Source organism: Bos indicus x Bos taurus, chromosome 29 (genome assembly GCF_003369695.1).
Source record: "Bos indicus x Bos taurus breed Angus x Brahman F1 hybrid chromosome 29, Bos_hybrid_MaternalHap_v2.0, whole genome shotgun sequence".
Classification (NCBI taxonomy): domain Eukaryota; kingdom Metazoa; phylum Chordata; class Mammalia; order Artiodactyla; family Bovidae; genus Bos; species Bos indicus x Bos taurus.
The window spans coordinates 4,715,034-4,855,812 of NC_040104.1; the positions used below are offsets into that span (position 1 = coordinate 4,715,034).

The window sequence follows — 140,779 nt, forward strand, 5'->3', positions numbered from 1 at the left end:
GGGTTTCCCAGGTGGCGATAGTGATAAATAACCTGCCTGCAAATGAAGGAGATGTAAGAGATGCAGGTTTGATCCCTGCATCGGGAAGATCCCCTGGAGAAGGGCATGGCAACTCCCTCAAGTATTCTTGCCTGGAGAATCCCATAGACAGAAGAGCCTGGCAGGTACAGTCCAGGGGGTCGCAAAGGATCTTCAGTTGCCACATGCAAACTCTGAGCTGCAGCATGTGGGATCTAGTGCCCTGACCAGGGATCGAACCCGGGCCCCTTGCATTGGGAGCGTGGAGTCGTAGGTGCTGGGCCACCAGGGAATTCTCCATCAGTAGCATTTTTGGGGTCACAGACACAGGAGCACGCTGTTGTCATGGAAAGACACAGGAAGAGGGATGAATGCTTCTCAGGGGACCAAACGCCTCCCACTTGGGGTAGAGAGCACTGCCCTGTCATCTGCCAGCTCAGAGAGCCCTGCTGCAGGGTGAGGGTTCCAGAATGTTTGCTGGACACATAGCAGAGCCATGAGTCAGCTGGAGCTGAGGGGAGGCGGGCTCAGCAGGCCGGTGGGTGGGGAGCAGGCCTGAGGTCAAACCCTCCATGCAGAACCAGGGTAAACAGCAGCCCGGAACCAGCCCTCGGGCGTCATCGCCCAGGCCCAGCCAGATACGGGCTGAGCTGCCACGAAGGAGGACAGACGCTCACCAGGAGGGGTAGGCGCTCCACAGGGTCACGCGGGGCTCCCAGCACAGCACTCTGTCTCCCAGCCAAGTGCTCTGCTGGCTTGGCCGCTCTCGTGCGCAAACTGAACCCTGCTCATTGCTCAGCACTGCAACTTCCAAGGCGGCCTGGGCTACTGAGAGGCCATGAGACAAGCCCCAGCAGACGTGGGGTCAGAGAAACCTGCTTCACGACCTGACTCTGTGACCAAGGGCAGCCACTCACCTGTCTGAGCCTCAACATCTCCATCTGGAAAATGGGACAATAATCCCTACCTCCCTGAACCCATGATCAAGTGAGACAAGATCTCTGGGCACCTGGCACCAGGTAGGGGTTTCGCTGGAGCCACCAGATTTCAGATCTAGGTTATGGATGTGGAAACTGGCCAGCTTGCCCAAGGCCCATGGCAGGAGGAGGCAAAACAGCCGGAACTTGCAGGAGGGGCCCAGCAGGTGTGCGGACCCATCTGACCACCAAGCCCCACAGGACCAGTGGAGGATGTGGGAGCGTGAATCTGCAAAGAGGGGCGAGTCTCCTTTTTGAGGGGACGGGGGGAGCTGAACGAGAGACCCACCTTCCAGAGGGAAGGAGGCACCGAGCTGGAGTGTCTGCAGCCTCTGGAGTCAGGGCGTGAATCCCAGGCAGGGCCCTTCACCTCCACAAGCCTCGCCGTTCCCATCTGTAAAGTGGGGATGGCGTCTGCCCTGCAGGGTTGTGAAGCAGAGCCGACCTGCACCTGCCACCCACGAGTCTCTGAAAGTGACCACTGTGGCAACAAAAATCGTGACACGCACCAAGGGTTGTGATTTACAGAACATGCAACCAGCAGCACACACACCCACATGCACCCACGTGAAGAGACACACACGTGGATCTTCCCCAGTGGTCCAGGGGTCAAGAATCCACCCGCAATGCGGGGGACGGGAGTTCAATCCCTGGTCAGGGAACTAGGATCCCAGGTACCCTGAGACAGCTGAGCCTGCACACTGCAACCACGGAGCCCAAGCTCCGCTAGAGAGGCTGCACGCAGCAACGGAAGACCGTACAGGATGCGACTAAGACCCGATGCGGCCAAACACATAGTTTTTAAAAAAGAGATACATGTGTGCTTACACATGCACCACAAGGCTATACAAACTTGCACACACACACATGTGCATACCCACAAGCACACGCATGACCGTGCAGGCACACGTATGTGCCACACATCTTGTCGTTCATGCTCACGCGCACACTTGCACACTGACACGCCACCTGAGTGCCTGTGGTCTGAACCTTGAGTTTCACTTTTCACTTGTGCTCGCAGGGAGGCCACCTGGAGAACCCCAGGAGGAGGAGGGGGAAGTGAAGGCTGCGAGCAGGCCGGTGAGCTGAAGGTGCCCAAGTCCACACGGGACCGCGTGTCTGAACACTGCTCCAGGACAGCCACGGACAGTCCCTCTTCCCCTGCCCAGCCGCTGAGGGCAGGGCACATCCTGAGACTCGAGGCATCACCGTATCTGACCCTCCACTGTGACTCATTGGACAGATGAGGAAACCAAGGCAAAGGAACATTCTTGCAGAGCCAGGGAGCGGCCACGCGGGACTGAACGTGGAGTCCTGGCTCCCAGGCCCCATCCACCACCGAGCTGCCCGCAGCCTGCATCTGGCGCCGCCCCTCCAGTGTCTGACCCTGCAGGGCTGCGGAGGGCGTCCCCAGCAGGTGGCAGGGACTTCGCTGAGTCCACAAGAGGGTACCACTCAAGAAACCCTCTGCTATTAACTTTGTTCCCTCTACATCCCCAAACGGAACCCACAACCCGAGACGGGCTCAGGCTTATGCCAGCACACGTGATCCTGGGCGGGTCTGCAGGGGCCACATGCACCTCACCACCCCCCAAACCCCGCACCCTGCAAGCGTCTGGGGGAGGCCTCCCAGACCACATCTCCAGGGCAAGCGTCTCCCTTTCTGCATCCTGACGACTTCCTTCCAAAAGGCAGGTTCTGAGCTGAGTCGCGTCCCTTCCCACATGCGTGTGTTAGGATCCCAACCCCCAGGATCTCAGAAAGTGACTGCATTTGGAGATGGGGCTTTTAAAGAGGTAATGAAGGTCAAACAGGGTCACTAGGGTGGGCCCTGATCCCACAGGACCCGGGTCCTGATAAGGAGGTCAGGACACAGACACTCAGAGGGCCGACCCTGAGACGACACGGGGAGGAGACGGCCGTCTGCTCGCCCAGGAGGGGGCCTCAGGAGGACCAGCCCCGCCCACACCAGGGTCTCAGCTTCCAGCCTCCAGGACTGGGAGAAACTACTGCCTGTAGGAAGTTGGTGAGAGCAGCTGAGGAGCTAACACAGCACGCGAGGCAAACCCCCGTCCGTGGTGCCAGCACGGCCAGAAGGGGACTCGTGCCAGCTGCCCACCTCCCTGCGCCAGCCAGGTACCCAGACTTTGGCCTTCAGAAGACCCCAGGATGGCCTGGTAGCCCCACCAGCAGGGGACTCCCACTCAGGCTCTTGCCCCTAGTGGGCAGGAGGGTGAGGCCACTCAACCGAGGGCCCTGTGGCAGAGGGGACTTGAGGGTCCCTGCTGGTCCCTGAACCCCCCTTGTGGCCGGTCTTGGGGTCCTTACCGGTGTACCCAGCCTGTTTCCACCCAGCCGTGGCCTTTCTCACCCCTGCCCACTGGCCAGGCTTTGGTAGGACCTGCGAGAGTGACAGGGACACGGCCAGGCCACTTCCTGGTCTCCCTCAGCTGGAAGCCAATTAGTGTCACCTGGCACCCCACTCCAGTACTCTTGCCTGGAAAATCCCATGGGCAGAGGAGCCTGGTAGGCTGCAGTCCATGGGGTCGCTAAGAGTCAGACACGACTGAGTGACTTCACTTTGACTTTTCACTTTCATGCACTGCAGAAGGAAATGGCAACCCACTCCAGTGTTCTTGCCTGGAGAATCCCAGGGACGGGGAAGCCTGGTGGGCTGCCATCTATGGGGTCACACAGAGTCGGACACGACTGAAGCGACTTAGCAGCAGCAACAGCAGCAAGGAGAAAGTGGCTCAGCGGTAGAGAACCTGCCTGCAGTGCAGGAGACGTGGGTTCGATCCCTGAGTCGGGAAGATTCCCCTGGAGAAGGGCATGGCAACCCACTCTAGTAATCTTGCCTGGAGAATCCCATGGACAGGGGAGCCTGGCGGGCTATAATCTATGAGGTTGAAAGAGTCGGACACGACTTAGCAGCTGAACACCAATGACAAGGAGAAAGTCAGGCAAAGGCCGGGGACCCCATGAGGGCCAATCCATCCTCACACTGGCCCTGAGCCAGGAGCCAGTGTCCCCTCTGTACAGACGAAGAAACTGAGACCTGTAGAGCCCTGCACCTCTGCTCAAGGTCACAGGGCTAACAAGTGGCTGCTGGAATGCAAAGCCAGTCCACAGGGGGACATGTTGCCCCTGGGGGACCCCCAGACCCTCCAGATAGGCTGCTGTCCTCCCATCCTGCTTCTGCACTGAGTGTCCTTGGGAGGGCTTCACTAATGGACGGGTCCCCAGTCCTATGAGAAGGTAGCCACAAGGACAGAACTCGGTCTGTCCTGTCCACGCCATCCCCTGCTCAAGAAGCAGTGCCTGGCCGGTGGGAGGTGTTTGAATGAGTGAAGGAATGAACGTGTCTGTGGCTGACCGATTGAATGAATGAACGAGCTGGTTCAGTGGCTCCAGACTGGCCTCCTCACCCTCCTATGACCTGGAACCAAGTCCCAAAGGCTTAAAGCCAGTTCCTATGAGGTCTTGCTCTGTGCTTTTGAATCTTAGTTCCACGGCTGGGTGGCCTGACCTTCTATGAGTTTCCTAAGGCCTCAGCCTCTCCAGCCGTAAAATTGGAATAACAGCTACTGCAGAGGACTGCTGGGATGTGAAATGGGCAAGACTCCTGTGGGCCCAGCAGAGTTAAGGGTCTTGAGATGAGACCGTCCAGGCAGGGGTCCATGCGAGAGACAGAGGCAAAGACATGGGAAGGAGGAAGGCCATGTGACAATGGTGGGAGGGATCTGAGGGATGCAGCTGAAAGCCCTGGAACATCTGCAGCCAACAGGAGCTGAAGAGGCAGGAAGGAGCCTCCTCCAGGGCCTCCGAAATGAGTGCAACCCTAGAACACCTTGATTTCTGACTTTGGGCGGAGAAGCAATTTCTGTTATTTTAAGCCTCCAGTCTGTGGTCACTTGGTATGTATGGCTGCCCCGGGACAGTCATGCATCTCCCATCTTTGGTATATTCACATATAGGAAGGCTCACTGCTCTTCTCTTACTGTTTCTAGAAGACCAAAGCACACAGCAGCCCCAGGGCCTGGAAGCCGGGCCATCGAGGCCAGGACTCTAGAAGGCAGCCCCAGGGTGGAGCCCTGAGCTACCCCAAGAGGTGACTCCATCCCAGACAGAAACAGTGAGCGTGCCTCCCCTGAGGGGCAGCTACGGGGCCGCTGGAAACGGCCCAGCATGGGGAACTGTGAAGGGCCTTTCCCCGTGGAGCGCTGGGAGCCGTGACAGGGCCCGTGAGCCTATCTCCTGAACTTGACACGGCACTTGAACTCCTCTCTGACGCTGCCTCCCCAGCCTTCTCAGCCAGAGACGGCCAGTGTGCAGGCACCGTGCCTCGGCCGCGCCGGCCTGCCCCGAAGCAGGGGCCGTCACGTGGCCGAGGTGCCAAGCTGGTGAAAGGCCACCCTTGCGCCCCTGGCACCGCCGCCCACTGCAAGCGCCCGGCCTGAGTTGGTGCCAGCGGCTCTCGGTGCCGTCACGTGCCCGGGCTGCTGGCGGCCAGCCGGTCAAGGGGCCCTGCCCGCCCTCCCCGCTTGGCACACCTCTGATTCGCAGGAATGTGTGTGTGTGTGCTTTTTATTCCTTCAAGGGGAAAAAGCTCGCTCTCTGCAGAATTCTTCCTGGGACCCCAGCTGCTGGCTGCTGGAGGGGCTCCCGGGCAGGTGGGGCTTCGGTGGGGGACCCCGCCCTGGGGTCTTCCCACAGCAGGCCCCTCGGAGGCCCCCTTCATTGTGGGAAGGACTTGCTGGCCAAGGTTACAGGGAAGGCTGGAGGGTCGGCCCTACCCAGCTTCAGAGCCCATCTCTGAGACTTTTTTTAAAATTTATTTATTTTTAATTGAACGATAATTGCTTTACAAGATTAGTTTGACTTCTGCCATACATCAACGTGAATCAGCCATAGGTGTACATATGCCCCCTCCCTCCTGAACCTCTCTCCCATCTCCCACCCCATCCCACCCCTCTAAGTTGTCACAGAGCTCCAGGTTGAGTTCCCTGAGTCCTACAGCAAACCTCTGTTGGCTATTTATTTTACATATGGTAGTGAATACGCTTCCAATGAGGTGGATGAACTATTTGTTTTACATATGGTAGTGAATACGCTTCTAATGAGGTGGATGAGCTATTTATTTTACATATGGTAGTGAATACGCTTCTAATGCTTCACTTCTACAGAGTGAAGCAAGTCAGAAAGAGAAAAACAAATACTGTATATTAACGCGTATATATGGAATCTAGAAAGATGATACTGATGAACTGATATTTTCAGGGCAGCAATGGAGATGCAGCCATAAAGAAAAGGCTTGAATGAACACTTCTGAGACTTGAAATCCCGGAAGTCAACTGATGACCTTGGGCAAATTCCTCCACCAGCTGACCCTTGGAGTGCTCCTTCACGAGATGGGACCCCGGACACACGAAGTCACGTGGTCTTTATCATCCAAACTGGGAGCCTTTGGAGTTTTCACTTGGGGGACCATTCATTGATGACGCCAGGCGACCGGCGTCAACTGGGACTGCGGGACAGACTGGGGTGTTTGGCAGCCTCTAAATTACATCAGATAACGCCCTGGGCTCGGCCTCCTGGTAAAAGCACTTGATAAAGACAGGTGACGGGCACTCCTATTTTCTCCACGCTGCGGCTGCCTGTCCAGCTGCCCACCCCACCCCGGTCCTGTCTGTCCCGGTTTTCTCCAGCGACACTTGGAGGAGAACTTCCTATGGCCAGGCCAGGCACAGAGTACTCGGTTTTGTTTGGTTTTGCTTTTTTTTGGCCACACTCTTGCAGGGTCTCATGGCTGGGGATCCGCCAAGTGTATCACCCCCCGAGAGAGCAGAGTATGTGAATATTGGCAAAATTGTTCTTTAGCACATGTTCTCAGTCACTAAAGTACTCCACTTGTGAGCGCAGACGTGAAAAAAAGAAATTGTCAAGGTATGAATTTCCGTGTGTGTAATTAACATGTGTTTCTAACTCAAAGCAATGTTTTGAGGCTGGAAACCAGGAAGGCAGCCCCATGGATCCGTCGTGGGGCAATCCTGTTTGAGGGCCCTTCTGATGAAAGCCTTTCTGTTTAGGGTCTTCTGTCTCTTAAACAAAGTTTGGTGCCAACAAAAGGAAATGCTTTGGGTCTGTCTCGACACTGGTTGTTCTCAGCAGAGACCAGGTTTCCAGGTGGGGAGTGTTCTGTAAATCGGGGCCATCGGTTCCAGAGAAACTGGAAGCTGTGAGTGACGGCCACACGCTGTGGTCGCAAAGTGGCCCCAGGGACCGCCCAGCCCCAGGCCCTAAAAGACGCCTTAGAAATCCTGCTGTATCACCAAGGGCAGCTCCCAGGCAGCTCCCCAGTAGTTCAGAGGCAGTGCCCGCTCTACAGGAAAAGTGAGGATAGAGACCCAGAGGGGCCAGGATACGGCCCCAGGTCACCCAGCAAGCAGTGAGGAGAGCCCAAAGGGAACCCCACGGCTGACACAATCGCCCCCCTAGTGCTGTGTGAGGGCCAAGCAGGAAGAAAACAGCATTGTCCCATAACATGGCTGTGACGGAGTTCCATACAGTCAAAGCCATGGTTTTCCAGTGGTCATGTATGGCTATAAGAGCTGGACCATAAAGAAGGCTGAGCTCCAAAGAATTGATGCTTGCAAACTGTGGTGTGGAGAAGACTCAAGAGTCCTTTGGACAGCAAGGAGATCAATCCAGTCAATCCTAAAGGAAATCAACTCTGAATATTCTTTGGAAGGATTGATGCTAACGCTGAAGCTCCAATACTTTGGCCACCTGATGCAAAGAGCTGACTCATTGGAAAAGACACTGATGCTGGGAAAGACTGAAGGCAGGAGACGAAGGGGATGACAGACGATGAGATGGTTGGGTGGCATCACCGACTTGGTGGACATGAGTTCGAACAAGCTCCAAGAGATAACGGAGGACAGAGGCGCCTGCCGTGCTGCGTTGGTAGGATCGCAAAGAGTCAGACATGACTTAGCGACGGAACAACAATATAACACCCCTGCCGGGGGTCAGGTTAGTCTTTTCACTCTGGATCTGAGCCTTCACCTCCACCACCCAGGCCTTCTCATTGACTCAGCATTAACTAAGTGGGGCAGGGACTTGCCAGTCCCTCCAGGGATGCTATTATCTCCCGCTTCCACGAGGAGAAAGCTGGGCACAGAGAGGTTAGCTAACTTGCTCACAGTCACACAGCCTACACCCGGCTGCCCCCTTGACTTTGCCCTCGGCCGCCGCAGTCTACCTCTGCCTGTGTGCCCTCACTGCTGGCACCACTGCCTTTGAACCAGTCTTCCCATGGGAGGTGGTGTGTGTGCCATCCGCACCGTCTCCGCTGTGAGCCTGAGTCCCTCGGATGGCAAGGAGATCGAGAGACTGAGGACCGGGTTGGGAGCGGCCCTGCATGCTCCCTCTCATGCATGCACTCGCCCCTTCTCCACAGCCATGCTCAGAGCTGACTCTGGGCCTGAAACTCACAGAAACGGGAGGGCACCAGGGACCCCCATACGACAGGAAGATCCTCGGAAGGAGCCTAAAGCGTGGTGAGCACAGTCCTGTAGGGAGGTCTGCCAGTGAAGGGCCAAGAGGTCAGTGAAGGGCCACGACAGCAGAGCAACTGCCCCAGGACGGGGCGTCTGGCTCGGCCAAGGGGGAACAGAGCAGGGAGGGAGGTGCCACACCCAAGGATGTCTTCACAGCCACCCGGGGTCAGACCAGTAAAAGGAGGGGCCGTTTAGGATCAAGCCAGGAGTTGAGACCTCTCTTAGACTTTCATTCAGTGGAAACGTAGAAAGTTCTAAGCACAGGGTAAGGGAGGCCATCTACCATTCAGAAGTGTCCCTGGAGCCCACAGTGCCCAGAAGAGGAAGTGGGGGTGGGTCCCAAGGCCAGGAGGGCACGCAGGGTGGAGCTGAGTGGGGGCGCTCGTTGTGGGAGGCAGGGCTGGCAGACAAGCTGGCGTGGTCCAGGACCTCGCTCACTGTGGTGCTTGTTTTAACATCTTACCATGCCTTTGGACTCTGCAAGAAAAGGATGTTTCCAGATGGTTGTTAGAAAGTTCAGTGGCTGTAAGAAATGAGCATCTGATTACGAGCGTGACCCCGTAACTCCCACCCGCCCCCCGGCAAGCTGCCCAGCTCTTGATATTCGAGAAACTGATTTGGGAGACTTTCAACACAAGCAAAGCTTGCCCTTTGGCAGGAATTTCTTGTAGGGAAAGAACATCTAAGACGGAATTCAAGGAAGACAGAGCAGTGTCCCAGACCAGGCCCTGAGGCTGAGCTCTTGCAAAGAAAACGCCAGCCCCATCCTGGTGCGGGACATGATGAGCAGAAGTGGGTACCACCAGACCAGAGCCTGTGTGCCTCCTCCGGGCTGGACGCTCACACACTTGGGCAGATGAGGGGGTGGGAGGACTGCCAGAAAATAAAATTACACTTTTATGCCAGTGCCCGAGGGAGCCGGGGAGGGCACAGCCAGGGCCCCAGCCCCTGGCATCAGGAGAATTTGCTCCACCCGCTGCAAGAAGGCAGGCCTGCCCGGCCATGGCCCAATGGGTAGGCAGAATCAGCATGCTGGCCTGAGCTATCTTGGGCCAGAATGTGGATGCCACACGTAGCAAAGAGTTAATGATCAACCAGTCACCCCTCTCCAAAAGACTAAGGACTAATAGGGCCATAAAACGTGTAAAATGTCTGGCCTGGACCAGACTAGACATGACAGCTTGGGAGTGCACGTTGCTCGGTCTCTCCTTTCGACAACCTTGTGCTAGAAGCCTGCCGGTGGAGGTGTGAGTCCAGGGCCTGGGGGCAGACCATTTATCTGGAGAAGATTCCCAGGCTCACACCTCCCCTCTCCAGCCGAGACACCCTCCCCTGCAGCCACCGGTCGGGGAACACGTATCCTTTCCCAGGCTGTCCGGGGAGACGGCCTGGAGTCATTTAAACAGAACGCGCGTCGCCCTTCGAAGGGAAGCAGCAGGATGGGGTCCCTGGACAGGACTGCGGGGCATCCTCCAGCCTCTGGTTCTGCAGCAGTGGACACCTGGGGAAAGGGCTTCCCACAGAGCTGCTGACTTGGGCCAATTTAAATGCTAATTCCAGAAATGACTCTTCCTACCTTCAATAAAAGCTGAGGAATGTTCCAAAGGTCCGAACAGATTGTACCATTAACAGACAGGGGAGCTGTGAGCGTGTGAACCTGGCTCAGCCTAAATTTAGGCCCACGTGCTCCTTCAGCTGACTTGGCCCAAACGAAACTGCTTCAGCATCTGAAGCCTCCAAGTGTCCATCTTGACCTTAAGGTCCCCTTTCAGAGTAACCTGCTAAGAGAGCAAAGATTGTGAAACAGACCTGGAGGTGCTGGCACCCCCAAAGTGACTGGTGGACCCTGGAGGAAGTGAGCATGGGCAGAAGATGCAGGAGACAGCTCCCCATCCAAGGCCGGGCCAGTACCCCGGCTCCCCACCCCCTCCCACCGCCCCAAGGCCTCCAAAGGCTTTGCACACTGTCTTGCCCACTCCACTCTCTGGACCAGGTTCCCCTGACTCATCCCACTTACAGTCCCCTTCCTCAGAGAAGACCACCCTGACCACTGGAGGGGGTGAGGCCACAGTTATTCACTCAGTGGGAGCTCCATCTCCCACCTGGTGAGCCTTCGAATTCTAGCGCAGTTAACGATTTGTGTGATGAAGTGTTCCGTGTCTTTAGTACCCTTCAGTGGTGAGGGCAGGGACCAGGTCTGTCCTGTATCCTCAATGTCTAGAAGATTGTCTGCTGTAGAATGCAGGGGGAGGGATGGATAGATAGACGGGTGAATGATTGAGTGAACGGTGGGATGGATAGATGAATGGATGGATGGATGACAGATGAACAGGTGGAGGTCCTCTCTGAGCCTCTGTTTCCCCATCTATAAGAAGGGCATCCCACGGGGAAGTGGTGAGGATTAAGTCTAGTAACATGTGCCAATGCCATGCCTGGTACACAGGAGATGTTCAACACACAGGGATCACATGTGTCAATTGATTGATTGTCTGAGACTCTGAAGGGAGAGCTGCTCTTCAGGGAGGCTGGGTCAGAGACGCCCTTAAACATGGTAGAGCCCTCAACTGCCGTGATCCCATTGTTACATCTCAGCCCTTGGTTGGTGCCGAGCCTGATCCCGCCTTGAAGAAAACAAGGAAATGGACGGGGCTCCCGGCTTTGCTTTCAACTATTCACGGTGCCTGATTAAAGGGGTTGCTCTGACACCTCAGAAAAATCCTGGAGCCCAGGGTCATGAGCAGCCCCATGGACACTCACCTCCGACTACCCAGCTAATGGATTGCCAACTGTCAGTGTGAGCATTAAAAATGTGCATCGGTCCATATCCCCCCTTCACTCAAACCCTGCATGGGCTCCCTGCCTCCCTTGCCCACAAAGCCCCTGTGCCAGCCTGCAATCCCTCCCTCCCCTGAGCACCTCTGCCCCCCACGCAGCACCCTGGGCGAGCCTGGACACACCTGGTAAGCCCGCCTCAGGGCCTTTGCACAGGCTGCTTGCTCTGGTTCATCCCACAGGTCTCCACCTTGCTCTCGCCCATGCTTCCTTCAAGCCTTTGCTGAGATGGCCCTTCATCAGAGAGGACTTTGCTGACTCACTGAAAACAGCAGCGCCCCTGGCCTGAATCCCCACCAGTGCTAGACACACTGAACGCTTCCTCTACTCCTCTCCACCCTCCTACCCCCGCCAGAACACTGGGAGAGGTGGGCACGCCTGTCTGTCCTCTGCTCAGCTGTATCCGCAGCCCTGGCACCCACTGGAAGCGTCAGTAAATGGTGGTCAAGTGGATGGATGGATGGGTGATGGGTGGGTAGATGGATCAGTGGATAAATGGATGAATGGATGGGTGGATGGATGGATAGATGGATAATGGCTGGGTGGATAAATAGATGATGGATGGATAGATAAATGGATGGAGGAGGTAGTTATTCATTCACTCATTAATTTAATAATAATCAAACCATTCAACATCACAGTAATCTAAGTCTCTGCCCTAAACACTAATGCTGAAGAAGCTGAAGGTGAATGGTTCCATGAAGACCTACAAGACCTTCAAGAAATAACACCCCAAAATAGATGTCTTTTTCATCATAGAGGATTGGAATGCAAAAGTAGGAAGTCAACAGATACCTGGAGTAATGGGCAAGTTTGGCCTTAGAGTACAAAATGAAGCAGAGCAAAGGCTAACAGAGTTTTGCCAAGAGAACGCACTGGTCATAGCAGACGCCCTCTTCCAACAACACAAGAGACGACTCTACACATGGACATCACCAGATGGTCAACAGCGAAATCAGATTGATTATACTCTTTGCAGCCGAAGATGGAGAAGCTCTATACAGCCAGCAAAAACAAGACCAGGGGTTGACTGTGGCTCAAATCATTAGCTCCTCGTTGCAAAACTCAGGCTTTAATTGAAGAAAGCAGGGAAAAACCACTAGATTATTCAGGTATGACCTAAATCAAATCCCTTATTATTATAGAGTGGAGATGATAAGTAGATTCAAGAGATTAGATCTGATGGAGTGCCTGAAGAACTATGGACAGAGGCTTGTGACGTTGTACAGGAGGCTGTGACCAAAATCATCCCCAAGCAAAAGAAATGCCAAAAGGCAAAATGGGTGTCTGAGGAGGCCTTGCAAGTGGCTGAGGAAAGAAGAGAAGTGAAAGGCAAAGGAGAAAAGGAAAGATATACCCATTGAATGCAGAGTTACAGAGTTGCAAGGAGAGATAAGAAAGTTTTCTTAAGTGAACAATGCAAAGAAATAGAAGAAAGCAACAGAATGGGAAAGACTAGAGACCTCGTCAAGAAAACTAAAGATAACAAGGGATCATTTAATGCAAAGATGGGCACAATAAAGGACAGAGAAGTATGACCCAACAGAAGCAGAAGAGATTAAGACGAGGTGGTAAAGGACAGAGAAGTATGGCCCAACAGAAGCAGAAGAGATTAAGAAGAGGTGGTAAAGGACAGAGAAGTATGACCCAACAGAAGCAGAAGAGATTAAGACGAGGTGGTAAAGGACAGAGAAGTATGACCCAACAGAAGCAGAAGAGATTAAGAAGAGGTGGTAAAGGACAGAGAAGTATGACCCAACAGAAGCAGAAGAGATTAACAAGAGGTGGCAACTATACACAGAAAACTATACAAAAAAGGTCTTCACGACCCAGGTAACCACGATGGTGTGGTCACTCACCTAGAGCCAGACATCCTGGAGTGTGAAGTCAGGTGGGCCTTAGGAAGCATCACTATGAACAAAGCTAGTGGAGGTGATGGAATTCCAGCTGAGCTATTTCAAATCCTGAAAGATGATGCTGTGAAAGGGCTACACTCAATATGCCAGCAAATTTGGAAAACTCAGCAGTGGCCCCAGGACTGGAAAAGGTCAGTTTTCATTCCAATCCCAAAGAAAGCTCATTTCACACGCTAGCAAGGTAATGCTCAAAATCCTTCAAGCCAGGCTTCAGCAATATGTGAACTGAGAACTTCCAGATGTTCAAGCTGGATGTAGAAAAGGCAGAGGAATCAGAGATCAAATTGCCAACATCCATTGGATCACAGAGATAGCAAGGGAATTCCAGAAAAACATCTACTTCTGCTTCATGAACTACATATGCTAAAGCCTTTGACAGCGTGGATCACAACAAACTATAGAAACTTCTTAAAGAGATAGGAATAAGAGACCCCCTTACCTGCTTCCTGAGAAACCTGTATGCAGGACAAGAAGCAACCGTTTTAGAACCACAGGCTGGCTCAAAATTGGGAAAAGAGTACATCAGAGCTGTATATTGTCACCCTGCTTATTTAACTTGTATGCAGAGTACATCATGCAAAATGCTGGACTGGATGAAGCACAAGCTGGAATCAAGATTGCCAAGAGAAACAGCAATAACTGCAGATATGCAGATGACACCAACCTTAATGGCAGAAATCGAAGAGGAACTAAAGAGCCTTTTGATGCGGGTGAAAGCAGAAAATGAAAAAGCTGGCTTAAAACTCAACATTCAGAAAACTAAGATCATGGTATCCGGTCCCATCACTTCATGGCAAATAGATGGAAAAACAATGGAAACAGTGGCAGATTTTTATTTTCTTGGGCTCCAAAATCACTACAGGTGGTGACTGCAGCCATGAAATTAAAAGACACTTGCTCCTTGGAAGAAAAGCTATGACCAACCTAGACAGAATATTAAAAAGCAGAGCCATTACTTTACCAATAAAGGTCCATCTAGTCAAAGCTGTGGCTTTTCCAATAGTCATGTATGGATATGAGAGTTGGACCACAAAGAAGGCTGAGTGCCAAAGGATTTATGCTTTCGAATTGTGGTGCTGGAGGAGACTGTTGAGAGTCCCTTGGACAGCATGGAGATCAAGCCAGTCAATCCTAAAGGAAATCAACCCTTAATATTCGTTGGAAGGACTGATGCTGAAGTTCCAATATTTCGGCCATGTGATGCAAAGAGCCGACTCATTGGAAAAGACCCTGATGCTGGGAAAGAGTGAAGACAGGAGGAGAAGGGGACAACAGAGGATGAGATGGTTGGATGGCATCACCGACTCGATGGACATGAAGTTGAGCAAACTCCAGGAGTTGGTGATGGACAGGGAAGCCTGACATCCTGCGGTTCCATGGGGTTGAAAGGAGCTGGACACGACTTAGCGGCTGAACAACAAGAGCAAATAGTGATCAGTATATGAGTTCCCGTGGCTCCATGGGTGATCAGGCTGCTGCTCGGGGGTGGGGACGGAACTCCTAGGTAGGTGCAGAGCCGGGAGGGCAGCAGGGCGGCCCTCTCTCAGAAGTGGGATGAAGCTGCAGCCTGAAAAGCAGGCTAGAGGAAGCGTGTCAGGCACATCCTGGTGTGGCAGTGACAAGGAACACCATCCGGGGCTCAAAACAGCAGAAAAGCAATGTTCTCCCAGCCTGGAGGCAGAGACTGAGATCAAGGGGTAGACGGGGCTGGCTCCCTCCAAAGGCTCTGGAGGGGCATCCTTCCTGCCTCTCCCAGATTCTGGGGGCTCCGGGCCCCCCTGGGCCGTGGCCTCGTCTGTCCAATTTCGGCCACATCCTCGCAGGACCTCCTCCCTCTCTGCTAGCTCCTCTTCTGTTTCCTATAAGGACGCTTGTGATCCCCTGACTTGGTTACCTCTGCAGAGACCCATTATAGACCCAAAGAGTGTCACATTCACAGGTACAAGGGGCGGGGCGGGGGAAACATGACCAGGTGTGACTGTCCCACAGCGCTGAGGAGTGGGGGCCGCAGGAAGCCCACCCCACAGATGCGACCTGAGGTAGAGGAGACCAAGCTGCCCAGAGGAGCATCCAGGCAGAGGCCACGCCGGATGTGTTCACTGCAGATCCCAGGCGGGCGTAGTACTGACGTGTCATCGCTCAGTCCTGTCCAACTCTTTGTGACCCCTGGGCTGCCGCACGCCAGGCTTCCCGGTCCTCCACTGTCTTCCAGGATTTGCTCAAATTCATGCCCACTGAGTCAGTGATGCTAGCGAACCATCTCATCTTCTGTCGCCCTCTTCTCCTCCCGCCTTCAATCTTTCCCAGCATCAGGGTCTTTTCAAATGAGTCAGCTCTTCGCATCAGGTAGCCAGAGTATTGGAGCTTCAGCTTCAGCATCACTCCTTCCAAAGAATATTCAGGACTGATTTCCTTTAGGATTGACTGGTTGGATCTCCTTGCTATCCAAGGGACTCTCAAGAGTCTTCTCCAACACCACAGTTCAAAAGTATCAATTCTTCAATGCTCAGCCTTGTTTATAGTCCAACTCTCACATCAGTACATGACTCCTGGAAAAACCATGTCTTTGACCAGACGGACCTTTGTCGTCGGCAAAGTAATGTCTGTGTGGTGCTGACCTGGGGCTGAGCACACCCCAGGCCCAGGGCACGTTCCCAGTGTCGACGGCAGAGCCTTCCTTGAAGTCCCAGCACAAACACAGTGTCCCAGGCCCTGGGGCACATGCCGTGGGGGGGCCTGAGGACCCTCCCCAAATGAGCTCTGGGCATAGGAGGCAGGGTCTTCCCAAGCAGCGTGGCCTGGGATGCTCCCTCCCTCACTGGGTCTCAGCTTCCCCAGCTGCAGAGGTCCGAGACAGAGGCCCCCGAAGCCCATTCCTGCTTCAAGTCCTGCACTTCCAAGGATGTGTGGGCTTGCCTTGCCTAGACACCCACTCGCTAGAGACGTTGCCCACCGGCTCACGGAACAGAAAGCTCATGCTCTGGGCGTGAGCCTCCAGGCGTCCCCGGGGCCCTGCCGCCCTCCTCCCCCTGAACCCACCGTTTCAACCGTCCATAGTGTCCTGGTCCTGCTGCTGCCTGCGGGCTGTGATCCTTGAAAGCCCCGTCACCACGGGCCCTTGTCCCCCCTGCCTTTCTGAGGCCGGGCTCCCCGTGGCCAGACGCTGTCTCTGTCGCCTTTTGGATCGTCCATGGGCCAGGGCTGGCCGGGGAGCTGGCCTCTGAGCAGCCCAAGGCTGGACAGCGGTGAGAAGGAGGCCTGAGTCCCCGGGCGGAGGTGGGGCGGGAGGCCAGAGCATGCTCCGAGAATCGCCTGGAGGCGGCTTCCCACAGAAGCCTCCCCGAGCGGCTGGGCCAGCGGGCCCCGGGGGATCAGCCAGTTCGGTTTGGCTTCGTGGATCCGGATGGACTGGAAATGCGCAGCTCCGCACAGGGCGTTCCAAGCCAGGCCTGGAAACGCTTCAAAGGCCCGGGAGCAGGGTCGGGCAGCCGGGTCACACGGGAGCGGTCACTCCCGCCGCCCGCCAGCCGACGGCCCCCAGGCCCTGCCCTCAGAGTGGGGGCCTCTGAATGCCAGCCAGGCACAGGCCCCTCTCCACGTCAGATATTAATCAAACGCATCCTGATCGTGATCAATGGAGGCGGCTTGGCAGCACGGGCCTGGCCGGGCTCCAGGCCCACCTCCAGCCACAGGAAAGCTGAGCATGGCAGAAGTGATCTTTGGCAAGGCCACCACATTGTCCTGGGCTGTGGGAAAGCGCTCCCTGCTCAAATGCTTCCTTAAAGCCAGCCACAAGGAAATGTTCGTGATGGCCTTGGCGACGACTGTTCTCTGGGCCGAATGGGACGCAAGTAAATTAAGGCCCTGTCCACAGCTCGGATGCCCAGAGCTCACGAGTCACCAGGTGGAGCCTCGTGGCCCCCAGAGCAGGTGACCAGGCCTTCTTCGGTCTTTTTTACTCGAGCATGTTTCCAAATTGCCACCTCTGGAGGAAGCCCGGCCCCCTCCCACCCCAAGGGCTCTGAAGCCCCTGAGGGCTCCCCGGCTGGCAGGGCTGGGCAGGGGCTGCGGGCGGTGGCGGGGTTGTAGGGGCGGGGGGGTCTTGGGGTCGCCACACAGGAATGTGGAGCCTGACACATGTCTGAACTCGCCAGATGGTCCTTCGTCCAGGGACCCAAGGCGGGGAGCCAAGGAGGAGCCCTGGGGCGGGGCCCGCCCTCCCAGCCCCCTGCACAAAGCCATTTGTCAAAGGTGTTTCCCAAATGTTTCTGGAAGGGGCTGCCCTCCGAGAGGCTGGCTTGGGCCTGAGCCAGGCGGGGCCATCGGGGGCTCTTGGCAAGAGCGCCAGCCTTCTTGAGATCAAAAGCCCCCCTCTTGCTCGTTCCATTTCTCTAGGCCAGGTGAGCACGCCGCAAGGCACCAGGGGCCGGGTGAGGCCAGGGATGTCTGACCCAGATGACCACAAAGGGGTCCCATGAAACCCCCCGTCACGCAAGACCCACGGAGGGGGTCCCTACAAACAAGAGCTCCCCTAGATCTGCTCCACTGGGATCATTAGCTGTTTGACAGAGAGCCCCAGAGTGAGGCGCTGGGACGTCAGAAGAAGGGAGGCTCTGCCAGCTGACAAGGCGTCGACGCCAGAAGGAAAGAGTCGTGTGAATGCGAAGGGGTCCCGGGAACCCGACACAATGTGAGGTCCACCCCATGGAGCCCCGTTTCTGAACGAGGAGGCTGGGTGCAGCCAGATGCCTGCGTCTCGTCGTGCAGTGGGGGCAGCCTGGCAGTGCCAGGGCCCACGTTCGCCTTCCGCTGGTTACTCCGAGGGTGTGGGCACCACACAGCCCAGCGTTCCTGCAGCCCAGCGTCCAAGGAAAGACTCTGCGATGTCAGTGATGCCAGAAACCCTGCCTTTCCCCCTCCCCTCATCTCCCGAGCCACCCGTCCAGGACAGCCCGTCTCCAGAGGTGCTGAGCTTTACCACAGTCGCCCAGGTTTGAGCTGTTGGCACTCACCACTCGTAATGCCGACAAAACCCATGTTGCACCAAGACGTTCAGGAGTCCAGGGGGACAAGTGCCAGGCACCGGCAACGGGGCTCCTCCTGCTGGTCTCTGCTCTGTCGTCCCTGCAGGCTGACCAAGAGGGTACAGCTGTTATCCCATCTCGCAGGTAAGACGGGCTTTGCGCGGCCACCAACAGCAGGACTGGGTCCCTCAGCCATTCCCGAGGACGCCATTCCTGGTCTGACATGATTTCTTCTCTGCCTTCTCTGTTTCCTTCAGAGGGTCAAGCCCGACCTCGATGGAGGAGGGACCAGCAGACCCGTTATACAGACAAAGACACTAGGGCCAAGGGAGCTCAGTAACGCACCGACCTAACGGCGGGGCCGGCGCTGGAACCCACATCAGGCACCGAACTCCAGCCCTGATTCCAGCAGCCCCCCTAGGCTGTGACATCTCGTGACCAACACACGGCCACCAGAAGCTCTGCAAGGTCCATCCGCGTCCCTCCGACTCTCAGAATATGACCGTATCTGAAAACAAGGATAAGATGGCGTCCCTGGGTCGGGTGAGTCCTGAAGCCGACGACTAGCATCCTTACAAGAAAAGAGGACACAGACAGACGGACAGCCACGTGAAGATGAGGCAGAGTTTAGCGGGATGCAGCTATGAGCCAAGGATTGTGGGGGGAGTTCGGGGCAGAAGCTGGAAGAGGCAGGAAGGACCCTCCCCTTGAACATCCAGAGGGAGTGTGGCCTTGATCTAGGACTTCGGGCTCCAGGCTGCGGGGGATAAACCTCTGTCGTTCACAGCCACCCTCTTGTGGCTCTGTTACAGCTTCCCCCACCTCAGGAAGTTAGTGCAGCACCCCAGCGTCCCACGTTCCAGGCAGAGGGGCCAGGCAGGTCAGATCCCACCCTACACATGACCCCTGATGGGGGATGTGGGTAGGGTTTGTTCTGGAAAAAAAGGAGCAGGTGTCAGAACTCTGCACTGAGGAGCATGGATCCCAGGTCCCCCCTGTTGGGTACGGGGTGTGACCACCCAGCCCAGGCAGGATCGGGGTCAGGTGGGGTCAGCAGGGGGAAGGGCCCTTGTCATCGGCCAGGGCTGTATGTCTGGTGCTCAGGTCTGGGGTCTCCTCATCCTCTTAAATGAGAGGCTTGCTGTCCCCTGGGCCGTCTCACCTGGTTGGTGGAGGGACTCAAGTCTGCCTATTCTGAGCCCAGAGGTGCCAGGCTACACAGGCGGTCCAGAGACCCTCGGGGAGGGGGCTGACCGTCTCTGGCTCAACTCTTGTTCCTGCCCCTGGAGCAAGAGAGGGGGCTCTGCAGGATGGAGGCCTGGCACAGCGGTGCCCAGAAGGCACCCAGGATGCAGCCAGGGACCCCTGCTCCTCCCACCAGAGGCCCGAAGGGGCCCTTCACCAGCCTGCGCCAGCCTCCTGCCCTCCTCGGGGTCTAGCCTGGAGCACCCCCATCCCCGGCTGCAGTCCCCTGACGGGCCGGGGCAGAGCTCCAGTCCTGTGTAGCTTCACGGCCCATGGTCCCGAGGTCTCTGCCCTTCAGTCATGTGGCAGAACTATGTGCCTGGTGGAAAGAAAGACCATCCAGGCCCAAGCACCCCCAAACACATTCCTCACATCTCAAAACACTGCCGAAGGCCTCTGATGAGTGAGCCTGCCCCCAGAGCGGGACACCCTGCCCTCTGAAACCTTCCTCGAGGCCCCAGTGTTGGCCAGTCCCCTACCCGCTGCCAGCCCCTCAGGCCTGGAAGGGAACAGGCCCGTTTTCCCCAAGCCCATTGCCCCACGACACCCTCACACGCTTCTGATAGTGACAGTGTCCGCCTCACCCTGAGCCAAAATCAGCCTCACTAGGGTGACCTTTAACCCTGGACAATCCCCGAAGTAAGTGGCCAACACTTTGCTTTCTGGAAGCAGCCGGCCAGGCATGCACAGGAGGTGGGGGTGTTAAGGCTGGGGGTGGGGAGGGGTAGGTCTGGAATGTTCTCAGCCCCTTGTCTTCCTCTGTAAGACAGAAATGAGAACACATAAGCACACGGGGGCAAAAAGGCGCCCCAGCAAGCGCCGGTCAGCACTGCTGCCGGCCCAACCTCCAGAGCTTTATTTCACAGTTTCTCCACAGACATGAGCTAGGACCCTGTAACTGGCCCCCTTGTGCGTGTCCCTGGAGCCAGAACCTTGCCCGGACTTGGGGGGCTGGCCCTGCACAGAGAAGAGGCGGGATGGTCCCCTCGCTTGCTTGTGGCCAGTTGTCCTGGCTGCATCCTGGGTGCCCTCTGGGCACCTCTGAGCCAGGCCCCCGCCCCGCAGAGCCCCCTCCCCCGCTCCAGAGGCAGGAACAAGAGTTGAGCCAGAGATGCTCAGCTCTCCCCGACTGAGGTTTCTGGCTCGCCTGTGGCCCGGCACCTCTGGGCCCAGAGTAGTCAGACTGGAATCCCTCTGCCAACCGGGTGTGACCGGACCCAGGGAACAGCCAGCCTCTCCAGTAAGAAGATGAGCAGACCCCAGGCCCAAGCACCGGGCACGCACCTCTGGTACACAGCCAGGGACCCTTCCCCTCCCTGCGCCCCCCGACCCTGCCTGGGCTGAGTGGCCGCCCCACCCACCCAACAGAGGGGCACCAGGACGAACAGCCAGTGCAAAGAGGGAGCTTCATCCTCTCATCTCACCTCACCGCCCACCCCCCACCCCAGCTCAGGAGCTGGACTGGGCAGCCCCGGGCACGGGGCACAGGGTCAGGCGTCCATCCATCCATTCTCTGTCCGTTCCGTCGACAAAGGCTTACTTACGGAGTACCCGCTCTGCGCCGAGCAGTGTTCCGGGGACTCGGCTGTGGATACGATAACGTCCTTGCCCTCACAAAGTTTACATTCCAGTAAGGAAGACAAGCAACAGACACCCCCAAAGATATGCCAGAGGGCGAGAAATGACACAGAGAGAGTCAGAGTCGGGGAAGGGTGGGGAGCGATGGTGTGTGCAAAGGCCCCAAGACACACTCAAGGCTCCGTGGGGAGGGGTCACACCCAAGGCCAGGGGTCACGGGGGAGGCCCAGGTTCCTGGGGAAATAGGGCCGTGTGAATCGAGCATCCTTAGAAGCTCGAGGTCTTCCCAGCCATGACGGAGGGACCCACGCTGTCCCTGCCCCCAGCACCCAGACTCTCGCTGCAGGCGACGGAGGTGCCCCCACCAGGGAAACGGGGTTTCACGTGCCTCCACAGGGGCTGGCAGGTGGGGCTGGCACCAGGGTCACTCCAGACCTACCCAGAGGAGTCCTTGCAGCCAGAGCGGCCTGGGCCATGCCCAGCCCTCCGAGGATGGTCACACGTCTCCCCGCTTTTAGGCCAGTTTCCCCTGCTGTGCACCCAGCGCTGGCCCCGACACATCCCTGCCACCTTGCTGGTCCTCAGACGAGTTAAAATAATGACATGTGAGCCCTAATGGAGGCAGTGTCCGCCCCAGCAAGTTCCCAGCACAGCCCTTGGGGCCAGGAAGGCTGCGAGAGGAGACCCTTTGTAGGGAAGGGAGGGGGGAGGTCCAGAGCGGGGAACCTGCTTTGGGCTGAGCCGGGCCTGAGGCTGGAGTTGGGCTGGGGTGGGCCGGGGTGGTCCAGGCCTGGCCTCCAGGGACCCCTGTTGCTGGGGCTCTGCTTCCCTCTGCTGGCCAGCTCTGGTACTGCATGTGTACGGGTACAGCCGCCTCTCCAGGTGTATCTTACCTGGCCCTCTACCTGGCCCTGCCCCCAAACACCCAGGGCCTCACCTGTATGCAAATCACCCGTGGAGCCCCCAGCTCCCTGCCAGCAGGGGCATCAGGAGGAATCTGCCTTTCCTGGCACCTGAACTAGCTCAGCCTTCTGGTGGACGGACAAGGTGCCCACTCCTGGCCCACCTCACACGCCAGGCAGCTGAGACCAGAGGAGGGAAGGGGCCTGGGCACAGAGCTGGCTCCTGCAGGGCTGGAGTCAAGCTCCAGCCTGTGTGACCTCCAGTCCAGACTGTCTCCTGGGCTTTACTGTGGATCGGCAGACCTCCCCCTCAATCAGTGGGCCCCCTGGGAGGCGCCCCAGCCCCCCGCGGCTTCAGGGACCACACCAGGATGGCTGGTCACCCACGGGGGGCTGGAATGCTCACCCACGCCGTGCAACAGAGTGCCTGACCCGTGGACCCGTGCCTTGGGCCCAGGGCAGGCTGCTCAGGCTGCTCCCAGTACCTGGAAGCCCCGAAAGTCATCCACCCTGTGCGTCCTCTCCCCGCTGGCGTCTGCATCCAGGCTCCCCCCAGGCCACCACTTAGAGCAGGGGTCCCAACCCCTGGATCTAATACCTGATGATCTGAGGGCTGTGTGTGTGTGTGTGTGTGTTCCTTGTTCAGTTGTGGCCGAGTCTTTGTGACCCCATGGACTGTAGCCCACCAGGCTCCTCTGTCCATGGAATTCCCCAGGCAAGAATAATGGAGTGGGGTGCCATTTGGAGCTAAGGTACTCATAATAGAAATAAAATGGACCAAAATGCAATGTGCTTGAATCATCCCCAAACCATCCCCATGCCCTAAGTCTGCGGAAAATCTGTCTTCCACAAAACTGGTCCCTGGTGCCAAAAAGGTTGGGATGGCTAACTTAGGAGTGTCTCAGACCCAGGCTGCTTGGGCCTAGAGGCGTCCCAGGGGTGGCTTTGGGTCACCTCACTATGGGCAGCGGGGAATAGGGCAGAACATCATCTGGTGCTTTTTGTCCCTTGAGCCCTGGTACCTCTGGACAGGTCTGGGCTGCCTGGAGCTTGTGATCAGAGGTCTCCACGAGCTTCGCGAAAACCAGAACCTGCAGCCACTGTGCTGGGGCTGCGTGAGCGTCCACAGGCAGCTGTGACAAGGCGCCACGGACGGACTGTTGGCTCGAAACAACAGACTGATTCCCTTCCCGTCTGGAGAGCAGAGTCCAGAATCAAGGTGCGGGCAGGGCCGCGCTCCCCCCGAAGGCTCTAGGGGAGGGTCCTTCCCTCCCTCTCCAGCTTCAGGGGGCTCCGGGCATCCCTGGGCTCAGCAGCAGCGCCCCTCAGCCTCCTCTGGGTGTCTCTCATTCTCTCCTGTTGTCAGACACCCCACGCTGTTCAGGGTGCACCTTGAATCCAGGGTGACCTCACCTAAAGATCCTTAGCATACTCCCTCCTGCCAAGACCCCATCTCCACACAAGCTCACCTTCATGGGCCCCAGGGGTCAGGAGTCAGACTCAGATTTTAGGGGGTCATCACTGACTCCCCTACAGTGGTGCCAGGGAAGGGAGCACCCCCAGCGGTTCTCAGAGCCAGCAGCAAGAGAAGCTCCCAGAAACTGATGAGAAACGCAAGTTCCCAGACTGGTCTCCCCGGGACTGATGAATCAGAAACTCAGGCGGGGCCCAGCGAGCCATGCTCCATAAGCCCTCCAGCATCCTAAGATGTGCTCAAGCTGGGGACCACCTGAAAGACCCCAGAAAGTTCCCATTCTGCCGCACAGACCCATACACACAAGAGTCTCGCCGGGGGGTCCAAGGGCTAAGACTCCAAGCTCCCAACGCAGGGGGCCCGCTTTTGATCCCAGGTCAGGGAACCCGGTGCTACACTTCGCAACTAAAAGTCCACAAGCCACAATTAAAGATCCTGGTGCAGAAACAAAGGTGGAAGATCCCACACGACGCAACCAAGACCCGGCTCAGTCAAATAAAATAAATAAATCTTTTTTTAAAAAAGTCTCGCTGGGAGTTGCACTGGATACCACCCAGGACCACACCCTGAGACGTGTTGAAGACTGTGCGTGCAGCACACAGGATCATAATTCACCAACCAGGGATCTGGTTAGCGCTCCTCATATTGGAGTGTGGAGTCTTACCCACCGGGCCACCAGGGAAGTCCCCGTGGTGTTTAGGTTATGGGTTCAGCAGGTCCCCAAGGGTCCTGGCACCACAAGAGCTACAGACTGGAACCCTCTATCAAACCTAGAGCTTTCTGGTTCATTTTCAAGCAGTTTGCACCTCCATTTCCAAAACCGGGGCAGAATTAGCGGGGAAGGGTAGGCGTTCAGCCCTTTCTGTGAACAGCCCAAGGGGCAGCCTCACCAGCCCAAGAATTTCCAGGGTTGCATCTCTGCAGACACAGCCGCAGGGGACGCCTGCACCTGAGAGCTGGGGCATCCCACGGTCTCAGCCCTTTGGACACAGAAAGGATTGACAAAGGAGTCAGATAAACCAGCTCCCCGGTTCTTACGCTCCCTTGTCCAACTGAGACTAGATAGTGCCCAGAGCGGGAACAGTAGGGTTCACACCCCTCCCCCATCTGCCAATACCACTTCCTGTCCCGGGGCTCGGGGTCACTGGAGGGCTGTACCCCACGACCGAAGACCGTGCACTGAGGCCAAGGCAGCCTGGAGGCACCCCAGCCTCCAGTCGGGGGTGGATGGGGCAGGAACACCTGAGGGTTTCCGGGGCCAGGTGTGGGTGATGGGGGAAGGCACGGGGACCCTGGGGTGAAACTGCCTGAAGATCTGTCCAAAGGGACCCCTGGGAGGACAAGCGTCTCTGGGAGCGAGCGTCATATGAGAGGACAAGCAGGGCGCCTATCACAGGAGGCAGGACCCTCTCAGTGATGCCATGGGGCAGGAGAAAGGAGGCCACACCATCCCGTGCCACCCTGCCCTCGCTCACAGGTCCTCCGTGCCACCCTGCCCTCGCTCACAAGGTCCTCCGTGCCCCCCGCCTTGAATGGTGGGACACCCAGGAGGACTTTGGAACCTGACCCTCAGAGCCAGAGTCTTACCTTCCATCCCTTCTAAACGGGGGGCCCGTGACATCTTGGAGAGGCTCAATTGTCCATGGGCCTGGGTGGGCCCCTCAACCCCATCCGTGTCCAGGACTGGACCCTGTCTTTCTCCTAAGTGAGAAAAAGAGCTCGTGAAAGCTCACGAGCGTCGGGGGAGGGGGGGCGGATGAAACCTCCAAAGAGGGGAGCCCCTGGCCTCGGTGACCCAGCCCAGGAGCCTGGGGGTGGAGGGGAGGCTCCAAAGCATCCAAGTACAAGTGACGCCCCAGGTAAGACCAGGTGCCCAGCACTGGGGCAGGGGGGCTCCAGAGGAAAGGTTCACCCTTCCGGGTGGGGCACACCCGAGCCCCTCCCTGCCTCAGCCGCCCCCGAGCTCAGGGTGACAGGGTGCTCACCAAGTGGCCCATCGACAGCTGAGGACACAAGAGAAGTCAGGGATCCACCGAGACCCACAGTCTCTACGCTTGGGCCAAGGGCTGGAAACCCGGAGCCAACAACCCAGGAACCTGTGGCTGCAGCCGTGAGGACAGAGGACTGAGGGGACCTGGACTCCGGGCCAGCCCTGGGCCCACCCTCTGCCTTGCCACTGCTGGGTGGGCATGGGTTGCACCTCAGTTTCCCTACCTGCAAGGGACAGTGAGCCTGCCTCCAAGGAGCTCAGAGATGGAGCCGTGCCTGCAGAGTAAGTCCTGCACCACAGTTGGCACAAGGGCTTTCTCCAGCCACCCGCCCACCTCTTCCCAGCGAAGGAACCAGGGCCCCAGGAAGCCCAGCCCAGCATCAAGGTCACGGCAGGCGGCTGGCAGGGGTGCACACCCAGGCCGAGACTCCGGCTGCCCCGGGCTCCTCTGAATGGCGGCCAAGACAGGAGAAAGTCACAAGCAACCCAGCCTGTGCCCCGGACCTCCCCTTGTCACCTGCGTGCCGCCTCCCGCCTCCTTGGTGACACGCGGAGCCCGCCGCGGCCGTGCCGACCCTCCCAGTCCCGCAGATGGCATCTGACGCTGCAGCATCGGCTCTCTAAATCCCCCCTGTGAAGTGTGGGCTTCCCAGGCTCGGACGGTAAAGACCCCACCTGCCAATGCAGGTAGACACAAGAGACACACATTCCATCCCTGGGTCGGGAAGATCCCCTGGAGGAGGGCCTGGCAACCCATTCCAGTATTCTTGCTGGGAAAACCCCACGGACAGAGGAGCTGGGGGTGCTGCAGTTCACAGGGTTGAACAGAGTCGGACACGACTGAAGCGACTTAGCAGGCACGCTGATGGATGGGGGGATGGAGACGGAGACAAGCCCAGGAGAAGAGGCGACACCTTCACCCCGTGTGACCAGGAGCAAGTGGCTCAGCCTCTCTGGGCCTCGGGCCCCACTCCCGCCAGGGGTGCCACAGCCAAGGCCACCTGAGGATTAAACAAGCCAGCGGTCAAGCGCTCAGAAGAGCGCCTGCAGTGAGCAAGCCCCCAGACGGTGGCTCTCCTTGTTCCTAATGATCGCTGCTACTGATTCTCGGGAGGGTCCCTTGAGGGACATGCAAGGCTGACACCTGCTGTGTGCGCTGCTTCCCAGACCTGATGGGAGGCGACGGCACATTGTCACCCCTTGGGCCCCCACCCCGAGCCCTGAAACTCATGGATGACCAGACCAAGGCTGGGGAGGCTGCTGCAGGTAGGGACTCACTTCCCAGATGGGTCTGGTCTGAGGCTGGGAGTCAGTGGGTACCCGGCAGCTCCCCAACCCAGCCCAGCCCCACCCAGCATGCCACTCCCCCACCCCAAGGCTGGTGAGGGACCCGGCTCAGCGGCAAGAAGCCCACTGCGTCCTCTGGCAGAAACCTTTTCCCTTTTCCCACAGGCTGCCAGGAGGCTCAGAGCTGGCCTGAGCATCAGCTACACACCAAGACCACAGGCCCTGAGGGCAGGGGAGAGAGTGGAAGCACCCCACTGTGGGCAGAGGGAGCCCTGGGGGGCAGCGAAGGGATCCCAGGACTGTGGAGCTGGGGTGTGAGGCTGGAGCCCAGCTCTCTCCGCATTTCGCCCAGGGGCCTTTGGTGGGGGTGCTGCCCACCCACCCCCACCCCACCCCACAAGACTGGGCGGGGCCCTCAGAGTCCAGCCAGCTGCCCATGGCCAGTCGTGCGGTCTGCACACGGGCCTGAGCCAAGAACGGGCAGCCTGGACCCTCCCAACCAGGACACGCGTCCGGTTGAGCTGGAATCTCCCTGAACCCTCTGCCCAGAGAGGACAGATTGGGCAATTCTGACCACCCAGGAAGAGGTTCTCTCTGTAACGGCCCCCTCCCAAAAGGTTGCTTTTTAAAAATTCACGAGACCTCCCTGAGATGCTGGGAAAGATTGAGGGCAGGAGGGGAAGGGAGCGAGAGGATGAGATGGTCGGGTGGCATCACCGACTCAATGGACATGGGTTTGAGCAGACTCCAGGAAATACCGAAGGACCGGGAAGCCTGGCATGCTGCAGTCCACGGGGTGGCCGAGAGTCAGACACGACTTAGCAACTGAACAGCAACCAGTAGTTAAGAATCTGCCTTGCAATGCAGGGGACGTGGGTTCGATCCCTGGTCAGGGAATGAAGGTCCCACATGTCTCAGAGCGGCTAAGACCACACGCTACAACTAGCGAGTCCATGCTTTCCAGCAAAAGATCCCGCGAGACGCAACAAAGATCCTGCGTGCCTCAACTAAGACCAGACGCAGCCAAATAAATAAATAACTTTTAATTTAAAAAGTAGAAATTGATCAACAGCAGCTCTGGGTGCTTGTTGCTAAAAGAAAGAGAACTGGAGATGGGGAGGAACGTTCTCCGTGTGTGGTCTCCGAACCAGCAGCCAGCAACTGTCAGCGTGCAGGTTCCCAGGCCCGCAGACGGCATGTGGGCGGGGCCCAGGACTGGTGCTAACCAGGCCCCCTCCAGGGGATGCTGAGGCCCCAGGAGGTCAGAGCCGGTGGCCGAGACCCCTGCCCGTCGCCCAGCCCTCAGCAGGCACCAGGCTTCAGAAGCGGGTGCCGCTGGGCGTGGCTGCAGGTATCCGAGGCTCCTGTCTCCCCATGTGTCTCCGTGCCCGCTAACCGCGATGGAAAAGCGAAGCTGGAGGGCGGGTCTGGCAAGCCTGGCTCACCTGGCGACAGGTGTTGCGGGGCCCAGGCGCGCATTAGGCAACCGCTGTGGGATCCAAGGCAGCAGCCGGGGCTGCAGGTGTGGGCCGGCTGCCAGGGTGGCTCCGATTCTCTTTCCCAGGAGAATGACTCAGCCACATGCTGGGGGGCAGCGGGGAGGAGCTGGGTGATGTGGCCTCTACCAGCCACTTTGATGTGGGGGGTGTCGCGTGCCCCACGCCCCCTTCTTTGGTTTTTAAGAGCAGCGAAGGTGCCTGCCTTCCCATTTTTTTTGTTTTAAGCGAGGAATCGGTCTAACGTTTTGATAAGAACCACCAATTATCAGAGAGGCAGGAAACCAAACCCTGGCCATTTTGGTGAAAGACAAGATCCAGAGCAGACCACATGAAAGGCCCAAACCCACCTGCCGGGGCTCGGCTCTGAGGTTCCAACGACAGGTCAGGCCTGCACTCAGACCCCATCCAGCTGCCAGGGCTGGGGGGCGGCCTGTGGGCGGGGCCCGGGAGAGGAACTCGGTGGCCGCTGTTGCTCCCATGAGGACCCTGGGCCTGTGGGGCTGGAGGACACTCACTGATGCTGCCCAGGACCCCGGGGGCACACAGATGGCCCAGCTGGCCCCCACGCCCTCGCCGCCTCCCTCTGCCCTCATCCGGGGGGCACGCCTGTCCCTCACTCACAGCCAAGGTGGCTGCTGCTCCCGCCCTCACTCCTGTGGCGCTGGGTGTTCCCCGGCTGGCCACACAATTTCCCCACATAAGTAACTGACCTTCTCCTGATCCCACTTCAGTGCAGGTCAGTCACTCAGTCGTAATCGACTCTTTGCGACCCCCTGGACTGCAGCACACCAGGCCTCCCTGTTCATCACCAACTCCCGGAGCTTGCTCAAACTCCTGTCCATCGAGTCGGTGATGCCATCCAAACATCTCATCCTCTGTCGTCCCTCAATCCCTCCCAGCATCAGGGTCTTTTCCAATGAGTCAACTTTTCGCATGAGGTGGCCAAAGTATTGGAGTTTCAGCTTTAGCATCAGTCCTTCCAATGAAGACCCAGGACTGATCTCCTTTAGGATAGCTGGTTGGATCTCCTTGCAGTCCAACGGACTCTCAAGAGTCTTCTCCAACACCACAGTTCAAAAGCATCAGTTCTTTGGCGCTCAGCTTTCTTTATAGAAGAAAAGAAAGCTGACCACACTGCCCTCCAATGTCTCCCCCTTCTCTGCTCCCCTGGGCAGCCAAGCTCCTGGGGGTAGCCTCCCACACCCTACATCTTTCATGCCCCTCTTCTTTCCATCTTTCTTCATTATATTTTAATATGACATGTGGCACATATATAAAAGAATTCTTGGGGCTTCCCTGGTTGGCCAGGGGTTAAGAATTAGCCTTGCCATGCAGGGGATGTGGTTGGATCCCTGGTCAATGAACTATTAATCAGATCCCACATGCCGCAGAACAACTAAGACCACGAGCTACGATAACAAGATCCTGCATGCAGCAATTAAGACACAACACGGCCAAATAGATTAAAAAATTATTAAAGAATATTTGTAAATGTGTGTCCATTATAAAGGGCTTCTCAGGTGTCTCAATGGTAAGAATCCACCTGCCAATGTAGAAGATGCAAGAGATGTGGATTTGATCTGTGGTCTGGGAAGATCCCCTGGAGAAGGGAATGGCCATCCACTCCAGTGTTCTTGCCTGGAGAATTCCACGGACAGAGGAGCCTGGCGGGCTGCACTTAAGTTCAATTACATGCCCATGTCATCCAGATGGGCCTTCTCACCTTGCCCCTGTCTCCCCGGAGCCAACCTCCCGGGGCCTCATGTTTCACTTTTAAGTCATCCTAATGCCCACGTGTACATGCCCACACTATAGCGTTTAACTGTGGTTTTGAATTTTATAAATAATACGATGCCACGTGGAGTCTTCTCAACACTGTGCTTCTAAGACTTGGTCATGAGGTTGTTTGTGGCTGGAGTTCACTGGGTTCGGTGCTGTGTAAGATTCCATGGCAGGCGCACATTCTGCTGGGGGCATCTATGCTGTGTACAGCCCTCTGCTGGACTCCCTTTGCCCTTCTGGACATTTTACCGCCTGTCTCTTGTGGACAGGCTATTTGAGTGTGTTCCTAGCAAGAGAATGTTGTTGTTGCTGTTTTTGTGTTAAGTCATTCAATCATGTCCAACTCTTTGCGACCCCATGGACTGTAGCCCACCAAGCTCCTCTGTCCATGGGATTCTCCAGGCAAGAATACTAGAGTGGGTGGCCATGGCCTTCTCCAGGCGATCTTCCTGACTCAGGGATCAAACCCAGGTCTCCAGCATTGTAGGCAGATTCTATACTGTCTGAGCCACCAGGGAAGCAGGAGAATAACGTCCATCATATTCCACTAAAACAAATAAAGTGAAATGGTTTTCGAAAGAGGTGGCATCCATTTAAATTTCCTCTGAGTATATGTAAAAGTTCTAATCAATCAATCATTTTGGAGAAGGCAATGGCACCCCACTCCAGTACTCTTGCCTGGAAAACCCCATGGACAGAGGAGCCTGGTGGGCTGCAGTCCATGGGATTGCTAAGAGTCGGACACAACTGAGAAACTTCACTTTCACTTTTCACTTTCATGCACTGGAGAAGGAAATGGCAACCCACTCCGGTGTTCTTGCCTGGATAATCCCAGGGATGGGGGAGCCTGGTGGGCTGCCATCTATGGGGTCGCACAGAGTCGGACACGACTGAAGTGACTTAGTAATCATTCAACTGGCTAGACTTGTTAGATTTTGACCTTGTAGTGACCGTGAAATGATGGTGCTGTGGTCTCGCTCTGCGCCTCACTAATTGTTCGTGACATCACATTCCTGCCACGCTTGGGAGTTTGTTTTCCTGTGAAAAGTCAGTTCAAGTCCTTTTTTTTAAATTAACTTGTTTGTATTTTCCTTGCTAACTTGTAGGGGCTCTTTACATGGTCTAGATACAAGTCCTTGGTCAGTTATATCTGTTACAAATACCTTCTTCTGGTTGTGCCCTGCCTACTTTATGGTATCTTTTAAAGAAAGATGCTCTTGATATGAATGTATTCATTTAATCAATATTTCCTTTTCTGTATTGTCTTCTAAATGTTTAAAAGTTTACCCTTTATACCTAATGCCTTAATCCAGGTGGGATGTACTTTTAAGTGTGAGACCAGGACATAATCTCACTCTTTTTCCACATGGACTGGCATTTCCAGCGTTTTCTGGGTAACCTATCCTGTCCCCGTGATTTTCTGCTGTGCACTGAATTTCTCTGAGTGTGCAAGGCTGTTTGTGGGTTCTGCACTCCATTCCATCTGTCAATCTGTCCATCTGTCCTGCACCAGCATCACGCTGCCCTGGCTACCATATCTGTATATACTGAAGTGCATGCATGCTAAGTAGCTTCCGTCATGTACAGCTCTTTGCGACCCCATGGACTGCAGCCCACCAGGCTCCTCTGTCCATGGGATTCTCCAGGCAAGAATACTGGAGTGGGATGCCATTTCCTCCTCCAGGGGATCTTCTCAACCCAGGGATCAAACCCAGGTCTCCTATGTTTCCTGCATGGGCAGGCGAGTTCTTTACCACTAGCGCCACCTGGGAAGCCCCAGGAGTAACATACAGAAGTGACTTAGGTGTTTTTGCATGTAAGTTTCACGTCATTTTTCAATCAGTTATTCCCTCAATTAGATTCACAGCAAAAGAAAACCAGCACATTCTCTGTTCAAGCCTACAATCGCGGATTTTAAAGAAATGGCACAGTTTTCCTATACAGGCCTTGAACATCTCTTGTTCAATGTAAGGACCTTGAAGATTTGACTCTGATTCAAGTAGTATTTTTTATGGTGTCTTTTAAAATAAACTTAGGACAGTGTGTTGCTAGTGTTTAGGAAAGCAGCGGACTTCAGTGTATTAATCTTATGACAAGCCATCGTGCTGAATTCTTACGACGTTTGATAATTTTAGATTTTCTAGGTACACAATCACCTTATTTGTGAATAAAGTTGCATTTCTTGTAGTTCTATTTATTTACTTCTTTAACCATCTGGAAAGCTCTTTCCTGCAGTTTTCTGATCCGGGTGTCCACAGAGCACTAGGGGGGGTAAGGAGGACATCTCTGTGGGGGCAGGGTGGTGGTGGTGAAGGAGACTGGTTATTTACGGGGAAATTGATCGAGTGAGTGCACAGATTAAGGGAAATGGGAATCATTCCGAGAAAAATGCTTAATAGCTGTGGAAGGGGAGAAATTGTGAGATACTGGTTGAAATCAGAGGCATTGGTGGTTTAGTTGTCAGTACAACAGAGAGATGGATAGATAGAAATAGATTAGAGAGACAGACAGACAGATAGAGAGACAGACAGGCAGACAGACAGGTGAGTGCATCGATTCCCTAGCTCTGTCCCCTGAGGGAGTCTGGGTGCAGCAACACCTCAACAGCAGTGAGCACACCTCAGAACCACACCTTGGTTCCTAAAGCTTTTCTCACTTAAAGGAACAGGGGATCTTTAGAGAAATGGCTCGCACCAAGGCTGGGAGACAGAAGGTATAAGATAGGCCTGAAATACCTTTTCATGTCAGAAAGCAAAGAAATGTTCAAAGGATAGTAGGTACATAGCTAATGGACACAAAAGATAGGGTGAAGGCCTCTCCCCCGGCCAAAATGATGATTTGAGCTTGAAATAAAATCCAGTGACAGACTATAACCCACTGAATAAAAGAAACCACGATCCACACAGATGGAAGCAGGGCGGGAGAAGAAAGCTGAGTGAGAAACAGGATATTCACATGGGGTCAAAGCTCCTCCCCACTCATTCATCACAAACGGAGAACGAGTTACTTTATACTAAGCAGCCTAGCATCCACCACCCCAACCAAGTAGGAAGACTGGCCATCAGCTGTGGAAAACAAAAACTGCACACGACCTGCCAGAAAGCACTCCTGCGATGTTCCTGCAAAGACCGCAGAACCTGCAGCACGTAAGGAAACCTCACAAAAACCCAGTTTGGGAGCCGTGCTATTATTACCAGCTGCTGTTCAAAACTTTTGAGGTTGGGACTTCCCCGGTGGTCCAGTGAATAAGACCCTGCGCTCCCAATGTAGGGGGCCCGGGTTTGATCCCTGGTCGGGGACCCAAGATGCCACATGCCGCAACTAAGACCGGCACAGCCAAATAAATATTTTAAAGCATTGACGCCGTCTGTCCTGGGAGATCGTAGACATGGCCTCAGCACCTCCAGCCGGAAGCTGGGGTCACCGGAAGTTCTTCAGCGAGATGCCCAGGTGTGAACCTGCTCCTGCCAACCCCAGCCCTCCCCTGCAGATCAGGAAACCAGCTCACAGCTGAGGCTCCAGGCAGCTGGTGGTTCCAAGCTGGGTGGGGCGAGAAGTGAGACACCCCACCTCCGGCACATGGGGGCTGCACGTGCCAGCTGGACAAGACTCCGGCCCCAGATCAGCCTTCACTTCAGCCCTAGCTCTTTTAGACGAAGGTTCTGAGGCTGACATCACTTGACGTAGGGAAACGATATTGCACAGGCGCCCCAGCCAGTGCTCACCAGGCACCAGCACAGTGGGACCGGCGCCAGCTTTAATCACTCCCTCCCTGGGCAGAGCCAGCCTCTCTGAAGGGCTGTCCCCGAGCCCAGCGTGGGTTGTCTGGAGTTATCTGCTGAGTGACAGCCTAAATACAGGGGGCTTCTTTGCACACAGGCCATGGAATGGGGAGGTGGTGGACCCTCAGGGCTGGGACCAGCCTCAGGACAGGGCAGCGGGCACACTGCCCACTAGAACCAGGCCTGGGTGGACAGGCTTACAACCCGGTGAGGCTGGGCTCCCAGCCTTGTGCCATGAGAGGGCCAAAGAGGAAGCAGGTCTCCAGGGGTCTGGGGAAAACAATGAGCTATCCCCTGGGGATCACGTGTGTGTGCATGTTAAGTGAGTTTAGTCATGTCTGACTCTAGCTTGACTCTAGCCTGCCAGACCTCTGTCCGTAGGATTCTCCAGGCAAGAATACTGGAGTGGGGTGCCATTCCCTCCTCCAGGGGATCTTCGCAGCCCAGGAATCCAACCTGGCATTGGCAGGTGGATTCTTTACCGCTGTGCTACCTGGTTAAGCCAGGGATCACAGCTTCAAGCTGACAGGCAACTGAACCTGAATCCACCACTAGATGGCGCTCAGACCTTGAGGTGGGGTGGAAACACACCAGCAAACAGGGCAGCCAACCAAGCTGGGTATGACTTCTAAACCAGTTCGGCAAAGGTCTCCCCAACCCAAAACCAGCCTTCCAGGAAGGCAGACTGCACGAGGAGCAAGCCTGGGAGAGACCTCACTACCTCCAAAGGTCCCGCAAACCTGAGGAGCGTCACGTGAATACCCAAAATTTCAGATAAACTCTGGGGCCAGGAACCACAATGCAGTTGAATACACAAGACACTACCAGGAGTTAGAACACCTCAAGCACTGGGGTTTGCAGACATTCTAGAAGTTCCTTTTTTTTAGCTGAACTTTCCTCTCATCCCATTTCCCAAACAAGCTGGGGAAGACTGGGATCACTTCCTGCAGTGGAGTCAGCATCCATGCCCTGGTTTCCCTTCTGGGGCTTATGGCAGACATCACTAATAAATCCTAGCACTCCTTCCCACGAAGATTCCAATCCTTCTCAACAGACCTTCTGGGGGCTACCACCCACCAACCACTCAAGGTGGCCCTTGAAATAAAAATCCCATTTATCAATCTGGATCTACGATGGACCAAGTGGCAACGTGGCCTGCCACACACTGCTCACTTTCCCCTCCTCCCCACCCCAGTCCCCTGTCACACACAAAGTAGGGCCATCCCTGACTTATATGTGTCTTACGCAAATTAGAGAGAGGGTCCCTCTTATGGGGCAGACAGCCAATGCCAGGACACACCTTTGTAGCTGGGTACTCTTGTGCAGTGCACAACCTGCACAGCCATACCTGGAGTAGCAAAGGCCCTGCCAATAGTTTTCTTAAGCTTGGACTGCAGAGGCATCCACTTCAGAGTATCTCAAACACACTGCCCACCTTTCTGCTCTGAGACTTGTTTTAGAAATCTTTGATTTTGATAACTGACCATTTGGGCCACTTTTTTTCTTCCGTCACTTTAAGTTCCTGCTCTTATGTTTTAAATCCACCAACCAAGAGTGAGTCCTCTGAAACCCTCAATTGCAATAAAAGCAGAACCCCAGGCCCACGGTCTCTCTCTCTACCTGTGACCTCGCTGTATGGGCCCAGGTGCAGTAGGTAATTTCCAGGTCTTGTAGGTAATAAATCTTTATTTTTTTCGAAGTTTCCTGACAGCTGTTGCTGCAAGGCTTCTTGCAAACACAGTAAGAACCACGAGGGCTGATCTGGCCACAGCACTGGTTTCCGACTGGCTGAGCCCTGGGAGCCCCGCTCCATAGAAGCAGTCCCGTTCCAGTAGCCAACCACCTCGCGCTTCCTGAGGCCTACTGATGAAGATGACTGGCGTTCTCACCCAGGAAGAAACACACTCGATCACACTCACATGAGCCATAAAATAATAAAACAACAGTCCAGCTTCTAGTTTAAAACCAGGATCCCAAGCTTAATGCCCCGGAAAGCTGCTAGTCGGCCAGTGTGGGCCTTGTGTGGGCCCCTGGTCCCTGAAGGCCACCAGCAGCAAAGGCACCACGGAAACAGCAGGACACAAGGCAAAGACCGCTGCGTCTCCTCTCACACATCAGTGGTCTCTGTGGAGTCACCCACTGTATTTAGAAAAGGTAGTCCCTCGGAAGCAGCTTATAAAGGAAAGTGGTGTAAACAGCGCCGGAGGGGCTGCAGAGTGGTCCTGCTCAGCTGCGAATCAGGGCCTGCGCCTGTCCAGCCTCGGTCCGCACAGCGGGTCTGCCCAAGGGGAAGGCCCCTCCTCTGGGTCGCGGCCGCCTCCTCCCCGGCCTGAGAGCCTCCAGAGGCCGCCTGGCCGCCGGCCGCCGCAGCCGGGAAGGCGTCCGGACGTCACCTGCACAGCTGCAGGTGCGGGTGGCGGCTCAGCTTCTCCACCAGCTCCTCCTCCGTGGGCTCCTCCAGGACGTCCCTGCGGAACGGGGGAGACAATGGACCGGGCGCCCTGGGCGCCTGTAGGGGCGTAGGTGCGCAGGGATGATGGAGAGGCCTCGTCAGGGCTTCTCGGGACCAGGAGCTGCGCGGAAGCACCCACAGGGGGCTTGGGCCCACCTCTAGGATGTTTACGGGGAGTCCCTCAAAGGCCGGGAGAAGCCCACTCTGTGCGGTTGCGACACACACAGACGTTCAGGGAGGGTGGTGCGGCCGTCGCCTCTGAGCCACCAGAGGAACAAGCTCCAGGTTACCATGGGAAAGAGGGGCCGAGGTTTCACTTCACCCACCAAGAGGGTCACCTGGGGACTAACAGCACCTGAAGAGGCTTCCCTACGCAGGCTCATGGTGAGAGGAACTCAGCCCCACGGCAGAAGCAGAAGCAGCCCGGGAGGTCCCAAGAGGAGCGCCTGCCCACTGCCTCCCTCCCTCTCGGCCCGGCCTCCCGCCCACGCCCCACCCTCCCCCTTGGCCCCGCCTCTAGGCCCCGCCCCCACTCGCCCCGCCTCCCGCCCCACCCTCCCTCTTGGCCCCGCCCCCCGACCTGCCCTCCTTGTCAACCCCGCTTCTCGTCCCACGCCCCCTCCTCTCGCCCCACCTCCTGGTCCTGCCCCGCCCCCTCTCAGCCCAGCCTCTTGCCCCACGCCCCGCCCTCCCTCTCGCCCCGCCTCCTGCCCCAGGCCCCACCCTCCCTCTCGTCCCGCCCGCTCCCACGCACCTGAACGGGAGCTCCTGGGTCATCTCAGAGGTGTCCTCCAGCTCCTGCGTGAAGGACTGCAAGTGGCTGCGGCGGTCCCACTTGTGAAGGAAGTTCTGGCAGGAGGGAGGGAGGAACAGGTGGCGGGTAGGCCCAGGCCCTGCGTGAACCCCTCCCATGGCGGCCTGGCTGAGAAGCTCCCCCTGGACACAGGGACCCGAGGCCCGACAAGACCCCCGGCCCCTACAGGAGCAGTTCCCTGAGGGCCCTCCTCCAGCCCCACCCCACAGGTCAAAGGTCAGGAGCCTTCAGGACGAGCTGCCCCGAGCGAGGGCAGACCCGCACCCCAGAGCTGTGCGAACCCAGCACAGGCTCTTCGACCAAGTTCCAAGTGGACCCCACCTCATCAAGTTAGAAACTCCAACTGAGAAGAGTCTGGGCCAGGCGTGTCCACTACCTCCAAAATCAGAGCCAGAAACAGGTTGACCCAGATGACCGACGACACCAGCCACCACAGCACAAAATACACCTCTGACCACCTGTGGAGAATGAGGGGGAGGCCGGGGGGCGCCTGTAAGTCCAGCGCAACCCTCTTCTGGACCCACCGCTCCCTGCTCCACGTCGCTGTTCCCACCCAAACCCCCAGGCTGGCCCAGCCTGGCCTTTAGGGGCAGTCGGCCGGGAGGAGCGGGGCTGGGGCTCAGACCTGGCCCAGCGCCGGGGCCGTCTGAGATCTCCAAGCTCCAGGCGGAGCCCCTTCACCCCAGGTCACAGGCCCCCCCAGAAGCCACCTGCTGCCCCGTACACCCTGCAACCCCGGGAGGTTAGACCAAGACGCGCACCCCGCGCAGAGCCGCGGTCGGGGCGGCCAGGCCGGGTCACTCACGGGCCCGCGTAGCGCCGGAAGGCGTCCAGGAACACCTGCCAGTTGTTGACAATCATCACGTCCCACAGAGTGACCAGGGCGGCCTGCAGGGGGCACACAGGGCTTCCAGGAGGCCGCAGGGAACAGAGGCAGCGGGTAGGTTACCGAGGGGCAGGGGGCGTGGGACTCACCGCAAAGTCGTCGAAGTTGTTAGGCCAGTACTCCAGCTGCTCGAAGCTCCCGCAGGGCGCGGAACCATTGACAGAGGCTAGGCTGCGGGGAGGGATGGGAGGGCACAACCCGGTCAGTGTGGGGGCCGCAGTGGGACACACGCCCGCGTTCCCAGCCCCACCTGAGCCCCTGTTCCGCATGGACCCAGCAGGCCCTTGAGAAAGGGGGACAAAGAGGACGTGCCCCCTAACCAAGGAGGTGCCAAGGGCAGCGAGACCGGTGCTGTGGACACATGGGCAGAGGCAGGCCAGGGGAGGGTCGCAGTTTAGGCCGAGCCCTGGACACCCCTTATGCAGCAAGCAGCCTGGGCTGCAGTTCCAGAAAGGGACCTGGGGTCAGGGGTCACCCTCAGTGTAGATTCTAGAGAGGGCTGCTAGAGGGAGGGTGGGGGGAGAAGAGCAGGGAGACCATGGAAGAAAGGGGACCCAGGAGGTCCCTCCTGGGGAGCTGAACCCACACCACCTCCGAGGCCTCACCCCGGCTCCAGCGTCCCCGGAGACATTCCCCCTACACCCCCAGGACCCAGCTCACCTGCTGTTTCTAGGAGCCACGATGACGCCCTGGAACAGGCTGATGCCGATGATGGCGAAGACGTAGTAGATCACCTGCGGAGGCAGGCGGGCCGTCGGCATCGCACGCCTGCGGGGGCCCCCACACAGCCAGGCAGGGCCTGCTAGGGGCTGCATGCCAGCAGGAGCTTCTCCCCGGGGACACGGGGACTCTGACCCCAGGCACCCCTCCTGGCCACCAACCTGTCCCAGAGGGAAGCCCTGGAGATACATGGGGGCCTGGGGGGAGAACTGGGGCTGTGAGCCCTCCTCCAGGGCAGGTGCAGCAGGAGGCAGGCCCCATGGAGAACTGGGCAGCAAGGGCTGCAGAAGGTATCCTGGGAAGAGGGCTTGGAGCAGCCACGTCCCTCTGGGAGAAGCCCACTGCCCTCCCCACGTACATCAGCAGGCGTCTGAGACGCACCCCTGGGTAGCTGTGTGCCAGTCAGAGAAGGGGCTGCTGGCCGCCCCTGACCCGTCGCTAATGTGTCTGGGGGGCGGAAGATGAGGAGCACCCCCACGCTAACCCAGCCCCTCTCTGGGCCTGTTTCCTCCACAAGGCAGACTGGGGCCTGTGGGCAGTGCCTGAAGCGGGTCCCCTGAGCATTCCTGACAGCCCTGGGCACCACGGAGCCCCCTGGCGTCCACAACAGCAGGGTTTCATCACCCTCTCTCCTTCCTGCCAGGCCTCGTGCCTAGAGCATCACCGGGCCCCTTGTTCAAGGCCCAGCTCCGGCAGGACCACAGTGGAGGAGGCGGGGTTGGGGGGGCCTGGCCCAGGGCTAGGGGACATCAAGATTCTCTCAGCAAAAGCAGCTTTGAGTTTCCCAAATCCTCAAGCAAGGATGGCTGACCACTCTGGGGCCTCTGTGAGCCCTGGGGGGCCCCTGGTGCCTCTAAGGTTTTTCATCTCCTCACTGTGGCCCAGGGCCCAGGACACACGAGGGATTCGGAAGTGACCAAGAGGCTCTCTGGGAAGGCGGTGTGGTCAGGCCGTCCCTTCAGCCAGACCACCCCAGCTCCACTCTCTCCAGCATCCCGCCCTGCCCTGGGATCCCCGGGCCTCGGTCACCTGCTCCACCCGAATGCAGGGATCCTCCTTCTGAAGGCTGCCACTTCCTGCGGAGCTCCGGCTGCCCACCCAGTGGCCCGGCCTTGCTCCCCCGAGAGGCCAGCACGGGTGGCCAGACTCACCACCAGGATCCCACCGAAGGCCCGCATGTTCTTGATCAGGTCCAGGATGGTGCTGGCCACCAGGGACATCAGCTGAGACAGCAAGAGAGTGGGTGACCCACCTCACCTGTACACACACCTGCACGCACACCCACACATCACCTGCACACATGCACACCCACACCTCACCTGTACACACACCCACACACCTCACCTGTACATACACCTACACACAGCCACACCTCACCTGTACACACACCCACACCTCACCTGTACACACACCTACACAGACACATACCTATACAGACATCACCTGTACACACACGTGCACACACACAAACACATGTACACACACCCACACATCACCTGTACACACACCTGTACATACACCTGTACACACACCCACACACCTCACCTGTACACACACCCACACACATCACCTGTACACACACACACACACCTCACCTGTACACACACCTACAGACACACATCACCTGTACACACACCTGCACACACAGCCACACATCACCTGTACACACACCCACACACCTCACCTGTACACACACCTACACACCTGCACACACACCTGTACACACACCTGCACACACACCCACACATCACCTGTACATGCACCTGTACACACACCTAACCTGTACACACATGCACTCACCTCAACTTTACACACACCTGCACACACACCTCACTTGTACACGCACCTGTATACACACACACCTCACCTGTACACATGCACACCCGCCTCACCTGTACATACACCCATGCCAACCCCCACACTCTCACGACTATACACACCCGCCCACCCCAACACAGAAACCCCTACACGTGCAGACACCTCCAAGACCAGGTGAAGCCACGATGTGCAGGGCCTTGGCCCACACTGCCCACCGGCCCACGAAAGCTGGTCTGGAGGCTCCTGAGAAAGGCTGACCTGGAGATGGCCCGTCAGCCCTGGGTGACGGGGTTTGCGGTGTGGGGCCTCAGAGACCCAGCCGGGGACCCTGGTGCACGTGAATCTAAGCCCCACAGACCGGCTTTCCAGGCAGCCAGTTTCCCCACTTGGTGAGTCAGGAGAAACAGCACCGACGCTAGCAGGCAGGAACTCTGCTGTACGTGTGCACACACGTGATTATACGCACATGTGTACACGTGTGTGTGTAGATGGCTGTGTGTGTGAGCACACACACGTGTATACATACACTTGTGCTTATATTGCGCCCGACTGCATGATTATATGTGTGTGGTTACACACGTGTAATTGTGCAGTTACATGCAAATCCATCTGTTGGTGTGTGCATGCATGTGTGTGTGTGTGAGATGACATGTGTGATTATATGAGGGTGTGATTACGTGTACATGTGTATGATTTTGTGTGTGCTCTGGGTGTGTGTGATCACGTGCCTGTGTGCATTGCACGTGTCGGGTCACACAGGTGTGTGTATGTATGGAGGGCTCAGGGCCACAGTCCTCTGCACCCAGGAGCCCCTTCAGATGGAAATACCGCTGGGTGACGACGGGTCACCAGCTGCACAGGCCAGGTGCACAGCTTGGCAGGACGCACACAGGGGAAGGAGCTGGACACTCAGAAAGGGGGCAGGTGTCCTCGGGTTCTTTTCTCCTGAGAAGTGCTCGGGAAAGCAGATGGGAGAGACCCACTCTGCCCCGTGCCGGGTCGGGGCTGAGGGGAAGTGGACACTCTGGACACTCCAAAAGGGGGCAGGTAGGTGTCCTTGGGTTCTTTTCTCCTGAGAAGTGCTCAGGAAAGCAGACAGGAGAGACACCCCCACCCAGTGCTGGGCGGGGGCTGGGCTTGCACACCCGGACTGCCCCCCTCCAAAGTTGGGGCTACTCCTGGCAGGAACGTTATGAGAAACCGGGGCTCAGAGACAGTCACAAGGCAGTCCACTCCTGCACTGGGGGTCCTTGGAGGCGGCACCAGTAGCCACCAGCAGCCTAGGCCGTTCGGAAACTCAGGATGCCTCGGGGCACACTGGCTCCCCACAAAGGCCAGGGACCCCGAAGAGCACGTGACCTCCCCCAGGTCCCACCGACACCCCCTTGCCGTCTGGGCTAGATGCCCTTACACTCCCAACCACCTCCAGCGTCACCCAGCCAAGACGCAAGGCTGGGGCGCATGTAGAGGGTCCCTGCCTGCCAGGCACGCGCACCCCCAGAGCGACCCCACAGGCGCCGGCGGTACCTGCATGCTGGGGATGATGCGCAGGAAGCGGAAGACGATGAGCACGTTCACGAGCCGCGTCATGTCCCACAGCGACAGCAGGCCCAGCGTCGCCGGCTTCCTGCAGACGCGGAGACGGGTGAGCCGGCAAAGGGACGCAGGGGACGCTCGGTCCAGAGACAGACGCAGAGCGGGCCACCGGGGTGCCAGGAAGCCGCCCCACAGGCGCCACCCACCGGAAAAACTCCGTCGAGACGGGAGGGCAGAGCCTGAGCCCGCGGCCCAGGGCGCTCACGGCAACACCTCCGAGGGCACAGCCCCCCTGTGGTGCGGGGCAACGTGACGGGAGAACCCTGGGGCTCCAGACGCCCAGCTCTGGCCCCAGCAGAGCTGGCAGAGACGTGGCCCCAGACCCGTCTCCTATCCTCGGACCTTGCCCCTGGCTGTGACCCCGTCGCCTGGGTGCCCCTCACGGGCCTTACTGTGCTCTCGTTTCTATTTAAATTTCACCCATTCTCACCTAGGACGCACCCCTCACCACCTCCCACCAGAAGCGCCCTGTGGGTTTTCAGTGCACTTAAGAAACATGGAGAGCTGGCCCCACAGCCGCCGGGCAGCCCCGAGGCTTCACTGCTCCCGCCTCCGTCCCCCTTGACAGACCCCTCCCGAGACCCCAAGGGGCAGGACTCATCCAGCCCACCCTCATCAGATGACTCGCAAGCGCACCACTAAGACGAAGGCAGCCCAGCCGAGGGACCAAGAGGCCCCCTGAGGGCGCGAGGTCAGCACGCGAGTTCACCAGGACAGCTGTGCTCTGGGCAGCGAGACCCCCAAGGCTGCCACACGCCACACCGCAAGGCACCCTGGGACCCCTGGCCAAACGTCCATACCTCCGTGTGGCCAGAACTGGGGGCAGCGTGAGTTCAGCGAGCCCTGAGCCACCCTGACGTCTACGGGGAGGTGAACTGACACCCAGGGTGGGAAGTGATGACGGGGGCCTCCCTGCTTCCGGCCCCCCGCACACCTGGGCCCCAGGTCCCATCGCACGGGCACCTCCAGAGCCTCCCACCCCAGCTCTGGGAACACAATCATCCTGAAGGCGGCCACAAGGCCTTTAAGGCAGAGTCCCCAAGAGCGGAGAAGGCACCTGACCCCACAGGCCGTGGCGGGGCAGGAGCTGTGGCCACTCGCCTGCGAGTCAGGCCTTCGGGCCTAGAGCGGCCTGCACCAGCGGCTAGAGGCCGGACACACACCCTTCCCCGGGGCGCTAGCCAGGCCTCCCCGGGTTCTCCGTGACACATACCAGCCCCGGTGTGGGAAGCCGTACTCAGCCAGAGTGGAGATCTCCAAAACCTTTAATCACAAAAGAGAAGAAGGCTCGCTGCGGCAGGCCCGCCGGCGGCTCTAACACGCGGGCCCCGAGGGGATCTGGGGAGAAACCACAGCCGGTCCTGCCCCTCAGCTGGTGCCACGTGGGGACGCCCCGCTGCTGAGGGTGCCCTGGCCTCAGGAGTTAGGCTGCACGTGCGGAGGGCAGGGCTGGGACGGGGCCTTGGAGTTCCGGGCTTGGGAGAAACTGCGGTCAAGGATGGACCGGAAGGCCCTCCTCTCAGCTGCCTCCCTGCTGCTGCCGGGGGCCCACAGCTCTGATCCGTCAAACACGAATACGTATCGCACTAATATTGCTGCTGTGACGTGCACACCAGGAGCGACCCCTCACTGCCCCAGGATCTGGGGAAACACTTCCCAAGACTCCCAGTGCCTGAGACCCTGCCCATCCTTCCGCACGCCGAGGCCCCACTGTCCTTGGTGGGGCTGTGCTGGCTGGCGGGGTCTGCAGGTTCCTTGCAGGCGTCCCTGGGGTGTCAGGAGAGGCAGCCTGCCCTCACCTTGCCCCAGCCCCGACGACCCACAGAGGCAGCGGAAATGAGCCTCCTGTAGCCCCATGCCAGGCAGCTGAACCTGGGGGAGCCAGCCCCTCTGTCACCAGAGGCGGGAGGCCCAGGCCCTGTGGCCCCCTGGGGTCCAGGGGCAGCTGAGAGACCCTGTGACAGGCTGAGTGCACACCGCCCGCCCGAGAGGCTGCGCCTGAGCCGTCTCAGACTTTACCAGCAGGACGATGGTGAGGAGCCCGTCGAACACATTGCTGGAGTAGGACAGGTAGCCCTGCAGGCCCAGAGAGAACACCTTGAGCAGCATCTCCAGCAAGTAGTACAGGATAAAGATGCAGTTGAGAATCTGAAAGGGAGAAGCACGCCCAGCGTTCAGTCCCGGTGCCACCAGTGGGTCCCACCCAGCTCCCCAATGTCCCCCACCCACAGTGGGGCCAATGAGATCCATGCGGTTCTGTCCACAGGGCCCCGTGAGTCCCGCCTGGCTCCCCGACCTCCCCCAACGTCCCCACCCACAGTGGGGCCAATGAGACCCTTGCGGCTCTGTCCACAGGGCCCCGTGGGTCCCACCCGGCTTCCCAACCTCCCCCAACGTCCCCACCCACAGTGGGGCCAATGAGATCCTTGCGGCTCTGTCCAGAGGGCCCCGTGGGTCCCGCCCAGCTCCCCGACCTCCCCCAACGTCCCCACCCACAGTGGGGCCAATGAGACCCTTGCGGCTCTGTCCACAGGGCCCCGTGGGTTCCACCCGGCTTCCCAACCTCCCCCAACGTCCCCACCCACAGTGGGGCCAATGAGATCCTTGCGGCTCTGTCCACAGGGTCCCGTGGGTCCTGCCCGGCTCCCCAACCTCCCCCAACGTCCCCACCCACAGTGGGGCCAATGAGATCCTTGCGGCTCTGTCCACAGGGTCCCGTGGGTCCTGCCCGGCTCCCTGACCTCCCCCAATGTCCCCCGCTCACTGTGGGGCCAATGAGATCCATGCGGCTCTGTCCACAGGGTCCCGTGGGTCCCGCCCAGCTCCCTGACCTCCCCCAATGTCCCCCGCCCACTGTGGGGCCAATGAGATCCATGCGGCTCTGTCCACAGGGTCCCGTGGGTCCCGCCCAGCTCCCTGACCTCCCCCAATGTCCCCCGCCCACTGTGGGGCCAATGAGATCCATGCGGCTCTGTCCACAGGGCCCCGTGGGTCCTGCCCTGCTGCACATGGTGAAATGCGTGGCGCACAGACACCCCCTCCCACGCTGCGGCCACGTGACCCTCCCCTCCCACTTCTTTGCTGCTCCTCACACCCTTCTAGGCGGCTCTTCCTGAGCCCCCTACCTCCAAACTCAGGCATCTCAGCACCCCCTTCTTGGTCCACATCCTCTCCTCGGGGGACCTGTACCCCAGGCACAGCTTCAACCATAAGTGGCACACCTGTAGCCCCCAATCCAGGCTCTCCAGCCATCAGACAGGCCCCAGAACCCACGCCCTACGTCTCCCTACTCCACAGACTCCGCGGTGAAGCACCAGGATGGCCCTGCCTCCCGGGGACCCGGGCCTGAGGTGGGGAGGCTGTGCCCTCTGCCCCCTCATGCCCTATCACCCTGGATGACAGCCTGTGGCTGCAGAGCTCACCCCCAGCACGAAGTCGTCGCGGTCCTTGGGCAGCACGTGTGCGTCCAACACCAGGAATACCTGCAGAGCCAAAGCGGTCGGCGGCTCAGCCCGGGGCCGGTGAGAGAGCCGGCGGGCAGCGACGCCAGGGCAGACCCGCACTCACGCAGATGGTCACGAGGTTTCCGAGGGCCATGAGGTTGCCCAGGTAGTCAAAGTAGTGGTGGCCGAAGAGGAACTGGGTGCTCCGCAGAAACGGAGACTGGTACTCGGGCCGCGGCGGGTGCTGGGGGGACACGCACACTCAGAAACACGATGGAGCCGGCCTCGGCCACGGGGGACCGAGATGCCCAACCCCCTCCTCCTGGGACTCAGTCGTCCCACCCTGCCTCCCAACCCAGACTCTCCAGCCTCAGGAACACCTCTCAAACGGTGTCAGTTTTATGCACAAAGATGATCGTCACAATCGTCTAACACCGAGAGGCATGGAAATAACCCAGAAGGGCACTGATGCTGCAAGCAGCCCGAGACGGACAAGCATTCAGTCGTCTTAAACATATGCCAAGTGTCACGTGAAAATATACATATAAATTAGTTGCTAATAACTGAAAACTTAGCACAGAATGGAGGTAACTCACACACCGTCACCAGGCTGGAGTGGAGCCTGATCAGAGGAGGGCAGCTGGGCAACAAATACACCATGAAGATGCCTGTGAGACCCTGCACTCCCATGCCACCCTGCTCCCCCCACCAGAGACGCACACCAACCTGCCCCCCTGCCCCCAGAGACCCACACCAACCTGCCTCCCCTCAGAGAGGCCCCCGCCTGTGCACCAGGACAGAGGTGCAGAGCGGTCACTGCAGCACGAGATGGACCATCCCACGGGGCGGCTACTCGCTGGCCGTGGCCACTTGATTCAAATTTAAATTTGATCAAACTGAACACTTGGCTCCTCTGTCACACTAACCACACCTCAAGTCAGGGAAAGACACCTGTGGAGCTCTGACCCAGCCCCACACTCAGACGCACGGTTCCCTGGTGACCTGCAGCACAGCCTGACCCCGTAAGAACGTCCTCCACGTGGGTACTGGTGCCCAGAGGCTGCCAGCCGGCCCCGGTGCCCAATTCCCTCTATATACCACATGCTCTGCTCATGGCCGGCGCCTGCTGCACCCTAGACGGTGGCATGCTGCTTGCCCAGTGACCGCAGACCGGCTCCAGCCCAGGTAAACCAGCAAACATCCCTGTCCCCCTGCGGTCTGGACCACAACTTCTCCAAAGGTGTCCAGACCCTGGCCTTGGGGAAGGGGTCCCCCCCAGGTCTGTTCTTCCCCAGGCATCTTCCTCCACCCTCGGGGACCACAGAGCTTCCCCATATGTTACAGTGACTCTCTTATCACAGTTAATACTTTTCGATGTTAAATTTCTACGTGATTTCTGTCTCCTGCCTGAACCCAGACTGATATATTGGCCAAAAGAGACTTCAGCATTATCCGTTATGTTAAATTATTACAAGAAGAATGAATTCATATATCACGTCATTATTAAGAAATAACAAACCTTGAAATGATTTCTGTGAAATGATTTCTTGGAAGGTGGACAGTTGGGTGGGTTTTTCTATTTCTTGCTACTATTCTTGGAAGGTGGACAGTTGGGTGGGTTTTTCTATTTCTTGCTACTATCTATAATGAATGCCTGCTATGTTTTTAACCTCAAAAGCATCTTATTAAAACAAAAACAGGGACTTCCCTGGTGGTCCAGTTGTTAGGACTCCAGGCTTCCACTGCAGGGGTCACGGGTTCAATCCCTGGTCAGGGAACTAAGATCCCACATGCCATGTGACGCAGCCAAAAAAAGTAAAAGAGAAACAGGCTTTCAGAAGCTGGCATGGTACCTCTTCTGCACCCAATTAGCATGAACTGACGAGCACTGGACCAAGGCCTGGGTGATGGACAGAAGGTGACCATACATGGGAGGACTGTCATGAAAGCTCATGATGTCCTGCTATCAGCCACCTAGAAAACGCCTCTCTTCAGAAGTGATTCCAAAATCACAGCCTGTCAGGGCACCTGGGACAAGCCCTCACATGCTAACAATCCTTGAGGCACCTGCCTGCCCGCTGGCAATCAGCACTGGGGAGGAAGGAGGATGTCATAAAACCACGACAAGGACATCACAGCCCCCCAAACTTCTAGGACCCAAACTCCAGCCTCAAATCATAGTTCTGGACTTTAGATCTAGGGCATATGGGAAGAGAGAGCATCTCATGAACCATAGTAGGAAAGGCGTGGCCAGAGGATGGGCGTGGCCAGCGGAGGGTGTGGCCAGAGAGGGTGTATTCCGTGGAGGGGCATGGCCAGCAGAGGGTGTGGTGAGAGGAGGGGTGTGACCAGTGGAGGGTGTGGTCCGTGGAGGGGCGTGGCCAGAGTGGGTGTGGTCAGATGAGGGGCGTGGCCACGGGAGGGTGTGGTCAGATGAGGGGCGTGGCCTGCACGTGCGACCAGTCAGCAGCCACCACCACAACCACGCACCTCCCTTTTGATATCAGATCCTGACTCAAGGCAAAGGGAGAGTTGGTCTTGGACTACCTGGACCCAGCAGCATCCTGCAGGCCGGTTGGCAAGTGCCCAGGGAGGGTCTGGCTGGCCCAGCGAACCCTGAGAAAGGAGCCCACCTTCCCAACATTTTCTCACCCAGGTCAGGCTGCACCCAGAAACGGGCTGGATCACAGCAAATCAAAACAACAACAGCTGCCAAGAGCTGCCTCCTGGGCCCAGCAAACCTCCGCAAACCTCCTGCCCCAGGACCATCATAGAAAGGTGCTTCCAGAATTACTATCCTTTGAAAACCATCGTCGTGGTTTCTATAAAACCCGCACCCGATGGCACGTACTCACTATTCCCTTCAGGTCACCTGGGCACAGACGGCGTCACGTATGTTAACATGCCACGTGTCCGCCGTCTGTCCCTGTAACCATCTCCCGTGCCCCACGGGTCCTGCAACGAGGACGCTGCTGACCACACAGGGGCCGAGGGTACAGCACCCATAGCTCCAGGCCAAACAGGACCTCCTCTGGGGAACCTGGAAAGGCTTCACGTCCTCAGGGAAAACCACCTCTGACTGGGGCCTGAGGCCTCGGAGGTTGACCACAGACCTGGAGAAGAAACTTGTGGGCTAAGGTGCATCCCCCAAAATTTATATTTTGAGAGCCTAACCCCAGGACCTCAAATGTGACTGTATTTGGAAACTGGGTCTTTCAAGAGGCAACTAAGTTAAAATAAGGTCACTGGGGTGGGTCCTAATCCCGTAGGACTGCTGACCTTATAAGAAGGGGAGATGAGGAGACAGACACACAACAGAGGGAAACCCACACGAAGACACAGCGAGCAGACGGCGTCCACACGCCGGCCCTGCCCGCGCCTCGGCCTCCGATTCCAGTCTCCATCCACACATCGGCCCTGCCCATGCCTCGGCCTCCAATTCCAGCTTCCGTCCACACGCTGCCCCTGCCCACACCTGGGCCTCCGATTCCAGCCTCCATCCACACACCGGCCCTGCCCACGCCTGGACCTCAGATTCCAGCCTCCAGACCTGGAGACAATAAGCCCTGGTATTTAAGTACCTCCAGAATTCGCACACACACGCACAGGCTGCGATACTTGCTACAGCAGCTGAGCTGACTGACTCAATGGTGACACTGAGCTGCGAGGAATCCAATCAACAGGAGACGACTGACTCCACCTCTTCAACCCCCATTCAAGCCCAGCTCAGCCCTGTCAAGGCCAGGTGGCTGGAGTGGCTGGAGCAGCAGCCCCCTGCACTGCCCCAAAGTCTGCCTGGGAACAGCAGGGCCGTCTCCCTGCACCTCCTCCCCTGCTGCCTCCCACACACCTGCCACATAAAATGCAGGCAGGCCAAGGTCTTAACACTGTGGACACAGTGTTAAGCTGGATCTTAAGCCCCCCTGCTAACTTTAAAAATCAGCGTAAGGACAACAGACAAAGGTTTTGGACAAACTCGGGAACCTCCCAGGTTAGGATGTGTGAGAAGAGAAGAAAAGTCTATCATGAAGAATGGAGAAAACTGGGAAGTTCCTCTGGGTCAGGACTACAGTCCCTGTGGTCTGGGAATTTCATAAGGTCACAAAATCTCCCCAGTTCCCAAGAACCACACCAGCTCTGCTCCCACGAACACCCTAGGGGCCAAAATCCCTGGGAAGGTGAGTCCCAGCGTCGGTCACTAAAAGTGACTCAGGCAATCAACGCCAAGAGACACCAAGGACTTCCCTGCTAACCTCAGGTGCCCCTGGCCCGGCCACAGTTACCTCTTTAATCACCCTCTTATCAAACTCGTAGAAGAGTTTCTGAAACTCGTCAGTTGACAGCAGGCCATCACCACGGGAATGCAGCTTCTGCAAAGCAGGAATGCACGGGGGTACTGGGCAGCCAGCCCAAGGGCAGGAAGGGCGCCGCCCCCAGGCCCACCAGGACCAGGCCAGCCGGGCCGATCTGAAATGACACCCGCGTGACCTAGGGAGCCCAGAGGCACAGGCGGGGTAGGGGGGAGGGGGGACCAGTACCTCTGCGATGGCCTGTTTGTGGTCACTGTCCAGCTGGACTTTCTGGAGCACTTGCAAGAAATCCTCAGGCTTCACCCCAAGTCTGTGGGGAAGATGCCCTCAGTGAGCCCAGCCAACTCAGCACCCTTAGGCGCCCTGACCGCTGGCCCAAGCAGCCTGGGCAGTGACAAGTTCTCCAGGAAGGAGTGCTTGACGGTCTTCCTGTCTCCAAAATCCTGAGACCCCGTGGTCCTGCCTTAGAGAGGAGCAGCTGAGGATGCTAGAGCGTGCGACCCACAGGCCCCGGGGCCAGTGAGCGGTGGGGACCAGAGCAGCTCTGTGACACTGCCTCCAAGCTGTCACAGAGTGGGGGGCAGAGTGGACGTGCATCCCAGGCCTTTCTCGTCCTGGACCCCAAGTCACAGCTCGGGTGTGGGAAGGGCGCCAGGGGGACAGGCCAGAGTGCACGGCCCCCCTCAGACTGGGATCTCGAGCAGGTCACGAGGACACGAGTTAACTCGGACACCAGGACCATGAAACCCACCCAGGGATGCTTGACTCCAAAGGAGCCTTGCAACCCACTGCCAGCAGGGATCTTGGGAAACATCCCCCCATGAACAGCCCTCCCAGAGCAGCCTCGGGGGAGAGGCGGGAGCCCCTGCTCTCACCGCTTGGGGTGGGCTTCTCCCTCTGCAGTCACGGACGAGAGGACCTCATAGGCAGCCCGGGTCCCCAACCGTCTCCGCAACAGTGAGGTCTGGAGAGACATCTGAAAAGGGGATGGGGCTGAGGGGCTTGACCCAGCCCTGTCCATGGCCATCCTGCCCCTCGCCCCAGACAGCCCCGGCTCACTCGCAGCCCAGGGAGCAGCCCCTCGCCCTGTGGGCATCGGGGGGCAGTCAGAGACAACAGGGCCAGGCCTTGCTGGCAGCCACCACTGTGCAATTCACTAAGGCATGCATCCCTTCTCAGCGGGCTTGGGGTCCTTGGCCCACCTACATGGGGGGTGGGGGGTGTGGTCACTGCCCCGGGAGCTTCAGTCTCCTTGCGGTTCCCCCTAGAGGAGGTGGGGCAGAGAAGGGGCCAGTGGTGGCTGTGGGGCCAGCACCCCTGGGGAGCAGAGAGGGAGGTCACCCACGGCAGGGAGGCAGAGGCCGTGCCGAGACCACCACAGGCCCGCCCTCCCACCCACGTCCACACCTACACAGCCCCGGGGCCACCCTGCCGGCCAGCTCCCTGCCAGGCCTCCAGGGGCAGCTCCAGGCACAGCTGGCCAGGGGGGCAGCTCCGCTCACCATCAGGTAGCCCCGGAACTGGTTGTAGATGATGGCCGTCATCAGGTTCATCAGAAACAAGCTCCCTTGGGAGAGAAAAGGCCACGGTCAGCAGAGATCACACGGTCAGCGAGGACCATGTGGGCAGGGTCTGGAGGAGCGGCAGCATCGGGGGGCCAGCCCGTCAGCAGCAAGCCAGCTAAGTGAGCAGGGCAGGGACCCGAGGCCCTCGTGTACGGACGGGGGTGGCACCTGGCCTGCCCGGCAGGCACTGAGGCACTGGCGGTCACACAGAGTGAAAACTACACAGGTCACGTGGAGGGGAGGCCACCGGGCTGGGGACACACCCAGAACCTTGCCCCCAGTGACCCCTGCAGACCCGCCCCGACTCACCGATCAGGGTGAAGGCTATGAAGAAGATGGCGTAGGCTCGGTTCCTGGAATACACAGGAATCATCACTGAAAGAAATCAGAGACAATGAAACACTCGTAATCCCAACGTCCAGCTGATCCCTTTCGTCGTCTTATACCAGGGTCTCTTCAACAGAAAGGAGGGCCCTGTGTTGGTGGACCTGGAGGGCCTTCTTGCCCAAACTCTGCCCCTCACACCTCCGCTTGCACACGAGCTTCGGAGGCTGCTCATCCTGTACACATCCCTGTGAGCACTCCCTGCAGACAAGGCCCAGCCCTCCCTCAGTGACTGGAGGACTCGCAGGACATGTGGGGCAGTGCTCAGGGTCCCGGGCACAGCTCTCACCAGGTATGGAAGCCAGTGGCTGACCTCTTGGGAGGGTCTCTATGGTTGGTGACCACCCCCAGCCCAAGATGAAAGGCCCCAGCCAGGCTGGCCAGGCCACAGCTGAGCCCAAGGACCACAACACCCTCACCTCCTGGCCACACACCCGGCCTGAGCAGACAGAGGCCCCATCAACAACCCTGACACAGTCCATGTCACAACCACCAGAGACCCCGGGGCCTCACACGTGGTGGGGCTGAGCCTCAAAGAGGAGGCGGCCACCCGGGGCCCGCTGAGCCCAGGTCGGTCCATCACCACAAAGAAGAGTGTCCACCTCCAGCTTCTCAGGACTCAGAAAATGAGCGGAAGAGGAAAAGGAACAGAAACAGAAAACTAGAAAGAAAGGGGAAGAAGAGGGTGGAGAGCAGGAGGGAGAAGGACACTCGGAAAAGGGGGAAAAGAAAACCAGCAAAGAGGCGGCTGGGGCTCCACCTTTTTTTTTTTTTCCAAAATTCAACACTCGTTTACGGTAAAACAAACAAAAAAAAGCCTCTCAAAACAAAGGGGCTCCACCTTTAATCCCCAGCTCTCGACAAAGAGGCTTCGGGGCCCCCACGCCCAGTGCCAGGCTCAGCTCTAGCCCCATGCCCCCGCCCACCCCCGCGTCCCGCCCTGCGCCCAGCCCCCGCACCATCAGGATTGTTGGCAGTGGTCAGCAGCACCAGGAGGGTGGTCAGTGCCTCAGGCAGGTTGAAGAAGTAGGTCAGCCGCTCCCGGTCCTGCCCAGCGTCCTGCGGAAGCAGACACAGCAGCACTGAGGAGTCACCGGGCCTCGGGCCACAAAGCCCAGGCCCCAGACCCAGCAAGCCCAGCCCTCCCACTACGGCTGCGCAGCCTCAGAGCCCATCTCTCCATCTCCTCCCAGTGGGCTCCAAGCCCCAGGCTGGGCAGACTGCACTCAGGACCTCTGGGCCCGAGAGCCAGTGTCCAGGGACGCCCCACACGGACACCGGCCACTGGGGCAGGCCTGCTTGGAGCCACAGTGAACAGCTCTCACCAGCCTGGCGGGCAGCATCACTGCCTGGGCAGAGAGGGCCCAGCGGGGGCCGGCCCGCCCGCTCCCAGCCAGACTTCACGGGCTGTGCGTGTGCCCTGGATACAGTGTGGGTGGGAGGTACTCGCCCAGGCACAGAAAACCACCTCATCACTCAGGGAGCCTCGCAAGGCCACTCTCCTAGCTGCCACCTGAGGGCCAGCCCTCCATGGACACCTCGGGACCCTCCATGTTCCCAGGTCAGAGGCCGTCCCCTCCCCGACTCCCGGGGGGGCACCCTCGCCCACCCCACCCATCCTGTGCTCCGTAAACAGCAGTGACACTGGACAGACACGGGGGTCCTGAGATACTGGGACTGGTCCCACCTCCCAGCCGGGCTGCCCCTGCCACCCAGACTCACACACACACAGAGACACACCCACGCATGCACACACAGAGACAGAAACACACACACAGCACACACAGTTACACACACAGACACCCCATGCGTGTACACACAGAGACAGAAACACACACACACAGACACCCCCATGCATGCACACAGAGACACACCCATGCATGTACACACAGAGACAGAAACACATACACAGCACACACAGTTACACACACACAGAGATACCCCCATGCATGTACACACAGAGATAGACACACACACAGCACACACACAGAGTCACATAGACCCACACACACAGACACCCCCATGCATGCAGAGATAGAAACACACACCACACAGTTACACACACACACAGAGACACACCCATGCATGTACACACAGAGACAGAAACACATACACAGCACACACAGACACCCCCATGCATGTACACACAGAGACAGAAACACATACACAGCACACACAGTTACACACACACAGAGATACCCCCATGCATGTACACACAGAGATAGACACACACACAGCACACACACAGAGTCACATAGACCCACACACACAGACACCCCCATGCATGCAGAGATAGAAACACACACCACACAGTTACACACACACACAGAGACACACCCATGCATGTACACACAGAGACAGAAACACATACACAGCACACACAGACACCCCCATGCATGTACACACAGAGATAGAAACACACACACACAGACACCCCCATGCATGCACACAGAGATAGAAACACACACAGAGACACACCCATGCATGTACACACAGAGACAGAAACACATACACAGCACACACAGTTACACACACACAGACACCCCCATGCATGCACACACAGAGACAGAAACACACACACAGACATACACAGTTACACACACACACACGACATCCCCTTGTGTGTACACGCAGAGACAGAAACACACAGCACACACAGTCACATAGACACACACACAGACACCCCCATGCGTGTACACACAAAGACAGAAACACACACACAACATGCTCACAGAGTTACACAGACAACACCTCCACACAGCAAGAAGCCAGGGGCTGGGAAGCAGTGAGGGGCAAAGAGGGGAGGGGTCCAGGCAGGAAGGGGTCTCCTCTGGAGAAACAGGCAGGGGCTGAGAGGGGCTGCCCTGACGGCCGGTCTGAGAGGCCTCCATCTAAGAGGGGTGCAGAGAAGGAGGGCCAGTGAACGGCCGGTGGACCGACGGGGGCGGCACTGTGGGGCACCTGCGGGCTGCTGCCTGGCGGAGCAGAGCAGAGAGCGCCGTACCTTCTCACCGGTGAAGAGCAGCATCCCAAACACAGTGAAGAGACACAGGTGCACGGCCAGCAGCAGCCCGACGCTGGGGGGAGCGGAAGCGGCACTCAGCGCCGGGCGGACGCAGTCCCGGCTCCACTAACCCGGCCCAGCAGGGAGCTCCCTGCCCCAAGCCAGCCCTGCTCAGCCGCTCAGTGCACTCTGGCAGAAGTGCAACCCTAGCAAACCTGTCCCAGGAGAGACAGTTCCAAGGACCCCCGGGACTCGCAGAGGAGAAAGACCACTGCCATCAACCTGGGCCAGCGGTGAGGGGTCAGCCACGTGAGTCATGGGGGTGGGGGTGCGGGGAGAGGGTGGGGGGCCAGGGACGGAGAGAAGTGAGTGGTCACAGCCAAGGCAGGAAGCGTATGCAGGATGGAGCAGGGCACAGGGGTCAAGGCAAGGCTGTTAAGAGGGCTGCCTTAGGTGCAAGACAGAGACCCCCAAATGCCTGCCTGCCCACAAGCCCCCCTGGCCAGAGGAAGGGAGCCCCACGCCCCCAGCAGGGAGCAGAAACCCCACCCCGCCCTGCCAGCCCACTTGACCCAGCGCCCACCTGACCCCAGCACCCACCTGACCCCAGCACCCACCTGTTTCAGCGCCCACCTGACCCCAGCGCCCACCTGACCCCAGCACCCACCTGTTTCAGCGCCCACCTGACCCCAGCGCCCACCTGACCCCAGGGCCCACCTGTCCCAGGGCCCACCTGACTCCAGCACCCAGCTGACCCCAGGGCCCACCTGACCCCACGCCCACCTGTCCCAGGGCCCACCTGGCCCCCATGCCCACCTGACCCAGCGCCCATCTGTCCTCAGCGTTCACCTGACTCAGCGCTCACCTGACCCAGCGCTCACCTGACCCCACGGCCCACCTGACCCCAGCGCCCAACTGGCCCAGTGCCCACCTGGCCCCGGTGCCCACCTGTCCCAGCGCCCGTCTGTCCCCAGCATCTACCTGACCCAGCGCCCACCTGACCCCAGCGCCCACCTGACCCAGCGCCCACCTGGCCCCCGTGCCCACCTGACCCAGCGCCCATCAACCCCAGTGCCCACCTGGCCCAGCGCCCACCTGGCCCAGCGCCCACCTGACCCCAGCGCCCACCTGGCCCAGCGCCCACCTGACCCCACGGCCCACCTGACCCCAGCGCCCACCTGGCCCAGCTCCCACCTGACCCCACAGCCCACCTGGCCCAGCGCCCACCTGGCCATCTCCGGCAGCGAGCGCCTGATGCACTTGAGTGTCTTCTTCATCATGGAGGAATTCTGCATGAGGAAGAAGGGGCGCAGCAGCCGGCGCACTCGCAGGGGCTGTAAGAGACCCACACAGGGACCCTGAGCGCGGCCCCCAGGATGGGGCCAGAGACCCAACGCCTGGTGAGGACGGCCATGGCCCTGGCTGTCCCCAGGCTGCCCACTTGGCCGACCTTGACTTCCACGTCCCTCCGAGCCCAGGTCGAACCCAGGGCCCCCAGGCCCCCAGACGTGCCAGCATCAGGCCGGTGGGTGGCCAGCCTGTCTCCCCAGCCCCCTACCCCGCTCTCACAGAGGGCAGGCGCCCCTGGACCTGTCTGGGAAGCCACTGTCCTGCCCTCCGGGGGCTGTCCCAGGCCTCCTCAATCTGTGGCCCCCAGCCCCTCATATGCTCTGGGTCACAGCCTCCCACACAGACCAGACCGGCAGAAACAGCAAGAACCCCACAACGCCACGCTCACACATGCACACACACACCCACACCTCCACACTCACACATACACTCACACCTCCACGCTCACACACACACCCCCACACCTCCACGCTCACACACACCCACACCTCCACGCTCACACACACCCACACCTCCACGCTCACACATACACCCACACCTCCACGCTCACAAACACACCCACACCTCCATGCTCATACAAGCGTACACACACACCTCCATGCTCACACACACACCCTACACCTCCATGCTCACACAAGCACACACACACACCCACACCTCCACGCTCACATACACACCCGCACCTCCATGCTCACACAAGCACACACACACCCACATCTCCACGCTCACACACACACACCCACACCTCCACGCTCACACACACTCTGGACTCCACGCTCACACAAGCACACACACACCCTTACCTCCACACTCACACACACACACACACACTATACCTCCATGCTCACACACACCCCTCCACACTCACACAAGTGCACACACACACACCTCCACGCTCACACACACACACACACTATACCTCCATGCTCACACACACCCCTCCACACTCACACACGTGCACACACACACACCTCCACGCTCACACACACATACCTCTATGCTCACACACACACTCTGGACCTCCATGCTCACACAAGCACACACACACACCCTATACCTCCACGCTCACAGACACACACATCTGTACCTCCATGCTCAGACACACACTCTGGACCTCCATGCTCACACACACACATCCTATACCTCCATGCTCACGCTCACACACACACACACACACCCACACCTCCATGCTCACACACACACTCTGGACCTCCATGCTCACACACACACACCTTCACACTCACACACACACACACCTGCACCTCCACATTCACACACACACCACCCCCACCCCTCCACGTGCTCTCACACACCCACGCCTCCATGCTCACACACACACACACACACACACACACACACACACACACATCAACACACCCCTTCCTCTCCCCCTCCTGTCACACCCGAGGGCCCTCCTCCCTGTGCTTAGGACCCTGGCCCCTCAGAGGCCCCCCAGGGCTCTTACCCCGTCCCCACATGCACACACACACCACGTGCTTCAATACCTTCCACTCACAACCAAAACGCCGCACTCCCCTTCGCTCATCTGTTCCTTGTCCCTGTTCCAGACGATCCACCCACCTGCCCGAGATGCTGGACCGGCCCACGGTGACCGCCAAGTCTCTGAGCCCAAGATCACCTCCTGTCTCCCAGCCTGGCCGGCAGGCGCCCCCCCACCTGACACCTGGGTCACCCACTCTGTGCCCGACCACGTGCGGACCCCGAGTCCCTCCTCCCCTCTCGCTGGCCTCACGGCCAGGGAACTGGTCTGTCCTTACAGTATTGAGGGCCCCTCCACATTCAATCTACAACTCAAACTGTCAACTCCAGACATTTTCCAGCGGGCATCTTCTTGTCTCACAAACACAAGGCTGATGGCCTCCCCTCCCTGCCCAAGCCCTCCACGACCACCTGCAAGCCCAGGGCACCCTCCCCTCACCTCCAGCCGGCAGCCGCACTGGGCACCCTCACCCCCACCCCTGCTCAGCTGGCCGCCTGCCCCCTGCAGCCTGGGAGGACGGGGATGGGGGTCATGCCCGGGGCCAACAGTATGGACCTCCCCACCCTGGCCTCTGGCACAGCCCAGTGCCGGCCCCACTGTGGCCCCCAGGGGGACTTGCCAGCCCCTCCCCAAGCAAGTCATCTGTCCTCAGCAGACGGGCGGGTGGGTGTGGACTCTGCCCCCCGCCCCCCCTACCTCTCCCAGGACCACCCCCAAGGAGGGTGTTTCTGAACCACAGCTGTCCGTGAAAAGGACTGGCCGCCGGTAGGCAGGGCGCAGAGCTCTAGTTACCATGGCGGGCTTGGGGAGCTGCCACCAAAGACGGACAGGGAGGTCTGTGTGGGCTCCCGAGGGACGTCCAGGACAAACAACTGTCACAAAACTCCAGGAATAAAGAGGCAGGACCACCATGGACTTGAGCCCCTCAGGAGTGAAGGTCTCTGTGTACAGAGACCCAGGGATGTGGGGCTGGGGCAGGGAGACTGCAAGTGTGAGTTCGGGTCCCCAGCCTCTCAGCACACAAGCCACGCATCCTCCCTGCTGGTTACACGGCCCTCGTGCCTCTCTCTTCCCTAATTTCACGGAGGACCCTCACCCAGGATGTTCGGTGACACTTGATGGACACAGTGACCATCGCTCAGAAACGGAGCCGGCGGTGGCTGGGCTGGCCTCTGCCTCGTCTGGGGAGGAGGCGAGCCTTCTCCTTGGTGGGGATGGGGTGGCAGCTCCTCAGGGAGGAGGGTCCTCGTGCAGGGATGTGGAGGAGGCACGGGGGTGGGGGGGAGGCTGCAGGGGGCACCACCCCTCACCCCCGCAGCCCTGCTGTGAGCTGACACAGCTCACACAGGGCACCACCCCGACACCCCTGACACCTGCATCGGCTGCCCCACTGGGCGGGAGGGCAGCAGGAGGGGGCAGGGGGTGCCCGCTGGCCTCTGTCCATGTGCTGTTCCCGCTGGCAGCACCCGGGATGTGCCCCCTCCCCAGCATCCAGCACCCCCAGAACTAAGCCACCGCCGCACCTCTTGGAAGCAGAGGGCCAGAGCCCCTCCCCTGAGTTCCACAGCCCCAGTCTCTCCTCTACTCCCCCAGCCCCAGGGCAGGGGCTTTCCCCTCTCACTTTCTTACTCAAGCCCTGTCTGAGCCCCTATGGTAAATTCTCTCGAAAGCACCTGACAGGGCTTCTGTGTCCCCAACCGGCCCTCAGGGCTACAGACGCCCCCAAACCCACACCTGCAAGCTTGGATCTATCGAATCACAGGGCGGTGCCTCTGGGTGTTCTGGGCAGGCAGTGCGCCTGGGGGTGGGATTGCAGATGGCAGGCAGGACCAGACCCTGGAACTCGCCCCCAGGGCCTCGCGCCTTCCCTGGGACTGAAGGTGGGGACAAGGCTCCGGCTTGTGGGTGACTGAGCAGGATGGCGCAGAGCTGGGCCAGAGGGACACTGGGCCCCAGGGCTCTCCCCCACACCCCACACCGTTCATCTGCGCCCCCACCCCCAAAAACTCCCTGCTGTCCTCGAAGCGCCTGGCCACCCCCTCTGCAGAGCCCCAGGGCTCTCCCCCACACCCCACACCATTCATCTGCGCCCCCACCCCCCTCTAGAGCTCCCCCTCCCCCTCGGAGCCGCCTGACCACCCACCTCCTGGCAGACGAGACTCAGTGACACGGTCCAGTCCAGGAGAGACGCAAGCAGCACCACAAGGTAGGCCAGCAGCCAGGGGTTCCTCCGGAACTGGGCCCACCCGATCAGGTAGCTCTGCAAGACAGATGGCGGCTGAGCGGGCGCAGCCAGTGCGAGGCCTGCACCATGTGGACGCTGGGGCGCTGGGCGGCCCCAGGGAGCCGCGTGGTCCCCGCGTGACTCGGAGCAGGAACTGGGCGCCGGGCGGGCAGGAGGCCACGCGCCTCACCCAGCCTGCTCGTGACCACGGGCGCGGCACTGACCCGCTCCAGCCTGTCCTCACAGCCGTCCTGCCTGTCTGGTCACCACCGCGGCTTGTGCATGGGGACAGTTCCGGAAAAACCAGGAACCAGTGCAGTGGCCCAGGGGCCAGCCTTGGGAGGGTGGGTTTGTCATCTGGGTGGCCGGCACCTAACTTTCTATCACTGACGCCCCCCAGAGGTCACTATTTGCAGATAAAACCCACGCTCTCTCCCACCTTCCGAGACTTCCCCAACGGACCGGCCATTCAAAAAAGGCCAATGAAAACTCACCACTTTCAGTTCCAGGTTAAAACCCCCAGACCTCCTAACCACATCATAGGCTAAAAAAGGAGAAATAAGACATTGCCTGGGGCCCTTGGTCACACACGCACTGAGGCTCACCCATGCCCCTCGGGGTCAGACCACAGAGGCTGAACTGCCCCCTGAAGGGACGCAGGCAGGGTGCAGCTGGCTCAGCCCTGGACGTGCCCGTGAGGCTGACGCAGTGGCGTCACGGCTGTTTATCAGAAGTGGTGGGAGACCTGGCCAGCAGCGGGGTCTCACTGGCGGGTCCCTGTGGCTCTGACGCCCTGACACAGCCCAGCTCGTGCCCCGCCCTGGCTTCTGGAAGGATCCGGGTCACCGAAGCCAGGCTGGCACACTGGCAGGGCATCTGTCCCGCCCCCAACACCAGCCCCGCCCCTCACCGGCCCCTCCCCTTGGGCTTCTCCCCGGACAGCGGGGCAGTGAGGCTGTGAAGAGACCCCTCCAGGGCCCACTTGATCAGCAGGGGTCTCTCCCCAGGGCAACACTGTGGACCCTCAGCCGTGCCCTCCCCGGGTCCCGTGAGGCTGCGCACCCCCATGGCTCGGCCGACCCCCATCAATGGTCTTGGAGGGGGAGGGCCGTCCAAGAGGCAGGTCTGTGCCCTGCGGGTCAAAGTGCACGGTTGGGACAGGCGGCTGGCTCCAGGAGGGGGAAGGATGAACCCGGGAAGCCGTGGCCAGGCGGGAGGGCAAGGTGGACGAGCTGGCCCCTCACCTTCACGGAGACGTCGGCTACAAAGACCAGCAGGCAGAGCGCCTCGACGCCCTCAGTCAGGCCGCAGGGCGGCTCCCAGGGGGCCGGGCGGTAGCGCACGTCCGAGGTGCGCGTGAGCGAGGAAGGGGTCTCGACGAAGGCCAAAGCCAGGATCAAGAAAATGGTGAAGCTCAGAATCCTGGAAAAGGAACCGAAACTGGTCAGAAGGCACGAACCAGCCACGCTCGGGGCCCAGAGAGCAGCCCAGCAGGCGGGATGCCTGGAAAGCGGCAGGGAAGAGACTCCACGGGTCCAAAGGCCGGGGCCCACACTTCCTGCTCCGGGGCCACCCGCGTGTGGTCAGACCACACACACCGGGTCCAAATTCAGGTGCCACAGCTGGCCGGAAGATTCTGGAAAGGAGCCCTCACCACAGAGGGGCCCTTTCTGCCTCTGCTCCAGTAAGAAGGGAAGACAGCGGCTCCTCGTCCACCCCAGGGAGGGGAGCCTGCCTGCCCCCCGAAAGCCCCCCAGGCCCGGCCGCAGGAGCCCCGTGGGGCGCGTGCCCGCTCACCACTGGCTGCTGCTGGAGTAGTACCACCTGTAGAGCCACAGAGACCGGGCGTCCATGCGGTGGTTGATGGAGCGATACTGGAAGTGGAGGTCACACGGGGCGGTGAGGGTCCCCTCGGTGCCACACCGCACAGCCAGCCCATGCAGGGCAGCCCCTCACCCCACCACACGTCCACGGCAGGGACACAGCCCGGCGATCACAGAGTCCACTCCACAGGGACTGGGGGCTCGTGGCCACCCAGCAGGGTCAGACCCTCCCAAGCTGCAAGGTTTCCTGGCAGAGGGAGAACGCCCAAGGGCCGGACTCCGGGGCCAGCCAGTGGACGGACCCCGGCCTGCTGGATGCACAGCTGTGCACACAGCTGTGTCTGCCCGTGAGGCTCTCCTCACTTCTGTGCAAGGCCGACCCCGCCCCGCCTCAGCTGGGTCACCCTCCAGGATGCCGCCAGCCTCATCCCCAGCTGGCTCCCACAGTCTATCTCCCTGATTAACCCGGGGTGTCGTCTGCAGGCAAAGGAAGGTCATGCCACCTCTGGGTATCTTTCAAAGAACCCAGAGCAGTACGGCACACGACAGGCCTGGGCAGATGGTGAATCGGCAAAATGAGTGACCAGGGACCCAGAAGGGCACCTGGCGCACGTCTCCTAAGGAGGGCTGGAGGGGACCAAGCCCTAAATCCCGGTCAGCACGGGGGCGACGACTGTATGGCCCAGCAACCACAGCTTGGCCCCAGGATGGCAGGGGTGAAGGGGCCAGCGGAGCAGCGCCTGCCCAGCCCCCACAAGCCCCAGGGCAAGCGCCCGCCCAGCCCCCACAAGCCCCAGGGCAAGCGCCCGCCCACCCACCTGGATGGCGTCTTCGATGAGGACCACAGCCTGGTCCAAGCACAGATCCCGCCTGGCCGCGGCGCCTGTGGGCAGAGGGGACACGGCGGGTGAGGAGTGGGATCGGGAGATGCTCGCCCAGCCCAGGACTCCTGGGGAGAGCAAGGCGAGGACCTAGCTGCAACCTTTCAGAGGCTCTGGAATGAGATGCCTGCGCCCTGGGCGGGGCAGGGTCTGAACGACAGGCTCCGGGCCCAGGACAGGAGTGGCCCCCACAGTGCCCATCTCCCCGTCCAATGGGGGTGTTAACATCCGCCCAGCTGGGCCCCCAAGGCGAGTGCAGGACCCCCAGGGCCAGCCTGGCGCATGCACTGTGTTCATGGTCCCCCTCCCCACGCCGTCCCACCGCGGGCCTCCGGGCGGCCTTTGTCAGGACACCGCGGCCCAGCTGCCTTGACTGCGAGATGGGGTGGTGCTCCCAGCCAGCCGCCTGCCAAACAAGGGCACCGGTCTCACACTGCCACTTCAGCGTCACGTCTAGAAGCCCGAGGTGCTGCGTGACCCTCCACCAGATACGGAGACCTAAGAAGGGCCTTCTGGGGTCATCGTGTCCCCCTAATTCCCCCCCACCCCAGCTCGTGTCATGAGCCCACAGGGCCAGGTGGCCACAGCCAAGTCACCCCAAGGGCAGGAGCCGAGGGAGCCTTTGCCAACCGGACAGGGGCCATCAGGGGCCAGGGAGGACCGACTACGAGGGGCCTTTGGGCAGGACAAGTCGAGGGCTCCAACCTCAGCCCGGTACCCCAGTCCCCCCATCAGGGAGCTTCGGGCTGCGCACCTGGTCGGTGCCCTTGGCCGGGCGTGCTGCCTGCCGCCTGGTGAGCAGGGGCGCCGCTCCGACTCTGCACCGGACCACTCCCTGACACAGGGGTGTGAGAAAGGCATGAGGAGCTGCAGCCCAGGGAGGCAGGGAACCCCTCAGAGAGGCCGCGGGGGGCGGGCGGGGCGCAGCCCAGGTACCCAGGACACAGAGCCGGCACACAGCCCCCAGCGGCTCGCAGGGCTTTGAGACGAGCTGAACTAACCAGTCACCATTCCTGTTGAAGACTACTCTCACGTCTGGTCCCTGGAGGTCAGCAGCTGCCAAAACCACCCTTCATGGGTACCGAGAGAAGACAGAGAAGCAGAGAGATGCCCAAGAAAGGGGATGCTGGACACCTGGGCAGAGCTCCAGACCACTGCCAACTCTTGTCTGCCGTCCCCAGGTAGGCTGTGTCACTGTCCTCCGAGCCCGTGCAGCGGGGGTCCAGGAACCAATGGGGGACATGGGGGACCATGGACAGAGACAGGGGGCGGGACTCTGCCATCACCCTGCTGTGTCACCTAGAACAAGCACCATGTCCGTCGGCACCTCGGGGTCCCCCCACAGACAACCTCCACGCTCACCCCCAGGGGCCCAGGAGTTCCCCGGGGGCAGGCTCTGAGGGTGGCGACCGCTGCTTCCCCGGAAAGCCTCCCGGGCACGCTGCGATCTGAGGCAGCTCGGTTTTGCTCCCTGCTGCGTCCACTGAGCCCAGGCCGCCGCGGGGCACACAGTGGCTGGGGACGCCTGTCGACCCACAGCCAAGGGGCACCCGGGGAGGCAGAACGGTCTGAGGGCCCCCATATCATGAAAACCCAGGTGAGAGACGGAGCTCGGCCTGAGGGGACCCAAGGAGACGAGCTGCCTGCATAAGACAGGCAGCCAGAGGCCCCAGAGCTTGCTCCAGGACACGGACTGGGGGCCGCTGGAGGGGCTCGCTCAACTCTGGCCACCCGGCCCTTGAAGCGCCAGACCCCCCAGGGCCCTCCCGCCCTGTCCTCCTGTTCCCCCCGCAGCAGCCTTCCACCTGCACCTCATAGCTTCCCCCGGGTCCCCCCAACCCCAGCAGAGAGTCCACACTCCACCCGCCTCCTCCCCTGCCGCTTCCTCCAGCCTGTGCCCTCCTCGCCACTCACCCCAAACTTGGCTCCACCAAGGCCAAGCTCTCCAAAGCCTCCACGCCCTTGCCCAGGCACCATCAGCCCTGCCAGGAGCACCATCCTGCAGCTTGGCGGTCTAGGAACTCACTGCCCCAGGGTGGGGTGCAGGGGGCAGGCAATCACCTGTCCACACTCCCATCTCCCCACTGGGCATACCAGGGAGGATGTCAGAGCACAGAGGACAAGAGGGTTCAAACACTGTGTCCCACGTCAGCCCTGCCCTGGTCCTCCTGCCCCAGGCCTCCCCTTCCCAACACCCCAGAATAAATCCCCTCCCGCGCTGGCTCCAGCTCCCCTCACCCTCTGGCTGGGCCTGTGTGACCCTGGGCGAGTCCCCTCCCGAGCTGGCTCCAGCCCCCTCACTTCCTGGCTGGGCCTGTGTGACCCTGGGCGAGTCCCCTCCCGTGCTGGCTCCAGCCCCCCTCACCCCCTGGCTGGGCCTGTGTGACCCTGGGCGAGTCCCCTCCTGCGCTGTGCCTCAGTTCCTGCAGGCCCTACACAACAGGACTGATGTGCAGGCTGAATGGGTTACTGTAGCTAACGTGCTACGCACAGTAAGCCCTTCATCAACACTCACTATCAGTATTCTTCTCAAAGCCCCTTCTATAGCATAGCAATCCCTTGTCCTCTGACTTTTCCATAACCAGTAAGAGGGTCATTCCCTGACCAGGAAAGGGAAGAGAAAACGACTATCCCCACCCTGCAGTCGTGGTCCATGAGGAGGGGCTGAATCGGGACCTGACCACAGGGGCTCACTGGGGCCCGAGGGGCACCCAGCAGCAGCCTTCCCCCACCTTTGTTCCTAGGAGAGTCTGGCTGTAGGCCAGACAGACCCTGAGTTCAGGGTCCTATCCAGCAGCCCTGCATGGGAGCTGGGGGTAAACTCAGTGAGGGTCCCCAGAGCCTGGCTGGACAGCCTGGCCAGGGAAATCCAGAACACAGGGTGTCTTGTCTGTTCTCAGAAGCCCTCACCAAGGCTACAGGGTCTGGACAAAGAGCCCTCCCCAGAGTACCCCCACACCAGCCACACTGCCTGCCCGGGTTCTTGTCTCTACAGTGAGGGTCTCATCTTCCTGGCCGTGCATTCTCCCGGGGCTGGACCTGCAATGATCACAGTTCTCTGCTCAGAATGGCTATCGGCACCAGTGAGCACCAACTCTGCCACCGGGCCAGGCATCTAGACTCTCTCTGAATCCTCACCAGGGCCCCCCTCCAGGGCAGCCCCAGTGACCACCTCCGTTTTACGAAGACTCAGAAAGGTTGGCTTCATCGATTCAATGGACGTGAGTTTGAGCCAACTCCAGGAGATGGTGAAGGACAGGGAAGCCTGGCGTGCTGCAGTCCATGGGGTCGGCAAGAGCCAGACACGACTGAGAGACTGAACAACAACAGAAAGGTTAGACCTACCAAGGTCACACAGCCAGGAAGTGGCAGCACCAGAAAGGCACCCGGACCTCCAGACACAAAGTCTGCTCCCCCTGAATACCACCATGTCCTATGTCCCTTTTCCGGGGCCCTGGGAGGCTTGGCACAGGCTGGATGGAGAACTGTCCTGGGACAGGCTCTGAGATGGGCAGGTGGGCATATTTCCTATCTCCGGTCAGGCACTCACCCCAACAGCCGGGCACACAGTACAGACCCCCCGCAGGCAGGAGCCCAGGCGGCCCCTTAAGGAGCACCCCATGTGGGACAGCAGCAGCTGCGACAGGTCCCAGGGCTGTGATCTTGCACCAGATGTGGACATTCTCGGGGTCTTAGTTTCCCCCTTCATAAAAGGAGGCTGAAGCCCTTCCCTCCCAAATCCAGCACCCAAAGCCCCTGGGATCTGACAGGGACAGAAAGCCTCCACCCTCCCAGGCCTCCCCAGGAATTAGCAGTCTTTCTGCCGATAAACAGGAAGGGCAGGCCAGAGCTGCGGAGGGCAAAGGCAGGAAGCCACCCCGGTTTGGGAAGCCTCACAATTCACTCCCAGCTGGATTTCACCTCGGCTACTTCCTGGCTGTGTGACCTTGGGTAGGGGAATGCCCCTCTCTGTGCCTCACTTTCCCGGATAAGAACTGGGGAAAACGGAAGTAGGTCGTCCTAGGAGTCACCAAGGCGATCTACGGAAAGTACGAAGCCCCGAGCCCACGGAGGGGACTAGGGGGTGGGGCGGGGGGACGGGGCTGGCCGCTCCCGGGCTGAGCGAGGCCTCTCTGTCCAGCCGGTCGGTGGAGCAGGGAGAGACCACCCCCGTCTCCCAGCAACCCCGCGCCCCCAGCTCCCAGGCCGGGATCGGGGTCCGCATGGCGCAGCCGCCCAGCCCTCCTCAAGGCCCGATCGGACCCCGGCCGGGGGAGAGGGGGGCGCGCCCGCAGCGACAGCAGGGACGCGACACGGGCCGCCAGGAACCCGACGCGCCGCCCCCGCGAGGCCCGGCCCCTCCCCAGGCCGCGGCTCACCAGGGCTCTCTTGGACGCTGCTGCAAGTGAGTACGCCCCTTGGGCAGTCGCGGCCGCTGCCGCCGCGGGCCCGGCTCAAAAGGGGTTCCGACTCTTCCAGGGTGTCCGCCATAGGGTCTCCGCCTGCCACCCGGACCGCGCAGAGGCGCTAAACGCGAGCTCCACCGCGCAGGCGCATTGCCCCCGCCCCGGGGTTCGGGCGGAGGCGGGGACAGCACTGTGATGAAGGGGCGTCCCTTCCCACCAGCCAGTAAGGATGGAGAGCTTGCTCATGGAGGCGGGACTTACCCGACTCCACGCCCCCTGGTGGGCGGGGCTAAACTTCCTGGTGGGAGGGGCTATAAAGGCCTAGGGGCGGGCAGAAGCGCGTTCTTAACGGGTGGTCCAGCCGGCTCAGTCCGCCCCACGTGGGCACGGGTTAGGAATGCTCATTCTTGGGCCGGCTCGACCCACCTTCATTGGAAGGACTGATGCTGAAGCTGAAACTCCAATACTTTGGCCACCTGATGCCAAGAACTGACTCATTGGAAAAAACCCTGATGCTGGGAAAGATCGAAGGTGGGAGGAGAAGGGGAGGACAGAGGATGAGATGGTTGGATGGCATCACCGACTCAACAGACATAAGTCTGAGTAGGCTCTGGGAGTTGGTGATGGACAGGGAAGCCTGGCGTGCTGCAGTCCATGGGGTTGCAAAGAGCCAGACACAACTAATTAGTATCCTTAATTACATCAGCAAAATCTCTTTTGCCATCTAACCCACCACAACCACAAGCATGATGGGGAGGGAGAGGTCATGGGACCCAAAATTCTGCCTCCCACAGAGTTCTGAAATAAGAAAAGATTAAATTCCCCATAAGTGGTGGTGTTCAGTCGCTAAGTCATGTCTGATGCTTTGTGACCCCATGGACTGCAGCACACCAGGCTTCCCTGTCCTTCATTATCTAGAGTTTGCTCAAATTCCTGTCCATTGAAGTTGGTGATGCCATCCAACCATCTCATCTTCTGTCCCCCACTTTTCCTGCCCTCAATCTTTCCCAGCATCATGGTCATGGGAAAGGGGCGAAGGATAAGAACCAGAAGCTCACAAAAGAAGAAATATGAATAATGAGTGCTTGAAGCAAAGCTCCACCTGGTTAAAACAAAGATACACAAATTGCAGTAACAATGAAATCAGTGAGCCCATCACTTGGCAAGTATTTAAAAGATGATACAGCCCTGGTGGGCAAGACTGTGGTTATCCCAGGATGGTAGAGAGAAATCGCAGGACATGTTTGTGGGTTTGGTTTGGGTTTGTTTTTTTGTTTTTTTTTAATCAGTTTGTATCTTCAAACCTGGGAAAAAGTAAGATATTTTTATTCTGAAAAAGCAAATAATAGATGCACACAGCTCTGGGTTTCCGTCTTGGCTCAGACAGTAAAGAATCTGCCTATAGTGCAGGAGACCCGGGTTTGTTCCCTGGGTCAGGAAGATCCTCCAGAGAAGGGAATGGTAACACACTTCAGTGTTCTTGCCTGGAGAATCCCATGGACAGAGGAGTCTGGTGGGCTACAGACCATGGAGTTGCAGAGAGTCGAACACAACTAAGCAACTAACACTTTGCAAAAATGGCCCATCCCCCAAGGACTCATCTTTATTGCAATTAAAGAATTCCTTTGATGTTTATACAAACTCACGAGGCCAGAATGGAATGCAGTGCTGAGTAAGCATTTACGTGGACTTTGTGGTGCAAGCAAGGCTGGTTTGGATGCTGAACACAGAGTTAACACAGGAGCTCTAGCAAAAGGGAAGACAGGAACAAGGCTTCTGAGATGCCAATGTATGTCCTTGGTAGAACCAAACTGTCCCTGGGGCGCAGACAGATGGCCTCTGGGCCATGTCCATTGCTAGTTAGTTGGTCAGCCTTAGACTGTGGGGGAGTAAAGCCTGGGAGGGTCCTCTGGGTAGGCTGCTGGAGTGCCATGTGTGCACCTCCTGGGACCCGGGGCCCCAGCTAAGAGGGGCAGGGCCAAGGGAGCAGTGGTGGCCTGGGAGTGAAACCAGAGGGACACCAGCCTGGTCTTATGTTACTACTCCAGGCAAGTCATGGCCCTTCTGGGTGCCTCAGTTTCCCCTTCTGTGAAATAGGATCAAAACAAAACCAAGACAGCTGTGAAGCTTGAAGGGGATTGCACTGGCCCTCAGGAGTCCCTGGGCACTCACAGCTCCCCGCCTCGCCACCTGTCAAAAGCAACGTAACCTTGGCTGAAGTCCAGCCCCTGGGTAAGCTGCCTCCTCCACGTCCAGCCACTGTGAAGTTGACCAGGAGCCGTCACTCAGCCAGTCGTGCCCAGCAAGTGTACTGAGAACCTACTGTGCCGCAGACACCAGGCTGGGTGCTGGGATACAGCAGTGAATAAAACAGGCGCTTAGGACGTGACATTCTGACTGCTGCTTCTGCTGCTGGACTATCGGAGGGCATGTCACACACTCCCTCGGCCTGGCTCCCCATCTATAAAGTGGGGAGAGACTTACAGCAGCCTCACGTGGCTGGTAGACTTCCCTGGTGGCTCAGACGGTAAAGAATTCGCCTCCAGTGCAGGAGACCGGAATTCAATCCCTGAGTCGGGAAGATCCCCTGGAGAAGAAAATGGCAACCCACTCCGCTATTCTTGCCTGGAGAATCCCATGGACGGAGGAGCCTGGCGGGACACAGTCCTTGGGATCACAAAGAGTTGGACACGACTGAGCGACTATCATACACATGTGACTGTTGAGAAGGTTCAAGCAAGGTGACGCATGTCAGGCGCTGGACAAAGCGGGGCGCTCAGTGACGAGGGCCGGCAGGCCCTCTGAGCTCCCTGTCGGTCCAGTGGAGGAGGCCGACAGAAAAGGAAAAAAGGGTGCCGTGATGGCATTCCCCAAGCTTGCAGGGAGGGAGGCAGACTCAGCGGGCTCTCTCCACACGCCCCGCAAAAGGCCATGGGATGGGGAAACTGAGGCCAGAGGTGACAGAGCTCGCCAGGATCTCCTGCTGTCTGTGGGTGAGGTTGTAGGAGGTCACCAGGCTTCTTACCAGCTCTGTCCGTGGGTCCTTCTGGTGCCCCAGACTGGGAAGCAAGCCTACAGGAGACCTGGGGTGTCAGCTGACACCCCATCCCCATTTTCCTCTCTCCTTCCTCTTCCTGCCATGGGCCTGCTGGCCCTCATCCACAGCCTGATGCTGAGCAGGGCCCCTTGGGTCTCCTGTGCACAAATATCCCGATTTCATGTGCTGCTTATGGCCTTTCCTGGTGGCTCAGAGGTAAAGAATCTGCCTGCAATGCAGAAGACACAGGTTTGATCCCTGGTCAAGAAGATTCCCCTGGAGAAGGAAATGGCAACCCTGCTCACCATGGGGCTGGGTCTCCCCTGTCAACTGCAGGAGCGGCAAGCAGACACCCGTGGTTTGTGCATGCTTGTGTGTGTGTGTGCTCAGCCACTCGATCGTGTCCCACTCTACGACACCATGGACTACAGCCCACCAGGCTCCTCTGGCCATGGTTTATGTGCCCATAAAGCCACTGTAGCTTCATGGTTTAACTCATTCAGTCACTCATTCATCCATGCATCTATTGAGTACCTTCTGCATGCTAGGAATCATTCCTGTTGATTGAATAAGACAAAAACTGCTCTTCAGAACAGTTTCAAATGATTTCTAAAAGCACACAGAAAGGGCTTCCCTGGTGGTTCAGTGGTTAAGACTCAGCACTTCCAAAGCAAGGGACACGGGTTCAATCCCAGTTCAGGAAACTAAGATCCCATATGCAAGTAAGGCAACACCAAAACAAAAAAGCAAGTAGAAAAACATTTAAATCACCCGTCCTCAAAGGGAAAATCTTTCAGCTCTGAATTCACATCCTTGTCCACAACCGCCGTCCTGAGCTCAAGTAGCCCCACACCCTTGCCAAGCCTCAGTTTCTATTTCCATAAAATGGAGACAATGAGAGCGGCCACTCCCATTTGCAGAGACTAAGGACATATGACGGGGCCTCAGACCCCGTTCCTGCTCCTCCCCTGCCTCCCTCCTCCACCATCTCTGGGAGAAACGTAACTCAGTGTTTTAAGATCACAAAGAATTCTCAAGGCCCTTGTCATACTTCATTCCTGAAATGACCACCAAGATTAGCAAAGCAACGATCCTACCTTTGCACTTGGGGAAACTGAGGCTCAGAGAGGTCACGTGCTTTGTCTACAGCCACACAGTGAGTGAGGGACTCAGTGGACATCAAGCTTTCTGGAGCCTGGGAAGAGAGTATGTCAGCTGAGCATGGGGCCAAAATCTGGGGCATTGGTGAGAAAGACATCACGTGTGCCCTGGGGACCAGCCCCTGGGAAAACCATCTGCTTCCCAGGCTGGGCATAGACTGCACGGGCTATTTTGAGTTCTCCCACACATGACACAAACAGCAGGAATCTGGGGAGACCCGGGTCGTTGGTCGCGATGGGAACCGAGAGGCCAAGGGAAGAGTTGTGGGTGACGAGGGTCAGCAAGTCAGGGGCAGGAGGGCAGAGCCCAGAAGCCTTCGCGGTTGGGGTGCCTGCTGGAGAGAAGGCCCGTGGGGAGCCCGAATGAGAGCCTGGGAGACAGGGGGCCATGTCAGGCTGGGAGGAATCCGAGGCCTTTCCAGGGCAGGCTAGCATACCCAGGTTCCCCTGGGCTGGGAGCCCAAGACAGGGTTTGGGCGGTGGGTTGGGACGATGATGCTTTTGAACTGTGGTGTTGGAGAAGATTCTTGAGAGTCCCTTGGACTGCAAGGAGATCCAACCAGTCCATTCTAAAGGAAATCAGTCCTGAATATTCACTGGAAGGACTGATGCCTAAGCTGAAACTCCAATACTTTGGCCACCTGATGGGAAGAACTGACTCATTGGAAAAGACCCTGATGCTGGGAAAGATTGAAGGTGGGAGGAAAAGGGGACAGCAGAGGATGAGATGCTTGGATGGCATCACCGACTTGATGGACATGAGTTTGAGTAGGCTCTGGGAGTTGGTGAGCATGTTATGTTCTTAGTCGCTCAGTTGCGTCTGACTCTTTAGGACCACGTGGACTGTAGCCCACCAGGCTTCTCTGTCCACGGGGATTTTCCAGGCAGGAGTACTGGAGTGGGTTGCCATTTCTTCCTCCAGGGGATCTTCCTGACCCAGGGATCAAACCCAGGTCTCCTTCGTCTCCTGCATTGGCAAGTAGGTTCTTTACCACTGCCCCACCTCGGAAGCCCCCACAAGGGCATATTATTTAGCCATAAAAAAGAACGAGGTGCTGACTCCTGACAATAATTACGCTAAGGGGAAGAATCAGATGCATAAGACCTTGGATTGTAGGATTCCATTCATATGAGATGTCCAAGAGAGGTAAACCCACGGAGATGAGACAGGCAAGTTGGTGATTGCCGGGCCTGGGGCAAGGGAGAGTAGGGAGTGACTGCTGATGGACAGGAGGTTTCTTTTGTGGGTGATGAGAGTGTTCTGAAATTAGAGGGCGATGGTGGTTGCACAACCTTGTGAACATACTAAAAACCACTGAATTGTATACTTTAAAGAGGTGAGTTTTATGGTGTGTGTGTCAGCTGGGGGTCAGTCGTGTCTGACTTTTCAACCCCATAAACTGTAGTCTGCCAGGCTCTTCTGTATATGGGATTTTTATGGTAAGAAAATTCATTGAATCTGAGTTCTAGGGACTTCCATGGTGGTCCAGTGACTAAGACTTTATGGTCTTAGGGATTCGATGCCTGGTCAGGGAACTAGATCCCACAGGCCACAACTGAGTTTGCATGTCACAGCTAAAAGATCCTGCCTGCCACCACGAAGACTGAAGATCCCACATACCTACACTAAGGCCCGGCTCAACTCAATAAATCAATTAATTAAAACATAATAAAGCAAAACAAACAAACAAAAATCTCAATTCTGAAAAACCTACACAGAGAGGCCATCTTTACGTGAGACAGTCTGGGAGGGCCTCTGGGAGGAGGTGACATTTTAGCTGGGGTCTGAAGGATGAGGAGGAGTTGCCCACGGGTCAGGGCAGGAGAGGGCATGGCATTTAAGGGGAGCGACAGCGGGCTGAGGACAGTATGCTGGAGGGGAGGGGCCGAGGTAGAGCGAGGGGGCAGCAGCAGACCCCACAGGGTCCGGCATCCCAGCTAAGGGGTAGCTGCTTCTGAGAGCAACAGAGTGCATCTGGAGGGTCTGAAGCTCAGGAGACAAACATGATGAGATTTATTGTTTGCAAATGTGGTGGTTGGAGGGGGTGGGTTAGAGGGGGAGGGGGCAGACACCTCCCCCCCCGACAGGAGACCACATGGCCCATAGGAATCCCTTGGGACTGGAGGTGACCCAGTACAAATATGTCTCAACCCCATGTCTTAAAAGGTAAGGTGAGCAGGAGACTGCAGGGCAGGGACGGAGCAGACACTGCAGACTCCTGGAAGTGGCCTGGACTTTGAACTTGCTGCCAGGCCAGCTGCCCAGGCTCCTCTTGGGGCATGGGCCCAAGGGACAGAGGCCACCAGGACCAGGGAAACGGTCCGCAGACGGGGAGGGACCAGGAAGCATCCAGGCTGAGGAGGGCGGGTCCTGCCAGGGATCTAACCAGGCCAGTGGACCTGACAGGTCATGGTCAAGGTCTGCTCTGTGGGTGGAGGGGAAGTCCCCACACGACTCAGGAACACGTGAGCTCCTCAGAGAGCTGGCAACGTCCAGGCAGCTGGAGCTGGGAAGGAAACTTCACTGCCCTTCAGAGCTGGCTGAGGGAGCCGCACTGGACCCATTCATCCCGCATTGAGCGGCTTCGGGACGTGTGCCTGTCCTCTGGCAGGGCTTCAGGGGAGGGCTTCCTGGAGGAGGTGACATTTGAACGGGGCCCTGAAGATGATGGAAGTCCTCCAGGGACCAGCAAGTAGGGGGAACTCACGAGCACACAGGTTGGAAAAGGCCTGTATCAACTGGAGAACTGAGCAACTAGGAACCGCCCCAACTGTCTGGGGCGGAGGTTGGAAAGTTGGGGGGACTCCTCCTGGAGAGTCATCACCCTGGGGTCTCTCTGCCAAGAGGCCCCTCCAGCTGGGCTGACCTGAGATGGACCAGCGAGTCCGTAACTGGCCAGATCCCTTTGACTCCTGGCTCTGCTTGTCCACCTGCCTCCGCTCCCTGAGGCCCTTCCCCACGTGAGGCTGCAGGTAGCACGGGTGACCATGGAGGTGAGGGAACCCCGAATTTCTGCTGGGAGGGGTTTGGGGCACTTCAGAGCCAGGAGGGCGAATGTTCACCTGGGATGACCCTAACCATCTCAGGGAGAGGCCCCTTTGCAGCCCCCTGGTAGGAAATGCCCCGCAGAGAGAGACCTTCAAGACAGGCCGTCTCGCCCTCCCTGTGGTCAGCCAGCCCACCGGCACAGAAGGGGGAAGGCTGCAGTACCAGCTCGGGGCCCAGGGCTCAGGCGGGAGCTGAATCCAGCCCCGCTCGCCCTTCTCAGTAGAGTGCACTGAGGGCTGTGATGGTGGCCCTGCCCACAGCTCTCTCCACTGGGCCTGGCAGTCTGGCAGTGGGGGCCCGGGAAGACCCAGACCCCTGTGGGTCTCACGCTCTGCTCTGTGGCACTGCTCGTTTCTACTGAAGAGCCCACTTTAAGATGCCATCAGGACTTTCAGAACAGCTGTTTCTGCTCCTGTTGGTTTTCACTCGCTAAGTCGTGTCCGCTTCTTTGCGACCCCATGGACTGCAGCACACCTGGATCCTCTGTCCTTCCCCATCTCCCGGAGTTTGCTCGAACTCATGTCCATTGAGTCAGTGAGGCTATCCAATCATCTCACCCTCTGCCTCTCCCTTCTCCTTCTGCCTTCAATCTTTCCCAGCATCAGGATCTTTTCCAGTGAATCGGCTCTTTGCATCAGGTGGCCAAAGGACTGGAGCTTCAGCTTCAGCGTCAGTCCTTACAGTAAATATTCAAGGTTGATTTCCTTTAGCCTTGACTGGTTTGATCTCCTTGCTGTCCAAGGTCAAGAGCCTTCTCCAGTGTCACAGTTTGAAAGCATCAGTTCTTCAGTACCATTTCCATTTCAAGTGGACTCAAAGGCAGTTTGGGGGAGATAGAACAGTGATGTTATCATATTTTGATCACCCCCAATTCCCTTATAAAAACGAACAGAGCACCAGGAAGAAAGACTTCAGGCTTGACTGATATGCTGGCATCCCTGAGGGTAGACAGCAGAAACTCTGTCTACCCTGAAACTCCTGAAACACCTCTCAGGGAGGTGGTCCTGCAGGGAGCAGCGACAGAATGTCAGACATGCACCTGGTTGCTCCTTCTATTTGTAAGGAGAGAAGGTCAGAGATGTGGGTCCACACTGCCTTGTCAGCAGGGCTTAATGGATGGTCAGAGACTCCGAAGGAACAAGATTGGACGGTTGGTCACAGGAGGTCAGGAGAAGAGGCCAGAGGAAGAGCCTCTCGGAGTGGGCACAAGGCAGCCAGACAGGTGTCCGTATCTCGTGTAAGTGCTGACCAGAGGCCACCTTCACGGAGGAGACTCTCTGTCATCAGAGGGACAAGATGGTCTGTCTGATGGCATCAGCCAGCCTGTGTCCCCAGCCACCCTACTTTGCCTGGGCCCAGCAACCCAAGCTTCTCTGCAGTGAAGCTGACCAGCAACACCCCCCGCCATTGCTATGGGGCCCAGCTACCCCATCGGAGGACATCATTCCCCAGGGGACTGCCAGCCCCCTGGTGGCAGGTTGATTTGACTGGACCACTTCCATCATGGAAGGGGCAGTGATTCGATTTTCCTGGAATAATCACTTGATCTGAACAGGAATTTGCCTTCCCTGCCTGAGGAAACCTCCATCCATGGACATCTGGAAGCTTCTTGGCCATTATTATATGCCCACAACACACACTGCTTCTCATCAAGGAACTCACTTCTCCACAAATGAAGGGTATCATCAGGATTAAGCCGCTGGCTCCTCTGTCTCACCACGTTCCCCATCATCCTAAGCATCACTGAATGAAGGGATGGCCCTTTACTGGCTGAGTGATGATGCTTTGCTGTTTCCAGAATACCATTTATGTGCCTAAAGAAGAGATGAAGTAGGGGGTTACTGTACCAGCAGGTATGACTGGTCCTGGTTCCAAGGGGGAACGCCACAGAGAGCGAGTCCAGAAGATTCTCTGGGGCATCTCTGAAAACTCTCATGTCCTGCAGTACAAACCCATGGGAAACCTAAATGACCCATGAAGGGCATAGATCCTTCAGGAATGAAGTATTGGTCACCTCACCAGGCAAAGAACCAGGATGAGCTCAGATGGGGAAATGGGTATAGAATGAAAAGAGGAAAAAGAAGGTGTATCTACCTAGTTGGAATTACAGGACTAAGGCTGTCTGTGTTTTCTCCCTAGATCCAGTTGATAGTCCAATGACTATAAAGTGGGTTAATAGCAGCTCAAGGGACTTCCCCGGTGGTCCAGTGGCTAAGACGCTGCACTCCCAATGCAGGGGGCCCAGGTTCAGTCCCCAGTCGGGGAACTAAATCCCATATGTCAAAACCGAAGGTCCTGTGTACAGCAAGTAAGACCCAGAAAAACTGAGTAATTAAATAAATTTTTTTAATTAAAAAAAATACACTGGTTCAACCAATATCTAGTATTTTAAGTCACAAGATATAAAAGGGGATTGCAGCTCAGCTGGAAAACACCACCTAGAGTGGAACTTTGCATCTCCTTTTTTGGAAGGAGATTTAGTGTATCTTTGATTGTACAGGGGACAATGGGGTTCTGTTAGGTAGAAAGATATTGTTTTCTGTATGCAAAAGTTAAATTAAGGGATCCCCTCACACCCATTAGAACAGCTATCATGAAAAAAAAGGATAGAAAATAACTGGTGTTGGTCAGGATGTGGAATGATTGGAAGCTTTGTGCAGTGTTGGTGGGAATGTAAAACAGGGAGCGAATGGTCCCCCCGAAAATTAGAAAGATCACGTGACCCAGCAATTCTGATTCTGGGTATTTCCCCAAGAGAATGGAAAGCAAGCTCTCGAACAAGTATTTGCAACCCAAATATGGAAGCAATCCAAGTGTCCAAGGACAGATGAACGGATAAACAGAATGTGGTCCATCCATACAGCAAAATGTCGTTCTGCCTTAAAGAGGAGAGACGTTCTGCCATTTGCTACCATGTAGATGAACCTCAAGCATGTGATGCTAAGTGAAATAAGCCAGTCACGAAAGGACAGATGCTGCACGACTCCACTCGTGTGAGGTCCCTGGAGACGTCACATTCATGGAGACAAAATAAGATGCTGGGGGCCAGGGGCTGGGGAAGGGGACGGGGAGTTCGTGTTTAATGGGCACAGAGTTCCAGTTTTACTAGATAAAGAGTTTTGGAGATGATGGAGGAGATGGCTGCTCAGCACCATGAATGTACTTAAGGCCACAGAGCTGTGTGCTTAAAAATGGGGACTTCCTGGTGGCCCAGGAGATAAGAATCTACCTGCTGAGTCAGGGGACATGGACAGGTTCGATCCCAGGCGCAGGACGATTCCACGAGCCACAACCACTGAGCCCACGCGCCTAACGCTCGGCGGCGACGAGAGGAGCCGCCGCAACGAGAAGCCTGCGCACCGCGACTGGAGCAAGCCCACGCAAAGCGGCAAAGACCCAGAACAGCCAAAGCTTTAAAGATTTACTTTAAAAAGCAATTAAAAATGTCAAGTTTTCTGTTAGATGCATTTTACCATCATTTATTTAAAAATATACTGGAATTTTATTTTTTTTTAATTTTTAATGACTTGAAATATACACACATACCAATCAGCATAATCTGTTCAGCTGGCTCAGGCCTCAGGGGGGAAATTCCAGATCAAACAGCTGTATGAGGAGCTAAACAATTCTGAGTGTTATCTGGAAAACAGCTACTTCTGCCAGAAAGTTTCAGAAACATGGCCTCCCCCAAAGAGGAGACAACAGGGCACTCAGACTGGAGAACAACTCCCCGATTCTGCACTAGACCCATGGAAACTGTGACTAATTCCATGTGGGGATCAAGGCATATTTTTGTCTTGGGTGTCCACATGCACCAATAGCGGGCCCAGCGGAAACGCAGAAAGTGACCCCGGTACTTAGTGCAATGTCATTCCTCGCCTGCCTCCCTCCTGGCCCCCCAAGTCAAGAGTGGGTTTACACCAGCACCCCCCCGACCCCGACTGCCAGCCTGTCCTCTCCCCCTCAAGTCACCCTCTCTGGGGCACCTGCAAACATCTTGCTATTGTCATGGTAACCCAAAGATGGAGGCTGGGGGCTGGTGAGCGGAGGACCAGACGGCTCAAAGCCAGGCAGAAGCGAATTCTCGAGTCTTTTTCTTCCTGTTCCACTTCCCCATCTCTGGGTAGTGCTTTCTGGGACCACCTCTCACACAAACTTCTTGCAGCCCCCCCACAAGAAGTTAAGCATAGTTAAAGGGGAGGTGTGGGCTGTGCTGGGCTGTCTGCCCCGCCCCACTGGGTCCTCCCTAGGGGACGCTGCACCAAGCGTTTCCCCAGTGTCTGCACCCACACCGGTGGGTGAGTGTCCAGGGTCCAGACCGGTAGTGACTGCTTCTCGCATCCTGTGGTCCCAGCCTTCCAGGTGTCCATGGTCCAGCCCCACCCACTTTCCTGTATGAAAGCCCTCATTTCCCTGATGATGTGATGTCTGCTTCCTGATCTAACTCGGAGACAGAGAAACAGAGAGAGAAATGCTGCCGGGGACTATTGCTGTTCAGTCGCTCAGTCATATCTGACTCTTTGTGACCCCATGGACTGCAGCCTCCCAGGCTCCTCGGTCCATGGAATTTCCCAGGCAAGCATACTGGAGTGGGTTGCTATTTCCTTCTCTGGGGGATCTTCCCAATCCAGGTATCGAACTCACGTTTCCTGCATGGCAGGTGGATTCTTTACCACTGCACCAACAGGGAAGTTGCAGCAAGGGAACCTATAACTTAAAATAGGAAAAAGAAGCAGATCAACCCCTGCACCTAGTTGGGTTCTGATTCACACACACAATCCTGTCAATAAATCGATAAATGTGGACACTGGGTATTTGTTAAGAAATTAACCTTCATGACTTTTAGAAATGATTATGGTAGACTTTTAAGATGAAAATGGGGTCTTCTAAAGGTTTCCTTATTTTTCAATCCCGTGCTGAGGCCACAGATCAAATGACGTGATGACTGGGGTTTGCTCCCAGGATACAGGTGTGGAGGGAAGGGAGCAGGGGAATAGATGAGCAGAGGGGGACCAGAGCTGGTGTCAAGACTGGCCAAGGAGTTTGAGGCAGGCAAGCGTGACGATGCTGAGGGTCCCCACAGGCTAGCCCACATTAAGGAGTCTGATGAGTGAGCAGAATGCACACTGGGACAGTGCGGAGGCTGTGGTACCAGCAAGGAGTACGAGTGGGACACAGCACGGGCCTGCCCCAGGATAGTGGCCACGCAGAGGGAGAGAAGCGGACACAGATAGGAAATGTCTGGGCAGCAGGAAAGTGAGGAACTGGGCGGAGAGCCTCAAACTAGGAGGACGGGAGACAGCCAAGGCCCCACTCCCAAGACACCCCATCTCAGGTCCCAGGAAGGGGTTCTGCCCTGGGCTTGTGGGGGTCTGGAGGCCCCACCCAGCTCCCCAGCCTCATCATACACCCCTCCCCCTCCTGCCCTCCCACCTCCGTTTCCATTCTTCCACCACAGCAAATTCTCTCCAGCCTCAGGGCCTTTGCACCTGCTGTTCTTGATCCCAGACTGTTCCTGTGAACTCCAGTGAGTAACTAGCTCCTCTCCTTCCCCTCCTCCAGCCTTGGCTAGAGCAGAAAGAGCCTCCAGCCTGGTCTTGATGAAAAGGCCTTTCTACCATTCTGCCCTAGCTTCCTATAGCTTTGTAACCAGTGGGTGGCTGTAACCACAAACTGAGTGCCTTAAGACAACACACACTTATTCTCTCTCTTTTTTTTTTTTTGGCTGCCACGGGGCCTGTGGGATTGAACCCATGTCCAGTGCAGTGGGAGCACCAGGGACATCTCCACACATTTGTCCTCTCATAGTTCTAGAGATCAGAAGCCTAAAATCAAAGTGTGGGCAGAGCTGGAGACCCTAGGGGACAATCCATTTCCCTGCCTCTTTCAGCATCTAGAGGATAATGCATCCTTGCCCCATGGCCACTTTTTCACACCCCTCCAACCTCGTTCTTTGCTCATCACATCTCCTGCCTGATCTCCTGTCTCCTGTCATCACATCTCACGCTGACCCTCCTGCCTCCCTCCTATGAGGACCCTTGAGATTACACAGGGTCCACCCAGATAACCCTGGGTAAGCGCCCCATGTCAGTATCCTTAGCTTCATCATATCTGCAAAGTCTCTTTTGCCACATAAGTTCCTCTAGTCTCAGGATCTGGGGATTAGGACACATGTCAGCATCTTTAGGGGGGCATTATCCAGACTACATCACACCTTGTCTTCTCCTCCCACATCATTTTCTATCACCACACCTGGTCATTATCCTACCTGCACTGGCTCCGGTCGGAATTCCTGGGCTCACGTGTTTCTGTTTATCACCTGTTCTTCTCTCCCTTCATGTCTGATTTCTCCACAGTTGTTTCCCCAACACCAACATTGTTGGTGTTCAGTAAATATGTGTTGAATGAAGGTAAGAATGGATGGATGAAGGATGGATGGATAGATGATGGATGGATGGATGGATGGTGGATGCATGTATGGATAAATGATGGATGGATGTCAGATGGATGATGGATGGATGGCTGATGGATGAATGAGTGATGGATGGATGTCAGATGGATGATGGATGGATGGATGGCTGATGGATGAATGAGTGATGGATGGGTGTCAGATGGATGATGAGTGGATGGATGGGTGATGGATGAATGAGTGATGGATGGATGTCAGATGGATGATGGGTGGGTGGCTGATGGGTGATGGATGGATGAACAGGTAGGATGATGAATGCACGAGTGAACAAATGATTAGTCTTCCACATGTAGGACACAGAGATTCCCCACATGCACATTCCATCACAGATGCTCCAGCTGGAGAAGGGGAGAGAGGCGGGAGCAAGTGTCCTCCTCTCTCTTGCCCATCAGGAAAACCAGCTAGATCTTGGAGAGACTTTTTCAATCTCGAGGGTTGAAACCAAAGGGCCTCAGGAACTAAACTGGGAGACCCAGCTCATGCACACATTTGCCTCATCTCATCGAGGAGCTTAGCCAAGAGAAGGGTGGGGGGGGCTGGACCCTAAAGAGCCAGCCTGTCACCACCAAGAGGGATGAGCACTGATATGTGGGTCCACAACATGTAAAAACCTTGAGAACTTTATCCCACATGAAAGAATCAAGACACAAAAGACCTGTGTGCTTCTACTTCTACAAAATGTCCAGAATGGGTAAATTTACAGAGATTAGATGAGTGCGACCAGGGCCTGGGGTGTGGGTGGCTGCGGAGACCGCTAACGAGTATGAGGTTCTTCTGTTCTTCTGAACATTGACAACAACCTTCTGTAATTAGACTGTGGTCACGGTTCACAACTGTGAAACCACTGAATCATAGACTCTAAAGAGGTGAACTGTCCGGTGACTGCAGCCATAAAGTAAAAGACGCTTGCTCCTTGGACAGAAAGTTATGACAAATCTAGACAGCATATTAAAAAGCACCGATATCACTTGGTCAACACAGGTCCATACGGTCAAAGCTTTGGTTTTTCCAGTAACCATGTATGGATGTAAGAGGTGGACCATAGAGAAGGTCAACTGACGAAGAATGATGCTTCCCAACTGTGGTGTGGAGGAGACTCTTGAGAGTCCCTTGGCCTGCAAGGAGATCAAACCAGTCCATCCTAAAGGAGATCAGCCCTGAACATTCATTGGAAGGACTGATGCTGAAGCTGAAGCTCCAATACTTGGGCCACCTGATGCCGAGAGCTGATTCATTGCAAAAGACCCTGATGCTGGGAAAGACTGAAGGCAAAAGGAGAAGAGGGCAGCAGAGGATGAGATGGTTAGATGGCCTCACCGACTCAATGAACATGAATTTGAGCAAACCCTGGGAGACAGTGGAGGACAGAGGAGGCTGGCGTGCTGCAGTCCATGGGTCACAAAGAGTCAGACACGACTGAGCGACTGAACAGCAACACTGGTGTGTGAAGTGTATCTGAAAAGACCTGTTGAGAAAAGAGAAGCACCAGCCTATCAAAGCTGGAGTGGAAGGTGGGGACAGGGCGTCTCAAGTCCTACCGCCTTCCTCCACGGTACAACTGGGAAAGAGGCTCAGTTTCTCTTGGTTCATCAGAGGCAGGGCAGGACCAGAATGTGGGCCTCTGGAGCTCCCCTCCCATCTGGACACCTCCGTGCCCAGTGCTGGAGTTGTAAATACAGAGAGCTCCCAGGGTCCTAGCTCAGGCCCTGCCACTGGATGAGGGAGGGGTCCAGGAGCTACACAGAGATGCTCCCTGGGTCTGCGTTTCCTCGGTTCCGGAATCTGGGCACCTTGCACACAGGGGTCTTTATCTGTTCCTTCCTCGGTGGATTCCCAGGTTTTAGAACAGTCCAGGCACATAGTAGCTGCTCAGTGAATGTGTGTTGCCCGAGCACGTCGCAAGGGCGGTGCTGCGAGGATGAAGTCATTCCACCTGGCTCCGAGGGCCGGCTGTAACTGTCATCAGCATCACTGCCTTTGTCCCCTGAGTAGATGGGACAAAGGGCAGCAGAAAGGTGAGAACAGGACATGGCGGGCAAGATCCTGGGCCAGGAAGGGCCATTCAGAGCTGCCTGGCCTGGGGGCCTCATCCATGCCTCTGCCCTCCCTTCCTCCCCCTGGCCTCACCAGCCCCTGTTTACTCGGGCAGCTCACGTCCTGCTCCAGGGCCTTTGCTCTTGCAGTTTCCTCTGCCGGAGACACCTTCCTCCCCTTCTCACCTGAGTCACTTCTTCCCAACTTTCCCCGTGGGCTCCACCGTCACCTCCTCCGAGAAGCCATCCTGATTTTGCTGGCGTGCCCAGCCCCAGTGCCTTCTGTCTGGTTGTGGTTTTACACGGGCCTGGGTCCTCTGACTCTGGTCTGCCTCCCAGCTTGACGGAAGCTCCCTGCAGCTCATCAGCTCACAGCAGTGCCTGGTGCCCGGCCAGCGCGCTGATGGGTGTGCGGGCCTGCCTGGGGTCTCTGCACCTTCCCGGTGGGCCCAGAGGGGCTGACCCCCTCATCCAGGGAGCACCTGTCAGTGAGGGACCACAGGAGGGCCCAGCAGAGGAGGTCTGCCTGCACCCTTGTAGGGGCTAGGGCAGGCGTTAAACCTGAGGCCCACGGCACAGGACCACTAAAATGAAGTCCTGTTCTCCTGGGAGGGGCAGAGAACACTGGATAGCAGGGTGGTGGCTTGTTGGGAGTGTGAGGACGGAAGAGGAGGGTTGGAAGCGTCGGGATCGTGTCTCAGTCCCCACGTGCCCAGCACTGGGCCAGTCATCTCCAAGTCGCCCTAAGCCTCGCTGAAGGGGGAGGGGGATGAATGACACATGTTTCTGGGGTCACGGGCACCCTGATTCCCTCCTCATTGCAACTCCAGGAGTCATTATTTTTCCCAGGAGGCCCAGGGTCACCCAAGACTGGAGGCAGCCCGGGGAGCCCCACATGTGGCCGGGGTTCCCTCCAGGCCCCTGGGGAGCCCAGCCTCCAGGCCGGAGGGCGGTGGGGGGCAGTGGGACGCAGCACACCCAGGCAAAGGGTGGCTTTCCCATTTACAAGCGCCTCTGCTTACTTTTGAGAGAAACAGATTTCCATACCAAATAAGGTGGTGGACTTCAGAGCTGCTGCCCACTTCACACAATTCCTTTTAAGAGTCCAAACTCAATTACACTTGGAACTTGCCCGGGTTGGCCCCCCACCCCACCCCCTGGCCTCCGCGTGTAAACAAGCGGCCCAGCTGGGCCCCAGCTGGCCAGCTTGGGAGAGGAGGGGAGGGTCCCCAGCCTCTCCTCCCACTCCTCCTCGGGCGTGGCCGTGAACTGCAGCATCCTCGACTCCTCCCCCCCAACCCCTCCCTAAAAGCAGAACCCCCCCCCCCGCCCCCGCCCCTGGGAGGCCAGCCCGGCCCAGTAGGGAACAATCCGAGCCCCCTCGGAAGTTCACACGGGGCAGGAACATCGTGCTCCTCTGGGCGCGGGGGTGCTGCAGGCCCAGGCCAGGTGCAGGCGAGCTTCGTGTCTGGGTTCTCTTTCCGAGGCCCGCCGAGGCAGCCCCCAGCCTGGGCACCGTGTGTTCCGCAGAGGCTGTGCTCAGAATTCCCCCGGGCTCCCCGGGGCCATGAGAAAGTCGGTCCAGGGCAGCGGAGCCTTCCCTGGTGGCTGCCTGGGAAAGCCGCTCCTCACCCTCCCACTCCTCAAGGCCACCCCGCTCTGGCCCCTGCGCCGCCGCCCCCCACCCCCAGGCTTTGGCTCAGTGCCCCAGGACCCCGCGAGGGGCTCGCCCGGGTCGGGGGAGGCTGACTCATCCTCCCGCCGAGCGGCGCACGCACCAGTCACCTCAGCCCCGCCAATTTCCCCGCTGGGTTCGGGCCCCAAGCAAGCGCTGTGATTTTCCACTTGCGCCATCTGATTGCTATTAGGGCTGGGAAAAGGGAATTCCTGGCTCCAGAAGCCCTCAGGGGGGCCCTGGGCAGATTCCGAGGTGGAAGCGGGTGTGGGGTACCACCTGGGTGGCACTGCTGTGCAGCCACCCGGTCGGCCTCTCCGAAGTCCCTGAGCTGCCCCACCCTGGAGCCCTCGCCCTGCTGCCTCCTTGGCTGCTCCGTTATCAGTCCCTGGGTACAGGTGGGGACTCACTCCACCCCCTGCACCCCCACCCTGAGACCTGCACGCCCAGAGATGCCCAGGGAGGGGCCAAGGGAAGGCACCGGGCAAGCGGAGAGCCTGGTGCTCTCTCTCCGCGTGCAGCGGGCAGCCCCTCGGAGCTGCAGATTCACAGCTGGACTCGGGCCGCAGTGCTCGGGCCAACGTGACGTCACCAGGCAGGGAGCTGAGTTCCCAGTGGGGCTCGGGGGAGTTGGGGGCGGGGGGGTCCGGAGCGGGGCATTCCTTCCCAAAGCCTCATCCCAGCTCGGCCCCTCCCTCTCCTCCCCGTCCCCGCCCCCTCCTGCCGGGCCTGGAATTGGGTTTGGGGCGGGTTACACTTCCAAAGCCATCTCCTCCAGCAGGCAGGCAGGCGAGGCTCTCCTGCAGTCCGAGCTCGCCTTTCCTGAGCCTCCGGGCAGTGCCCCGGGCTGGCCTGCCCGCCCGGGTGGTCCAGGACCAGAGGTGGACATCGCGGGAGGAGCCCTCTGCCAAAGGGAGGCCTCCGAGGATCAGACCCACAGCTGCAGGTAGTGCCACATGCCCGGGGCCCAGGGAGGGCATCTCGGGAGCCAGGGCTGCAGGGTGAAGGCCTGGGCAGGGAAAGGGAGAGAGGTGGGCACCTTCAAGGCTGGCAGACCCTGGAAATCACATGGCCCAAAGCAGGAGCACCCCGCCCCAGACCCCCAGAGCAGTGCTGTCAGCATCTGAGGCTGCAGGAGTTCCGAGGACACGGGGCCACTTGAGAGTCCCCTTCTTGTGCAGCAGGCCCTGGCACTCCGACCCCCAAGCCATCTGTCCTCTGCTTCCAGCTCCTGCTCTGTCCTCCGGAGGTGGGGACTCCCCCCTGACCCCCCGCCCCGTCCCCTACTCTTGCCAGCCTCCAGCCATCCAAGTGAGTTTTCTGGAAGGGCAGGAAGGGAAACACCCAGCAGGCAGCATCCCACTGCTGTCACGCAGGCAGACTGCGCTTCCAGCAGCTCGGGGCCAGCCCTGGGGTGGACAGCGAGGAATAAGCCGCGGAGAAGGAGGCTATTCAGCCACGGAGGCTGGGCGGCTGCGTCCCACCTTCTCCCAGGCGGGTGGTGCCTAGTGGGGTGTTGGCGTTGGGCGAAGCTGTCTGTTCCTGAAGCATTCCGAAAGGTCTCCCCTGTGTCCAGGGGCAGGGACAGCCGCAAGCCCACCCCACAGCCAGCTCTGTCAGACCCAGCCCAGGCGGCAGCCCCCCTAGACAAGGAGACAAGGAGCTGGGAAGACGGAGGGCAGAACTGGAGGCTGCTGGCTCCCGCCAAGCCAGGCTTCCTGGAGCAAAGCCCTGCCTAGCCGGCGGGCCAGGCTCAGAGGGGATGGAAGTGAGAGATGCGGGGCTTCCTGAGGCCAGGGGAGGCAGACAGGTAGCCGGAGGCCACCTGGGCTCCTGCTTTGAAGGGAAGGTCAGCAGTGAGCTGCACTGGCAGATTTTCTTGTTAGCCCAAGCTAGCCCTGTCATAGGCTGAATCCCAGCATGAGGAGCACACGCGCTCACATGCATCCCTCATACATGTCACACACATGTCCTTCCACGGCCCACGTGGAGTTCAACTTGGCTCTCAGGTCCCTCCATAAGGGTGCAATAGCTTTTCAGCTGGCCCATGGCAGGGCGACAAGGGCTCAGACACACACAGCGACAGTCATCCCTGGAGTCAACACTCCGTGCCCAGCCCCATCACAGGCAGGTCCCAGCCAGCAATCCTGGGGGGGGGGGGGGGGCATCTGTGTGCTGGAGTGGGGTGGGGGGCGTCTAGCCTGGCCGGAGGGGAACAGGGGAGACCCTCCAAGTCAGGACATCGAGCCTGGGGCCCAGGCCTCGGGGTGGTGTGGGTCTGGAAGGATGAGCAGAAGAGTAGGGACAGAGGAGCTAGAAGAGGGTGGAAGGGCGATTACTCCGCGGGAAGACCGGCTGAGGCCGGCACTTTGAGGGCTGCAGGCACCCGGAGAGTTTCAACAAGTCCCAGCGTGTGAAGGAGGTTGAGATCTGTCCGTGGCAACGGGGACAGGGGTCCAACGAGAGTCAAGACCGCCACGGGGGCGGGGGTAGGGGGCACAGTTATACGCACGCCTGCGACCCCTCCCCTGCCCTGCTCCTTCGCCATCTGCAGACCCACACTGGTCAGGCCTCACGAGCTGGCTCACGCAAAAGGGCTCCCACCCCGCGCGCAGCCATCGGCTGCAAGCCCCGCTGTCCGCGCCGGCCCCGCCCGCGGCCCCGGGGGTGGCCCCTCCAGGCGACCCCGCGCCCGGGTCTCCGGGAGGCCGGTGGTTAAAGAGGGCGGGCGGCTCGCGAGAACGGCCGCTCCGCGCAGCCAATGACCAGAGCCCGCCCGGGCCCGCCCTCCCGGCCCGAGGCGGAGGGGCGCGTGATGGCCTCGACTGGTGGTGGCGGCCTGGGTTGGAATTCCGGGAGAGTCAGGAGGAGGAGGGGCCCAGCGCCCCGCCGCCCGGCTGGGCCCCCCCGCAAGGCCCCTCCTCCACTCACTGCCTCAGTTTCCCGCCTGCACGGTGGGAGGGATGGGTGCTTGCCAAGTTGAGGCTGAGCTCAAGTTGGGGACCGTGGTCAATTCGAGTGAACTCGTGGCAAGTCCACCAATGAGCTCTGCCCGGCCAGGATGGACAAGTCTCAGGCCACCCCTCGCTTCTCCCAGCCGCCCCCTCCCCAACCCGACCTGAAGTCCAGGCCGAGTCCAGCTGCTCCTCCTCCAACCTGGAGCTAGGGCCACCCTAACGACTTCAGGGCTGGCCCCTCCAGCCTCCCGCCTCTTCAGCCCATCTAGGCTCTGCAGACACAAATCTGAAAAGCCGTAGTGTCCTCCCCACCACCCTCCCAGGGAGGTGACCTCACCTCCCTGCCCTCATCACAGGGGGAGTGACTACACCTGCTTCCTCGCTGGTACCCAGGACCAGACAGGAGGACAGGTGTCCGCAAGCAGGCTCTCACTGACCCAGGGTTGATGGTGGGTGATGACAGCAATGCTGATGGTGACTGGGCTGCCTTCTCCTCCTCCAGGAAGTCTTCCTGGCTAGAAATGATCTTTTCTCTCCCACGTTCCCTCCTGGGACTAACTGCCCGGAACCCCTGTCCCACCCCTGGCTGGACACAAAGGTGGTGCCCAAGAAGTGTGTGCAGGTGAACAATCATATCCCCAGGTACCGTCTGGCTCCAGAAATGTCAGACAGAGCTGGGAAGGAGAAGGACTTCTTCCCCAGGAGGTGCCACTAGGGTATCAGCAGGGGGGTGAATGAGGACCCCTCCCCCCGGGGAAGGAGGGGGCGGTGCACACGATGCCACCTGCTCTGGACTCAGCAGGAAGCCCCGTGCCTCCCACAAGGCCCTGCCTCTGGGGAACCAGGGGATGGTTCATGAACCTGCCCTCCAAGGGGACAGCCCTACGGGCCTGGGGAGGGGTCTACCTGGGCGTGGAGGACACTGACCCCCTGATGCGACCCTTTCTGCCGTGCCCAGTGGGTTGTGCAGGCCGGTGAGCTGTGAGCGGAGCCCTGAGGAACGTGGACTGGCCGGGCCTGGAGATGGCTGGAAACTGCTCCTGGGAGGCCCACCCCACCAACTGGAACAAGGCAAGTCCCTCCATCAGCTCCGTACAGAGGGGGCTCCTCCACCGGGGTGTGCGGGATGGATGTGATGGGAGGGGCACGCTGCCCCAGTATGTCCTGCTTACACACACTCTGCCACGCAGAACCCATCCTCTAGCTCGGGACAGACAGGGCCCCTCTGGGCTGTGTGGCCTGGCACTGCTTACCAGGTTCTTGGATCCCCAGTGCCTTCATCACTGGACACCCTCAAATCCTGTCCTGTGTTACCAGCCTCCAGAGGTCTTGTTCTCTCTTCCCTGTGGAGATGGGGCGGTCAGCTATTTCCCACAGCTAGGCCCTGCCAGGAGGCCCTACAAGGCTGGCTCCAAAGGGGCTCCGATGTCACATGCTCCGGGGGGCCTCTGGCCCACCCTGCCAGTGTCACCCAGGGTCCAGTCGCCACGGCTTACCTTCCGCATGCAGGCACCATCCTGCAGCTGAGACTCTGACAGTCCATCAGGCTGACCCATCCCTTCTGCCCTTGCTCCTCCGGTCCCTACTTCTCTGAGGCCCTTGGAAACTCTGGAGTTCTTTCTGAATCCTGGACAAGACCCTCTCAAGTTGGAAGGACCTCTTGAGTTTAGCGGGTACAACATTTGAGGAAACCAAGACTCACACCAGTGTAGTGACTCAGTGGGGGTGAGTCCAGAGGACCGGCAGAGCCCGGACTCCTGCCCAGGACCTGAGCCCTAGCCCCAGGCACCTCCCCACCATGCCTGCAGCCCCCTCCTGCCTCCGATGGTGACCGCTGTGGGGTGGCCGCCATGGGAAGCAGAGATGGGACCAGCTCCGGAGTCTCCAGAAACCCCCAGAGAAGAGGCAGAGCCCAGGGAGGGGACCAGGCTCCAGGCAGGCATTTTACAAGGTGGTATGTGGCCGGGATGGCAGCTCACGCCCAGTGACTCACTGGCCCTCCCGCTCTGACTCTGCAGAGAGGATTGCAGATTTTTTCCAGCCTGCGAGAGGCTCTGAGTGATCTGGTTTGTCAGCTGCAGGCCCTGCTGCCCGGGTCGCTTGGGTGCAGAGCTGGTCCTTCACAGACTCCTTTAGTCAGCGGTCTTGTAGATTATGCCTCTCCTCCCCAGCTAAGAGGAGGTTCTTCAGAACCACCAACAGGAAAGGCTGAGATAAGAGCAAGCTAAGGCGTTTGCCTTTCGGAGAAGTAGTACTGGAGTACCACTCCAGTACTCTTGCCTGGAAAATCCCATGGATGGAGAAACCCAGTGGGCTGCAGTCCATGGGGTCGCTAAGAGTCGAACACAACCGAACGACTTCACTTTCACTTTTCACTTTCATGCATTGGAGAAGGAAATGGCAACCCACTCCAGTATTCTTGCCTGGAGAATCCCAGGGATGGCAGAACCTGGTGGGCTGCTGTCTGTGGGGTCACACAGAGTTGGACATGACTAAAGCAACTTAGCAGTAGCAGCAGCAGCAAGGCGTTTGATGGGCTTCCTGAATCTGCCGGCCAATACAAGAGATGCAGGTTCTATCCCTGGGCCGGGAAGATCCCTTGGAGGAGGAAATGGCAACCCACTCCAGTATTCTTGCCTGGAAAATCTCATAGACAGAGGAGACATGGCGGGCTGCAGTCCATGGGGTCGCAAAGAGTCAGGCACGACTGAGCACACACACTCACAGCACGAGGGGTTTGAGAGCTGACAGACAGACAGGTGTGGAGTCATCAGTAAATGTATTTAGAGAATGTTGAGTAGTGGCTAGGACCCCCATACCCTGAGCTCATGGGGTCAACCCAGAGTTTACCAGCACCCTCCAGTCCCTGCTTGCAGATGCCCCTTGACCGGAGCCGGGCCAAAAGTGCTCTCCCTTTGTTATGGGGCGTCAGGCCCAGAAAGCCATCTTTCAGGACCCAGCTTTCTGCCAGAGCTGGGAGGCCATCTGGAAAGCAGCAGAGTGGGCTTGATCTGACAACCTTATGGCTTTTTGTTTGTTTGTTTGTTTTGCTTTTGTTTTGGAGGGAGAGTCATGAGCAGTAGGAACTGATACCCAGGAGGTGTTTAGAGGGAGGTGAGGTTCAGGCTCTGTGGGAAAGAGTGCTGGGATGGATTAGTGATGTCTGCCAGCGTATGGCAAGGGGAGTGATGGTGTTCTGGGCAGCCTCGGCCACTTGGGATGAGAGGTCAAAATAGATAGCCTGAGAACAGAATCCAGCATTTAGATGCATTGTGCTTGGCCCACAGAGTGTTTTTTCTTTTAGATGTGAACGCTTAAACATTGGGATAAAGAACATTTAAAGATCTAGGCTTCCTAGATGGCTCAGTGGTGAAGAATCCACCTGCCAGTGCAGGAGACGCAACAGATGCAGCTTGGATCCCTGGGTCAGGAAGATCCCCTGGAGAAGGAAGTGGCACCCCACTCCAGTATTCTTGCCTGGAGAATCCCATGGACAGAGGAGCCTGGCAGGCTGCAGTCCATGGGGTTACAAAGAGTCGAACATGACTGAGCGCACACACACGGAATTTACAGTCTCGAGTTCTGACTTCTCTGGGGAGTGGGGGGAGAGATGATCCGTCACTCAGTCTGCCAGTGCCCCCTGGAGCCCCCCAGCTGGAGCAGGGCGGCTGCCTACTTGCTCAGGACAGGTGCCCTCTGCTCTGCCATTGCCCCCCCACTCGCCGGTTTCTTGCACCTGGCCCACCTTCATGCATTTCTACGCCAGCCCAGACCCTGCAGCCAAGACTGACATTTAGCCAGATGGACTCACACAGCCAGACCAAGTGTCAAACCACCGAAGCGCTCCCCCACAGCTCTATAAATAGCCACTGCCTCCAGCGTCTCCTCCTCGAGGGACCCCCTGGCCAGACCCAGTTTCCTCATGATCCAGAAAACCAAAGGGTCACCCAGACCCAGCAGGGGACCACCCTGATTCCCTAGGTCTCTCTGATCCCACTGTGGGTCAAGGGTCACTTTTGGTAACTTGCAAGTGATTTTGCTCTTTTGAATAAATGTTTTCATGTTTTAGTAGAAAAATTGCAAGTTTTGTAAATTCACATAAACCTTTATCGACTCTGTTAGCCTGTTGTCACTTGTGCTTTCTATCTAGTATCTTTTTTTAAAACCTTTCATTTTGTGTCGGGGAATAGCCACAAACTAACGTGACAGTTTCAGGTGAACAGCGGAAAGGACTCAGCCATACGTATACATACGCACATACAAGTATCCGTTCTCCCCCGAGCTCCCCTCTCACCCAGGCTGCCGCATAACACTGATCAGAGTCCATGTGCTATATTGTCGGTTATACATTTTAAATACAGCAGTGTGTACATGTCCATGCCAAACTCCCTAACTATCCCTTCTCTCCCAGCAACCATTAGTTCATTCTTGAAGTCCGTGAGTCTCTTTCTGTTTTATAAGTGCATTGAAGATACTTTCTTTCCCAAAGCTATTTGAAAGTACATTACAGGGACTTCCCTGGTGATCCAGTGGCTAAGACTCCAAACTCTCAATGCAGGGCACCCAGGTTCGATCCCTGGTAAGGGGACTAGATCCCACATGCCGCAATTAAGAGATCGTATGTCACAGTTAAAGACGCCGTATGCCACAAGAGTGGCGATCCTATGCACCGCAACTAAGACTCAGCACAGCCAAATACATATTTTAAAAGTTTTTAAAAAGAAAGTAAATTACAGACTCCAATGCCCTTTGCCCCCAAACAGCCTATGTCTTCTTAAGATCAAGGACCCTCCCATGCAGCAACAGTGCATTTTCTGTACAGCGTTTTCAGTGCATTACTGTTCAGAAAGTGCAGCATGGGTCCAATACCATTATCTGGAGACATGGTTCATATTCACACTTCCCAGTCATTCCCGTAATCGCCTCCACAGCGATGGCTAGACCCACAGTACAATCCAGGCTCACACCCTACAATGACTGGTCACGCCGCTTCAGTTTCCTTCAGTGTAGAAAGGCTCCTCGGTTTTCTTGCACAATATGGACATTTTCTGGGCAGTGGGATGTCAGGTCCCTTGATGAGGGACTGATCATTTTCACTGTTTTCACCATCACTCCAGTAGGCTGCCCCCTCCAGACTCAGGGGCACAGAGTGCTAGAATCAGGAGTGTCTTCTGCTCCAGTTGGAGCCAATTAGTTGCTCCAAAGCCAAGTCTGTCATCAGGAGCAACACACCTGGAAGCAGATGTGGTTTGCGGTGGAGCCTAGCATACCTAGATGCTGGCGCGGGTTTGGGGGTGGAGCCTGCATGCGCGCATGCTCAGTCGCTCACTCGTGTCTGACTCTTTGCTACCCCATCAACTGTAGCCCGCCAGGCTCCTCTGTCCGTGGGATTTCCCAGGCAAGAATCCTGGAGTGGGTTGCCATTTCCTTCTCTAGGGAACCTTCCCCACCCAGAGATCACACCTGGGTCTCCTGCATTGAAGGCAGATTCTGAGCCAGCAGGAAGCCCCGGGGGCGGAGCCTAGCACACCTGGACGCAGGTGCGGGGGTGGGGGTGGGACCAGCCAGCATCACTGCGTCTCCCCCTCCACACCTGCACAGATGTGTCCCGGCGTGAGCGAGGCCCCCGAGCTCTACAGCCGTGGCTTCCTGACCATCGAGCAGATCACCATGCTGCCGCCGCCGGCCATCATGAACTACATCTTCCTGCTCCTCTGTCTGTGCGGCCTGGTGGGCAACGGGCTGGTCCTCTGGTTTTTCGGCTTCTCCATCAAGAGGAGCCCCTTCTCTGTCTACTTCCTGCACCTGGCCAGCGCGGACGTCGGCTACCTCTTTAGTAAGGCTGTGTTCTCCATTCTGAACACGGGGGGCTTCCTGGGCCCCTTTGCCGACTACGTCCGCGCCGTGTCCCGGATCGCGGGGCTCTGCATGGTCCTCACCGGCGTCAGCCTCCTGCCAGCCATCAGCTCGGAGCGCTGCTTGTCGGTCGTCTTTCCCACCTGGTATTGGCGCCGTCGGCCCAAGCGCCTGTCGGCTGTGGTGTGCTCGCTGCTCTGGGCCCTGTCGCTGCTGGTCACCTGTGTCCACAACTACTTCTGCGTGTTCCTGGGCCGCCAGGCGTCCGGGGCGGGCTGCACGCACATGGACGCCTTCCTGGGCATCCTGCTCTTCCTGGTCTTCTGCCCGCTCATGGTGCTGCCCTGCCTGGCGCTCATCCTGCACGTGGAGTGCCGGGCCCGGCGGCGCCAGCGCTCGGCCAAGCTCAACCACGTCATCCTGGCCGTGGTCTCGGTGTTCCTCGTGTCCTCCATCTACCTGGGCATCGACTGGTTCCTCTTCTGGGTCTTCCGGATCCCGGCGCCCTTCCCGGAGTACGTCACTGACCTGTGCCTCTGCATCAACAGCTGCGCCAAGCCCGTGGTCTACTTCCTGGCCGGCAGGGACAAGTCGCAGCGCCTGTGGGAGCCCCTCAGGGTGGTCTTCCAGCGGGCCCTGCGAGACGGGGCCGAGCCGGGGGAGGCAGGAGGCGGCACACCCAACACGGTCACCCTGGAGATGCAATGTCCCTCAGGGAACGCCTCCTGAGAGGCCGGGCACCTGCAGGCGAGGCGGGGCCCACGTGACCTCCAGAGACCCTTGACAGAGGGACATGAGCTGGCAGCAGCCCTGGGGCCCAAGCGCAGGGAGAGAAAGCTGCTCCCGCCTGCGAGCCGCCTTCTCCCAGGGCATAAGCGCCCCTGGGGAGGGGGGCAGCAAGACAGACAGCCCCCCGTGACCCTGCCAGGCTCCCCCGGCCACCCGCTCCTTCCCTGAGCTGTGGTACAGAAGTCGCCCCAAGGCCATGGGCCGGGTGTGGGGCTCCTCCTGGCCCCAGGGTGGTCAGGAAGGGAGAGGAGGGCATCACTCAGCCCTGTCCACCTCCTGCCCTGAGAGGCAGCCCTCCCCGAGAATGATTCGGCCAGCACCATCGCCCGTCGGGCCAGCAACTTCCTCCTGCCGCGAGGACACCTCCTGGCTCCGTTCTGTCCTCTTAAGGTGATCTTGTGAGCTGCGGGGGAGAGCTGCCCCTTAACCATCTCAGGGGCCCGTCTTTCTGCAGACAACGTTCCCGCCTCTGGGGAGCCCTTGGGTGGCCCAAATGACGGGGCTTCTGTCCTGTCGAGTGTCTGGACACAGAAGGGAGCTTCGGCCAGCTTGGGTGACTCACTCTCTTTTCTGACTCCGTGCTGGCTGGTGCGTCCGAGCCACCGTCTGCCTGGCCCGCGGGGCAGTGGGCGCTGGCTCTCCCTGGCCTCCCCAGCCCACCTGCAACCACGGTGGCCCAGCTTGGTCAACGGAGGTTTTATGAAAGACAGTAAATGTGTATCAATAAACGTTTTCTATCTTGCACTGAGGAAGACTTCCTGCCCTCTGTCCTGTCTGTGGGCTTGTGCCCACACTGAGGACCCCACGGGCATCTGAGGCCCAGGTGGGCTGCCCTTCCGTGCTCCCTTCCCCATACAGCCTGCTCCGTACCCCAGGTCTCGTGCCCCGGCTCCTGGTGGGCCTGTCTACACCTCCAGTTGCTCCCTCTCTGGAGATGCTGTCCACTTCTCTGCTAGGGGGAGGGTGATCCCCACGCTACCCTCTGTTGGCTAAGCCCGGTGCCCTTTCCATCCACCCAAGGCCCCCCTGTTCCCTCTGGAAACTTAGCTTCCATCACACCTCCTGAGTTCCAGGCTCTGTGCCAGCTGATACAGCCCGGCCCGGGAAGAACACATTATGTCCACACCGAGCCCCCCACCCCCCACCCCAGGGGCCGCGGCATCTTCTGCTGTATGCCCCTCCCGCCTTCCAGAACTGTCTGTCCTGAGGTCTCTGGAGCCGGGCTGGTGTCCCTGTGCCTTGCACCTCCCGACTTCCCAGCCAGAGCCTAGAGGCCCTCCCAGGAGACGGCCTCCACCCGGGCCGGCCGGCCAGCTCCCTGACCGTCCCTCGCCCCGACGGGCTGTGGGAGACAACCATTTTGGATCCAACCTGGGACCCCCGCCCCTTTGTGGGAAGATCTGGGGAAACCGCTCACCACACAGGCCCCAGGAAGAGACCAAGGGCAGAGGCATCGGGGACCCTTGGAGCAGAGCGCCCCTCTTCTGTGGAGACGGGTGGGGGTGGGCAGGGCGGCCAATTGAGGGAACTGCCCTTCAAGGGAGCAGTTCCACCTGGTGGCTGGCATTCTGCCAGCAGACCCTGGACGCCCTCTGCCTCGCCCTGGCGATGCCGGAGCCCAGGCCACAACACCCCCTCAGGCCGGCTGACCCCCAAGTACGTGGCCCCAAGGACTGGCCCCCTCAGGCCTCCACTCCCGAGCTCCCTGTTCTCACAGCCCCGGCCGCCTCTCCAGCAAGGCCCCTGCTGTGTGGTCCAGAGGCCAAGGTTCCAGGACCTCTGGTGTTGGGGCCGGTGCCCACATCCCCTGTTCCAGCCCCTGGGGTGCAACCCCCCAAGCCCCCCTCCACACACCAGACGGAACCCCAGCACTGCTAACATTTCTGAGGCCCCAGAGTAACCAGGTGGGGTCCTGACAACACGCATGGGGGGACCGGGGCTGGGACTTGGACCCGTCACTTGGAAAGCTCAGGCCTCCACGCGGCAGGAAGGCCTCCAGGCCTGCAGGTGCCCGAGGACACCAACCAGGGCTGGCTCCTCAGGGCACAGTGCATCCCTGGACTTCACCTCTTCTCAGGAGCCCCCACCCCAGCCATCCAGCCCTCCAGCCCTGAGGCCCCCGTAGGAAGCTGTCCCCAACCCACCCAGGAGCTCAACCAGGGCCTCCCTGCCGGCTGCCTGGGCTCAGAACCCAGGCCTGGTTGGTGGGTGGGCGACCTTGGCCCACAGCACGGGCTGGAGGTCAGGGCAGGGCTGCAGCTGTGTATCTGAACACACAAGTGCCCTTAGCGGGTGCTGAGCCAAAAGGGGGGAGGGTGCGAATTCCAGGACTGAGGCCTCTCCCAGCCCTTGGTCCTTTCTCCCTACAATCTTGCCAGGCCTCTCTGCCCTCCTGCTGCCCCAGCCCCCTGCCACCCCACCCCAGGAAGCTTTCGTGCATAACCTGCCCACACCCCGACCACCTCGCTTCTGTGCTGATGGGTCTGTGCTAATGCTGGGTAAAGACACAGACACCTGCTAGCAGATGCCTCAGCCCCGGACCATGCTCCTCCTCCCTCCTTTGGTGTTTAATTATTAAAAGGGGCCTCCAGAGTCCACTGCAGCCGTGGGGTGATATGCCTCCGCTATCCTCACCCCCCGAAACAGCTCAGCCCAGCCCCCAGCAGTCCCCCCCAGAGCCTCCTTCTTTCTGGGTGTCCCATAAAGGCAGGAAGGCGAGGGTCCGCCGAGCATCACAGATTTCCGCTCTGAAACTGCCTGGGGCAAGAGGTCTGGCGGGTCTCCCCTGACAACTGCTGTCAACAGAATCATAGAATTGGGGAGTGCAGTCTCCATACCCACTAGGCAGCTTCTAGGTGGCTGGACAAAGAAAGAACCCTTGTCTCTCTGCATCCCCCCAAGGCCCCCACCCCGTAGGATAAGTGCGGGGGAGGGAGAGGGAGGGGTGGCCTCGGGCAGGACAGACCTCTCCACTTTTTCTTACTTCCTGTCGCCACTGTCTCTACATGAGCAGGGGGCCACCTCCCATGAACCATGGGACCTCGATGGGCAGTGCCCTGGTTTTCCCGCATTACCGACAGACTTCAGAGGGGAGGGGAGCGGCCACTGAAGGAGGGACATTCATGGGAACAGCCAATCCCAGCCCTGCTGGTCGGGGAGATGACTACTGTTTATTTCTTTATAGTTTTAATTGGAGGATGATTGCTTCACAGTGATGTACTAGTTTCTGCTGTACATCAGTGTGAATCAACCATAAGTACAGATATATCCCCTCCCTCTTGAGGCTCCTTCCCACCCCTCATCCTATCCCATCATTTATTGAGGACCTACTGTGTGCATCTGGCCCTGGACTGAGCTCCATGAATCAGTCGCCTTTAATCTTCAGGACAGGACTCTGCAGTATAGACTATTCGCGGCCGTTGTGGATGCCGGGGCTCAGAAATAGTGTTGCCTGTTGAAGATCAGTCCTGCCAGATGGTCAGCCCTCTCTGGAGCCCCAGTCACCGTCTGACACAGTGGTTTTCTTGTTTCCCTGGAAGCTTAGACCTCCGAACCTCTGTGTTTTCCATCGGCCAAGCACTGGGAGTTGAGGTTCAGGGGTGATGGCCAGACATAGCAAGCCCATCACAACCCAACAACACCCTTGACCAGCCTTGTTTTATTCCATGGTCACTAGTAACCAAAGGCGGGGACAGCTCAGTTTCAGGCTGTGGATGTCCGGAATGAAGTGGGGGATGCGAAGGCATGTGTGTTCAGCAGACGGTGCAGTGAACAGCCTGGAAGCTGACATCTCTGTCTCATCTTCCATCCTAAGAAGAGGAAATGGAATGCTTCTCTAGCATCCGCCCAGCTTTCCCGTATCTCCTGCCAGTGTGGTTTTGAGATAAACTGGGGTTTGTATTTTATGCCAGAATTTTCTGAAGCCCAAGAGCGTTTCTGCAAAACTTGGTTCAAAAGCCTCAGCCAAGAGGATTCCTCTGTGCTGAGAACCAAGAGCTCCCTTTAGAAGGCAAGATGGAGTGATGAGTCCATTCATGATCCAGCCTCTCAATGTGCGGGGAGAAGCCCCGGCCCAAGAAAGCCTGTCCTCAAGCGGGTTGGCTACAAGGTCAGGGAGCTCTGCAAACCTATTGCAGAATCTTCCAGAAGCAAGACAGTCGAGAACATGAGTACAAGAATATCACATTCTCAGCCAGTTGGGGCTGGAGAGTAGCCAGTTGGGGTTTGGAGAAAACAACAGGACACAGTTCATAAAATTAAAACTCACGGAAACTCCGCTTCAGTGAGTCAGATGCCAGCACCAAGTTTCCTGGCAACTCAGGAGAAGGCTTCCCTACGCAGGCAGATTTTTTTTTAAATCTTTGTAATTATTTAATGGCAGTCTAATGGATGCATTAATACAATAAGTCGCATCCATTTAATGTAGAGTTCAGTAATCTTTGACACGTGTGTGTATGCTCACGTCATCACCAAATCAATACACAGAATGTTTCCATCCCCCCAAAAAAACATTTCCATCAGCAGCCCCTCAAATTTTCCTAGGGCACCCAGCCCATCATCCCCGGCCTCTGCCCCAACCCTGAGGCAACCACTCATCTCTGCCTTATGCAACTGTAGATTCTAGATTACAATCTGTTTCATAAACAGAATTTTTTATCAGCCAGAACTTTCGGTGACAAGTAACAGGAACACCAGCTTCCCAGGCAGCTCAGTGGTCAAGAATTCACCTGTCAATGGAGGAGATGCCGGAGATGCGGGTTCGATTCCTGGATGGGAAAAATCCCCTGGAGAAGAAAATAGCAACCTGCTCCAGTATTCTTGCCTGGGAAATCCCATGGACAGAGGAGCCTGGCAGGCGACAGTCCATGAGGTCACAAAGAGTCGGACACGACTTGGCAGCTGAGCATGCACGCAACAGAAACCCCCCAGTTTAATCAGCTGAGGGGGAGGGGTGGGTGGTGGAGGTGGGGCACATGCTAGTGTTTAAAGGAACTCCCTGACTCACATACCAGCAAAGGCCCACAGGTGATTTTCAATTCAGACATAGCTGCATCCGGGCCTCAAATGATGTTCCTGAGGTCACTTGTCTTTTCCTCTGCTTCTCGCCTTTGCTTTGGTCTGTATGGCCTTTGTTCTCAATGAATCAACTAAACGGCAGATAACTGGTAGTTCCCAGTTGACATTTGACAGTTTCAGCAAGCTCAGCAAAAAGAGAGCATCCCTTTGCTGGTAATTCTGACAAAGTCCCGACCCTCATGCTCCCTGGGCAGGCCCCGGTTGCCTCCCCTCCCCTTAAGTGGGAGGCCCTGGGGCATAAGGGGGTGCCCACCTCGCTGAAACCCAGCAGACTGAGAGTGGGGAAGAGGTGAGTGAAAGTCGCTCAATCGTGTCCGACTTTTGCGACCCTTTGGACTGTACAGTCCATGGAATTCTCCAGGCTAGAACACAGGAGTGGGTAGCCTTTCCCTTCTCCAGGGAATCTTCCCAACCCAGGGATCAAACCCAGGGCTCCTGCATTGCAGGTGGATTCTTTACCGGCTGAGCCACCAGGGAAGCCCGGGAAAGAGGTGAGCTCAAACAAAAAGCATGGAAAGGAGATGCCAGCAGCTATGGTGCCAAAGGCAGACGGTGGCCCACCACCGCACACCCGCATCTTCCCACATATGGTTTTATAATGTTCCTATCACAGATCCGTAGCTCTATTATTCACAGCAGAAAGTGCGCCCCCTCTCCCCTCCAGAGGAGAGACAATCTAAAGTCAATCCCAGAGACACCTGCCTGTCACCGAGCCCAGGATCTGGGAGAGAGACCATCTGCATCTTTCTCCGTCAGATCCAGAGGCACTTCTCCAGGATTGGTACCCAGTCCTAGTGATGGGTACCATGCATCCCATCCAAATGATGATGGCCACTCTCAAGACACACAATTCAGGGACTTCCCTGGTGGTCCAGTGGTTAAGAATCCACCTTGCAATGCAGGGGATGAAGGTTCGATCCCTGGTCAAGGAACTACGATCCCATATGCCTCAGGACAGCTAAGCCTACATGATGCAACTGAAACCCAACGCAGCCAAATAAATATGTGTTTGTAAATATATGTCCACAACTCACAGTGGACAGGACAAAGGGAATAACTATGACTTTTTTTTAATCCCATTTGGAGAGGAGAAGGAGACGACAGAGGATGAGATGGTTGGATGGCATCACCGACTCAATGGACGTGAGTTTGGGTAAACTCCAGGAGTTGGTGATGGACAGGGAGGCCTGGCATGCTGCAGTCCATGGGGTCGCAAAGAGCTGGACATGACTGAGCGACTGAACTGAACTTAACTGGAAAGGAGAAAACAGGAACAACACACGGTGGTCCTGGCCCACAGCATATTCTACGCTGGACAGGAAGTGTTAAGGACTGGCAGCCAGGGAGGCTCTTGGTCAGCCAACAAGCACGGGCCCCAGAATCCAAGGTGCCCCTGTCAGCCCACCTCTGGTATCCACATGCTTGCGTGATCCCATCCCCTGAGTGTGGTCTGGACCAGGTAACTCCCTTCCGACCAACAGAATGGAGTGGAGGGCATGAGCTGGTGATTCCCACCTTGCCAGCAGACTCTCCCCCTTGCTAGCTTTGAGGACACAAGCTGCCATGTTTGGAGTTGCCATACTGGGGAGACCTCGATGGTGAGGAGCTGTGGGCAGCTTCTGGCTAACGGTCAGCAACAGTCCAACAGTTTGCAAGGAACTCAGTCCCATCAACACCTGTGGCAGTTTGAAAGCCGGTCATTCCCCAGCTGAGCCTTCAGATGAGACACCTCCAGAGACCACTTCCGGATGGCTCCACAGGATGAGCTGGTGCTGCCTGGTTTGGGCAAGGCTGCCCTCTGAACACCTTCAGGGTATTTGGTTTCTTTGCTCTCAGTCAGTTCCATGAGCTGGAAACCAGAAGCAGATTCTTCTGAGTTGAGTCATGCTCCTTGAATCCAAACCCAGGTCCACAATGTTCTAGCCCTCGGGTACCATCCAGAGGCTCAGCCAGCACTCTGGCCTCAGCTGAGTGGCCTCCGGGAGAACTCACAGCCCCAGGGAGCCGAGCTGACCTGCCTCCTGGGACAGAACATGGGGCTCCCTCACAGTCAACCCCCAGGACGCCCAGAGAGGCCCCTTAACACCACACACATCTCCAGCTTACAGGCGGTAGAACTCAGACTTGAAAACAAGGTCCTAGAGGCCAGGCCCTGCGAGCCTTCTCCCCAACCCCGCCCTCCACAGAGAGAGCGCTGGGCGAGCCCATCAACCAGAGCATCTCCACGCAGATGTAATGGGCTCTCTCCATGCTCTCAGCTGACAAGGGCCCTCTTCCTTCCACAGCCCCACCCTAACCATCCCCCACCCCCACCAAGGGACTGGCCGATACCCTGAGGTCACCGTGGCTGTCCCATACAGCCTTCAGGAAGGGGAGCATGGCCGGGATGGTGGAGGAGATGGGTGACCCCCCTTCATTGGTCTTCGTGGGCCCCCAGTCTCGTGTTCCATTTCCCCCAGACAGGGAGCCAGGGAGGCCACGCCCAGCCAGGCCCATTAGCCCCTAGACAGCTCTTCTGCAGGCCACCCACTGGGTGGGGCAGGTGCCCTTCGTGCATTTATGCCTCAAGCTCCCCTTCCTGCTTCTCGGAGGGAGCCGGGAGAAGGTTCTCCTGGGGTCTCAGAGGCCAGGAGCCTCTGAGGCCAAGGTGGGGGGCAGCGGAGGACAATTCAGAGCATCCCTGCTGAGCCAGGACGGGGGCAGGCGAACCCTGGGGGCTGGGCCCAAGGGGTGCAGCTGAGACTCCAAGCACCGGAGCGAGGAGGGGGCTGCCACCTTTCCTGGAAGACTGAGCACCACGGCTGGAGCAGGTGAGAGGCCCCTGGTTTCTCCTCTCTGGGTGGAGGCAGAAGGACTGACTGCCCCTCTGAGCCCTCATCTTCTAAATAAAATGACTTTGTGAAGCCTCCCTTCAAAATATTTAAACAGGTGACGGGTTCTTTTTTTTTTTTTTTTTTTTAGTATGACGGTTCTTATCACTCTCTGGGGTGCCCCATCAACGGTAATGGCAAAATCAGGACAAAGGTGAGACCAGCAGGTGCTGGGGAAACCCAACTTAAAGAGAAGACATACAACTGATTTTTGAACAATCAGCTTATCAAACAGCCAGGTAGTGTATTAGGCACTGGAAAGAAACCTTCAGGGATACAATCACACAGCAAATGGTATTACCCGGGGTAAGGACAGGGCAACACCTTATTTTTTCTTTACCATTTGAATCTTTAAAAGTAAGACTGCTTTGGTATCTAATCTATGTAATTAAAAAAAAATGTTTAAAGTGCAGTGAGAAATAGACAATGTCATAACAGTTGTGGGAAATAACACATTTCCGTAAGTCTTCCATGGAAGAGACAAAAATTCAAACGAGGCTTTCAAGGACAGGAAGACCACAGCTATCTCAGTAGATTTTGAGCTTTATTTTATTTAATTTTTGGTCTCGCTGCACGCCATGCAGGGTCGTAGTTTGCTGGTCAGGGATCAAACTCATACCCCTTGCAGTGGAAGCTCAGAGTCTTAACCACTGGACAGTTCTGTATTTTAAACCGTCATCCATCAACAAGCCGTGAGTGGGCATTTACTCCTCCAGGCATTGCGTTGGGGACCAGAAGTCTGTGGAGAGGGATCAAGTCAGACCAAGGCCAACCTGGCAGATACACCTGCTGAACTAGAGTGTGAGGCTGGGCAGAGGCACGGAGGATGAGTGTGTCCAGGGAGCACACAGCATGGCGCTGAGTCTAGGGGTCCCTCCCCATTTACTGAGCTCACACTGCGTGCCGGGATCTGACTCAGGGATAACCAAGACACAAACCTCCCCCCGTGGGAGGAGAAGCCATGCGTGGACACGGCCCAGTCCATTTTCGAGCTGTGTGTGTGTGCTGTTTCCTTTTATTGGGAAGCAGTCACAGTTCAGTATTTCCTTTCACTGGGACGTGAGTCTGCTCGTCTGCCGTAACCAAGTACCTCAAACAGAGGGCATGAAGGAACATCTCTATTTTCTAACCATTCTGGGGGCTGGAAGTCTGAGATCAAGACACCAGCCAGTTGGGTGCTTGGTGAGAGCTGTCTTCCTGACTTGCAGATAGGCACGCTGCTGTGTCCTACATGGCATGGGGTCAGGGGAGTGAGAGAGAGAAAGAGAGCAAGAAAGAGGAGGGGAGGGGGCGAGGGAGGGAGAGAGAACTCTGGCATCGCTTCTTAAAAGGACATGAGTCATGGGACTTCCCTGGTTAAGTGGTTAAGACTCTGCGCTCCCAGTGCAGGGGAGCAGATTTAATTCCTGCTCGGGGAACTAAGATCCCACATGCCGAGTGGTGCAGCCAAAAAACAAAATCGATCTTCTATTAAAAAGGACACCAACCTTACTGGATCGAGGCCCTGCCCTTACGGTACCCTTTGACCTTAATTACCTCTTCAAAGGCCCAGCTCCAAACACAGTCACATTGGGGATAGGGTTTCAACAGATGAGTTTGAGGGAGACACAACTCAGTCTGTAATCAGTGGGAATAAGGGCCCCTCCTCTCTTCAAATCCCGCTACTTTCCCTCAGCCTCAGTATCTGACCTCCCTTCTAGTTTCACTAAAGGGCTTCGCAGCTGGCTTAGCCGGTAAAGGTGGCTGAGCAGGGACAGTGCAGGAGACCTGGGTTGGATCCCTGGATTCGGAAGATCCCCCGGAGATGGAAGTGGCAATCCACTCCAATATTCTTGGCTGGGAAATCCCATGGACAGAGGAGCCTGGCGGGCTACAGTCCATGGGGTCACTAAACAGCTGGACACGACTTAGTGACTAAATGACCAGCACCACCATTTTCGCTGAAAAAGAAGATGCCTGAAAAAGAGCAACGGCTTCTTCCCATCCTGTGTCCTGCCCGTGGCCAGAGTCTCTGCTTCTTTCCGGGCTGACGCCCCAGTTCCCAGCTGGGCCAGGCCAGCCCCTGGGCAGTGCCAGATCCCATGGCCTCTCACCTCCCCCAGGAGCCCTCCTGCAGCTTTCCTGACCATCAGCGCCCCCCTGCCGCTGCCCCCTGCCTGCTGAATCACTCCCATCCACATACAACCAAGCAGCAATATCTTTTTTTAAAAATAAATACAACCTCTGCCCCTGGATCTCATTTCTCTGCCTTCTCCCCACCCCCTCACCCAATAGGACAAAGTCCTTCAGAAGGTCACTTGCACTGCCTGGGTCCACAGCAGGCTCCTTGGTGCACCTGGGGGTCTCTGGGGCTGAGTGCTGCCCCGGGAGGCGTTTTCTGGGATCAGCAGTCCCTCCCAGCCCTTCCTCCTGCTCTGTTAGCTGTGAGCTCTAAGCTCCTGGGTCACCGCTGTCACTGACTCTGGGACAGCCAGCCCACTGGAAGCTGCGTTCTCCTTGCTGACCCACCACTTGCCCTCAGAGCCTCCTCCCAGGAGGGCAGCATGTGTCTGTCTTCTTGTCCCCGCACCCCCAGCAGCTCTGCCCCGTCTGAAATCCATCAGCGTTTGCAGAGTGGGTACCTGACAGTTAGGAAGGAGCAGATGCTGAGGGTCCCTGACCTGGATCAGGCAGGGGAAGTGCGGTGGGGGTCTGCCCCCTGTGTGCATCTCCCCGCCCACCTCCCTGCTCAGCAGAGGGGAGGATGTGGTCCTGGGAGAGCAGCCCAACCCAGCTCACGTAGTGCGGCTTGAATGAATGTGTGTTCACGGAGCCCTGCGGGCGGCTACCTGGCGATAGCACCCAGGCTGGCAGCACAGAGGAGGAGTCCGCGGGCTGGGGAGGGGCCGGGGGAGTGGGATCTGAGCCCCCTTCACCTGGCCTCTCCCAGCTGCCCCCCGGACCTCAGACCCTCCCAGCCCCACCCACGCTCCGAGTCCCCATCTCGTTAGTCACCCCCGTTCCACCACCATGCCTGGCGGCCGGGGGCAATCGTCTGATTGTGTATTTTCCCCTCTGCCGATAGACTGTGCCTTCTGTGAGGATGGGCTCTGTCCGTCAGAGTCATTGCTGTAATGGGCTCTGCTTGTGCGCTGTGTACACTTAAATACATGTATGTGCGTGTTGTGTGTGTATGCACATGTGCTGTTTGTGTACATGTCTACGTTTACATATGTATCTTTACCCTGTCTATATGTATGTACAGTATTACGTGTGTTTGCTATGTGCATGCGTGTGTGTGTATATGTATATGCCTATATATGCGCTATTGGGCTCCCCTGGAGGCTCAGATGGTAAAGAATCTGCCTACAACGCAGAAGACCTGCATCCTGGATCTCTGGATCAGGAAGATCCCCTGGAGAAGGGAATGGCTACCCACTCCAGTATTCTTGCCTGGAGAATCCCATGGACAGAGGAGCCTGGCAGGTTACATGCAGTCTAGGGGTTGCAAGAGTCAGACACGACTGAGGGACACACACATGTGTCATATATGTATAAACTCTGTGTGTTGTATGTAGGTATAGGTTTTGTGTGCGTATACACATAGATATGCTATTGTATATGTGTAGTACACAGTATAAATTTGGTAAATGTTATTTAAACTTGTGTTGAACCCAAAGGAAAGACTTCTGACTGTAGCCACAGGGAATCTGTGGAGGTTGGTGTCCGTGTGATGGGTGCCATCCGCTTACTCTGGATACAAAGAAAGCTGGGAGGAAACAATCCCCTCCCTCTTGCCCAAATAGGATACAGAGCTGAAAGATGAAGGACAGGAAGGGAAATCTCCAGGTGCCCCAGGAAACTCCCAGCTAGAGCCGATGCCCAGGATACATCAGATGGATAGAGGCTCTGGGGGCAGAGGTTAGGTGTGGCTGGGGCAAGGAAGGGGACAGGGGCTGAGGGTTAGCCTTGGAGCTGCATTAAGCGGAAGAAAGAACTTGATCAGGGGACCTCCATGAGGCCAGAACCTGGAGGACACTGCTGCTTAACAAAAGCAGAGTTTACCCAGATGCGGTTAGCACCTTCCTGCTGCCTAAGGTTCAGCAGGGGGCAGGGAGTGAGTGGAGCTGGGCACCAATTTGAGTAACCAAGCCCCAAACTGTTAACCATTTACAGGCGTAGAATCTGAATTTACACCAAATCTCCAAGCCAACAAATCCAACAAAAACCAGATCTTGGACCAGAGAAATCCTTTGCAAGCCCAACAGAAGCCAACGCCAAACATCTGGGCAGCAAAAGTTTGGCAACTCCGTGAGAAGTCACAGTATCCCTGTAGAGGAAAATCTGTAATTGCAAAGCACAAGTGGGATGAATAGGGAGATTAAGAAACTCTCATTAAAAAATGATATCAGATCAAATAGACTTTAAGACTAAAAAAGTAATAAGGATGCAGAGGGTCATTACATAAAAGGTACAATTCATCAGGATAATATAATAATCTTGGATTACATACACTAAACCTTCCAAAATAGGCGAAGGAAAGAGAAAAACAACAAAAACTACAAAACTACAATCATAATAGGTTAATATTTGTAGCAGATAAATTAATTGGGGTATAGATCATTTAAACAATGCAATTTTGAAAGCTTTATCAAATGAGCATATAAAGTACTAAACCAAATGAGTAAACAAAGCAGCCCCGCTACCAAATGAGTCTCAACAAATATCAAATAACGGACCACATGATCTGACCACGATATTAGAAATCAATATCAAAAGATAGTCAGAGTATGCGTTGTATAATGTATTTCTAAATGATTCATGGAAACTTACATTTTAAATGTTTTGAATTGCAAAATATTTAGACATCAGCAACAATGAAAACGCTACGTAAGTCATGAAACATCTAAGGACATACTTACTAGCATGTTTATAACCCTAAATATATGTTAGAAAAAGAACAATATTTGAAAATTAATAACCGAAGAATTCAACACAAGGAGGTGAAAAAAATCACAAGGTAAATCCAAAGAAAGTGGAAGAAATAAAAGGATAAACTAAGGGAATGGGAAGAAAAGAAACGACAGAGGTGGTTTGTTTTTAAATAGTTCCCAAAACAGACCTCTGGCACACTGATAAAGAAAAGAAAAGAAGAACAAGTCACTAATTTTAAATGATGAGCAGAATCAAGGTTTTTAGAAATACTAAAATATTACTGTACAAAGTATTATACCAATAAATGTGGAACCAGAAACTATGAACAATTTTCTAGAAAAATAACATAACTTACCCTAACTCAAGAAGAGCTTAAAAATCTAAATAAACCAAAAACATTAAATAAATTGTAGTTGTAGTTTTTTTTCCTAAAGCCATGTGTATCCACTAACACTCATTTAAAAATCACCGGACCAGATGGTTTTACCTTCTGCAAAATCTTCAAAAAAGGATAATCCTTACATGATACAAATTGTTCTAGAGGGTAGAGAAAAAGAGCTCTTTCTCCAAGTCATTTTATGAAGCCTGTATAATCTTACAGCTTTGAAATAAAAAACAGACAAGGATAGTACCAGAAGGGAAAATTATGGGCCAATTTTATGAACATGGGTGAAAATTTTCTAAATAAAATCAGAGCACCAAGAGGGGGAAAAAAAATTTTTTTTAAACAGAGCAAAGTAGAAATGGTTTATCCTAGAAATATAAGGACAAGTGAACACCAGAAAATATATCAATACATATTCACCACATAAATAGATAAGGGAGAAAAAAAAGAAAATTATTAAGTACATATCACAGAAAAAAAACTGTGATAAATTCCATCACTCATTTATTAAAAAAAAAAAAACTTTTTAAAAACTAGAGAACTTTCTCACCTTGAATAAAAATAGTACCAAAAACTCAGAGCAAATATCGTATCTAATGGAGAAACTTTAAACACATTCTCTTAAAGATTAGGAAGAAGTAAAGCATGCCTGATTCCAGTCTTTGTTAAACATAATACTAGGTGTCTGGGCTATGCTATAAGACATGAAAAAGAAATTAGAGGTATGAGGAGAGATGCATAGACAATCAAATATTCAACCAAGTGATAGGTATGATGAACTAAATGAGGTCATTTGTCTGATTAATAAAAATTAGTATCACCCCAGTTTTCTGCCTGGAGCTACTCTGGAAAGTAGTACAGGAAGTGGGGGAAACCAGGCAGAGCATGGTGGTGTCCCTGAGTTAAAGATACAGAAGTCAGACTTTGGGGAGATGGAAGTGGCTGGAATTTGTGAGAAGGAGTACCAGAGAGAAGAAAACCAGCTACTTGGAGAAAGAACTCCAAAAGTCTGCAGAAGGTCCCCTCGAGTCCTTGGCTGAAACCTTGACTGTGGAGAGTAGATGAAGCACCATGAGACTGGCAGCCGTCAGGTGAGGCTCTCGGGGATCACACAAAGCCAAGGATTCTTTAGTTTTTGTTATTGTTGTTTTTCTCTATCAAAAGCAGTATTTATTTTTTTCCCCAAACTTTACCCTTTTTATTTTGCACTGGGGCATAACCGATTAACACTGTTGTGGTACTTTCAGGTGAGCAGCGAAGAGACTCGGGTAGCCGTGTATACTTCAAAAACAACAACAGTGTGTTAATGCTGTAGAAACAGACAAACCAATGACAGAGAACAGTGAGCTCAAAAACAGTCCCACTGGTGTACGGGGAGATCCTAGAAACATACTGCTGAGGTTAAAAAAAAAAACAAAACAGCACGGATTCTAAATCACAGCATTTGTGTAAATTAAAAATACTTGTGGGAAGCCACTTGTTCCGAAAGATAGTCAGATGTCCAAGGATGTCGATTAAACAGGTTAAAACAGATGTGAGTTGGGGCAGGGGAGGGGAGGGTGGAGTGAAGGGGGGAACAGAAATAAATAAAGGGTTGTATTTGTTTTTCAGTGGCTGGATGATCCCGGTGGGCCATAAAGCCAGCATGTAATTAAACTATTCTTTGTACCTGAGGTCCCGTTTAAAAAACTTTAGTTCCCAGAATTTGAAGATTATGTGTGAAAAAAATGACACTATCAATAGATACAGAAAAGCCTTTGATAAAAGTCAATTTATCTCTTCATGATGAAAAAGAACCTAAACTCAAGATAGAAGAGACCCTTTCATTGACAGAAGGCATCTGTAATACCTCTGAGTCTGCAATGGTGGATTAGCCGGCAGATCCAGGCAGGGTGGGAGCCGCGGGGAGCAACTGTCGTCTATTGCAAAAAGAAAATTGTGGTAGGGGCGCTAAGCAATGCAAAACCTCACACTGGTCCATCTCCCTTCCATAGGATGAACCACACTCTGCTCCAGGCCCCGGCCCTGGTAGAGAACAGCATCGAGGTGGAGGAGCTGGGCACAGCCTACTGGGTGCTGAGTGCCATGGTCCTGTTCACCTGCCTGGGTGGCTTTGTGGGCAATGGCCTGGTGGTCTGGTTGCTGGGCTCCCAGGGGCAGAGGAGCCCCTTCAGTGTCTACATCCTCCACCTGGGGGTGGCGGACCTCCTCTTCCTCCTCTGCATGGCCTCCAAGGTCATCCTGATTTGCTTCCAGCTGGTCAACAGAAGCCACACGGCCCTGGACATAGTGAGCAGGATGAAGTACTTCACCTACACGGCCAGCCTGAGCCTGCTGACCGCCATCAGCATGCAGCGCTGCCTCTCCGTCCTCTTCCCGGTGTGGTACAAGTGTCACCAGCCCAAGCACCTGTCAGCCGTGGTGTGCGCCCTGCTCTGGGCACTGTCCCTCCTGCTGAACACGGTGGCCATGTTCCTCTGCAGTGATTTCTTGGCCCGGGACGAGCTGCTGTGCTTCAGGATAGACTTGGTCATCAGCATCCTCCTCATGGGGGTCTTCACACCCCTGATGGCCGGGTCCAGCCTCATCCTCTGTGTGGGGGTGCAGAGGAGCTCCACAGCGACCCACCGGCGGCCCACGCGGGTGTACGTGACCGTCCTGGTCTGCATCCTGGTGTTCCTCGCCTTCGCCCTGCCCCTCGGCATCTGTTGGTTCCTCATCTCCTGGTTGGACCTGCCCCAGAAGACGAAGACTGTCTTCAGCCTACTTGCCCGCCTCTTCTCGTCCATGAGCAGCAGCGCTAACCCGGTCATCTACTTCCTGGTGGGCAGGCGGAAGAGCCGGGGTCTGCGGGAGCCCCTGGGGGCCGTGCTGCGCAGGGCGCTGAGGGAGGAGCCGGAGCTGGAGGGGAGGGAGACGCCCACCTCCACCACCGCCACCGACCCGGGGTTCTGAGGGCTCCGGACCCTGGACACCAGCCTGCCTGGCTGGCTGGCAGTTGGGAGCCCAGAAGGCTTTTTGTATCTCATCATGTGGGGGTCTCTTTCCCACCCTCCAAGGCTTCCCATTGACTGTCATGTCCAAGACCTCACCATGCGACTCAGTTGGAAAGATGAAGTAATTTTGTTGTTGTTGTTCAAGGAGGATCTTCTGATTAGAAGGCAGGTGGAAGCTTTCAACCCTGGTCTGTCTGACGCTACTTATCTAAATAGGCTCTACAGGTAGGTAGCCTGCATCCCATTGGGTAAGAAGGTCCCTTCTCCCAGCCTCCTCCCTCCAAGAGGGCATCTTAGTACAGGAAGTAGGATGTAATTCGTGTGACTTTGCGACCCCTTGCTGGTCCTTGGGCATGTGCAGCTGGCCCCAGGGTGATGGCCCTGGTCCACTTCCCACCGGGTGACCAGCTGACCCCCTCCATTCCTGCAGGCTGCAGCCCATCAACTGAGTTACCACTGCTGACCGCCGATCATGAAGTGGCTCTGTCTTCCATGTGGCCAGCACCTGACCGCTGGACTTTGTCTTTTGGTGACCTAGCCCCCTCGGTGGATCTGATCGCTTTCCTCCATGAAGCCACACTGGAGCTGGAGAGCCCCTGCCCGGCCTCACGGGAGTTGAGGGGACAGTTGTTGAGGGGATTGTGCCCCAGGAGGGGGGAGGCAGCTGGAGACAGCTGCCTCCCAAAGCCCCATGTGCCCAGTAGAAGGAAAGTCTGTACCCTGATTGCACCCCTCAACTTGCCCCAAACACTTCCCCCTTTCTGGGGCCAAAGCACCAAGAGGGAAAGCCTGGGGGGCAGTGCCCTTCTCCCCACTTCCCTCTTTCTTTCCGCCGTCTCCTGGGTCCAGACCAGAGTGGACGCCTCTCTTACTCTGCACACGTCACACCCTCTGCCTCTGTCCAGTGTCCAGGATTCCTGGACAGGAAGTGGAAAGGCCGGCTCCCAGGACCCCGGCCCTGGCTATTCTGTGCATCAGAAGTGGAAGAACACCTCGTTCCTTCCCTTGGCTTCCTTACGAAGCCGTTCCCAAGCTCCTCCTGAAAGATGGAGGCTTTGAGCCAGCTGGCACGATGGTCAGATCCTCAGAAAGGAAGAGAGAGGCTCGTTGATCGTCTGTAAAAAGCACACTGTGGCAGCAAACCTCCCAGTCGGTGCAGCTGGGAGTCCCAGGAACCAAGACCCCAGTGTGCATGGGCCTGGGGCCCGTCATCCTGGCCCCACTGTGGGTCCCCCACCCAGTCCTGGCCTCCCCATGGGTCCCCCATCCCATCCTGGCCTCTCCTGGGCACCCCACCCTGTCCTGGCCCCCGCCGTGGGCCCCCATCCCGTCCTGTTCTCCCCCGGGTCCCCCATCCCATCCCAGCCTTCCCTATGGGTCCCCCATCCCATCCCAGCCTTCCCTGTGGGTCCCCCATCCCGTCCCAGCCTTTCCTGGGCCCCTATCCCGTCCTGGGCTCCCCTGTGTCCCCCGTCCCATCCTGTCCTCCCCTGGGTCCCCCATCCCATCCTGTTCTCCCCCGGGTCCCCCATCCCATCCCAGCCTCCCCCAGGTCCCCCATCCTGTCCAAGCCTCCCCCAGATCCCCCATCCCATCCTGGCCCACCTGTGGGCACCCCACTCCATTCTGGCCTCCCCATGGGTCCCCCACCCCATTCTGACACCTCTGTGGGCCCCCATCCCATCCTGGCCTCCTATGGGTCCCCCACCCCATTCTGACACCTCTGTAGGTCCCCCACCCCATCCTGTCCTCCCCTGGGTCCCCCATCCTGTCCTGTTCTCCCCCGGGTCCCCCATCCCATCCAAGCCTCCCCTGGGTCCCCCATCCCATCCCAGCCTTCCCTGGGCCCCCCATCCCAACTTGCCCTCCCCTGGGCCCCTCACCCCATCCTGGCCTCCCCAGGCCCCCCACCCCATCCCAGCCTCTCCTGGGCACCCCCCATTCCCAGCCTCCCCCTGGAGTTCACTGAAGGAGCCAGGGATAGACAGCCCCCGGAGGCAGGTATGCTCTCCATGTCCTCTGATTCCTGGGTCACCTCCTTTCCCATCTCAGCTCGGATCCCTAGGTCTGTGTGTCCCAGGGGAACATGAGGGGTGGGAAGCTCTTTAGCAGTCATTCCAGGCATCTTATGGAGCACCCAGCACCAGTACTGGCCTTGCATGCCGTAAGCACTTAGTAAGCACTCATTTGGCTCATAAGAATAACCAATACCTGTGTAGCGCTGATAGCAGTGGGGCTCAGAGAGGTCACCGTTTTATCCAGAGTCACACAGCCAGTGAATAAAAGGCTATGATTCAGGACTTCCCTGGTAGTTCAATGGTTAAGACTCCACACTTCCACTTCAGGGGGCATGGGTCAATCCCTGGTCAAGAAACTAAGATCCCGCATACTATGAAGCAAAAAAAAGAAGAAGAAGAAGAAGCAAGAAAAGAAAGGAAGGAAGGCTATGATTCAAGACATATCTTTTGACCCAAACTGCATGTTCCATGCACGCCTCCTCTGACCTGGACAGGAACCAAGTGGCCCATCCAAAGCAGATGGTTGGTGATGAAGGGGACCTTACCTCTCGGGGTAAGTGGCCAGCACAGGGCCCCTCAGCTGCATGTGGAAGAAGAGGAGCCCTAGAAATTGTTCACACCATTATATTTCGATAAAATTTACTATATTCTACACCAGTTAAGACCACAGGCTCTCTCTACGCCAACTCTTCCTCCATCACTTGCCACTTCAGGCCACGTGATGCTGGCACAGCCGCAGGTATCAGGGGACCTGCCTAAGGGAAGGTTGGGCTGGTGGCACCTGCAGTGTGGGCTTCATGGGAATTTATGAGGTTCACAGTCCTCACTTCTACGTATAGTTGAGTCAATGCAAGCCGTCTCAGCAAAGGCATGTCTTTCAGGGGTATTGCCACTACCCTCTGTGCCAGCTTGGCTGGCATCATGGAGAAAAACGCAGGCCCAGAGCTGTAAGGACATCTGAACGTCACTGGAAGTGAGTGGGTCGTGGCTGGTGGAGAAGAAATAGGTTTGAAATACACATAACCAGAAGCTAGTCTATGGGGAGGTTCCATTCTCATGAACGTCTGGTCAGAACAACCCTCATTAAGAAATCTGCTTGAAATTGCAGCACATATCATCGTAAAATATGCTATACATTTATCTCTAGAGAAGGCGTGCTAAAAAGGAATTTCTGAGACATCCTGTCTTTGTAGATACAATTATGGAGCAAAAGTACACACTGCCAAAATGGCTGTGTGAAATTACATGTGGTGTGCATCCCAGCTATCGATATCGTAAAATAAATCTTATCATGAGGAAAAACCAAATTCTCTTTCTATTTTCCTGACAGAAAATGTTACAGAAGGTCCAGGAACTCAGGGTCACACGGGAAGGGTGGCAGATGAATTGGCCGCCATCACACACAGGCCGTGCACGCTGGTTGAATCATGTGCTTAATTGCTCAGTCGTGTCCGACTCTTTGCGACCCCATGGACTGTAGCCCACCAGGCTCCTCTGTCCATGGGGATTCTCCAGGCAAGAATACTGAAGGGGGTTGCCACTCCCCCCTCCAGGGGATCTTCCCAACCCAGGGATCTAACCCAGGTCTCCCACACTGCAGTCGAATTCTTCACCGTCTGAGCCACCAGGGGAGCCCGGTCAAATCATGAAGTCACTCTAATTCTCCCTGTTGGCGTCCTCGAAGCGGAGACCATACTAGCGCCGGTCTTACGGGTTCACGAGGGTCACTGAGATGACTGTGCCCTGTCAGCTGTCTGTGACCCGCAGCGAGGACGCAGTAAGTGGTCACTATTTTCACGCACCGGATATTTTGGATGGTCGGGAAGGGGTGCACCCAGCCTCCAGTCTGGTTCCTCAGACCCTGCAATTTCCTACTGTCCCTCTTGGCAGGACGCCTTGGTTAATCAAGGAGATCTCCCCTCCAGAGACTGCAGGAGTTCCCTGAGTCTCCTCCTGTTAAGTCCTCACCATCCCAGAGCCTCTGAGGGCCAGTTCCAGCACCTACACTGGCCAGGTCCCTCAGTCCCAGGGCGCGGCATCGCGACGGGGGCAGGAGAGGCATTTGCAAGTCGTCCATTCCCACAGCAGCAACCTGACATTTAACTTAGATCTTGACCCCTGCCTGCCCTGTTTTCAAGCCGGTTCCCCAGTCTGGGTGTTGACTGCGCGAGCTCTCTGATCTCCTTCCAGTTAATCTCCTCTATCGCCCGGCCACGGGAGGTTTTTGTTGCTGCACCAAGGAACACTGACTTACCCGAGAAGTCCTATCAGAGAGGCAGCAGGTCCTCCGGTGGGAAACGCAGGACGCTGAGAACCGAGCCCTGGATGAGGGGCTGAGGCTGATAAAGCCCAAGCCCCAAAGATCCCCGTGCATGGGCTCCACATAAGCCCCTGGAGGCGGCCCCGCCTGTGTCCAGGAGGTCCTACGTTCATGGAGTTTACAGGGTGGTGTATTTTAACCAGGTCTGGCTGCTCCTGCTGCCACCTTTCCTTGTCTCTCTCCCCTTCATGGCAGTGGCACTGGAGTGGCCACTGAGGGACATTTAGGGAAACTGGTGGCTCAGATGGTAAAGAATCTGCCTGCAATGCAGGAGAACCGGGCTCAATCCTTGGGTCAGGATGATCCCCTAGAGAAGGGAATCACTACCCACTCCAGTCTTCTTGCCTGGAGAAATCCCATGGACAGAGGAGCCTGGCAAGCTACAATCCATGGGGTCGCAAAGAGTCGGACACGACTGAAGCAAGTCAGCATGCAAGCACACACATGTACCTCACTCACGGCCACTTCTATGTAAAAATGGTTCCCAAGTCTGATTAATGGGTTTACCGGGGTCAGGACAGGAACAGTCTGGGTGATGGAGGAGAAATGCACAGCCAGGAGGCAGGCAATGGGAGACTCTTTTAATTATCAGAGCCATAGCATTTTAAGTGGAAGAATCTGTTCTCAGGGATGCTGAAACGTGGCAAACAGCTATCAAGCCTCCTAGGTCCCTTCAGAGGTGAAAAGCTGGCCCATGCGGCTGCTGACTTCTGCAGTGTTTCCAGGGGTTATAGGTGTTATTTCCGAGTTCACCCTGTAAATGGAATATTTCAACACAGACCCGGCCTGGCTTTTCCTCTTAAACAGCCACCATACCAAGATGAGCTCCCATCACAAAGCTGTTCAAGCCTGACATCACGGAATGGTAACATTTTTAAGACTCCAAAATGTATTTTTGAAGACTGGACAAGGAAGAAAAAAACAAATTGTAAATGACAAAAAAAAAAAAATTGTTCAAATGTGGAACATTTCCACCCCCACGCCAAAAAATAAAAGAGAGTGAAAAATTATAAACTCATGGCTTAAATAGATATGAAAGGGACCTTCTTTAAGTTCATATTAAAAGTAATGAAAAAAGAAAGAGAAAAGTAATGAAAAGTAGTGACAGTGTTAGTTGCTCGGTTGTCTGACTCTTTACCATCCCATGGGGTGTAGCCTACCAGGCTCCTCTATCCACGGAATTCTCCAGGCAAGAATACCAGAGTGGGTAGTCATTCCCTTCTCCAGGGGATCTTCCCAACCCAGGGATCAAACACAGGTCTCCTGCACTGCCAGCAGATTCTTTACCATCTGAGCCACCAGGGAAGCCCCCAAAGTAATGACCCATGGAACAAAGGATAAGGATAAATAATGAAATAGATAGAAGTTTGAAATTGACAGCTGCATTATAATTAAAAGTAATTCACTAAGAGGAAGAGATCATTTTAGAATGGAAGAAATGAATAGCTCTTAGATTTTGATAACCTGATTGATGAAGAGGAATGCGTCTTAAAAACACATTAGGAGCAGAAATAGAGACCCAGGTGCAGAGAACAAATGTATAGATGCTAGAGAGGGCTCCCCAGAACCACCCACAGCTTCTCTGGCTGGAAGGTCCCCCCTCCTTCTGTCTGAGGCCACCCCACCCTTCCTTGAGGAGCTGCGGCCGAGCCCAGGGAGCTGTGCTAAAGAAACTCCTTTCAACCCTCTCCTGCCTCACCCCCCTAGTCCTCTGTACCTTGAACCAGGTCCCACCCGAGCTAGGGCGGGTGGAGAGAACAGCAGGAATTCCAAACCCCAAATGAGAAAACGTCTGGGTGACTTGTGGGAATGGGTTTGGGGAGTACCTAAGGGTCCAGGGCGCAAAGTTACTTAAGCCCAAGTGGAACGGGTGGATAAGTGAGTGTTTACAGAAAGCGCATGAGGCGGGATGTGGTCCCTGGAGTCTGAGGACTGTTAACTTGAGTCTGAAACTCACCCAGTCAGGGGGCTGGGATGTCAGAGTCCTCGGGTTAATGTAGATGGAGGGACCTGAAGACCGCAGAAAGCAGGACATCTGGCGTGGGAGTCCTGCCCTGCCCTCGCTACGGCCCCAGAGAGGACCCAGAAGGACATGAGGCACCCAGGGAGAAGGCAGTGCCCAGACATTCCAAGACGCTGGGCGTGAAGGGGACGAGTGACTCAGGAGAAGGGTGTGGCGTGCCGACGCGCTTGCTCTGTGTGGTGGCCCCTCACCCACTCCCCTTTCTAGTGAAGCAGGACTCCTGTGTAGGAGTGGCCTCCCAGGCTTTTTTTTTTTCTTCAGGTTGCACAATGTGATTCTTTTTTTTTTAAGGTGTACAATGCGGTGGTTTATTTAACACCAGCACACTCTGTGGAATGATTGCTGCAATGAACGTACACCCTTACGTCCTGATTGCATGGTGTGTATGCTGGCAACACATGATATCTACTCTCGTGCAAGATGATATCGTTAACTCCAGTCACCGTGCCGGGCAGCAGATCCCCAGAATTTACTCATCTATGACAGACTTTTCCCCCCATTTCCCCATCCCCAGACCCTGGCAACCACCATTCTACTCTGCTTCTTTTCTTTTTTTTTTTTAATTTTTATTTATTTTTTTTGGCCACAGCATGTGAGATCTTAGTTGCCCAACCAGGGATCGAACCTACTCCCCCTGCACTGGAAGCTCAGAGTCTTACCCACTGGCCCCCCAGGGAAGTCCCCTACTCTCTGCTTCAGTGAGTTTGGCTTTTCTAGATTCCATACACAAGTCAGAGAGGTGTCCCCAGGCCACTTCTGACCCTGGAGCGGATCCTGTATCTTTCCAGCCCCATCCCTGGGCACCAGTCAATTCCTTGGCTCCCTGACCTGCTTCTAATGGGCATCTTTCTTTTTTCTCTTTTCCCCTTGAGTCAGGCAGGGTTGATGATGACCATCCTAATCGAACAACCTGAACAGATATGTATCGTTGTCATTTGGGTAACTGCAGGAGTGAAGATGCTTCAGGCAGCAAGTGAATGAAACTGAGGTTAAGCTGGATAAAAGGGAAAAGGAATTTGTTGGATCTTGTAACTAAAAATGCCCCCATATGTTATGACTTCAGGTGTGGGTGGATCCAGGTGTCTCTGAGACCTTGTTTCTCTAATTGGCTCTGATACCTGCTGTGAACCCTGGGGTGGGGTCTCCCTGATGCTGGCACAGTGGGCCCCAGCCTCTCAGGCTTCCATCCCACCTGCTCGTCACCCCGAGGGGAGGATGACTTTTCTTCAGTGTTTCCCATGAACTCCTGGAAGGGACTCCTGTTGGATAAACTGGATTCTAGTCTTTCGTGTCCCTTTCCCCAAACTAATCACATCGCCAGGGGGATGGAATCCGCTGACTCTCTGAATCTGAAGGATATTATACTCATGGGGAGCCAGATGTGAAGCTGGAATTCCCCCTGAAACCCCCCGGGGCTCGTCTTTGGGAGCAAGAGCTCACAGATGCTGGTTGGCCTGGCTCGGGGTTGGGCTGGCTGCCAGCTCCCCACGCAGCACGTGCATTCCAGCATCTCCGTGTTCCAATCAATCAAAGCCGAGCTGAGGCCCTTCCGATGACACCGCAGGCAGTGATTCCCTCCAACCCCCCAGCCCTCAGCTTCCTGGCCGTGTCCATGCAACATTCCGCCCCACCGTGTGACATTCTGGGGAGGGACACAGCGGGAGACTGAACTGAACCTGACCTTCCTGGGAGTGCCGAGGAATGCGATAAGCCGTCCAAACCCCCGTGGATGTGCTGCCCAGGCAACCGCGGGAGGGACGGAGAAAGGGTCATGAGGATCGAGGCCATCCTGCAAGTCAGCTGCCACCAAGACACAGGCGCGTCTGTCCACTCACGAAAGATGGCGCGCAGCAGCTGGAGCGTCCGCCCCGGGAACACAGAGCTGGAAATCCACGCCACAGCACCACCTCCCGCTGTCTGGGTGATGTGGCAGTTGCTGAATAACCAGACACACCAATTCTGCATTTGTGAATCGGTGAGGTCCTTTGGGATGTGACAGCTGTTTCCCCGATCTGACTGCATTGCAGACAGATTCTTTACCATCTGAGCCACCAGGGAAGCCCTGGTTATATTTGAGGCTCATCCTGATATCTCCTTGTAGGTCTTCTATACGTTTTAGAACTAACACCCAAAAAAGATGTCCTTTTCATTATAGGGGACTTTAATGCAAAAGTAGGAAGTCAAGAAACACCTGGAGTAACAGGCAAATTTGGCCTTGGAATGCAGAATGAAGCAGGGCAAACACTAATAGAGTTTTGCCAAGAAAATGCACTGGTCATAGCAAACACCCTCTTCCAACAACACAAGAGAAGACTACACATGGACATCACCAGATGGTCAACACCTAAATCAGATTGATTATATTCTTTGCAGCCAAAGATGGAGAAGCTCTATACAGTCAGCAAAAACAAGACCAGGAGCTGACTGTGGCTCAGATCATGAACTCCTTATTACCAAATTCAGACTTAAATTGAAGAAAGTAGGGAAAACCACTAGACCATTCAGGTATGACCTAAATCAAATCCCTTATGATTATATAGTGGAAGTGAGAAATAGATTTAAGGGACTAGATCTGATAGATAGAGTGCCTGATGAACTATGGAATGAGGTTTGTGACATTGTACAGGAGACAGGGATCAAGACCATCCCCATGGAAAAGAAATGCAAAAAAGCAAAATGGCTGTCTGGCGAGGCCTTACAAATAGCTGTGAAAAGAAGAGAAGCAAAAAGCAAAGGAGAAAAGGAAAGATATAAGGATCTGAATGCAGAGTTCCAAAGAATAGCAAGGAGAGATAAGAAAGCCTTCCTCAGTGATCAATGCAAAGAAATAAAGGAAAACAATAGAATGGGAAAGACTAGAGATCTCTTCAAGAAAATTAGAGATACCAAGGGAACATTTCATGCAAAGATGGGCTCGATAAAGGATAGAAATAGTATGGACCTAACAGAAGCAGAAGATATTAAGAAGAGGTGGCAAGAATACACAGAAGAACTGTACAAAAAAGATCTTTACGACCCAGATAATCATGATGGTGTGATCACTCACCTAGAGCCAGACATCCTGGACTGTGAAGTCAAGTGGGCCTTAGAAAGCATCACTATGAACAAAGCTAGTGGAGGTGATGGAATTCCAGTGGAGCTATTTCAAATCCTGAAAGATGATGCTGTGAAAGTGCTGCACTCAATATGCCAGCAAATTTGGAAAACTCAGCAGTGGCCACAGGACTGGAAAAGGTCAGTTTTCATTCCAATCCCAAAGAAAGGCAATGCCAAAGAATGCTCAAACTACCACACAATTGCACTCATCTCACATGCTAGTAAAGTAATGCTCAAAATTCTCCAAGCCAGGCTTCAGCAATACGTGAACCGTGAACTTCCAGATGTTTAAGCTGGTTTTAGAAAAGGCAGAGGAACCAGAGATCAAATTGCCAACATCTGATGGATCATGGAAAAAGCAAGAGAGTTCCAGAAAAACATCTATTTCTGCTTTATTGACTATGCCAAAGGCTTTGACTGTGTGGATCACAATAAACTGTGGAAAATTCTGAAAGAGATGGGAATACCAGACCACCTGATCTGCCTCTTGAGAAACCTGTATGCAGGTCAGGAAGCAACAGTTAGAACTGGACATGGAACAACAGACTGGTTCCAAATAGGAAAAGGAGTAGGTCAAGGCTGTATATTGTCACCCTGCTTATTTAACTTCTATGCAGAGTACATCATGAGAAACACTGGACTGGAAGAAACACAAGCTGGAATCAAGATTGCCAGGAGAAATATCAATAACCTCAGATATGCAGATGACACCACCCTTATGGCAGAAAGTGAAGAGGAACTAAAAAGCCTCTTGATGAAAGTGAAAGTGGAGAGTGAAAAAGTTGGCTTAAAGTCAACATTCAGAAAACAAAGATCGTGGCATCCGGTACCATCACTTCATGGGAAATAGATGGGGAAACAGTGTCAGACTTTATCTTTTGGGGCTCCAAAATCACTGCAGATGGTGACTGCAGCCATGAAATTAAAAGATACTCCTCGGAAGGAAAGTTATGTCCAATCTAGATAGCATATTCAAAAGCAGAGACATTACTTTGCCAACAAAGGTCCGTCTAGTCAAGGCTATGGTTTTTCCTGTGGTCATGTATGGACGTGAGAGTTGGACTGTGAAGAAGGCTGAGTGCCGAAGAATTGATGCTTTTGAACTGTGGTGTTGGAGAAGACTCTTGAGAGTCCCTTGGACTGCAAGGAGATCCAACCAGTCCATTTTGAAGGAGATCAGCCCTGGGATTCTTTGGAAGGAAGATGCTGAAGCTGAAACTCCAGTACTTTGGCCACCTCATGCGAAGAGCTGACTCATTGGAAAAGACTCTGATGCTGGGGGGGATTGGGGGCAGGAGGAGAAGGGGACGACAGAAGATGAGATGGCTGGATGGCATCACTGACTCGATGGACGTGAGTCTGAGTGAACTCTGGGAGTTGGTGATGGACAGGGAGGCCTGGGGTGCTGTGATTCATGGGGTCGTGAAGAGTCGGACACGACTGAGCGACTGAACTGACTGAACTGAACTGACTGATATCTGCATCTCATGACTGTTCATTTTTTTCAGTATTTATTTACTTGGCTGCACCGGGTCTTAGTCGGCATGCAGGATCTCAGGTCGCAGCAAGTTGGATCTAGTGCCCTGGCCAGGAGTTGAACCTGGGCCCCTGCATTGGGAACTCAGTCCTAGCCAGTGGACCAGTAAGGAAGTCCCTCACAACCCTTATTTCAATCACACCTGTTGTGACAGAGCGCGGGATGGAAAGTAATTCCTAGACACTGAGTATTTCAGAAGGGAGTAAGTTTACTAAGAGCAGGGAGCAGAGATAACGAAGCAACTTCGAATGCAGCCTGCTGACCTGACAGCCCAGGGAGAGTCAACAGTTTTCGTGGGTTAGTAGCCAATTTTTATAGCCTCAAGAGAAAGAAAATTCCTGCTGAAAGGTTGGCATTAAATGATTGGTTAGGGTGCTATAAGGATCAGGGAGGTGGCTTAGACAGTAAAGAATCTGCCTGCAATGAAGGAGACCCAGGTTTGATCCCTGAGTCAGGAGGATCCCCTGGAGAAGGAAATGGCAACCGACTCCACCATTCTTACCTGGGAAATCCCATGGATAGAGGAGCCTGGTGGGCTACACTCCATGGGGTCACAAAAGAGCTGGACATGACAGAGTGACTAACACTTTCAACGTCCACTTTCTAGGACGCTGTAAGGTGACTGCTGGAGTGGGCATTTTTGCCTAACTTGGGGTCAGGATGGCTGCTAGTGGTGATCAGGGTGGAGGGCTTTTGGCAACGGTTACAAAGGGGCTCAGTCAGCTTCAAAGGTGACCTTGGCTCTAGGCTCCGCTTCTGTGGCCTTGGTGTCAGGCCCCGCACCTGCGGCCTGGGGACAGGACTCCACAGTCCCTGCAGAGTCCCTTTTGCCATGTAAGGTAACACCCCCGGGTCTGGGAATCAGGACTCTGGATTCATTTCCTCGGGCTGCCATAACAAAGCACCACAAACTGGGGTGCTTAAAAAAAAGGAGACATGAACCATCTTGCAGCTCTCCAGAGGCCAGAAGTTGGAGATCAGGCGTTGGCAAGGCCGTGCTCGCCCTGCAGGTGCTGGGACGGTGTCCTCTCAGCCTGCAGCGGTCCCTGCAGACTTCGGTGTTCTGTGGTCGCAGCCCTGTCACGTGAATCCTCTGCCTCACATCGTCCTCCTCCTGTGTACGTGTGTCCAAACTTCCCTTCTTATAGAGACACCAGGCGTGTTGGATTAGGGCCCACGCTGATGATCTCATCTTCACTTGGTTGCATCTGCAAAGACTCTAGTCCAAATAAGGTCACAGCCTAAGTTCCTGGGGTTAGGACTCCACCAGGCCTTCTTTGGGAGGACACAATTCACTCCATAACAGACGTGGACCTCTTTGGGGCCATGATTCTGCCTCCTCCAGCTCCACCCCCAAGGACTGGCTGGCATTTAAGGCAGGAGAAGCACCGGGCACCTTGAGCAGATGCTGTCTCGCCTCCCAGTGCCCTTCACAGTAGGACCTCAAACGCTGATTCTCATGGGAGGTGATGGAACCAAGGGAGTGATGGTCAGACCCAGGGGAAGACGAGGAAAGGTCGCCAACCAAGGTTACCACAGGCAGAACTGGTGCAGGGTCCCAGGGCTCCAACTCCAGGTTCTGGTCTCTGCATTCAGGACCCGGCTTAGAAGGGATTTCGAGAACTGGAAATATCCACAATCAGGAGCCCTCGGCCTCTGGCAGCCCAGCCACACGCCCCAGTCTTCAGCTTGTGATGTTCTTGACGGCTCAGTACTCAGCTGTCCTGGACACAGGGACCCCTGCTCGTAAATCCCGCTCTCCCCTGGACAGGAGCTGGTGAGGCTGTGGCCCAGGACAGCCCGCCTCCCTCTGCCTCTCAGCTCCGCACATTGGACTTTTGAGGTCGTCTTCCTGCCTCTCAGAGGACACGGATTCTGATCCTAGCGATAGGACTTCCAGGAGCATCAGGAGACCGCCCCCCAAGCTGGCCCTGCCTGAGGGTCCCAGGCCAAGGGCAGCAGCTGAGGCCCCAGGTTCCAGATCATGGGTGGGCTGGGCCCCATCCCCCAAAGGACAGGATGCTGCAGCGGGCAGCAGGCAAGAGGACTCGCAGGGGGCGCCACAGTCCCAGGTCCAAGGCTGGACGAGCCACGTTCCCCCTGGGTGACCCCAGCCCGCTCCTCTGTCGGCATCTCTTCTGCCTGTGGGGACAACCAGCCACTCACCACATCCCTGAGGACCAGCTGTCCCATCCAGGGTGCCCAAGTGTGGGACATGCCAGCTTGAATCCCTCCCCCACCTGTTCACTTCCATCCTGCGGACGCAATAAACTTCTATTCAAAGGGGAAAATGCAAAGTGGAAAAAGTACATTTTTCCTTCATCCACTTTAATGGAAAAAAACTGATTTGTGAAAAATGAAAATAAAAATTTTCATTTTTATTTGGGGCAATTTTTGTTCTCCTTTTAGACCTTGCTACGGTAGCTCAGCGGTAAAAGAATGCACCTGCAGTGTAGGAGCTGCAGGAGGCATGGTTTCAATCCCTGGGTCAGGAAGATTCCTTGGAGGAAGAAATGGCAACCCACTCCAGTATCCTTGCCTGGAGAATCCCATGGACAGAGGTGCCTGGCGGGCTACAGTCCATGGGATCGCAGGGAGTTGACTGAGCACACACACAGACTTCACTAGGACAAACAAGAGACATAGAATCCCTTCCACCCAGTGGGCTTCCCCGAGGCTGTTGTGACACCGAGCAGGACCCTGGGGGAGCCTGAAGCTGCCCGGGCCTGGCGATGCTTATCGCAGCAGCCCATCGTGGCTGGCTGGGCCCAGACTCGGGCTTTGAACTCCAAGGCTGGCCCTTCTCCCTTCCCAACAGGCCTGGGGACAATGAACACAGACCCTGTGTCCCCAAGACCTTCCTGAGTGGACGACGCGGTGTCCAAGACCCCTCCCTTGCCTCCAGCCTCCCTCTGCCGAGCAGCCCAGCTGGATGGAGCCAAGGTGACCCCACGCCGGCTGCCTCCCCTCCCACAGCCACATCTGGGCACAGGAGACACTTGCCCCAATTCAGGAGCCTCCCAAGGATGATGGCCAAAGCCTTCTTCTGGCATGCTAAGTTCCCCAGCATGAGTCACACCCAGGCCACCGTCACTCTGGGCCCCCGGCATGAGTGACAATGAGACGCCATGCATGTTGGATTAGGGCCCCCGCCCCCGATGATCTCATCTTCATTTGGCTACATCTGCAAAGACTCTAGTTACAACTTCTTCTAGATCACCAACAGGTGATCACTGTCCCTGACGGCCAATGCCACGTGGGCTGTGACTGGGCTCCGACCTTGAGCTTGGTTAGCAGCAGAATCCTCGGCCCCCAGAGTGAGAAGTCATATTGCCGGTGTTACAGATGAGGAAACTGAGGTGGGAGGGGCTTCACAGGCTTCCCAAAGGGGTAAGAAACAAGGCTGGGTGCCCATGTCCCCGAGGTCCCCGTCATTCTCTGCCCCCTCTCAGTCCAGGGTCAGGTGACATGGCAGTGTGGGGGGGCTCCTCCCGCCCTCCAGGCTTGCTGCCCATCCTGTCCTTCTGCAGCTGCCCAGCCTCACCTGTGATGACCAACATCAGGATCAGCCTCAGGACTTCAGCTCCAGGAGGGTCCAACGCTGGGGCCCACAGAGGGATCATCACCTGTCACCATGAGGCCCAAGAAGATGGCAGGGATCATCACCTGTCACCATGAGCCCAAGAAGATGACAGGGATCATCACCTGTCACCATGAGGCCCAAGAAGATGGCAGGGATCATCACCTGTCACCATGAGCCCAAGAAGATGACAGGGATCATCACCTGTCACCATGAGGCCCAAGAAGATGGCAGGGATCATCACCTGTCACCACGAGGCCCAAGAAGATGGCAGGGATCATCACCTGTCACCATGAGGCCCAAGAAGATGGCAGGGATCATCACCTGTCACCATGAGGCCCAAGAAGATGACAGGGATCATCACCTGTCACCATGAGGCCCAAGAAGATGACAGGGATCATCACCTGTCACCATGAGCCCAAGAAGATGGCAGGGATCATCACCTGTCACCACGAGGCCCAAGAAGATGACAGGGATCATCACCTGTCACCATGAGCCCAAGAAGATGAAGGCCGCGTGACACCTGACGGTTTGAAAGGTCTCCGCTGCTCATCTCAGTCCCCCTGGGGGCCCCAGCCTGGAGCTCTGTCCAAAGCAATTCCCTTTTGAAGTCAGCTCTTGTAGCCAAGGTGTTACCCAAGCTTTTAATTCGCAAGGTAGGGATCTTTTGGATTAAAAAACTGTAAGTCCCCAAAATTCAGCCCCAAAAGTTTATGCCATACATGAGATGTTAGGAATATCTGGGGAGGTTCCCACTGGCCAGTCCAAGGATCAGATGAAGCACATCAGAAATGGGTGAATTCCTGAGTCTCTTATGAAAACCCAGCCATATGCTTCCCTGGTCACATCTGGAGGTTGGTATGACAACTCATGTATCTGAAAACTGATGAGGGAATGGAAAGAGTGAGCATTTAAACCAGCTTTTCTGTTGTTCTTGTTGTTCAGTTGCTAAGTCGTGTCCAACTCTTTGTGACCCCATGAACTGCAGCACACCAGCTTCCTCTGTCCTCCACCATCTCCCAGAGTTTGCTCAGATTTATGTCCATTGAGTCGCTGATGCCATCCAACCATCTCATCCTCTGTCAGCTCTTTCTCCTCCTGCCCTCAATCTTTCCCAGCATCAGGGTCTTTTCCAATGAGTCAGCTCTTCCCCTCAGGTGGCCCAAGTATTGGAGCGTCAGCTTCAGCTTCAGTCCTTTCAGTGAATATTCAGGGTTGATTTCCTTTAGGATTAACTGGTGTGATCAAAGCAATGTCTCTGCTTTTTAGCTTTCCTTCCAAGGAGGAAGCATCTTTTAAGTTTCATGGCTGCAGTCACCGTCTGCAGTGATTTTCTTTCCAAGAAAAGAAAAATCTGTCACTGTTTCCACTTTCTCCCCATCTATTTGTCTGAAAGTAATGGGACTGGATGCCATGATCTTAATGTTTTGAATGGTGAGTTTCAAGCCAGCTTTTTCACTCTCCTCTTTCACCCTCATCAAGAGGCTTTTTAGTTCCTCTTCACTTTCTGCCAACAGAGTGTAAGGACCACATTTTAGGTGATGCAGGGAGTTCTTGTTTACTGGGAAGCAGAGGTCAGAATGGCCAGATTAAGACACCATCCATTTGCAGCTCCTAATGAAATAATGGATCCAAGATGCTCAGAGGCTGTGGAAACCACTCGGAGAAGAGCAGAGTGAGAGCAGCCGGCAGGTGAAGGGGAGGGTGGGCCTTGCTGGGGTCCCAGCTCCATCCCCGAGGGCAGCAGGACCAGTCAGAGAAGCAGGGGGTTGGATGCTGGGAAGGAACTGGCATTCGTTCTGTTGGCTGTAACGCTGTACTGAGAGGTGCATATAAGCGTCTTCGTGTTTAGGAGTGAAATGATACAATACCTGGGATTTACTTTAAAACATTCCAGAAGAAAAGACAAAAAGCGGGGTACTGGGCCTGATTAAACAAGAACAGCAGAACGGTGACAACTGTTGAACCTGGGAGACAGGAACCTGAGGGCTTGCTGCACTCGTCTCTCTATTGCTTATCGCTTTAAAATTCCGTCATGAAAATGGAACATGAAAAGAGAAGCAGAATTAGAGTTGGAGGTCCAGGCAGCGGCCTGATGGACAGAAGTGAGCCTCCAAGGCTGGAGGGTGGGAGGACAGGCAGAGCCCAGAGTGTGTGGCCGAGGGGCAGTGCCAGCCCCAGCCCAGGAGCCACCTGAGACCTGGGCAGCACCCACAGCCCATCAGGCGCCCTCTGAGTGGGGCACAGCCATCTCCTCGGGATGCTCCCAGGGAGGGTGGCTCCTGTGCACTGAGAACTTGGGCGTCCAGGGAGAGCTTCAGGGTAAAGCCAGGCATTGTCCCCCAACCCACTCCCCTTGGCCTCTGAGTCTGCCCGCCCCCATTATGGTGCCCTGGAAGGATGCGGCAAGCAGACCGCATAGCCCTGGGTTAGGAAGCCCATGCCCCGGGAGGTCTCCCAGTGTGGGGAGCAGACACCATTCCCTTATTCATAAGGGAACCGCCCTTCCCACTCCTCAGAGTGAGGCAAGCGAAGGTTCTCCGTGGATTCCAGAAGGGAGATAAAACGGGAGAAGGAGGATGAGTCAAATTCAGTTGAAGCTTCACCTTCCACCGGACAGAACTGAAAACACACGTCCACAAAACTCATGCATGGATGCTCACAGCGGCAAGCTTCGTGAGAGCCACACTACATTTGCATCATTCATAAATCCACAACATGTATTCATTGTAACCAATGTCCATTAGTAGATTATGGATAAACTGTGGTCCGTCCACACTGTGGAATATTACTCAGCCGTGAAGAAGGAATGGTGCTCTGGGGCTTCCCTGGTGGCTCAGTGGTAAAGAGTCCACCTGCCAATGAGGGAGACACGGGTTTGATCCCTGATCTCTGAAGATCCCTCATGCCACAGAGCAACTAAGCCGGAGCACCACAACTGCTGAACCTGTGCTCTAGACCCTGGGAGCCACAGCCGTTGAGCCCAAGGGCCCTAGAATTTGTGTTCCACAAGAGGAGCTACTGCAGTGAGAAGCCCGAGCACTGCAGCTAGAGAGCAGCCCCTGCTCGCCATAACTAGAGAAGAGCCCACGTAGCAGTGAAGACCCAGCATAGCACCTCCCCCCAAAAAAGGGAATGACCCTCTGACACAGGCTACAGGTGGATGGCCCTTGAAGAGCATTTTCAGTGCCCAAGGCCAGACACAGAAGGCCACGTATCTTATGATTCTGTGTATGTGAAATGTCCGGTACAGGCACCTCCCCTAAGACACAGCGGAGGTGGGGGTGTTGTTATCGGGTAGGGTTTTTGGGGCGAGGTGATGAAATATTCTGAAATCAGATGGTGTGGTTGCACAACTCTGTGAATTGACTAAAAACTACTGAAGTGTCATGCTTTTAGGGGTGAATTTTGTGGTATGTGGATGAGATCTCAGCTTTTTACAAAAACAAGCCCATGTGAACAGGTGCCCAGGAAACCCACGGTGCTACTGGGGGGTGGGGGTGGGGTCACTGGAGCGAGGCCCCGCCCCCTTACCCAGAAAGCAAGCCGGCTCGAGCCGCGCTGAGAGCCGCCTGACCCATCCCGGTCCTTTATCACACCCTGTCTTCCCCTCCCTTCTTGCATCATCCTGCTGCTCAAACACACCCAGAGCTCTTCTGACCCAGAGCTTTTCATCTGCCGTTTTCTTGGCGTGGAACTCACTTCCCCCCCACCCCCGAGCTCAGTATAATTGGCTCGCTCGCGCCATGAAGATCTCAGCACGGACCTGCGTGCGGGGGAGGGCTTCCCGCAGTACACTCTAGAGCAGTAGTGCCCTGAGCTCCGCTGTCCCACCTACGGCACTCAGCATCTTCTTGTGTCTTTGCTCATCTATTGCCTGGAGCTTCTTCAAGGCTGGATTCCCAGCACCCGGCACGGTCCCTGGAGCCCAGCTGGCACCTCCTAAATGCATGTTGATGAATGAATGAGTGATCATTGAACATACTGATATTCAGTACTTTGGCCACCTCATGCAAAGAGTTGACTCATTAGAAAAGACTCTGATGCTGGGAGGGATTGGGGGCAGGAGGAGAAGGGGACGACAGAGGATGAGATGGCTGAATGGCATCACTGATTCGATGGACGTGAGTCTCCGTGAACTCCGGGAGTTGGTGATGGACAGGAAGGCCTGGCGTGCTGCGATTCATGGGGCCCTGAAGAGTCGGACACGACTGAGCGACTGATCTGATCTGATCTGATCTGATGTGATATGCTACTGCTACTGCTAAGTCGCTTCAGTCGTGTCCGACTCTGTGCGACCCCATAGACGGGAAGCCCACCAGGCTCCCCCGTCCCTGGGATTCTCCAGGCAAGAACACTGGAGTGGGTTGCCATTTCCTTCTCCAATGCATGAAAGTGAAAAGTGAAAGGGAAGTCGCTCAGTCGTGTCCAACTCTTAGCGACCCCGTGGACTGCAGCCTACCAGGCTCCTCCATCCATGGGATTTTCCAGGCAAGAGTACTGGAGTGGGGTGCCATATATGGTCAATATCAAATACTGATTCACATTGAAAGGTTTTTTTTTTTTTTTTTTTTTGCACGATATGAGGCTTGTGGGATCTTAGTGCCCCGACCTGGGATCAAACCTGGGCCCTCCGCAGTGAAAGCTCAGAGTCCTAACCACTGGACTGCCATGGAATTCCCAAGGAATACCTCATCACCTAGAGAAGGCTTGGTTCCATTCAGGACTTTCACATCCTAAGAGGAAGATTTTCAACACCCTTATTACAAGTCAAATGGGGTCAAATTCCTGTCTCCTGTCCATGCAGTTGTCAAGGTTAAGGGTGTCCCCAGGGGGATCTTGGCCCCATCTGATTGGTGACAAGCGGAATCCAAGGGGCATGATCAGAAAGACCTGCTTCTTGTTTCTCCTCTGACTCCTCAACGTTTACTTAGAGGTGTCAGTTCTTCCCCAGCTTTGGAGGAAAACTTGGCCAGGCCCCGACTTCCCTGGACAGACAACAAAGTCTGGTTTCAGAAACGAGATGGAGTCTGCTGTCACAGACCGGGTGGGCGGTGATCTCCTCTTGGACTGTGGGCGTCTCCCCTCAGGCCTCTCCTCCTGCCTCCTCAGTAGTGGTAATTCTCACTTCAGAGCAGTGGGAGGAAGGGGCTTCTGGAAAGTTCTGACTGGATGGGCACCATCATGGATGGATTCACCCTCTCTGGGCCCGATGAGGGCTCACAGCTGACCCCTTCCCTGCAGAATGCTCATCTGTCCTTCAAAGGCCGCTGCTTGTTCCGTGGAAGGAAAGCTATGACAACAGTGTATTAAAATGCAGAGACACCACTTGGCTGACAAAGGTCCATATCGTCAAAGCTGTGTTTTTCCCAGTAGTCATGTACTGATGTGAGAGTTGGACCGTAAAGAAGGCTGAGTGCTGAAGAATTGATGCTTTTGAAGTGTAATGTTGGAAAAGACTCTTGAGAGTCCCTTGGACTGCAAGGCGATCAAACCAGTCAATCCTAAAAGAAATCAGTCCTGAATATTCATTGGAAGGACGGATGCTGAAGCTGAAACTCCAATACTTTGGCCACCTGATGGGAAGAGCTGACTCATTGGAAAAGACCCTGATGCTGGGAAAGATTGAAGGCAAAATAAGAAGAGGGCAGCAGAGGATGAGATGATTAGATGGCATCACTGACTCAATGGACGTGAATTTGAGCAAATTCTGGGAGATAGTGAAGGACAGGGGAGCCTGGTGTGCTGCAGTCCACGGGGTCGCAAAGTCAGACAAGACTGAGCAACTGAGCAACAACTGGGAACCATGGCAAGTGGTCCATCTGCTTGGAAGACGCTGCATTTGCAGCAATGGGCAGGCGCCAACCGTTCTATGAGATGGACATGTGCCACCACGAGGGAACTTTGTCACAGATAGTTAGCAGCTCGCCAAGGTACACCCTAGGGTGCATGTCGAGCTGGGGGTGGGGCTGGCTCCTGACTGCCTCCCTCACCCTGGAGGAGCCTGCGTCTGGGGTTCCCACGTGCCATGCTGACAGGCACCCCCATCCCAACACACAGGACCCCCTTCTGGAGCAGGGCGGGCCTCTGTGCTTCCCCGGTGAGAGGCAGGGCCCCTGGCCAGGGCTGGGGTCGCTGCCCATCAGAGGTTTGCCCCAAAGAAATCCTTTTGTCCCCCTCCCCCCAGCAAACCTGCCACCTCCCCCAGCCCCCATCGCTGCCACACCTTCCCTTGAAGCCTCTGTGGAAACTTCCTGTTACACATAGAGGAACGGGCCGAGGGGACAGAAGTCTCCCAGAGTCATGTGACAGCCGGAGTTGAACTGGGCCTTAAACCCTCTTGGGGGTTCCCTATCCAGGGTCTGTCTTTCCACCTCCTGCAGTGAGGAGCTTTAGAGATCCAGAAGTTTCCATGCAGGTGCTCTGCCAGCCCCAACCCTGCAGGGCGAGCCTCATGGTCTCCTGGCTTCCAGAGGCACCGGGCTCTCAGTGGACCCCGGAGCTCCCAGCTGGAGACCTTCCCAAAGCCCAGTGCCCCGAACCTTCCCTGTGGAGACCGGGTGGGGTGAGGGGCTGGCTACTGGTGCTTCTCCATGCCCCCGCCCTCCTGTGGGGCCTCCTGGGCAGCCCATTAGCCCGCAGCCTTGGGCTCCTGCAGGGAGAGGCCTAATGCAGCTGGTCCCCCAAGGGCCCTGCTTCCCGAAGACGGATTGGGCGTCTCTTCTCAGAGGAGGAGGCAGAGCCTGGGGTGGATCCCGGGGACCGGCCCGTCGGACTCTGCAAGCCTTAAGCCAGACCTGTGGCCAGAGAAGCCGAAGGGCCGGGCCCCAGGGAGCCACCTAGGTCTTCAGGAGCTGGGTCCTCCTCCAGGCGCGGACGGCACAGGCGAGCCAGGTAAGAAGCCGCTGCTTCAAGCCCAAGGTCAGACCTTACCCCGTACGGCAAGCGCACCCTGAGCAAGGCCGCTCGTTCTGGGGCCGGGGTTCGGGCGGACCCGAGGCCTGGACGGTCCCAAGTCTCCTCTTTCGTGGGAAAGATGGGTGGGAAAGTGGCCCTTAGGTCCGGTGAGTTCCTCCCATCCCCAGGGCCGGCCGTGCCATGAGCCCCACGCGGGAACAGCCCCACCCTGGGTGCCCCCAGCAAGTGCCCCCAGATCGAGGCGAACACAGACAGTCCTCACTGAGGGTGCCGGGGACGGGAGGGACTCTCATGGCCCGGACGCCTCCTCTCGTCTGACAGACGTCTATGGGAGACCCCCGCCTGCCAAGTGCCCAGCTCTGCCATCCAGTGATGGGCGTCCAGGCCGAGAATCACTGTCAGGGGGCTGAGGCTGGCCGGCCCCCCCGTCCCTGATATCCGTGCCCCACCCGATGACCATAGCCCAAAGGACCTGCGTGGCCCTCTCAGCAGATGGGGAGGGGTCTCCAGGGGGCTGGAGGAGGTCACAACTCCAGGCTGGACACTGGAGAGCTGGGGGTACATGTGCTGGTGTCTGAGCCAAAGGTGGGGGGTCCAGCAGGGGAGGAGGGGGCCCTGAGGCAGCGCAGGGGTGGGAGGACTCTCCTGGTGGAATGCAGCATCCCGAGGTTCCTGATCCTTCTGAAGCCTTCAGTGGTCAGACCCCACGCTGTCCTCCACACACATCTGCAGGAGGACAATCGGGTGGTGGACTCAGGGTCTCTTGTAAGGAGAGGTTAAGGGCACACGGCCTGGGGCCGTGGCTGCCACCCCCCTCCCCCAGCAGCCCCTTCAGCCTTGAGCAGCATCTCTCGGCCCTGACTCTGGGGGGAGGTAGGAGGGGGTGTGGGTCCCTTGGGACTGGGAAGGGGCCTCGTTCAGGTCCCATCCCCCACCCTCACCCAGGCTGGGCACTAGGAGGCCTCAGTGACCAGTTTGAGAATAAACAATATGATCAGTAATATGAATATCACTGGGGTTTCCCAGGTGGCACTAGAGGTAAAGAACCCGTCTGCCAATGTGGGAGACCATAAGAGAGGCGGGTTCCATCCCTGGGTCGGGAAGATCCCCTGGAGGAGGACATGGACACTCACTCCAGCAGTCTTTTGCCCGGAGAATCCCCACGGACAGAGGAGCCTGGTGGGCTACAGTCCATGGGGTCGCAAAGAGTTGGACACGACTAAGCGACCGAGCATGTATGAATATTGGTTAGAAGTGATACAATCCATTACACCATTAATTCAGAAAGAAACAACCTTTGTAAAATAAAGTAGCAGCTGCCCCAGAGACCGATTCCCTGATTCCGCACCCAGGGCCTTGACGTGTGAGCCGGGTTCCCAGGGGACCCTGCCCTCACATGTGGGTCCGAGGAGGCAGCTGAGCCCTGTGAGTGGGTGTGAGGACCGTGACCCTGGCGGGTGCCGCAGGCCCAGAGAGCAAGGCCACGTGGTGCTTCCAGTCCCAGGCTGTGGAGTCCACCCCAGGTCCCGGCCGAGCCCCGAGGATGCTGAGCTTTGCCACCCTGGGCCTCTGAGCCCCGCGTGCCCGGGTGGAGGGCGAAGGGGTCAGATCAGGCAGTCAGTGGACAAAAGGAATGAAACCAGCCCCGGGTGGAGGGACGCGCAGGCCCGTCAGAGTGTGGACACACGTCAGGGCTGGGGCGCCTGGGCCGTCAGCCACACGGCAGGTGTTGTGTGGATCATGCCCTCCCTGGGCCCAGCGTGGTGCTCACAGCTGGGTCTGGCAGGAGGCAAGCCCTGCAGTAACTGCAGAGGGGCCGTGCTGACCGCAGGGCGCACTCTGGCACCTGGGAAGGTCAGGGGTCAGGGAGCTCACCGAGCATGCTGCGCCCCACTTGGTCCCCCCACTATGATGGGGTGTGAGGTGCCAGGCCCAGGGGAGGAGCAGTGCCCACCCCCTCTTCCAGGGGGCACCTCACAGTGACCAGCCATGCATGGCACTCTGCCCATCAGCGGCCACTCTGCCCACCCACGCTGACCACTGCAGGCCCGGGAGTAGTAGCCACTCAGAGGCTCTGAGGGACCGCCCCCAGCAGGGTGGAGGCCAGGCCTGCAGCAGGTACCGACGGCCAAGCCTGGGGACTCGGAGCCTTGCCCCGAGCTTGGCCACCGTCACATCCAGCAACAGAAACGGACCCTGGCCTGCCCCAGAGCCGGGAGCACGTAACCTGAATTAGGAGTGAGGGAAGGTGGCCTGGTGTGGCCAGTGATGGCTCCAAAGAATGGCAGCTGGTATAACCAGAGGACTCCCTGGGGGTGGGGGGTACCTGAGCTGCAGGGACCCCAGCTCTGTGGCCCTCAGCTCTCTCCCCACTGTTGGCAGGGATGGAGAACACTCTCAACAGCAGCGGCTCCAGGAGCAGCAGTCCAGGCCCCACCCCGGCGCCCCCCGACACAGTACGGGAGGTGCTGGACGCGCTGGTCGTGTTCACCTGCGTGGGCGGCATCGTGGGCAACGGCCTGGTGGTCTGGCTGCTGGGCTTCCAGCGGCGGAGGGGCCCACTGGGCATCTACCTGCTCCACCTGGCCGTGGCTGACCTCCTCTTCCTCCTCTGCTCGGCCACGCTGACCGTCCTGAGCGCCAGCTCCTGGGGGATCCACATGCACCGCCTGGGCCCCCGGGCGGTGAGGAGCGCCGGGTACCTGGCCTACACCGTGAGCCTGAGCCTGCTGACAGCCGCCAGTGCCCAGTCCTGCCTCCCCGGCCTCTTCCCCACCTGGTACCGGGGCCGCTGGCACCGGCGCCTGTCAGCTGCGGTGTGCGCCGTGTTCTGGCTGCTGGCCGTCCTGTTCATCGTGCCGGCCTGGTACTTCCATGACGAGGCTGAGCATCCCCACTCGTGGCTGGGGTCCAAGGCGGAGACCGTCTTGCACTTCTTCACCCTGGTCAGCTTCACACCCATCATGGCCCTGTCCGGCATGGCCCTCTGCATCCAGGTGCAGAGGAGCTCGCCCCCGTGGCAGCGGCCGCTCACGCGCCTCTACGTGGCCGTCCTGCTCTGCGTCTTCGTGTTCCTCGCCTGCGCCCTGCCCCTCGGCATCTCTGGGTTCCTGCTCTACTGGCTGGACCTGCCCCAGAGCGCGAAGACTCTCTTCGGCCATTTCACCTGCTTCTCTCTGTCCGTGAGCAGCAGCACCAAACCGATGATCTATATCCTGGTGGGCAGTGGGGGCCGCTTGAGCCTGAGGGAGCCCCTGGGAGCCGTGCTCAGCAGGGTGCTGCAGGAGGAGCCTGAGCTGGAGGAGCGGGAGATGCCCTCCACTGACCCCAGTGACGAGGTGAGGGTCTGAGAGCCTCTGGAGCCCTGCCCGAGCCGCCCACCGTATGCCAGCCATGTGAGCCCTGCCCCGCGGCTCCCTGCCCAGCTCCCTCCCTTTCCCAAGCCCAGCATCCAGCAGTCACTCCAGAGGCAAACAGCTGCTGTGCCACAGGTCCCGGGGGGGCGAGCGTGCGAGGCAGTGAGGAGGAAGCTGAGGTCCCGGGCCCGGGGACACAGGAACTCTTGACAGCAGTCAGGTGAACAGCACAGAGCTGTTAGCCACCCCACAGCTTTGGCGGGTGCCCCCCACCGCCAGGTCCCAACCCTTCAGTTGTTGGATCATCAGAGAGGTCCTGGGAGAGGCAGGGCAACTGGGGCAGTGGTCAGGGGGCTCAGGGTGAGGGCCAGTGTCCATTGTATCTAGGTGGTTCAGTATTATTTTTAACACTGATTTCCTTGGCTGCCCCGGGTCTCAGCTGCAGAATCTTTTTCTCCTCATGCATCTTCACTGCGGCACGCAGGGTTTTTGAGTTGCAGCACGCAGTATCTTGTTCCCTGACCAGGGATCAAGCCCGGGCCCCATGCATGGCGAGTGCAGAGCCTTAGCCACGAGACCGCCAGGGAAGTCCTGGTGGTTCTGTGTCTTCACTGGACACGCAGCAGCTGAGTGCCAGAACGGGTGACAGGCTGCAGGGGCAGCCCGCATGCCCCACGGGAGCAGCACAGATGGCGCTGACCGGGCCGTGGGCCACGGGCGAGAGAAGGCACGCGTGGCGCCAGCACCGGGGCGGGCGGCCCAAAGTGGACGGAGGAGCGTACCTGGCAGACACTCTGGGATCCCCAGGGTCCTGGACCCAGCTAGAGTGTGGAGGTGGCTGAGAGGGGCAGGGCCCTGGGAGCTACGGGATCCATCAAGGCCCTGGGTCCCTGTGCCGCCCTGTTCACCCAGAGGCCTACAGGCCAGAAACAGAGGCCTGGGGTGGGACTGCCACCCCGCTGGGTCCGTGCTCACCAAGAGTCACAAGGGCAGGCGGTTTCTGCTCAGCCACACTCTGCAGCAGCGGGCACCCTGCATGGACCACGCATACAGCAGGCATTTAATAGGTGGTGTTTAACATTTAAACGGGCATTTAACAGCAGCTCGAGCAGGTCGAGTGTCGATGCTCACGGGGTGCTCACAGGTGCACCCTGGCTTCATCCACTCACTCCTTTGGGGCTCTTCTGCCTCCTCTGCATGGACCCCTGGGCAGCAATGGTCTCCCCCACCCAGCTCCGTGCCCTCTGACCACCCCTCCTGCAACCCCGCCCACCAGCTCCAGTCTGCCTCAGGGCCTTTGCACCTGCTGTTCTCTCTGCCCAGAATGCTCCTCCCCCAGCTGCGTGCAGAGCTCTCTCCCTCATTTCCTTCAGGTCATCACTCAAGTGTCACCTCTTCAGAGAGGCCTTTCCTGACTGCCTTACATAAAATAATACAGCACACACACCCCTCTGGACCTCCCACCCCACTCCACTTGCCCTGTGGGCTCCCCGCTGTGTACTACAGGCTCACCAAGAGGGACTGTGTCCATCTGGGTCACAGCTGTGCTCCACACCGAGGACAATGCCCGACACAGAGAGGGGCCCAGGACATGTTTGTGGAATGTGCCGCTGGGCAGGCAGGCCTGGGGGCCCAGGGAACAGCAGCCACGATCGTGGGGTGGGGTGGTAACCCAGATGGCTCCAGTCCATACTCATCTCCAAGAGCTGCTGCTGCTGCTAAGTCACTTTAGTGGTGCCCAACTCTTCGTGACCCCATGGACTGCAGCCTACCAGGCTCCTCCGTCCATGGGATTTTCCAGGCAAGAGTACTGGAGTGGGTTGCCATTGCCTTCTCTGATCTCCGAGAGGGCCTTCCTCAAATGACACACTCCATGAGGGCCCTCCCCCATGCCCAGATGGGAGCCTTGGCATTCATGTAGGCACAAGTGAATGAAAGTGAGTGATGTGTGTGTCTGCCTGTTGATGTCCATAGCACATAACCCACACCATCCTCACCCGGAGCCGACCACTGGTCTTCGGCTGTTTCATGCATATGTGATATTTTTTTTCTCCCCTCTGTAGGGTAAACTCCCGAAGAGGAAGGCCTGATTCTTTACAACCTTGCCGAAGGCTGATGGCAAAGACTGCCATCCGTCACCAAAATCTGACTTCCAGAATGAACAAGCAAGCTTGCGCATGGGCTGCTTCTTTGCTTTATCTGTTTTGAGGCTGTGTTATTTGGAGCATACGAGCTTAGGGGTGTTCTATCCTGGGGAATTGGAGCTTTAGTGGTAAAATATGAAGCTGCCCTCGTGAATCGAGAGGTGTCAATTCCTTACAGTCTATTTGATATTATCGCAGCTCCATCAGCTTTCTTGTCTTGCTGTTCGTGCGGTGCATCTTCTCTTTCTGTGACTTTCAAGCTTTCTGTATCCTTATCTGTTAAGGTGTATTACTTGTAAACAAGTCAGAATTGGATGGAGTTGTAACTTTGAGAATTAAACCCACCACTGCAGTGAGTGGGCTTGTGGTTCCTGAGTCCCGCATCCCATGCAGGAGTCAGTCCTGGGTGACGGCAAAGTGGGATGAGAAGGCGGGAAGGCCCCGCCCTCACTGAGGGACCACAGCGATCGGGGGCGGGGAAAGGACTGGCTCTGGCTTTGAGACTTGGCTCCGCCATCACCTCCGTGGGGACCTTCTGGCCTCGCAGAGCTGTCTTCTCATCTGTAAAGTGGAGACAGCCACCTCCCCGCCCCCACCAGGCTGCTGTGTGCTGGTCTGGCCTCCATCTATCAGCAAGCGCTGAGAAGTGTCATCCCGGGGCCTTCTGCGGAGGAGACCCGAGCTGCGTTAGAGCTGGGTGGGCATAGCCCAGCCCTGCCTGAGCCATCCCAGGCCCTCTCCATCCTGTCCCTGGATCCACCAAGGGTCAGGTAAAAGATGTCAGCCCGCACAGGGACTCGTGGGATCTCAGAGGAGGAGCTTCCATCCCAGGTAAGGCCAGGACTGATGTGGCTCTTACATCACCTAGGCCTCATTTTCCAGGGCAAGGCTGTGCCCGTCCTTGACTTAGGAACTCCGCTTCGGACTCACGGAGCCCAGGGCACACTCAGGCCAGGGTAGTAAACAGGGCAGCGAGGCTGACCAAGGGGGCTGGATGAGGGGACCCAGGTGGGGATAACCAGGAGAGCCAGGGTGGCCGGGGAGGCCGGGACAACCGGGGGCCATCAGGATGACTCCCTCCAGCCTGGTCAGACAGCTCCATTCCAGTCCGCTCCCGTCCACTCTGCTGCCCAACCCCCGTGCCCCCAGAGGCACGTATCGGCTCCCTTTGCCAAGGGGACGTTTGCCCTTTCAGACCTGGCTCCCTGCAGTCTGACTGGGCGAGAGCCAGGAGGACGCAGAAGAAGGAAACTAAACACAGAGCCATTCGGCCCGGAAACAAAATATGGCAACCGGCTGTTGCAGTTCCGTCGCTCAGTCGTGCCAGACTCTGTGACCCCAGGGACGGCAGCCCGCCAGGCTCCTCTGTCCATGGGATTCTCCAGGCAGGAATACTGGACTGGGTTGCCATGGCCTTCTCCAGGGGATCTTCCTAGTCTGGGAATCAAACCTGGGTCTCCTGCATTGGCAAGGGGGTTCTTTACTGTCTGAGCCACCATACTTTTCAGCAAATCCGGAGCCTGGCACGAAGTTGCAGGTTAACAGTAAACAGACGAACAGATGAAAGCTTAGTATCCTCCATCCTAGAACGAACCAACCCGGGGGTTGCACGTGGTGGCTCCAGATAAGACAGAGCAGAGGCGAAGCTCGTCCTGAAACCTGGAGAAAAGGTGAAGCTACACGCACTGGGTTTCCCAGATTGTGCTAGCGGCCAAGAACCCGCCTGCTGATGCAGGAGATGCAAGAGATGCGAGTTCGATCCCCAGGTCGGGAAGATCCCCTGGAGGAGGGCATGGCCACCCACTGCAGTATTCTTGCCTGGAAAATCCCACGGACAGACGAGCTTGGCGGGCTACAGTCCACAGGGTTGTGAACAGTCGGACACCACTAAGCGTGTGCACACTCACACACACACACACACACACACACACACACAGTCAGGGACACCCCCCTCCCCAGCTCCCTGGGCAGAGGCTGGAGGAGTCTTTACCAGGCATGCTTATTTCCTGTAGCTTATGTAACAAATGACCACAAACTGAGCATTTTAAAACAGAATAAATTCGGACTAATATCTCTCAGGGGACTTGGAGCTATTTTTTTTTTAATTAGGAAAAAGCAACTCCTTGTAGGGATACTTTAGCCTGTTGCTGCCTGAAAGATCACTAAAGTAGGATGCTACAGAGTGCTTCTGGCAGACAAAGCATTCACTGAACCAGGTGAGACTGATTAGCTGAATCACGGCAGATGCTTCGCCTCCTAACCTTTTCAGCCAATAACACTTTCGCACGGACTTAGGGTCCTGTTTTCCGTGTTTCTCTCTTAGTTGTATCAGAATCAGATCCTCAGTATTTTAAACTGGGCAACATACTTACATGTGCTAAAACTGAAAGTGGAATGGAATCGCTACAGCGAAATATTTCAGACTTCCCTGGTGGTCCAACGGTTAAGAATCCACCGGCCGACGCAGGGGACACAGGCTCGATCCCCAGTCTGGGAGGATCCCACATGCCAAGGGGTAACTAAGCCCGTTGCGCCACAACTGGCAAAGCTCACGTGCTCCAGAGCCTGCTGCTCCACAACGAGAGAACCCGCTGCGGCGAGAAGCCCATGCTCGCCCCAACTACAGGAAAGCCCTTGCGCAGCGACCAAGGCCCAGGGCAGCCAGACACAAATACACAAAAATAAAATAAGCTTCATTAATAGGCACTGACGCTTGCATTTTCTACCCGTCTCGTATGTCACAAAATAGTCTTCTGAGTTTTTTCAACCATTACTAAATGTAAAAGTCATTCTTCGCTTGTAGGCTGTACCCAAAGAAAGGGCCAGGGGCCCAGATTGGGTCTGAGGGCAACCGTTTGGCAACCCCTGATCCAAATAACATCGGGAAAATGGTTTACTGAATTCTGGGGGAGCTCCGTGATGTAATACGATGAAGCAGTTTTGAATGACGATTGTGACAAATATTTTTAAAACATGGGACAATGTTTATGACACATTAAGTGGAAAATAGCAGAACACACAAGGGTATGAGCAGCCGGATGGTAACGCTGTAAAAATGCGCAAACACACGGAGGGCGATCTGCAAACCATTAAAAGGGCCCAGCTGGGTAAGCAGAGTGAGAATGGTTTCATCATTCGTTTTTCCAATTTTTTTTTTTCAAGAAGACTCAGTGTAATTCTTGGCTCAATGCGATGCGTGGTAAAGTGAAATTTCAGAGGTTGGGGCACACAGCATAGCCAGTGATCAAGATCATAACTCTGGGCTACACTGGGGGTTGGAACCCACTGGTCATCACTCACCGCTGAGCCCCGGCTCCCTCTTCCAGGAGCAGTGGGGAGTGAGAGGGGGAGTCCGGAGGGTGAGCCCTGAGCGGAGCCCTCCTTCCACGGTGGCCCACTTGGCCACCGTCCCTCAGGGGCGCCCCCTCCCAGCTCTTCCCTGGGTCTCTGGGGTCAGCCAGCTCTCTGAGGTTGCT

General features: G+C 56.7%; 4 protein-coding genes across 6 annotated transcripts; 3 read left to right on the plus strand and 1 right to left on the minus strand.

Annotated features, from left to right (window-relative positions):
- Positions 1-35,536: 35,536 nt before the first annotated feature.
- TPCN2 (two pore segment channel 2) lies at positions 35,537-67,193 on the minus strand. 3 transcript variants are annotated; one of them, XM_027531717.1, is made up of 25 exons: positions 67,019-67,191; positions 62,577-62,641; positions 61,733-61,809; positions 61,180-61,357; positions 59,855-59,971; positions 56,088-56,194; positions 54,861-54,933; positions 52,816-52,915; positions 51,782-51,847; positions 51,410-51,474; positions 50,783-50,883; positions 50,136-50,217; positions 49,881-49,967; positions 45,722-45,841; positions 45,577-45,636; positions 44,174-44,302; positions 43,368-43,417; positions 42,086-42,185; positions 39,892-39,963; positions 38,681-38,754; positions 38,110-38,191; positions 37,940-38,022; positions 37,511-37,592; positions 37,075-37,169; positions 35,537-36,336 (listed from the first exon to the last, which is right to left on the minus strand). In XM_027531717.1, the coding sequence occupies exons 1-25, from the start codon at positions 67,128-67,130 to the stop codon at positions 36,258-36,260; spliced, it is 2,256 nt and encodes a 751-aa protein (XP_027387518.1). In that variant the 5' UTR covers positions 67,131-67,191; the 3' UTR covers positions 35,537-36,257. The 3 variants fall into 3 exon arrangements, with proteins under 3 accessions (XP_027387518.1, XP_027387519.1, XP_027387520.1); XM_027531718.1 differs by lacking the exon at positions 35,537-36,336 and having other exon boundaries at positions 37,078-37,169; positions 37,456-37,592; positions 67,019-67,193; XM_027531719.1 differs by lacking the exons at positions 35,537-36,336; positions 37,075-37,169 and having other exon boundaries at positions 37,896-38,022; positions 67,019-67,193.
- Positions 67,194-85,200: 18,007 nt separating this feature from the next.
- MRGPRF (MAS related GPR family member F) lies at positions 85,201-94,819 on the plus strand. The gene is made up of 3 exons (XM_027532235.1): positions 85,201-85,414; positions 88,384-88,496; positions 93,027-94,819. The coding sequence occupies exons 2-3, from the start codon at positions 88,449-88,451 to the stop codon at positions 94,008-94,010; spliced, it is 1,032 nt and encodes a 343-aa protein (XP_027388036.1). The 5' UTR covers positions 85,201-85,414; positions 88,384-88,448; the 3' UTR covers positions 94,011-94,819.
- A 14,491-nt stretch (positions 94,820-109,310) lies between these two features.
- Positions 109,311-110,270, plus strand: MRGPRD (MAS related GPR family member D). The gene has a single exon (XM_027531195.1). It carries the CDS (start codon positions 109,311-109,313, stop codon positions 110,268-110,270), a length of 960 nt encoding a protein of 319 aa, XP_027386996.1.
- A 21,003-nt stretch (positions 110,271-131,273) lies between these two features.
- Positions 131,274-138,636, plus strand: LOC113886508 (mas-related G-protein coupled receptor member D-like). The gene is made up of 3 exons (XM_027532758.1): positions 131,274-131,779; positions 134,186-135,141; positions 137,223-138,636. The coding sequence occupies exons 2-3, from the start codon at positions 134,188-134,190 to the stop codon at positions 137,247-137,249; spliced, it is 981 nt and encodes a 326-aa protein (XP_027388559.1). The 5' UTR covers positions 131,274-131,779; positions 134,186-134,187; the 3' UTR covers positions 137,250-138,636.
- Positions 138,637-140,779: the final 2,143 nt, after the last annotated feature.

Excerpts from the sequence above, each read along its gene's own strand:
- TPCN2 (XM_027531717.1), bottom strand. The coding sequence starts at position 67,130 with ATGGCGGACACCCTGGAAGAGTCGGAACCCCTTTTGAGCCGGGCCCGC. Across the intron at positions 56,195-59,854 it reads TGAGTCTCGTCTGCCAGGAG|CCCCTGCGAGTGCGCCGGCT; the intron begins GTGGGTGGTCAG and ends GGTCTCTTACAG. Across the intron at positions 51,848-52,815 it reads CACTGCCAACAATCCTGATG|TGATGATTCCTGTGTATTCC; the intron begins GTGCGGGGGCTG and ends GATTTCTTTCAG.
- MRGPRF (XM_027532235.1), top strand. The coding sequence starts at position 88,449 with ATGGCTGGAAACTGCTCCTGGGAGGCCCACCCCACCAACTGGAACAAG. Across the intron at positions 88,497-93,026 it reads ACCCCACCAACTGGAACAAG|ATGTGTCCCGGCGTGAGCGA; the intron begins GCAAGTCCCTCC and ends ACACCTGCACAG.
- MRGPRD (XM_027531195.1), top strand. The coding sequence starts at position 109,311 with ATGAACCACACTCTGCTCCAGGCCCCGGCCCTGGTAGAGAACAGCATC.
- LOC113886508 (XM_027532758.1), top strand. The coding sequence starts at position 134,188 with ATGGAGAACACTCTCAACAGCAGCGGCTCCAGGAGCAGCAGTCCAGGC. Across the intron at positions 135,142-137,222 it reads CCACTGACCCCAGTGACGAG|GGTAAACTCCCGAAGAGGAA; the intron begins GTGAGGGTCTGA and ends TCCCCTCTGTAG.